This window comes from Pygocentrus nattereri, chromosome 6, assembly GCF_015220715.1.
Source record: "Pygocentrus nattereri isolate fPygNat1 chromosome 6, fPygNat1.pri, whole genome shotgun sequence".
Taxonomy (NCBI): domain Eukaryota; kingdom Metazoa; phylum Chordata; class Actinopteri; order Characiformes; family Serrasalmidae; genus Pygocentrus; species Pygocentrus nattereri.
Window position 1 is genome coordinate 43096093 of NC_051216.1, and position 144179 is coordinate 43240271.

A 144179-nucleotide genomic window follows, 5' to 3' on the forward strand; every position below is an offset into this window, starting at 1 on the left:
CCATATTTTACAGTGTACTTAAATCAACAGGACTGTCACAGAACAGAATCAACAGTTCCTTGTGCAGTAAAAGTAGGTATTTATAGAATGCTTAAAATCAGAATCGTGCACCAAAATGAACATGAATGATTAGAATAGTGAGAGTAACTTCAATGTAAAAAGTGGCTCATGAGGTCTATCTAAAAATACTTGAGGTAGCAAGTAAATTAACCCGTTTTATTCAACCTATATTAATACTTTGAATGAATTATTCTTTCAATGTAGTATTTTAGGTTGAATAAAACTGCTTGTTATCACATGAAGTAATTTTTTTTAGGTAGATCTGACTACTTTTTACACTGTTGGAGGGCTCTGCCTTATATAAACATCACAAACCTTTGGATCTGTTTGCTGCAATTAAGGTGTGTGTTTATATTGGACTTTACTGAAAAAGAGATCTCTGAGGCCCTGAAAGGAAAGATGAGTCTGAGTTTACACCCAAGTAGTTCTTAGTCAGTCCCTACATTGTGAAAAAGGCTATAAAAATAAATCAGGCCACCGGCAATCCAACCTGGCCAGATCACCCCACAAAATTCAACGGATTACAGATTTACAGGCAAATATTGACTCAATCCAGTGAGGTGTCTAAAAAAACATCACACAATTGCATTGTGTGTAATATTGTGTAACAAACTGGGTGACAGTCAAGGCGATTGGCACTGTGTATGTATGTTTATATAAAACATCAGGTAATTACTTGTTGAACAACTGATGATAACAGCTTGATAACAGACATTGTGGCAGCCAGTTTAACCTGAAACATTCCACCCCGGCACATTCCTGTTTGTCAAAACATCTGTGACGCGTTTTGATTCTCATTGACATTTAATTCTCATTGACAAAAAAAGGTCATGGAGGTGGAGATTTTTAAAACTTTTTTATTTTTTTTACATATATATTTTTTATGATATAAAAACTCCCAAATTAGCATTATTGATGTGCTACCAATCTCATGGAATAAGTGTTCTTTCAAACATTAAAGCACTTTTAGCCCCCAAAAGAACCTTTCTTTTTAAAGAACCATCCCCTAAAATGTTCTTAACCAGTAGTTTAGTTTTTCTGTAGCATCACTTCATAGAATGTTTTTTGGCACTTTTTGGTTGAGCATAATGACAATGTTTGACAAAAGAAAAAAAGATTAATAAAAAAAAAAAAACACACAGTGTGGTGGTGGCAGCATTGTGCATTAAGGCTGTGTTTCTGCCAGCTCATCACCGAAGCAAACTGTGTATTGTACTAGTCAGAACTTGAGACAATATGAGTCCATTTGTCAAAATAGAATGGGAAGTGCAGTAATTTGTCCACTGTACTGTGTTTGTGAAGAAATTGTTTCTTTGGTAGTGACTGGAACTGAAAGTGTCTCTAACGTCTGTATTAACATGCTTCGTGTTATTGTCTTTTGCATTCTGTGGCTCTTATCTAGTTTATGTCATGGTGGCACGCAAACCTTGGAATGCCACCCTTCAGTTGCCAGTTCTACCAGATGTACGTGAGTTCAGATGTAAGTTGAGGTTTACAAATGATTCTGCCGGGTTTTCGTCCACTTGTACTGCAGTTTTCAAGTTCTAACTCCAGAATGTTTGGACTGATTTAGAATGGGGTGCTTGTGTACAAGTTTTTGATCGGACATAAAATTTTCAGACAATTGTTCTTAAATGACTTTTTTTTCCCCCACATAGGAAAGTCTGTGCACTTATGTTAATACAAGTCCATTAGCAACATCCTATTAACTATGTGGGGAGGCTTAGCAACCAACTGGGAAACCATAGCAACCACCTAGCAACAACCTAGCAACTACCTGGGATACCATACCACACTTTTGCAACCAGTTTTAATACCATTCGGCAACACCCTAGCAACTGCTTAAGCTGTACAAAGTTTAGACACTATTCAGACATTTTTTTTGTTATGTAATCCACTTTTCAGTGCATATATCCACGTCAAATTTACACACCTAAGGCCAGAGCAAGTGCGGCCTGATGATGAGCCTCCACCAATGAAATTTAAGAGTTGTTTTAGAGTCCATTTTGGTCCTTAAAGGCGCCTGCCCTTCCGCCTTCTCAGACCTGCTCTCGAAAACGGTATTTTCCTGACTTCAAGTGTATAAAGACATCCGGCTTCTCATTGCACAATTTTGTGGTCAAATACTATTTTTATAGTAGCACAGACTTTATTCTGAAATAAACCAAGTAATGTGTAGCTTAAATCTACTGCTAATATTAACTATTATATAAAGAATTCCTGCAAAATGTGTCCTGAACTTTAAAGCAGTTACACAAGTTTAATGGGTTTGATTTTCTTTAAGGCGTGAATTCATTAGTAAACAAAAAATTAAAGGACAAAAATGTCTGTGGTTATGGAGGACGGGATTGTGGAGAACAGAGTTTGTAAAGAAACTTTTTTTATATTGAAGCTGAAACTTTTTTCTTGTGTCTGTTTCTGTATCAGGTCAGGAAGTGTAGCTGGTTTAGCAGCTTCAGCGGGTTTAGGCCAACGCAGTGCAGAACATTAAATGCTCTGGCACCCAGACTTCAGAATGCCACCCTCCAGTGGCCAAGTTGAACCAGCTGTGCGCTCAAATGTGACTTCAAACACAGGCTAGTTATGGCACTAATGTTTACTGTGTTTAAGGCTACATATTACTAAATCAAAACGGGTTACTCACACAAACTACTTTTAACATTGGGCTTTATGAATACTAAAGATATACACATCAGCTAACATGTATTTGGTCATTTTGAGCTTGTTTCCTAGAGAGCTGTATTAGGAGTAGACTAAACATACAGAGACGAATATAGACAAAACATAATTTTCAGTGGTTCATCGAGTTGGCATCACAAATTACTACACTTAAAGAAGAATTCAACCATCCATTTTCTAAGCCGCTTCTCCGTCAGGGTCGCGGGGGGTGCTGGAGCCTATCCCAGCAGTCTTCGGGCGGAAGGCAGGATACGCCCTGGACAGGTCGCCAGTCCATTGCAGGGCAGACAGACAGACACAGACAGTCACTCACACCAGGGGTAATTTAGCATGTCCAATTGGCCTGACTGCATGTCTTTGGACTGTGGGAGGAAACCGGAGAACCCGGAGGAAACCCACGCAGACACGGGGATAACATGCAAACTCCACACAGAGAGGACTCTGATCACCCGGTCGGGGAATCGAACCCAGGCCCTCCTCACTGTGAGGCGACCGCGCTACCCACTGCGCCACCGTGCCAATTTGTCAAAATGTCTGCATAATACACTTGCGATTCTGAGTGGTTTGATGTGAAGTATTTCATTATAGAGTAACGTGTCAACTCAGATTCCTTTACAATGGTGGTGATAGGAACCAGGGGTCATGATGTATCCAGTGCGAGTATAGACATTTTATTGACATTCCAAAATGAGATTAGAGTTTTATGTCAACATCTCATGACTCAATACTGTCATAAAACATATACCTGTCTTTCAGGGAGCTGTAAGAGGCAGTAAATACTGCAATCGTCTGGTTTCAAAACAAGTCATCACATTGTAAAACAATAATTTTCCAAACATAGTCTAAAGATCTAACTGACAGTTCTCCACAATCTGCTATGCTATGCACAAACCAAAGATTGTGTTTTTACTCCAGCAAGTACTTTGTAGCAAAGTTTACTAAATTGAGTGAGACTACTTTGAGTGGTCCTTTTCTAACTAAACACGTAACAGAATCTCAGTAACATCGATATATCAGTGATGTAGTAGCAGTAAACACATTGAGTGGATTATCAAGAGACTTTTAAAACACGGAGTACATACAAATATTAGTTTAAAATCTGTTGAATTTGGTTCTTTTTTGTTTTATTTGGTGTCCACGTTCATATCTGTAGTCACCTGACAGGTCACTGAACATGCAACAGGTTTAATACAGACCATCTCAACATCCTCAACAAGCTATTATAGACACGCTGACACTATTCTGTAACTGGAGCTAACTGGATTAGTTTTTGTTTAAAGTTGGAATTAGGATTAGGGCCAAGGTGAGGGTTAGGACTAGGTTTTGGTTAAGGTTGTAATTAGGATTAGGGCCAGGGTGAGGGTTAGGACTAGGTTTTGGTTAAGGTTGTAATTAGGATTAGGGCCAGGGTGAGGGTTAAAGTTAAGTTAGAGTCTGCTTAATGGAAGTAGCAAATAAAGTCAACTTTGTGTAACATGTCAATAATACATCTACTTAGTGTAAGTGATGTATCAACACTGCATCTTCAAGATATTTACCTCCTCATTTTTACTAATATTCTGTGACAAATGTATTAATCATCTACAAAAGACCACTCCAAAAGGTTAAATAAGTTCATTGTCATTATTTTGAACCTGTCATCCCTCCGACAAGTTCTCAAAGACATGGACCACATCTCCCAGACTCCTCTGGGAAATCACATGACTGAGATACTTACCTCAGCCCAGGAGTCCAGTTTGGACTCCATTGCCAAGAATGCTCCTGGGAATCATATGACTTCTGATTCGCTCTCGGACTCCTATCAGTGCTCACAGTCAGCCGAATTCTAATGTGTATCACCTGTGTGTGTAGACATATGACTCCTATAGTTTAGTGCAGGGGTGGCCAACCTTTCAGACACCAAGAGCCAGAAAAAATGCTCATTAATACTAGGAGCCACAGGCTATATTTACACAAACATTTATAGTTTTTAAACCCATTTTCCTACCTGTCAATGAGTTTAGTGGGACTTCTGGCATTCTTTGTTTTCCACAATCCATTTCGAATCTGGCTTGTATTCAGTTCTTTCACATGTGTTCAGTAAGAACAGAGCGATGCTTTGATGTCACATGTTTCAGGGCGGAAAATACTGATTCACAAATACAGGTTGAGCCGAACATTGACAGGAGCTTCAGTGCAGCTTGGTTTACATTGGGATACTTCTCCACAGGCACGATTTTCTTAAAAACTCCAGGGTTCCCTCACTCAGAACAGACCTGAGTCTGTCATCTTCAAAAAGTTCAATCATCTCCATTTGTGATGTAGTTTCATCTGTCAACAATGGGGGTTTCAAGCAGTCTGAATCAGCAGCAAAAGGGATAGCAAAGGATGTAATTTGTGGACTTTCCAGCTGTAGATCATGGAATCTGTCCTCAATGTTCTGCTGCAGACTTTCGAGAAGTGTTGCGTAGTGTGCAGTTCTCCCTTTAAGGACCTCAGCTGCTTGGGCACTTGCATTTGACACAGTCTTGTACGTCACAAGACTCACCCAGAGCAACACTATAATACTGGCATTTCTCAAGATCAGAGTATTACTGTCTCAGTTGCACTGTTAGTGTCTGATATTCTGTGTTCGACTGTTTGTCGGGACAACTGGAGCTCTGATAAAATCCGTTTCAAATGTTTGTTTTCTGGAGGTAAGACTGAAATGGCGTCACAGACAACCTTTCACAAATTCCCCCTCACTGTTTGGCTTTTTAGCACAAGCGATATTCCATGCCAGTTGATGGGATGCAAGCGTGACAATTTCTGACTGTTTTGTTAACTTCTGAAACCACTGAGTCCGTTTGTCTGACTGGCGTTTCAAAGTGTTCAGCTTGTGCTTGCGCAATTCGGTACCTTTGGGAAAGTCCTGGTCCACGTTGGCGTGCAGTGAGGTACAGTGGCACTGAAGATTGGAAGCTTTCAAATTGGATAACAACGTTTGGCATATCAAACAGAACGGCTTTCCACTCAATAAAAAAATACAAATCCTCCCACTCTGGTAAGAAGGTTCTGTGTTCATCTTCATATTTTCCTTTGGCTTTACATTTCCCCGACGCTGCCATGTTTCGGTGGTTGGATAGCTAGTACCCTGGTTCAGTGCGTGGTTCTGCTGCAACGTTCTCCTTGCAGGGGCAGGGGCAGGGGTGTAGCATCACAGTGGCAACAGATTTTTATATACATTTTTATATGCAGCTTGCGAGCTGCGGGTTGGCCACCCTTGATTTAGTGTATAAGCCCAGGCTTTATTTAAGTCTAAGTGTGAGGTATTGTTTCTCCGTAAACTACTTAGTGTTCTTTCCTGTTGTTTGTTTCCTCTTTTTTTGACCATTTGCTTTGTTTTCTGACACTGCCTCTTGCCTTATCCCTCTGTACCTTGCTGAACTGATTTGATTTGTGTTTTGACCACTTTTGTCTGCCTCTTCAACTCCATCTTTTGCCTTGCCCTTTTGTTTGTTTGCCTCGTGTTATGTTCACTATAACACTTCTGCCCTGGTTTCGTTTTTGCGCTGTGATTTTGGAAGTAAATCTGCTCTTGCTCTTTTTATCCGCGCACGTTTGGTTTCTGTTTATTTCATCCCAGCACCGCCATCTAATGGACCAACAGATCAAATTCACCATATTGTAAAATGACTATTACCAATAAGTAGATCAAAAAGCACCATATTTTGGTTTAAAGTCTTTCATAATGTAAAAAAAAAACTAAATAAAACAATGAAATATTTTAACGGCAGCAATTTAAAAATAGACAGCTGAGCTTCTCAGATCAGTTCAGGTTGATGTTTTGCACCCCGCCTGTTATTAAATGACCATAACCAATATTTTAATGTAACAGCCAAACTTACCAAATCAATTCATCCAGTTAGTAATTTGCACTTCATCCAACTGAAATTCCACACATTATAAAATAACTTTTACCAAAAAGTAGAACAACAAAGCAATAGATTTTCATTTAGTCTAGCAGATTCTGCACAACCCAAACATGGAGTCATTTTATTGTAATATTTCAAAGTAATTTGCCGCCAGTGTTACCAGTTCAATATGTTAGTAGCCCATCTTATTGATTCATGGGTCTAATTCAACACATTATAAAATGAACATTATCAATAAGATCAAAAACTAAATATTTTTTCATTTCTAAGTCTATTTTATGCACAAACCAAGGACGAAGTCATTTTAACTGCAGCACATTGCACCCAATCTAACTTACTGTCAACATTCTATAAAATGACCGTCATCAGTAATTAGATGGTAAACATTAAAATGGATGGAACTTATGGAAATAAGTATCCAAAAATTGGAATGTCAATATGATAAACCTGTCAGACATCAATCAAATACAGGGGCAGAGCTTATTTTCTGATTAAACTTCACAGACATGTAGCTTAAGATGGTCATAGGTGAGTGTATATATATATATATATATAAAACACTTTTTATTTTTAAGGCAGTGGAACCAGACATTTTTCCCAAGTCGTTTTGGGCCTTTTTGTCCATTCTTCATAAAATTCCCACACAATGTAATGGGCAACAGGCATTTTCAAATTATGTCAAAAAACGAAAAAAAAAACCCAACATAATTGGACATACAAGCTTTTTTCATCATTTTTTGAGGCCATGCTTGAATAATATACTTAATGCTATAATATATTGAACAGCTTCCAGTAACTGCAAGATGACATAGGATGAATAATGGAATGACGTTGCAATGAAATAACAACCCTTAAACTAAATTGATGGACATTTGTTCCATTTATATCACTGACATGTTGTATCAAGTAAAGGAACCTATAAGGCAGAGGCCAAGTTTAGAGTTCTAAATATCAGTTCTATGAAAGATTTTAATGCCATCATACTTATATGATAATAGCCATACATATTTTCTCATGTATCAATATATATCCTGTGCAAAAATCATGTATTTGAGTAGAAGTTGAAATGCCCATGAAAAAAAAAGTATTAGTAAGAAGCAATAAAGTAGTTTATAAAGTTAATTTGTCTATACATGCAATTGAGTACAAAAGTACTTCCTTTTAACTGTACTTAAGCATTCAAAGTAAATACACTGAATTTACAGTTATGTTATACTACTATAATTTCTATTTAAGAGACAAGTGTGGCGGAGATTATTGATGAAACTATACCTTTATACTGTAACTCAAATAGAAATGTATGGCATGTGATATATTTAGTGTTGTTACCTTGACCTCTGTCCTATACATTGCATTACTTAAGAATTATGCTTAAGTGTTCTTAAAGAAATACATGTTTATTACTTAATACTAAGGCTCCTTATGTAAATACAATGTCAATTATTTCATAAAACATCTTGCAGTCACTGCCATAATCTGTTCACAAATACTTAAGTACTGCTTTATAAAAACATCAAGATTTAAACAACATACATATAAATTTTGCCAGTAATTTCTTTATGAATAAAATGAAATGCATTGACATAAAGGTAGGTAAACAAAAACTAATGGGTCACTAAAATTTGTAACACCATCACCGAGCTCATAAGGCAAAGGCCTAGTTAAAAGCACTTAACATTAAAGTAAAAGAGTTTAAGTAATATTTCATTAAGGGTATTTCAACTTTTAAAGCAGGATTTTGGTTCAAATGTATGTATACTATTGATAGAAATGCAGAAAACTGATTATACAAAATATGTAAATATGAACAAAATGTGTAAAAATTGCCTAAATACAAGCTGGCCACTTTATCAGAAACCCCTCTCTTGTAGCTCCACCCTATTGGTGTACAGAGTTTTTAGCCATCCTCTAGATCTTCATGAATGGTCAGTTTGTGACCACAGAGCTACTCTTGGCTGGCCTCTCAACCTCCTACATAACATCTGGTCAGTTCAGAAACTGACTAATAATGAATGGTGTAGAGAATGGCAGAAAATGACGATGGAGAAAGGTGAGACAACGTTATCATAGCTAAACTCACTGATCTAATCAGCATAAGCCTTATAATGAGATCCATCTATCGTTAAGCGTGGTACAGATACTTGGGTGGTTCCTAACTCGCTGTGTTATGGGTTACAAGGATTTTTACGAAGACGAATCATTCTGCATCTCTCTCGTTGTGTGAAAACTTTTTCACGTAGTCATTAGCTGAGTACGCAGCCTGTGTGAAGGCCTCCAGCATCAGGCAGTTCAGCTTCTCGTTTATGTTGCTGCCAGAATGGTAGTTCATCACAGGGAAGATGCAGTTCACAGGGACTCCCAGTTTCATGCTGCACTGTTCCATCTGGAAACACAGTGGCATTACTTTATCAGATAAAATGTTTTTTTTATTTTTTTAATTTTTTTTTTTTTGGGGGGGGGGGGGGGTTTGGAATAGAAAAAAGGCATATCAGCACAAACTGGCAAAGTAACTCACTTTCTCCTTGATCTTCTTGCTTTTGTAAATCTTGGTCAAATCCTTCTCTGTCAGTGTGCACGCCTGGTCAACTTTTGTCATGAAAACCAGCTGAGGAATTCCTGCAGCCCAGATAGCAGAGATACATGGATATTCAACAGATTATGCACATGTGAAAAAAGAAATTTCATATTATTTTAATGCTTTTCAAGCAGAAGAGCTTTAGCAGAAGACACACCCCTACTTGCCGATTGTGGACTGAATGTTAGTGTGGCTTACTTACAGGACCACACTTACTTAGGGCTGCATTAGGGGACAATTATTGGTCAATAATCAGCAAAATTATGGGCCCTGTGAAGGTAATCTGTTGTGAGCTGCTGCTGAGGGGCCCTATGGGGTCAGAGAATGCCTGCTAATTATGATTATATAGACTGATTTGTGTGAAGTTTGTTTCCACAGCCTGTCTTGTCACGTGACTCCTTTTGGTAACATTTCATTCGAACCTCGATACACGACATTGTCATACATACCACTGACATAACCATGTTGTGGCAGATGTTATATGCTGTCATGAGTGTTCAGTAATAGAACCGTGTGACCGGGTCATGTTCCCATTATTGGTAATTGCCATGATAGATGTGATCGTGTTTGATATATATTGACATGACAAGTTTATGACATATCGGTGTATGTTTATTTATTTATTTATTAGAAAAGTTCCCTACTTTCTTCGCTTGCTGTACTTGCTGAATCAAGTGAAGAGTGAACCCACCTAATTTACTGGCTTCTGCTCTGATTTCCTTCATTTTCCAGATGACTTTCTTGTCCATTATAGCAACTTTGTCTGCTGCAATAACACTCACTAGGCAGTGAATCTTATCCTTCAGAGTGGGATCTCTGATGTAATATTGATTGTCTTCAGACATTTGAGCATTCTTGTTTGAACTAAACACGAGAGAAAAAAACAACGTAAGTTTATTCAGAAACAACATAACCAAATTAGGATTGATTGTGTGTGTGTGTGTGTGTGTGTGTGTGTGCATGCATATGTTGTTCTCACTTCATAGTTATCTGGTATGTGGCCCTTTAAGGCCTTGATGATGTCATCAGAGCGCACCCCTTTCAGTTGGTGTTCTTCCAGGCCCATCACATCATAGAAGGCAAACTTTTCGAAAGAGAATTTCTCATACTGGAAATGAATAATAATAATAATAGTAATAATTATAATAATAATTTAATAATGTGCTAATGCAAACGTAATGAGATTTCCTCACTGTCTGATTGCCAGTCTGTTTGATTATATTGAACTAACCAAAAAAGTCCCTTAAAAATCAACTCAGTCCATTGATTATACAACACCAAATCAAATCAAACTACAAACATATTTGAGTTTTAATCTGTCTGGTCATGCTGGTCAGCGCTTTCTGCAGTAATGGGGCATCACCACAGTACTTTCAAAAGTGGTGGGTCAAATGCCCGCTCGCCGTGGTTCCAGCAGCACTGGTCTCATGTTTAGGTACCTTCCTGTTTCACATCGAATTATAGTAAATTTAAGTTGCAGAAACGTTTTAACTTATAACAGTGTAAACGTTTAAATAAACGTTTAGAAGAGTAAGGTAATGTAGGCCAGGTGCAGGTAAAAGGAAATAGCTTTTAATGTGTTACTACCATATTAAGTAGATACAACCAGTTTCTTTAATCAAATGAATAAAAATTGGAGTACAAACTTTTGACCAATCACATATTTCACAAGTGTACTCACCTTTTTTGTGAAACTCGTGCCTGTTATATATCTGCATCTGCAGCAGCCAGACAGTTGATGAACTGATGTCCTTCAAAAATGGTTTTGATGGTGTTGATGGTGCTGGATTTCCCTGCTCCAGCTGGTCCATGCAGAAGGAATCGAAGCTCTCTGATTTTCTCATTATTAATTTTGAAGTTCTTTAGGGTTGTGATCATTGGCTGTGGTCTGGTAGGGGGGGGGGGGACAATAAACAATTAGTTCATAGAACCAGAGATGGGAACTAGTCATTAAGTTGCAAGTAAAAAGTGAGTCTCCAGTCTCAATATTCAAGTCTCAAGTTAATACAGGCAAGTCTCAAATCTTAAAACTAAGGTCTTAATCATCACCAAAGCTGGGTAGAATACTTGATGATGATGGAGGGGGACGGAGGACACTGTCCCAGTGGCATAGCTTCTGGGTATGGTTGCATATGTAGTAGACTTGAATGAATGAATGATTGAAATGAATATGATTTTCGTTGATTAGTGATTTAATGAATACTGCTGGCTTGCAGCTTGACTGAGCTTGTAAGCATTACAGCGTAGCATTACTTTACTACTCACAAAAAACAAACTTCTAGCTATCATCAGAGAGTCTGGTAGGCTTTATTTTTCAACATGAGAACAAGAACCTCCTACTTTGACAAGAAGGGCTGTTTTACTGACATGCAAACTGACCAGTCATAGACTGTTGTTGTTGTTTAGTCCACTGACTATACTCTCACTTTACTACTGGTGACTACTTGGCAATTAGCTTGTTGAATCAAATGTGAAAGGTGAATGATGTAGAAGTTCCTTTATTTGAGAAAGGGCTACTGACTCTGGCACTGCACCATGAAGGCAACTTTGGACCTTCTTTACGGCACAATAAGCTACCCACCCTTTCAAAGATCTCAAAAACAATCCAAACCAAATTCCACTGACAGCATTTGACACACTAAATTACAAAAGAAAGCAGTGAAGTCTGTTTGACCTGTATTAAATTGAAAATGGTACAAAATCATAATATTTTATCTGATTTTGATTTTTTTTTTTCACCTTTCCTTTTAACAATACTTGTTTTTTTATTTTTGTTTTCCAATGGAGTCCCGGCTGAGGGATCAAGTTAAGTTAAGTGATACTTTTTTAATCCCACAAATGGGGAAATTCTACCTCCGCTTTTAACCCATCCGTGAAGTGAAACACCACATACACACTAGTGAATAGACACACACTAGGGGGCAGTGAGCACACTTGCCCGGAGCGGTGGGCAGCCCTAACCATGGTGCCCGGGGAGCAGTTGGGGGTTAGGTGTCTTGCTCAAGGACACCTAAGTCATGGACTGTCGGCACTGGGGATCGAACCGGCAACCTTCCGGTTACAGGGCCAGTTCCCACAACTGCCCCCAAAACTCAAATACCTAAAATCTCTCCAATTTGCTGAGCAAAATTGGACACTTCACGATGGTCCTAGTGTTTTCATTTAAATACAGGCCAAAACAGATCCCTCCCCCCAAGTAATTAACTTTGGTAATAAATATTTGGCAGCAAAACATGATAGAAGTGTTGCTAAATTAACAAATTTAACAGTTGTACTAATACTGATCTAATAAATTCTGCAATGTGCATCACTTTCTGAAGCGGAACATTAATTATGGTTTTGTTTCCCAGTGCCAATGGTTAAAATTAAGGTAGCTTCATATCTACTAGTGTTAATGTATGCTACTATATCACTGCAACTAGCATGTTTACAGGGGTCACATGAACAGCATTTTACATCCATACCATAATTTAAAATATGTCTGTTACTGCAGTTCAAAATATATGCAACAGTTATATAATAGCAGTATACTGTCTTCACATGCATCATTGCTCACTAGCAGCTCAACACAGAGTCACCTGACAACAACTATTAAAAATATGTAAGCCCATCAAGCTTTTTGGCTTCAAGTGAAGTCCCATGATATGATGTTAAAGAATGTCTGTGGACTTACTTCCACTGGGCAGTCCTCCATTCATTGAGTTCTGCAGGAAAGGCAAAAGTTGTTGTAGGAGCAAATATATAAAATTGTATGGGATGTGTTTCTGTGGCTATATATAGAAATAATTCAAAATCTATTCAGAAAGGTTGGCAGGTACCTTCTGTATTATACCACTTCAATAACATTCAGTCAAAAAGCTTTCATGTTTATAAATAACAGGCATTGTTGAATAAATTTCATCATTCTTTCCTCAACTCAATTAATGGGCAACTTGTGCTAGACTGCCCTTCCTGCAGACAGTGAAGGACCCACATGATTGCATAGATACTTCTACCACATAAAAATGGCAAAAAAATTATGTTAAAAATGGAATAAATTGAGGTCTTCAGTCTACCAATATTAAAGCTGATGTTACACAATGGTGAACTGGTTTTTTTAGAACATGTGGCAGGCATCAAATTTGGAATGAGCCAAATTTGGTAAAACATAAAATATTGTGAGCAAGAATTTGTTGCTTGCTTTTTTTTTTTTTTGTCATTTCGCACTTTGTGTATTTGGAATTATACTAAAACCAATTTCAAACATATTTGGAGCTGGTTTTAGTATTTTATTTATATATATATATATATATATATATATATATATATATATATATGAGAGGTCAGGTCAGATACTGATGTTTTTGTGAGGTCAGACACTGATGTTGGACTAGAAGGCCTGGCTTACAGTCTCTGCTCTAATTCATCCCAAAGGTGCTCTATCAGGTTGAGGTCAGGACTCTGTGCAGGCCAATCAAGTTCTTCCTCACCAAACTTGCTCATTCATGTCTTTATGGACCTGCTTTGTGCACTGGTGCAGTCTCATGTATATATATGGAAGAGAAACACTGCCAACTGTGTTAACATCAGCTAAGAGACACGTTAACATTACTCTGCCCTGAAAAAATATAAACTGGGATTGAAATGTCATATTTGAATCTGTTCTCAGTAGAAGATGCGTTTATATTTCAAAATTTCACTTAGAAAATCAACAAAACGTGGTGATGGCAGCACAAATGAACATAAACTCAAGAAAGCATGACCCAAAAAAAGTCACAGTGTATGGTATGTAAACGCTTTTATATTTGGTCAAATTTGAGCATTTCTTTCCTTTTTCTTTTTTGTTTTATTTGTGTGAATGTGAAACTGAGCAGTCTGTTATAATAAGCCGTATGTAAGGGTGTGAATAAAGGCCATAGCCAGTGAAGTGAGGAATTCATACATACCAACAATGACCATAGCAGAGCATGAGGTGTCACCAGACAAATTAGTCAGCTGTAATGTATATTTCCCTTCATCTTCCTTGTTAACATTCATGATTTCCAAGATAAACTTTCTACCATTTTTTCTCTTTGTGTTTGCCATGCACAAGTTGTAAGCAATAGTCATTCTTCTGCCACTCTGCTTCAACTTCTCCTGTGTTCGCCTCACAGCAAAGAGTAACATTTTGTCCAAGTCTCACTTGTTGATCAGCCAGAACAGAGAGAAATGCTGTTGAAAAGAGGACAACATGATTAGAAAAAGATCTAACACACCCAGCAGGGAATGTTTATGAACTTGAGTGAAATCTCATTCTTAATCCATAGGGTTTAATATGATGTTGGTCCACCCTTTGCAGCTATAACAGCTTCAACACTTCTTGGAAAGTTTTCCACAAGGTTTAGGAGTGTGTTTATGGGAATTTTTGACCGCTGACCCCGCTCTGTTATTTAACGTGTTGTCATTCCCAATTGCTTCCACTTTGTTATAATCCCACTGACAGTTGACTGTGGAATATTTAGTAGTGAGGAAATTTCACAACTAGACTTGTTACACAGTTGGCGTCCGATCATGGTACCGCACTGGAATTGACTGAGCTCCTGAGAGCGACCCATTCTTTCACTAATGTCTGTAGAAGCAGTCTGCAGGCCTAGGGGCTTGGTTTTATACACCTCTGGCCATGGAAGTGACTGGAAGACCTGAATTCAATGATTTGGATGGGTGAGTAAATACTTTTGGAAATATAGTGTATTATACTACTGGAGTTTTTAAACACTGTGTCCACTCACTGTCCACTCTGTTATATATGACTACCTTGTTCATCCACCTTGCAGATGTAAAGTTAGAGAAACTAGCTCATCATACAGCCTTTCAGGACTACTAACATAAACCTCAGTAAACTTGCTTTTACTACTTTTGTCTGCTTTTGTGAATTTTCTTATCATTTCAGCTCAGTACGTGTTGTGATACATAAGGACTGATGTAATGGACTTCATAAATGTCTGTATAGGCTATATACAAATATATGTAAACTCACCAGGTTTTGATGAAAATGATCCCATGTTTGAATCTCTGGAAGACAAAATTTATTTATAAATTTATATTAAAATTTTTATAGGTTGTGTTTTTTGCCACACATTCTCTTTAAGTTCAATATGGAAATAATGATGTATGATTGAACTATGATGGCAATGTGGCCTGGCCCTGAAGCAGAAAGACAGCCTCAAATGCTTCCACCACTTTTAAAACTTTTAGTTTTGTTTTCTTTTAATCAAAGACAGGCTTTTTTTAACATGGCATTTCTAATTATAGGCAACAACACACTTGCCTATATGTACATCTGTATGAATGCAGACATTTTTCCCCACATTTACTTCTATCTTTAAGAACACAGTTGGCCATAATGACAATATTAGATTAAAATATAGTAAATAAATTTCATACGTGAAAATAGAAATACTGGATGAAAACAAAATGTAAAGTATGGTTGGTATGATTGTAGCCCGCCATGATTTTTATATTATACCAAACAGAACTTAAAGAGAATGTGAGGCCATTTGTCAAAATAACTGAACAGTGAATTAATTTAACAAAACAATGACACATTATAATGAAGGTTTATAGAATGTCCAAGTCAAATCTCAGATCTTAGTCCCATAGAAATGCTGTAGGGGAACTTTAAGCAAGATAGATAGGTAGATAGATAGATAGAACTTCATTGGTCCTGAAGGGAAATTGTGATGTTTCAGTAGCATGACATATAATTGCACATAAACATACATATTGCTGATGTCAGATCAAAACCTTGTATGTCCAAAATAGCAACTTTCCAGGAGAAGGAAAAACTTACTTTACTTTTAATGTAAATCAGTGGAACGAGACTTTTTTCCAAGTAATTTTGGGCCATTTCTGTTGGTCTATCCATCAAGAAATTTGGATAGAATGTAAAAGGCAAAAGGTATTTTTAAATGTTGTCAAAACCTGAAAATTGACAAAAATTGAGACACAGTTTTAACAGTTATGTGCAAAGTTTTGGGTGCCCGTCATCAAATGAAAGGTTCATTGATTTTGCGTCCTGTTCTGCACACTTAAATGCACAATTACTGTTTACTTGCTAAATTAAACTTAGAATTAAATAAAACATTAAAAACAAAAATGTTGCCTGTGTAAGTTATACTTTATGGTTTATTTTTTCCAGGATGTTAACCTAAGCAAATAAATAATAATTATGCCTTATAATTTGTAGACAAATGCCATATTGTCCCTTGCAGATAATGTGTTAACTTCTTTTCTGACTGCGCATGCAAGCAAGCCGTCAAACGTCATACAGTGCACGTGTGCATTTCTAATTTGTTGAATGTGACTGCAGAGCATAACTAGAGCAAAAAGAAATCGGATGATGCATTCAGAATTACACAAGAATGCATGGAACACGTCGTTTGGAAGCGTGGCAGGTTTAGCCTCCACTAACACAGGGCATGTGCAGGTATAGTCGTTCATATTTGAACACTTTTATTTTATGTTTTAGCAAATAAACAGGCACATTTATTTTTTTATGTTTTTAGCAAATAGACAGAAATTGTTCACCTAAATTTGCAGGGAAATGGCATGTTCATAAAGGATGTATTCATTTCTGACATGTAAGCAAGCCATCAATTGTCATAGATAAAACATTTGTATTCCTCTCTTTTTGTTGAATGAATGATTGTAAATAATAAGATGAAACAGAATAGAAAATAGAGGATAAATGCAAAATTAAACATTATGAGGTTTGGAAGCATGTCAGGTTTAGCCATGACAAACAGCACATGTGCTGATATAATAATTCACATCTGAACTCTTTAATTTTATGATCTCACACAGCAGGTTACAGCAGTGTTTTCTTACCTTTATAAGACGTGATGCTGAGGTCTGTGTCTTTCTCCTCATCTGTCTAAAGCCCTGTGTCTCCAATTCTTCCTGCCCATATATGTATGCTCATTTCTCTTTCACTTTAAACTCCATGAAGATAAAGGAGCAGAAGGGGACAGGGTGGGGTGCTTATATCAGTATATTTCAGACACAGTTTTCTTGATGGCTGAAACTGAAAGCATCTTGGAGGTCACAAACTTGCTTATATTTTTGATACTTTAGTGTTTACATATTTTCACACAATTAATGCAGACTTACTTTGAGCTTGGGATAACATACAGTGCCACTCAAGAGCCTGTCTCAGCCATCTCCCCTTCCCCGCTCTGCATCCTCTACTTAATGGTTTGCATCCTCCTGCTTGTGAATAAAAAATTTTGTTTTTTTGTACTTTTCCCTTGGGAGTGGTGTGTTGTATAATTCTTGCCCCTTATTTACTGGGGAGACCCCATCTGGCTTACTTCTCCCTCTCACCTGAGAGCACAGAGGATTATGTCAAACTAAAGGAAGAGTTTCTCACTCACATTGGCTTATTTGTCCCCCACATTTCCTGAAGGGAATCACAGTTGGGGCTACAACAGGCACTGAAACAACTAATGGCTCAGCTTCTTACTAAGAGATGGCTGCAATTCAGTCAACTCACTAAAGAGACAACAGTGGAGCATGTGGCTATGTATGGATTTTTGAGGACCCTATTTGTGAAGTTGAGGAAATCCGTAGGTTTCAAGAGTCCCAGGAACCAACATCAAGGATCTGCTGAAAGCCACTGACCCTGCTGAAGATCCAACTGGAAAGGAAACCTCACAGGATTTAAAAAGAGGGAGACCCTCTTTAGGAGGAAAGAGTCCTTATAAGGCCTTATAAGAGGCCATTAGGGGAAATGTAGAGGTCCATGACCACTGAACCAGCTGTTGCTTCAAAGACTTGGTTTGCCAGTTGTAATGAACATGACAACATCTCTATGAATGCTCCACTGAGGAAACTTGAGCTGAACGGCCAACTCACAGCTCGAGTAGGACCATAACCCTGGTTCATTTCTAATCATTTGTCCATCATTACCTTCCATACACTGGAACACTTTCATGGAGATCTGCACTATGCTCCTGCTGTCCTGGTGAGAATTGGAGATGAGAAGGGTGAGTGACTTATTGTTGGTATCATGCCTAACCTCCCAGTATCCCTTCTGAGTGGCAGAGATTTTTCAGGGTTAAGTCAAGGACACCAAAGCAGGAAGGAAGCTAAAACATGCTTGGAAAAACATGAGGCTGAGAATGTTACTGTGGCACCTTTGCCAAATGAGTATATTTTATTGCGGAAGGGCCTTCTGTATTAAATTGTCCCCAGAAGGAAGGAACTACTAGAATTACTGATGGATTAAAGCACTCCCTTTGTGTCTTGCCTAATGGCTAAGGCATGTAAATTTAAAATAAACAACTTTGTACTTCTGTTTATCACCCTGAAACAGATAGATTGGTAGAGAGGTACAACCAGTCTCTGAAAAATATAATGAGAGGCTCACTTCTTAGGATAGCTGGGACTGGGAGCTGTGTCTTCCCTATGAATTATTCCCTGTTCTGGAAACATGCCAGACATCCACAGGCTTTACCACGTTTGAGTTAATCTATGGCTGGCAGCCTACTGGCTTGCTAGATGTGGCCCATGAGGCCTGGGAAAGTCAACCTACCCCTTTCCACTCTGTGTTGTAGTATACACCCAGGAAATACAACCGATTCAAGGAGGCCCAGAGGACACAGCAGCCACACCCATCCATTGGAGATCTGCCCTGGAGATCTGCCCTGGAGATGGAGCTTTGATCCTGATCCATTAACCTTAAGTTCCTGGCTCAAAGGCAAGGCCCTTTCAGTGTTACAGATTTAGTAGACCCTCTTAATTACAAAATAAACTGACCTGGTAAACATAACAAGCAGCAGTTGTAAAATGTAAATGTTAAAAGAAATGAACTGTTATGTGCTCATCAGGTTTTTCAGACACTCCATGCTTAACTCAGAATTATAGAACCATCAGACAGTGCTTGTTCCAGCCCTATAGTGCTTGTCCCAAAGCCTGACTGAAGCTGGAGATTCTACAGTGACTTCCACTGGCTGACTGAGGCAGCTGCCTTTGACTCCACTAACCTGAATTCATTATCTTGTGGACTGTTTTGGCCAAATTTATCTCTACTCTTGATCTCAGCATGCCAGGGTACTTACAAGTGGCTCTTACTCTTGAGGCCAAGAAGCTTTGACTGTATGGTTTTGTCCCTGCAAGATGTGTGATGCTGTGTATTTCAGGTGAAGCCTCATGCAGCTTCCCTCCTTGGAAATGTCAAAGGTCTCTTTGAGTTAATTATATCAAAGCTACACCAGAGCAACCAGACACTCTCTAAGTTGTTGAAACTCTACAAAAACATATGGTTTAGTACCCGTGTTGTGGGTGGCAGCACCATGTCCAACAAGAAAGCAGTTCACAGGGTGGTCTCTAAACTCTTGCAACAATAGGTGGGTAAGTAGCTGTGTGGACTAACGCTCACTCATGTTTTTCAGATCAGTGTACCCTTAATGCACTCTGAAGCTTGAGAACCCAGACATTCTAGAACATATGATGAACTATCTATTTTGTCAAGAAGAATTTCAAAACATGTAATTCCACTGCACAAAGAAATTGATGCCTCAGGCCTTAATAACTGTAGACCCATCTCAAAATTGTCTTGCTTAGCCTTAGAATCCTTAGTCAATGACCAACTTCAGACATTGCTCCATAGAAATTCAGTCTTCTCAAATTAACAATCTGGTTTTAGAGAAAATCATAGGACAATCTTTTCAGTGCAATTGACAGAAAGACACATGGTGCAGTCTCTGACTATTCCTTGCTTTTAAACAGTCTATATTTTGATTTTGACCACAGAGCTACCAACTAGATATAGAATAGATAAAAATTGTCCAAATTTTTAGTTCTTCCTTATTTTTTCTTTTACATTTTTTATGTTATTTAGTGTGCAGCTCTTACAACATAATGTCTGCTTAATTAATCTATCAGAGCTGTGTATGTATACTTACTTCTTTCTATCTTGTTTTGAAGTTATTGCATGTCACATTTGGTAATAACATCAGTTCTTCAGAAAAATGTGGGAGACTGGACTGGAGTTATAGATACATGACTCATGGTTATTTATTTATTTTTACAAACACTATTATCAAGTAACAGATGAGGTAAATATTCTGAGATTACACCGAATCAGGCATGTCTTCAAATGTTGTTACTCTACTAGAGCTGGGCGATATGGCCTGAAAAAAAAATCTTCGATTTTTTCACAAAAAATCCGATTTTCGATTTTAATAGATTTTTTTCTCTTGCTAAAATCAAACTACAGATGACAAAGAATTGGGTCAAAACCAGTTTTATCTTTTTTGTGTTTTGACAGAAACAAGCCAAAAAACAAGCTTGTAGATGAGATGGCAGACCATCCCATTGTAAACAGTGATGGAACTTAGTGAACACTGTAAATGAACATACAGTAACTTTCTCCAACATAGCTTGGATTCAAAATTGCCCTGACATTTCACCTTCAAATTAAAATGCATCTTCAACCAAAATATATAAATAAATAATAATAAATAAAATGTCTTGATAAAACTGACAATTTTTTTTTTTTCAATTTGGCAATTTAATATGCCAGCTTGTTATTGCGTAAGCACCTTTCCCCCAATGGATTAGACAAAACTTGGTACCCTAAATATGTAAACAAATAATCATAAACTGTAGTGCATACACAACCTTCTGTTATTCATTGCTTTTTAAACATTTTTAGCCAGGAAGATGAGTCTGTCCACCACATCTGGCTTGAGGCTTGCCCGGTGGCATGTAACAATGCTACCCCCCACACTGAAAACCCTCTCTGAGGGGGCACTTGTAGCTTGGATTGAGAGGTATTTCTTTGCCAGATTTCCCAGCCTTGGGAAGTTTGGTTCATGGCGCTTCCACCACTCAAGTGGATCAGTATCAGGATCTACCTCTGGGGTCAAGAGGTAGGTGGCCAGCTCAGTCTCCAATTTCTCTACCTCTGTCTGATGTGGAGAGAGAACTGGTGCACTCTTCCTGAAAAAGGTCGCTAATGTCATTTTCTTCTTGGGTGGAGGCTGTGGTTCTCTTTGGCACCCCTGAGAAGATGGACCAGGCTGTTTTGATGCACACATGCCAACAGACACAAGCTCAGTAACCGCTCTTTTTTTGACATGATCAACCTTGCCTGGGTCAATGTAGCTTGTGCGGAACCTTGGGTCCATCAGTGAGGCCATGTCCAGCAGTTCATCCTGCCTAGGGTCACTGTATTTGTCAGCAAGATAACTCATTATCTTCCTTTTTATTGTTTTGGAGAGGTCGGTGTCTTCTTCTCCTGCTAGGAGCTAACTGGTTTTAAATAAATGGAGGATTGGTTTAACGTATGAAACGCTGACGTAATCCTCCCCAGAAAGAGCATCTGTAAAATTCTGGATGGCCCAACGGCTTTGTTTACAGACTCCAGCACGTCAAGATCTTGCCAGGTGGGCACAAGGTGCCGGGTTTTCTTGTCAGCACCCAGGACACGGACTATAGCCTTCTCCTGTGCAAGAAATCTCTCAATCATTTTTTGCCATGAGCCCCATCTGGTTGGGGCTCATGGGGTTGGTTGGGTTATTAGTTGATGAGCGGGAAGACCTAACTCAGCCTGTACTTCAGTCATCTCTTTTCTTTTTTTCCAGCTGTAAGAGAAGGCAGACACAGCTTTTTTGCAAATCCCAATGGCACGGTCAATTCGTGGGTCCTTCACACCATTCTCTGTAAAATAAAGAATACAAAAACTAAACATTTTGGAGAGTGTTTACAAACATGAAGACATGCTATTTCAGTATTTTACTAAAGCGCGAGCACACACACGCACACACATGGAAAAAATCTCAGGCATAGTGCCTGCTATCAGGCATTCTAAAAGTATTTAACATTTGTTTGTAGATAGCCACAACTTATTTGAAACATCAATTAGTGTGTGTACAGGGATTAAAGCAAGACATATTATTTAGGCATAAAATTATGTCTTGCTTTAAGCCCTATACACATGCATGCGCGCGCACACCTGTGCGTACACACACACACACACACACACACTATAGTCTACCATTGTGATTAATCATAATATATTTTTTGCAGTATGTATGTTGTGTATAAGCTACTGGACACCTTAATTTATTTCTCAATAAATAAAGTATCTATATACATATATTATAATCATGCATGTAGCCTACATTTTGTGTATATTTTACACATGATAAAATGAATCAATTATAATATGCATTAATTGAGCTGTTCAATTCATTTAATCACAATTCATTTAATCACTTATTTTTTGAATAATTTGAATGCTAGACCCTTACCTATAGCATTGTGCAGTCTGTGTCCAAAACACTGGAGACTTGGCCACTCGTTGTCTTTCAGCGCTTTGATCATATTGGTGGCGCTGTCCGTAGTCATACAGCTGAGTCGGTCTTCGGCTAGGTTCCAAGAGCTTAGAGTATCTTTTATTCCTTGGGCGATTACTTCGCCCTTGTGATCCTCGGGGAAGTACGCCGTTTGAAGGCAGACACTTCGTAGAGCCCAGGTGTGGTTAATAAAATGCACAGTTAAACTCATGTAGGGCTGCATTGTTTGGCTGGACCACAGGTCAGTAGTGGCAGCGTAATACGACACATCCTCCTCCAGCTCTCTAGTGATTCTTTGGCGTGTGCTGTTATACAGGTGTGGCAAGGCAACTTCAGAAAAATATTTACGGCTTGGTAGCGCATACTTCTGGTCTAAAACTTTCAACATGTTAATGAATCCTGACTTTTCCACAGTATATATGGGCACCATGTCTTTTGCAATAAACAGCGCTACAGCATCTGTGATTCCTTCCACCGTGCTCCATTCTTATCATATGTGTCAGGGACAGTCGCTTGCTTTACTTTGGATGGCGTGCTAGTGTTGCGGCTGCTTTCACTCCGCTGGGAGCAGCTCTTCTCCCACTCCGCTGCATGCCTCTGCTTAAGGTGTTGGAATAAATTTGTAGTGCTGCTTCCTTTGGAAACGACCGTTTTAAAACACACCTTACAGCGAGGACTTGTTTGGTCTGCGTCCGTTGGCGCAAAACCGAACCAATTCCAGACCACGGAGCTGGTTACTCCTTTCTTGGGCACAAGTTCTGTCTTTCCCCCAACAGCCGTCATGTTGTTTGTACAAGCGCGCGGGAGGAGGGGCTAAGGTGATTCTGAATTACGGGAGCCCAAAGGGTCAGTGGCGGAAATTAAATCTGAGAAAAATCGATTTTCATAAAAACACATCGTCCTTAACTGTAAATTCGAATTAATCGATAAAATCGATTTATCGCCCAGCTCTATACTCTACTATGAATCACTGGCAAAACGCTCAGAAATCAGTCTGAAACTCAAACTGTGCCAAATATATCATTTTATATACATACTTTAAATATGTTTAGCTTTATCTTTCTTTACTATTATTTTGACAATTATTTAGTTGTTATTGCTATAATTTAGTAGCGACAAGAAAATTAGCTTGTATAATATAATATTACAATGCTATTACCCACTTATTACATTTCAACATTTCAAATAAAGTGCTACCAATGAATCCATGCTTGAAAATTCAGTCCTGTGGCTACAAATATAAAAAAATAAATGAACAGAATTGAGCCAAGTACAGAGCCTGGTGGTACACCACAGTGAATAATTTGCTTATTCGAAATGTGCCTTTGTGCAGTTGTATAATGTGTTCCTAAAAGGTCTAAAATCAATTTAATCAATCAAATTTCAGTTTACTATGATTAGATATAAGCATGCAAGCTTAGCATAGAACCACCTATCAAGTGCATTATGCCTGTGAGGCACAGAGCTTAATAAGCACAGGCAAACAGTGGAGCTGTTTCCAAGCTCAAGACAAAAGAGAAACTGAAACTTCAGCTATGAAGAGATTACCTCTACCAAAACATTCTATTGGGGTGTAATCCTACTCCAGACAGTAATAGAATTTGGGATTCAATAACAGGGATTGTTAGTGCATATTTTGGTCACATCAAGGCAGATGTGGCATCTTCTTAAGAATGTACATTTGGCTCTGAGAGCTGAAAAACGCTGAAAAAAGTGTTTGAGGCCTGTTCCAAGGCTTTGTGTCTGCTGCTTTTGTTATAGGAAGTCTCAGCAACACACCTTTGAGATACTACCTCTAATTTTTGTCTGGCTTTGAGAGGTGGGGAACATTTCATACAATGGAATATGTAATCAGTAGTGCTTCCAATACACATATATTATTTTGTGTGATTCTTCCAGGACAGTATAATGTAACAATAATCTTGTATACTCTCAGAAGTCAGTCCAAGCTTGGAGAGTGTAAATTTTATATAAAGTTTATTTAGATTGAGATTTCCAATATTTTATTTCCCGCTGCTGGTGCTGTTAGAGCTGCATCTTCAGGGCTAAATTACTGTGAAGGCCTGGAGAGGGAGAGGCGAGATTGTCGAGTGCTACCATTGTAATTTGTTCCCTCACTGGTTGTAATGTGAAGTGCTAGAAACCTTCACTCTGTAACACTACACTACACTACAGCACAATAATGCTAATTTCTGCTAGTATTCTATTGGATATGCAGTGTTAAGTTAGTGTTAGGCTAACGGTGGTGTATGTTAGCAGTGGTTTACACTGACTTTCCCACATTGGGTAAAACACCAATGGCAGCACTAGTTTAAACTCTGACGTTTGAAGCCTGTAATGTGCTTTACTGTGTATGTTGTAGTGTTTCAGTAAATCCTTCAGGAACTTGAAGCCTCATTCTTAACACTGGAGAAGGCTTTAGTACAGTACGCTTCACTTCAATTAGAGCGGAAAAATACAACCTTACAAGCTCTTATAATTGGTTAAACACTTCTTATAATGCATGATGTTAACAATTCATAATGCATAATAAGCATGGTTATAATGTGTAATGCATTTTTATGAATGTTTGTTTATAGCCATGTTTATGATGCCTTATGCATGCATTATAACATGCTACAAATGTGTTTACTCATGCTTACAAAAGTGACATTCATAGAAAATGAATGCTTTTTGCCTTAATCAAATATTTTGCTGATTTCCATCATTCAATGAAGCTGAAACTACGTGTAGCACATCAGCTTAAATATTGTTCTGCATCTCTTCCTTATGAATGATTTCCATGCATTTTTCCAGCTGAACTAACTGACTGAAGAGTTTAGTAACAAAAACAGCTTTTTTTTGAAGGAAACATGGTTTTCAAGATACACGCATAAGCACTGAATAACATGTTTATAAATATAATACCTATTTATGAACATTTATGAACAGATTAAGATAGTGACATAACATGACATAAGAAGTAAATGATTTGACTTGATGTATTATTGACCTTAATAGAAAAGTAACAAATATTTCTGTCATTCCTACAACGATTAAAAAGCATCAGTTTTGTATATTTCTATTTGAGTTCAATTACAAAAGTACAATTAGTAACAATGAATAATAACAGACCCTAATAAACTGAACTTAACTAATATTTTGTTAAATCATTAAGAAATGGTACAATCTGAATTATCATTTTTAGTGAAATACAAATAGTCAGCAATTATTTTGAATGGTAGAAATAGTATAGGAATTATAATTGTTAATGATTTAGCCGTTTATACACGCATTTTAACTATAACATTAGAAATTTAAAATCAGAGCTCAACAAACAGCATCAGATGAAGCATTTATTTAGTCTTATAACAATAAAAACAATTATCACGAACATCCTGTTGTTAGGCATAAAAGTTCTCAATGGCAATTAAAAGTTTATTATATATTTCCTTAGATGGTAATAATTATTATTTCAGACTCTGTTATAAAGTGGTGATGTATAATGTATTTATAAAGATATTTTGCATTATTTGTAACTTTAAATATAATACATTTATGAAAGAGACTTCCATAGTGCTTTAGCTATTTTGTTCCATTTGTGTTCCATTTGTTGACGATTAACAAAATAGGGTTAGAATAGAACAAATGTTAATTACCTCAGTTCTGTCAATGCAAAGTCATTTACTTCATAAAATATCTCATACTGTCTTGAGCCTACTGGAATAAGTTTGCTCATGAATGTCCAAACACTGCTTTATAAAGTTATTCAGTACGGTTATTGCATGTGTTATGAAGTCCTTGCTATGAGCTGAGCTTCCCTTGCAGTCTTAGAGAAATCGCCACTGCTCCGTCCGTCGCTACTACGCGCCCTTGAATTATAACTTTTGAAACACGATTCTACAGATTCTCCGTCGCGCTGTCGGATCGGTAACATATACACTCGGGTTGTAACTTGAAGTTCACCTTCAAGTTGTGTCATGTTAGGTGCTTTGGGAGCTGTAGGAGCTTTCTGTGGGCATGGGGGGTTTCCACTTCCACCGCACTCCATATCATTACCAAGACAATGGGCGTTAATCGCTTCACAGCAGGGGAGTGGGCTACATGGTCGCTGGTTTCCCTTACGAAAATTTTCGTAGCTCGCGGAAGATTAGTGCTAAGAGTGCCCCCATAGGGTCAGTGAAGGATTGTTAGTGATGATTATATAGACTGTTATTTGTGTCAAATATGTTTCCACAGTCTGTTATCCTGTTTTAACTTTGGTAACATTTCATTTAAGCCCTGCTACACAACACTGACATACATATCATTGACATAAACATGTCATGACAGATGTTATATGCTGTCATGAATTGCCATGTCAGCTTTTATTCAGTAATATAACTATAATTTCCCCATTAGCAGTAATGGCCATGACAGATGTGGTTGCCTGACAGCAAACTAGAGCTGATTCAGCAAAAATTTACATGACATGACAAGATATGACATCAGCTATGACAATTTATGACCACACATGATTTAAGTCCATGTTTATGAAATGGTTATGTCAATGTTATGTAGCCGAATTCAAATGTGTCACCGCTACGCTTTGCATTTCTGATAAATTTGGCTGATACACTGAGAGTTTCATGCGTGGCAAATTATTATGTGATATTAAAATTGAAATACAGTAAAATAACATCAGTGCAACATTTGTAACTTTTTACATTACGACTTCGCAACAAAAGTCTCAGGGAACTACATTTTAGAAGATTTCAGAATGTAGTTGTTTTGTCAGTAGTGTGAAAATGTTGCAAATGTTCAATTTAATAGACGATTTCTTGTTCTTCTTGTTGAATCAAGTGACAGATATAAGAGTGAACTCACTTAGTTTACTGGCTTCTGCTCTGATGGTCTTCATTTTCTGGATGACTTTATCGTCCATTAGAGCAACTTTGCTGCAATAACACTCACTAGGCAGTGAATCTGATCATTCAGAGTGGGGTCACTGATGTAATATCTATTGTCTTCAGACATTGAGTATTCTTCCTTGAACTGAACAGAAGAGACATTTTTTTTATGGAAACATGAGAAATATAGGACTGTGTGTGTGTGTGTGTGTGTTTGTGTGTGTGAGACTTCATAGTTCAAACTCTTACTTCATAGTTGTCTAGTATGTGGCCCTTTAATGCCTTGAGATGTCATCAGAGTGCACCCCTTGTGATTGTCCTTCCTCAAAGCCCATCACATCATAGAAGGCAAAAGGTAAAGTTCCAACAGAGAACTTCTCGTACTAGAAATGCATAATAATAATAATAATAATAACAATAAACAAAGTATCAGAGAAACAGATGGACTACAGTCTGTAATTGAAGAACTACACAGTGCACCTATACATTAAGTGGAGCTGATAAAATGGAGAATCTAGATAAAAAGAAAGTGTATTTACTGAAGTGGCCAGTCAGTGTTTATGAATATAAAACCCAGTTGATCATTTACCGAAATGTTTCATGTTTTGGTACCTTTCAGTAAATTTAGCTAATGTTAAAGTTAATGTTATCCAGCTGAAAGCTTACACCTTCTAACAATGTACGACATAAATTTAGAAGAGTAAGATACTGTGGGCCCGGTGTGTGTACAAGTGCTGGAGCAGTTTAAAGAGGAGAGTTAACTGTAGGCTTCAGAAATTAGATTTAGATAAGGTTTTTAGATAAGGTCCAATTTCTTAAGTCAAATGTGTAACATTTGAATACATATCTTTGACCAAATGACATATTTCTTCACGTGTACTCACCTTAGTTGTAAAACTATTTCCACTGATGCCACTGTTTAAATCTGAAGAAGCCAGACAGTTGATGAACTGATGTCCTTCAAAAATGCTTTTGATTGTATTGATGATGCTTGACTTTCCTGCTCCAACTGGGCCATGCAAAAGGAAGCGAAGCTCTCTGACTTCCTCATTTCTAATTCGGAAGTCTTTTAGGGCTGTTATCATTGGATCCTGTCTAAGAGGCAAATTGAAAATGAACAATCAGTCTGAAGTACCAGAGATGGGAAAAATGGACTGGGTTGCAAATAACAAGTACGTTCTCAGTCCTGAACCACTACAGTCGTGCCTCAAATCCTAAGCGTAAAGCCCCATTTCAGCCAGACTGTGTTATTATAAGCAGAGCCGGACGTAATACTCTGGAAATGTAATGGTGGCTGAATACTTAATAAACTCTTCCACTGGCATTGTGTATAAGTAGGCAATGGATGAGCTTGCATATGTAGCACATCTGATTTTCATGGGCTGTTTGAAGAAATAATAAACACTGCTGACTTCTGGTTTTAGCCTGGTTTTATTGAGTGCTGTCTTAGGGGTCAAACGTCAAGCATCGTGCAATGCACAAGCATTAAACGTTTCACACTACTGCCAGTGTTAAACTGCCCCCATTGCAGCTTTAAAGCATGTTGCAGGCAGTAATTTCAGACTGAGTGTATGTTTATCAAAAAAAAATGTGATGTTATGACAAAACAGTATTATCTGTAACGGGGAGCGAGGAGGCAGACGCACGTGCGATAAGTGAGATTTATTAAGGGCAAATCCAGGGTCATAGTCTAAACGGTCCAGGTTCACATAGGCAACACGGATTGATCGGGGGACAGACATGATAAAGCAGAACAGTACAGACACCAATATACAAGCTACAGTGCAGATAACAAGAACAACCAACAGCACGATCAAACACATCAAACAAAGACCAGCAAAGACAAGGATAATAGGGGCAGGTGAAAACAATCAGGGGCGGAGTCAGCAAACAAGGGGGCTGAGCCAAAACAAATGCACATGGAAGATCGAAAACACAAAGCACATGGACAGGACTGGGAGGGGCCAATCGTGACATTATCCTTGTTTTGTAATAGACATGAAAATTTTATTATATGTCAGTTATAAGTACACCCCCCACCCACCCACACAGACAAAAAAAATTATATATAATGAGTTTAATTTATGAGTTTTGCTAATACTGGTTTTATAAATACTCACTGAATATTCCCGATGCCCCTTCCACTGATCTAAAACGTGCTTGTGGCCAGAGAAACAGAAGCTTAAAAATGTCCAAACCAGCATGCCATACTAATTATTGTTTTTATTTATTTCATTATTTTATTTGTCTAGTTCACTGTTTTTTTATCATGGCGTGATACGCAGGCCAAGCTGAGCTCCGTCATAGTCGGCTTGCGTTCAGTCATGCAGCTCTTGTTCCAGTTTACTGGGTAGAGTGGCTAAAGTTAGCTGCCCATGCTGTGCGTCTGATGCCGTTGCCTCTTCTGCCTTGATCGGGTGCCACTGCTCACCAGCCGGACCGGCTTGACCACCACTGGGCTTATTGCTTTACAACGCTGTGCAGTCCTCACCTTCAGATGCTGTTGCTACAGCATAATCATAAACTAATCAAATTAATCACTGCCCGCCTGTTTTTCCCATTTTGTACTATAATACTTTATACTAATAATGTTTGCTATTCGGTGTCGACCGTAGGAGGACGGGTTCCCCTTCTGAGTCTTGGTTCCTCTCAAGGTTTCTTCCTCTTCTTCCTCTTCCTCCTCTGTCGCCGCTCATGGGTGCTTGGACCCGGATTTTCTTTTCTTTTTCTTTTTCTTTTCTTTTGCTGGTGCTCCCCTCCTTCAGCCGGTGTGCACCTTCCTTTTCAACTCTTTTCCTCATTGCTCACTAGCAGCTCACCACAGTGTTTCATTTCTATATTGTGATTTTCTGCTTCTGACCGATTTCCTATATTATGACTTTACCCTTTTTTGCCTGACTTCTCTGGTCTGTGTTTATCTGGAGTTATCTTTGCGGCTTTGTACTTTATATGAAGTGTCTCTAATAACTGTGGAGTTACACATGAACAATATGTGCAAAAACAAAGGAATTACAAAGTAACGATGAGCAGGCTGCAAATGAATTGCCCTGTATGGGACTAATAAAGTACTCTGAACTGAACTACTAACAACTTAGTCAATATTACAGATGGATTAGTGTAGCATAGCCTACATTATTACATTTGTGTATCAACTTCTGTTTTGTCTCATATAATTACACAAGCATTTCATTTTGATACAATACAGATCAGAAATCTTTTCCAAAAGTAAAGAGAAGTGTTTTATGTAACATCACATTAATGTACATAACTGTGTAAACAAGGTAACCTAATCACATTGCATAATTAATGCCATTCTGTAATATTTCATAACTACACAGGAACTTTCCTGTACTGTACTGTAGTGTTAAAGTTACACTTTATAGTTATGTAGTTACTGTGTAATAATGCAGTGGTAATATAGACACTGCTTTGGGTTTAATTCAACACATTAAATTAATGTCATTAAAGTCACATGTTAAGGGACGTCTGCTGTTCTGTCACATTACAGACTGGTTTAAAGCTGAAACTGGTTACAGTGTCACAGCATTAGCAACATAAATGCTGGCTAAATGTTATTAAAGCTGGCAGATACAGTGTACATACTATTTTAATATAATTAATATCTTAATATAATTAAGATATTACAGACTGACCTTTACTACTGGAAAAGACTTCTGAAAACAAATGCTGTTCTAGTCTGACTACAAATGTAATTACATTTGTTATTACCCTTGTGTAATTACATGATAGAACAGGCTGCTACAACTGTTGATACACTTCAGTAATTACATGAGGCAAAACTGAAGTATATACACATGTAATTACAAAGGGTGTACTTCTGTAATCCATCTGTAACTTTGACTAAATCATTAGTAGTTACAGTGTTGTTGCCTATGTTATTCATGTGTATCTACACATTATTCGACACACTTAATATAAAGTGGGACCAAATATATTTATATTAATACATATTAGTACATACATCTTAATACATGTTCTAATAAGTGAAGCATTATTGGAACAAACATTTCTAAATGTCTGTATGGGCTTAAGTCAGTTGTCATGAAAGGTGTAGATAGGTGCCGTATAGCCTAATGAATGCTGTCCTCTTTGGATCATTTAAACTTACCAGGTTTTGTTGGAGATGATCTGAATCTCCATGTTTGAATCTCTAGAAGACAAAAATGTCATTTTTAATATATATTAAAGCCATAATTCCTCCCAGTGTGGCAAAAATATATAAGTTAAGATGGTGACTATAAACAAACTCAGGCTGATATTGAAAGAAAAAAAAAACCCACAAACACAATGCACTGCTGGTGATTGGGTATTGGAACACTAAAGTCTAGATAGGAAAGGAAATAATTCAACAGCTGTTGGACAACATGGCCTTGGAAACAGGAAGGAAGCAGAAGAACGAGTGGTCGCTTTTTGTGAGTCCGATTATTTTCATTACTAACACATTCTTCCAACAAACTAAATGGTACCTGTACACCCTTACATCGCCAGAAGGAGTCTACTGAAGCCAAATGGACTTGGCCAGGAGATGGAAGATCTCCATTTTCATTGCAATGAAACCGAGGAAAAGTATTTGACCCTCAGCCAATTTCGTCTTTGCTGAATTGTCATAATTGAATATTTCAGATCATCTGATTAGTTTTAATACAAGATAAAGACGACACAAGTAAACACAAAATGCAGTGTTTAAAAGATCATTCCATTTACTGAAGATAAATGCCTGCACAAAATGGGCCAAACCCAAAAAACACAAATTAGTTTGGTGGTGTTTTTCAACTGATTTAAGCCATCAGTGCTTTTTCTTTAAACTTCAACATTTAAAGAAATCAAATGCAGAAAAATCTTGTTTTACATTACTTTATCTATATTGTTTAAAACTCTGTTCTTAAGATCGTAAAAAAATCTTAATCATTTGCCATTTGGACTTGGCCTATTTTTTGCCCAGGAGTGTATATCACTCATGTGAAAAAGTAAGTGCCCCCACCCTTAAACCTAATAACTGGTTGTGCCATGTTTTGCCACTAACAAATATAATCAAACATCTGCCATAACTTTTATTGAGTCTTTTACATCGCTGTGGAGGAATTCTGGTGCGCTCTTCTTTGCAGAATTCTTTTAAATCAGCCTCAGGAGTTTGAAGCAAACGAGCCTTAACTTTCTTTCTTTTGAGCCATTCAGAGGTGGGCTTGCTTGCGTGCTGAAACTTTGTCACAAACTGATGGGCAAACATTCTCCTTCAGGATTTTCTGATAGAGAGTAGAACTCATGGTTCCATCCGTAGTGATAAGTCATCCGGGTCCTGCAGAAGCCAAGCAGCCCCTGACCATCACACTACCACCACCATGTTGTACTTTTGGAATGATGTGCGTATGATGGACCTTTTGCCTGATCCCCTTTCAGCTTGTCTGCCTTGTATTATGTTTGTTTTTCCATGCCTTCTGCCTGTTTTGGAGTTGACCTGTGCCTGCTTTTTGACAACATCTCGGTCACAATTTTACTACTAAAGCTTCTTGCTTCTTTTCTATCTAACTCATTCTGACTCACTGCAATGTGTACATTGTTCCATTGACTTACATTAGACGTAAAATAGTTTTTCACCTTCTCCTGTAAAGATACCTTTTTGGGGATGCAAGGTTTTCTTCCAACAACAGCGATATATAAATGTTTATGGAGATGGCAAAATCTTTATTTTGCCTGTGTGAAGGTTGAAACTGTGAATTCGTAACATGACAACATGTCAAACTGCCTAACCATTTGCCACTGAGCTTGTGGAATGGAATGATGAAGAATCACTTTTGGTCCCCTAAATATCCGTTCAGTTTTTCTTTAAAGAACCATCCATTAAAAGAAAGAAAGCAGAGTGGCCAAGTCAAACCTCAAATCCTGTAGAAATGCTGAGGACAGTTGAAGCAGTAGGCCCAGTAGTATGCAAATGTTTAGATGCCCCTGATCAAATTAGATCTTTACTACCTGAATTGAATATATTGGGAAAAAATAAAACAATACATGTGACCTAAAGTTGAGACACATCTTTATTTTATGTTTATTTTTCCCCAATATGTTAAATTCAGCAAACAAATGCAATTTATCCACTTGAATTTGCAGACAAATGTCATATTTAAACTGTATAGATAAAGTGGTAAACTGTGAAATAGCACATCCAAGCAAGCCATCAAACATCATACAGTGAGCATTTGTTGAAGGCAGAATAACAGAAAAAAATACAATCTGAGATTTTGAACATGTTACAGCAGCTTATCTCACCTTTCTCAGAAGTGATGCTGAGGTCTGTGGCTCCTTCTCTGTCTGATGCTCTGTGTTTGCAGCTCTTCTTTTATATGCTCAATTTACTTTCACTCTTGACTCCATTGGGATAATGAAGGGGAGGAGGGAAAGGGTAAGGTGTTTACAGGTTAATTTCTTATAAGGAGCTGATTTCTGGGAAATCGAAAAGGCCTACGTTAGGCCTATGTTTAATTTCTTTAGTTTTTGCCCAATTCATAAGTGCAACTTAAAATCTTAATTTGAGCAAATCAGTCTCACTATGTAAAAATGCATGGACATCATTCACTCTAAGAAAAATAAGTCAGCTCAATTTAAAATGCTACCATAATTAGTAAGTTAACCCAACTTGAGGACACTAGAGTTCATCCAATTTGCTCCTCTTGGGTATTCACTTATAGCTTTGCTGAGTGTTCTAACACACAGTTCTTACACAGTTTTAACAGCCTTTGTCTTTGGCTAGATGCATCTGTTAGTTTCGGTTTCCTTACTCCTCTCTTACTAGACTCCTTTATCCCAGGGGTTTCTTGTTTGTTCTCTGTGTATTTATACCCACTGTACTTGATGTGCTGCTTGCTTGCCGTTGTTTGTTGTTGTACTGTGTTTTCAGATTTCCTGTTTTGCAAATTTATTTGTATTCATGATTAGTTATATTTGTTCTTTGTTTTGTAGTCCTAGGAGTTTCTTTGGCTATTTTCTGGCTTTCTCTTTTGTTTCTGTTTTTTCATCACTGTTTGCATCATGGACACCAATAAAGCCCCCAGCTCACACTTGCATACTGCCTCCTCATCCCCTTCATCTCCCAACATGTTTTATTTTAATCATAAACTCTAAAATCTTTAAAAATGATTAACTATAAAGTTTTTCCTATGTAGTTCAATATGAATTCAAACTTTCTTGTACTGTGTATTCACACCATTCTTGTAGTATTTTATTATGTCTGTATCTTGAGCGACTCCAAGTTGAGTTGGGAGCTGCAACATGCAACTTTAGTGCAATTTGAATCTGAGTCACTTACTTGTGTCCCAATCTGTGCACTATTCCTATGAATTATTTTGTCCAGCTTCTTATATAAGACCAGCTTGAGCTCCAACCCACCTGTTTTGGTTAATTTTCCATACTTATGCCTCTCTTGCTGGTTTTACATGGTGAAATTTATATACAACTTTAGTTGCATGAAACTTATATGACACAAAATTGCACTTGAGTTGCATAGTGCAAAGCATCAACATTTGCAAGGCTTTTCACAATGTATTGCAGGTGATTTTGAGTTTTTTAATTGCTCCCTGTAGCTGTCAAGTTGCACAGAAATGGTATACGCGGCAACTTATAACATGCAACTTGTTGCATGAAAGTTTTACAGTGTAAATCCAGCCTAAACTTTACTCTAATGCCATATCCTAAACTATTTTCCAGCCTCTCTTGATAACATAATAGTTAACCGGCTGGTTTTGTTACTGTCCCTTTAAAGCTGGTATATGTTGAAATGACCTCTGTTCTGATTGGCCGTCTGTGTCAGATCCTCTGTGATGTGAACACCAAGGAACTTGAAGCTGCAGACCCTCTCTACAGTGATTCATTTTGATGGTGATGGGGGTGTGCACTTTCTCTTGCTTCCTGAAGTCCACTACGACCTCCTTCGTCTTGTCGACATCAAGTGGCTGTTCTCTTGGCATGAATGTGTTAGAAAGTTGACCTCGTCTCTGTAGGCCTCCTCATTGTCATTGGAGATCAGGCCCACAATCGTGGTGTCATCTGTAAATTTGATGATGACATTGCAGTGTCTGGCTGAGCAGTCATGGGTGTACAAAGAATACAAGAGAGGGCTGAACACGCAGCTCTGAGGAGCTCTTAGTGTTAAATAGAACCTGTCTGGCAATGTGAAGCAGGCCAGGAGGTCCCCGAAAGCAGCACATGATGCCACATTCTGAAGAAATTCAAATCTAGATGTGAAACAAACTCACCAAAGTCTACCTGTCTGGAAAGGGCTATAAAACTGCTAAGGCTCTGGGACTTCAGTGAACCACAGTGAGAGCAATTATCCATGAATGGAGAAAACTTGAAAGAGTGGAGAACCTTCCTAGCAGTGGCCAGCCTACCCACATCAACAATGTATCCAAGAGGTCACAAAAATCTTTAGTCCCGTTAGAATGCATTTTTCACCAGAGCTGGGTAGAATACTTACACCTTGTTTTACTGCTGTAGCATCTAGGTATACAATGGATGCTTGCATACATTGTGCAACTGGATATGATTTTCTTCAGTTGTTTGGTGATGTAATAAATATTGCTTACCAGAAACTTAGTTTGCTAACATTTAGAAAGACTTTACTGCAGCCTAGTCTCACAAGCCAGAGTTCTGGCTAAAGTGTTGTGTCTTAACATGATACAGAACCACTTACTTTGACAAGGGGCCATTTCACTGATATGCAAATGTATCAGTTATGGACTGTTGTTTCTGTGCAACGTGTATGAATGTCGAAAAAGTGCTACAACAAAAAACAGGCCCAAAACAAAGAGTATGTTCTTTGCTGTCAGCTGTGCTAGATGACATTTAAGGAAATCAGAATTTACAGGCAAAAGTTTTTTCACTGATACTTTTAAAGCTGTAGTTTAAGTATTATTTTTTAAAGGTTTCGCATATAACACAAGTCCAAAAAAGTTGGAACAGTGTCTGAAACGCTATGCAGTGATTAGTAAATTCTGTTTGACTGGAATTAAATTCAAAACACAAAATTTAACTTATGATCTTTTTTTTTTCAAATTTGATGCCTGCAACATATTCCCAAATACTTGGGATGATAGCATGTTCACTTCTGTATTGATCCATTTTTCCTTCTAACTGCACTTAATAATCTTTTGGGGACTGAAGACACTAAATGGTCCAGATTTGAATGTGTAATTTTTGTCTTTGTTCTGTTGTCTTCTTCTCAAGTCTTCAGCTGCACATCGTTCATCCATTTTTGTTGTATGCTGCACACGTTTTTAGTGGAAGACAGTCCGAACTGCAGGAAGGCCAGTGTAGCACCTGCACTGTCTGATTATGCAGCCATATTGTTGTAATGTGCAGAACGTGGCTCAATACCTATTGGAATATGTAAGGGGGAGCGAGGAGGCAGACGCACACGCTGAGATAAGCGAAATTTATTACGGGCAAATCCAGGGTCGTGGTCATAACAGTCCAGGGTCAAAGAGTCGACACGTACAGATTTAGGGTTTGACATACCAAAAGATCAGAACCAACACAAACAAAGACCAGGTACACAGATACAAGGATACAAAGACTGACAAATGCAAGGGGCAAACACAGGGTTTAAATACATGGAACAATGAGGGACAGGTGAAAACAATCAGGGGCGGAGTTACACAACCAAAACAAGAACACATGGGAGGGGCCAACCGTGACAGAATAAGCATGGATGTCCCTGAAAAAGACGATGTATAGAAGGCAGCATATGTTGCTCCCTCACAATTAGTTTTACAGAGAATCAGTTGTGGTTTTTGATCTTTTCCTGTTTGCACAGATTTCTCTAGACTCTTTGAATCTTCTGATGTTATCTTGCATACAGGGTGAAATACCTAACATATTTGCAATCATTTGCTGAGAAACATTGTTTGTAAATTGATTTTCACTCTTGCCTTTTGGACCCAGTGATGAGCCTCAACTCATCCTTGCTCATAACGGTCTCGACCTTCCCTGGATGCTGCTTTAACACCCAAGCATGTTTGCATCACTTGTTTGAGATGTTCAAAAATCATCTCACGGATGTGCAATGTATTGAAGGCATCAATTTTTATACTTTGTAGCGTGGAATAGTTTGGATTTACTGATCAAAGTGGATCTATAAATCTCTGCTTTCTGTTTTTACTTGCATGTCACATGCATTCCCTACTTTTTTGGAATTGGGTTTGTATAATGGTACATTTTTTGTTCAGAATTTTAGATTGCTGAATTTTTAAAAGTTTGTCATCTGCACATGTGGTTGGATGCATAAGAGTAATGCTCAGAGTGGATGCCACTCTCGGTTCACAGCCTAAAAAGTGGCTAGAGTGGCTACACATAACATCATTCCTGTGCCAGATGCACTTTCATGAAAGCAGCAACATTGGCATTCTGCTCCTTAACCAAAGCAAGAACTCGCCTCCCTTTTTCCCCTTATGCTCATTGCTCACTTGCAGCTCAACATAGCCACAACACAAAGAGAACCAACAGTGTCCTAATTAAACTGATAATGTACATAAATTCTGTGAACCGGGGCCTTCTCAGGGCAGCTGAATGTCGACCATCACATGATTATTATTCTTTCTTGTTGTTTGTTTTTTTGCTTTTTAAAGTGAAGTGTGAATAGCAAGTTATGGAAAAGAGCACTGTGTCAACTCTTATTACCTGTGCCGGCCAAGCATGTTACTAATGCGAAGTTTAGATCACATTATCTGATGTCAAAAGAATGATTGGGGACTTGCTTCCATGGGACCTTCCTCCATTTATTGAGTTCTGCAATAAATGCATCAATTTTTGTAGGAATAAGTATTATTATTATTATTATTATATATTATATAGTAAATGCTGTGTACCTCCAGAAGAACAGTTGATTAAATAGCATTTGATTTTACAGGCAATATTCTGGGATGTGTTTCTATGGCTACATTTGGAAATATTTCAAAATCTTATTATAATATTTAAAAATGTCAGTCTTGAATTTACGCAGGTAGCTTTTGTGCTTATGCCAAAAGTGGAATAATATTGTCCTCAACACCTTCAAAACAGCTGTGATCAAATTTATCTGCATAAATAGAGAAACTCATGAAAGTAAAACCCGCAGAAGTTGGGGCACATCCCAGTGCGTGGTATATAAAATCTTTTATGAATGTGAAATTTGAGCAGTCTGCTACAGTAAGTAGTCTTTTAGGGTGTGAATAAAGCTCTTAGTCACTCAAGTTAAAAAGTCATGCATACCAACAATGGCCATGGCAGAGCATGAGGCCAGACTCGTTCCTCAGGTTTAATGTGTATTTTCCTTCATCTTCCTTTGCAGCGTTCCTGATTGTCAAGCTAAACATTGTACCACTTTGTCTTTTTGTGTGCTTGACCGCCACACATTCCAAGCTGCGTCCATTCTTCTCCCACTTTGCTGTTACTACTTCTGTACCTCACAGCGAAGAGTGACATCTTGTCCAGCTTTCATTTGTTTATCAGTTGAACCAGAGATGAATTCTGTTGGAAACAGGAGAATAGAATAGAATAGAATAGAATAGAATAGAATAGAATAGAATAGAATAGAATAGAATAGAATAGAATTCAACTTTGTCATTGCGTATGTCGCAGGTACAAGGTACAGGACAAGATGATTAGGAAAAGATCCAACATGTAATTTTCATCTACATGTGTCTTTATTCAGTGTATCTGAAAGTAAAGTGGGAAACGTCCATGTATATATAAAAAATGTAAACTATATATAAAATATATAAAAAAAAAATATAGTGATGGTTCTTGGAATAAATATCTTTATAAATGTCTATATAATTTTAAGCTTTCATGAAAGCTCTTGTTACTAATCCCTGTATTTGACGCAATTACTGGATTGGAACGTTTAAACTAACTAAGTTTTGTTGGAGTTGATCCCATGTTTGAAATTCTGAAAGAAATAATTTTTATTTGTTTATTATATTACACAGTTTTAACCATAAAACTGGAGTCCTAAATGCTGGAGTCAATGCATAACTGCTAATTCACCCTTGACTCTGAGGATTGGCACACAGACTGCAGGTGACCATAGCAACACAGACAACAGTACCATTGAGAGGTACATTAGGAAACCAAAAAGTTGTTTTGCTATAACATCACTTCAGAGAGTGCTTTTTGGCACTTTTTTTTTTATTTTAGAACATGATTCTCCACAATGACAGACGATATTATAGACAAACCAAAAACATAACAAATAAAACATGTTTATATATTAGTCTATGTTTCTGTCAGCTTGTCATTGTAGCCAAACATGACTTCTACATTGTACCAGACAGAACTTAAAGAGAATATGAGTTGGTTTGCCAAAATATGTGAACAGTCTAGTTAAGTTCTTTCTAGTACAGTAAAGAATTCATGACTGGCTACAATGGCAAGCTGACAGTAACACAAAGCAAATTCACGACAGACATTAAAGAAGAATGGCCAGTCAAAGCACTGATCATATAGAAACTTGTGGAAATGCTATAGAAGGAACGTGAAGCAGGATTTATGGCTGAATGCAAAAGTTTGGGCACCCCTGGTCAAATCCTCTTTTGTTGATTTTTGTTAACGTATCCTGCTATGCACATTTTATTAAAGCAGATGCAGTTATTGTTTACTTGCTGAATTTAACTTATTGAGTAAAACACAATGTAGTATGTGCAAAAGTAATGGCACATTAAGCTTTGTTTTTTTTTTTTTATATGTTACATTTAGCAAATGAATAGAAATAGAATATATATTGAATATAAAATATATATCTATATTTATAGAATATAAAAAATAGCTTATTTCCTGACTGTACATGCAAGCAAGTGATCAGACGTCATAGCGTGAATGTTTGCATTTCTTACTTTTTGTTGAAAACATGATTATAATCACTTGTAGGTAGTTTGACCAGAGGAGGATGGGTCCCCCCTGGTGAGCCTGGTTCCTCCCAAGGTTTCTTCCTCAGTTCTGAGGGAGTTTTTCCTTGCCACTGTTGCCCCTGGCTTGCCCACTGGGGGGTTTCTGTATATTATTACAGTCCTGTTGAAACTTTTTCTTTTCTGAAATTCTGTAAAGCTGCTTTGTGACAACATCTGTTGTAAAAAGCGCTATACAAATAAATTTGATTTGATTTGATTTGATTGCACAAAATGACTAGACAAAAATGTTTCAAATTTATGAAGAATTACATGAAACTACATTATAAGGTAGCCATGACTAACATTTGAACTCCTTCCCTGTCTGATGCTCTTTTCTATATATGCTGCTCATTTCACTTTCAAGTCTCTGAGGATGAAGGAGGTGCTTATGGGAACAGGTTGCTTATTACAGCCCAATCCTTTTTCACCCCTTGCCCCTAACACTTAGCCCTACCCCTCCGTTTTGCGCATTCACGTTTAGGAGTAGGGTTTTCCCGATTGTTGTTGAGATGGAGGGGTAGGGTGAGGTTTTGTGGCTACGTGGCCCTTTAAACAGAGATTTTTCAGAGGCACTACAAATGGAGTGTTGAAAATTCCCAGAATGCCCTCTGAATCATCAGCAAGATGGCTGCACAAGTGACCAAAGAGACACATAAATGTGAGTATTTCTCTGTTACAAAGCCGCTGTGTTGTAAATGGGTTTGTAATAGGTTCCATTGTAATAGTGTTTTATGGTCATTTCCTTCATAACACGCATAAAATGTCCGCTGATGTCTCGGTCGCTACCTGGTGAAATTTCCCGTTCCACCTTAAATGGCACAGCAGTTACGTTCTGGTACCTGAGGTTGCCTCACCATTTAAGGTGGAACAGGAAATCATGAAGGTAAGTTCAACTTCATATCACCAAATAATCCTTGATGGATGATAATAAATAATTGCCCCCCTCTTTGAAGGGACATGATGCCCTAAATGTATTTAAGCAGTGAGGAGCTGAACTTTCCCTTCCTCTGATGTCACTGTAGACGAGCAGCGCTAGTAGCTGTTAATGAAGTGGTGTAATTTTTGTTTATTCGGTGACTCGTTTAATTGATTGATGCATAAAACTGAAGTTGTGAATGAATTGGAGCACCCAGGCTTTCCAGTCTCCTTCAGATAAACGGCAAACGTCAGTGTGATATACCATTATTGCTATAGTCTGGAGACAAAGCAGGAAAACACACCCCAATTATTTTTCCAGGCTATTTTAAAAATGATTCACCTGTCCTGTCATGTGACACACAAGTGAGATCACCACAGCTGGAGGCGGCATATTGGAAATGTCCGGAAAACCTCGTCTCGTCTGTTTACGTGAAAGTCGCTGAAGACAACTGATGACGTGTCCGGTTCTTGAAGGGTTGTCCCATTTCATAGGGGGAAGATTTCAACCACTACCCCTTATAACTCAGTTTCAAGGGGGAGGGGTAGAAATAAGAAATGGGATTGGGCCTTAATCTAGTAAAGCACCAATTTCTGAGAAATTGAAACGGGAAGCATCTTTGACTTGTTTCATCCTTTTTATGCTTTGTTGCACGCAACTTTTATTGTATTGCTTTGTGTAACGAGTGAGTTGTGCGGAAATTTTGGAGCAGGCCGAACTTTGGACCTTGGGTGTAACCCGGTGAGAATCATAAACATGTTTTATTGTTATAATAATGTTTATTTATTTTTAAAAATCAGGCACAAAGATTTAGAAGAAACTAGTTCATATGTTTCCAGTTCATGAAAACAGCAATTAAACATATTCATTCACTTAATAGATTTTTGCAGAAAAAAGAAAAACACATCATATCCTTTTAAATCTGACTTTTTCATTTGTAACTGACTCACTTATAAACAAAAATATGGCGGTTGTCTAAAATTGCATGCCTTAGTTAAAATAATGCATGCTTTTGATCAAGGCTATTAACAATGGACAGTAAGAATAGAAGTAAACCTTTTTAAAGACTTCCTATACACAAGCTGGCCACTTTATCCGAAACACCTCCCTTTTAGCTCCACCTTGCCTGTGTACAGTTAGACAAGCTTTTCTGAGGAAGAATCATTCCACATGTTTCTTTTTGTCTGAAAGATTTTTCACGTAGTCATTAGCTGAGTACACAGCCTGTCTGAAGGCCTCCAGCATCAGGCAGTTCAGCTTCTCGTTCTTCTCTGTCTCCTCATGATAGTTCTTCAGAGGGAAGATGCAGTTCATAGGGACTCCCAGTCTTACACTGCACTCTTGCATCTGGAAAAAAACAGAGTGGCATTACTTAATCAGATAAAACATTCCATGGAAGTCCATTTTTTCTAGCACAACATTACTATAAACTAAGAATAACTCACTTTCTCCTTGATCTTCTTGCTTTTGTAGATTTTGGTCAAATCAGTCTGTGTCATCTTGCACACCTGGTCCACTCTTGTCAGGAAAACCAGCTGAGGGATTCCTGCAGCCCAGAGAGCAGAGATATGTAATATGCCCCTACTAGCCTGACTGTGGGCAGTGTTGGCTTGGGCAAACACACACACACACATCTAATACTGGCCTTGCATAGGCCATGCTGTGTCTGACCCACACCACTATTACAGATTGAGATCCACTGAGCCAGTAGTGGCAAGCTTTCAAAGACCCCATAGGAGTCCACTTAGGACATTAGTAGTAGCCCACAATTGATTACCTGCCCAGGACCAATGAGATGTTGTCCACTTTTGACCAATACTTAGCCCCTCAATATTGGCCCTGTGCAGGTAGCTTGAACTATGTTGGGCTCCTATCTGGTCTGTGAAAGCTTGATTGCCAGACAAAGTACACAGAAAGACTTTAATAAGTAAAAATGGTTTTGAGTGGTTCACTTTTGTAGGATAAAGATTGGCATTTGTGTCAAGTGAGTTACAATATCCTGTATTTTCACGCCTTTGCTTTGGTAACACTTCTCTTTAGTCCAGCTGAATATTGGCATAAATATGTCATGGCAGATGTCATCTGCTGTCACAAGATATGATACATTTTGTTAAATTGTTTGTTAAATTTTTGTTTTGTGCGGATTTAGCAAAAACGAGCATGCGACATAAGCATAATGACATCTGTTAGGAAAGTTTATGAAAGCATGTGACATTCTCCCAGACATGTTTATGTAATGTTTGCGTCAATGTTATGTAGCGAATTTAAGTTGTGTTAAAATGACTTTTTATATTATGTTATAAATTGATCAATTTGGCTGATATACTGACAGCTTCATGTGTCACAAAATGATTAATGTTTCATTAGTAACATCTCTGACACAATCATTCGACATTATTTGTGACTTTAAAACTAAAGTGTCAGGGAACTATATTTCAGATTTTAGTAATTTGATCCGTGGTGTGAAAACGTTACTGATTTTCAGTATAATAGACTACATTTTCCATTTAAATTACATATCAACATTCATACCTCATCTTACTTGTTGAATCAAATGACAGATATATACAGTAAGAGTGAACTCACCTAATTTACTGGCTTCTGCTCTGATGGTCTTAATTTTTTGGATGACATCATTATCCATAAAGGTAATTTTGTCTGCAGCGATAACACTCACTAGGCAGTGAATCTTATCATTCAGAGTGGGATCACTGATGTAATATCTATTGTCTTCAGACATCGGTTGTTCAGGTTTGAACTGAACGTGGAAGGAAAAAACAAGTTTTTACTGAAAGAACACAACCAATATAGGATTGATTAATTTTGTATGTGTGTGTGTGTGGTTCTCACTTCATAGTCATTTGGTATGTGGCCCTTTAAAGCATTGATGATGTCATCAGAGTGCACTCCTTTTAGTAGTTTGAATTCTTCTGTTCCCTGTCCTGCGTTTTTTACCTGGTCATTTTCCAGACCCATCACATCATATAAGGCGAATGGTCTTGATTCCACAGGGAACTTCTGGTACTGTAAATGCAGAAGAAGAAGAAAAGGAAGACTATTTTATCTTTTAAAAATTGCTCCCTTCTTCAACAATTGATGTACAGAATACCTAAAACTCTGCCCATCATTTGTGTTATATCTGCTAGAAGGCCCAAACTGGAAACAAAAGGCACACAGTGCTTGGACCCCAAAGATTGCCACATGCAGTATAATTTGTAGATGGTTGCTTAGCTTTCATAGCAGTTACAGTCCACAGAAAAATGAATGTTTTCAATATTTATTTCAGACAAGAAGTGGAATCTGCCTGTTCTGGATGTAATTATTTACAGATACAAATTTTTTGCACCCATCCATTTAAAGCTATTTGGAAAAGACATCATATACTCTGTCCAGCCACTCTATTAAGGACATCTGCTTGTTTCTACACTATTTGTCCATTTTATCAGCTCCACCATGTAGGTGCACTTAGCAGTTCTATACTTACAGACTGTAGTCCATCTGTTTCTCCGCATACTTTGTTAGCCCCCTTTTGCCCTGTTTTTCAGTGGGCAAGACCCACATGGCACCACCGCAGGGCAGGTAATATTTGGGTGGTGGATTATTCTCACAATACAGTCACTTTGACATGGTAACAATATGTTAATGTGTTGCGCTGGTATAAATGGATCAGACACAGCAGTCCTCTTAGGATCCTGACCACTGAAGAACAGGGTAAAAGGGGGCTAACAAAGTATGCAGAGAAACAGATGGACTACAGTCTGTAGTTTTAGAACTACAGATATTTCTGCCATATTAAGTAGGTATGACCAATGTCCTAAGTCAGATTAGTAAAATTTTGAATTTTTGACCAAATCCTTTTTTCAGCACTGGACTCACCTTAGTTGTAAAACTCGTGCTCCCTAATTCTGAAGCAACCAGACAGTTGATGGACTGATATCCTTGAAAAATGGTTTTGATGGTGTTGATGATGCTGGATTTTCCTGCTCCAACTGGTCCATTCAGAAGGAAGCGAAGCTCTTTGACTTCGCTATTACTGACTTTGAAGGTCTTTAGGGTTTCTAACATTGGATCTGGTCTGTGGGGGGGGGGGGTGAAACTGAATCAGTGCATAGTAACAGATATGGGAACAATTTATTGGGTTACATGTAGCAAGTGAGTCCCCAGTCTTGATCTTGAAGTCCCAAGTCAATACAGGAAACCCTCAAATCCTAAACTTAGTGTTAATCAAGTCAAAACTGAGTCAGAATTCACATACTTTCCATATTTTTTTTTACATTGATTTTGTATAATTTAAAATTATTCATTCAGAATTTTAGATTGCTGAACTACTCTTAATACCTTACTTTATGTGCATGTATGGTTGGATTCATAAGTGTAATGTTCAGCGTGAATGAAGGAGTAACAACACACTTAATAACTGTACCTTGTCAGTGTAACTTGTTGGTATTTCTGAACAAGGAATTGGATATTCATTAAAAAAATAGCACTTAAATTAATAACACTTATATTAACATTTCATAATTAACCACAATATTAATTATCATTCTAAAGCCCATCTTTCATGTTTCATGACTGATGCCTTTACAACTGTAAGAAGTTACTTCTATCACTTGTATATTGATTATGCGTTTTGAGTTTGTTTTTTTGTTTGTTTGTTTATTGAGTTACTTTATTTGGCTACTTTGCCATTTTTTATTATAGCACTTAGGGTGGCACACAGGATAAGTTGAGCTCAGTCATATTTGATGAATTTGGTCATGCAGCTGTTTGTCCAGGGTCTAAAAAGTGGCTAGAATGGGTGAAGGTAACATCACCCCACTGTCAGACACATATGCATAAAAGTTGCAGTAGCACTGTTGTTTCCTTCCTTCAGCACTGCCAGAACTAATCACATTGCTCTCTAGCAGCTCAACACAGTCACAACATTTCACACACAGACAACCAACAAAGTCCTAGTCCATCTGATAACAAGGAAACAAAATATGTAAACTTGTGTCTTTTTAGTTGACCATCATATGATTATTATAATTCTCTCTTGTTGTGTTTTTTTTTTTTTTTTTTTTTTTTTAAGTGAAGTGAATGTGAACTGCAAGTTATTGAAACTACCACTGTGTCAACTCATTGCCTGTGCTGGCTTCAACATATTACTCTAGCTTATCTTTGTTCACATGATCTGATGATAAAAAATGACTGTGGACTTACTTCCATTGGACAGTCCTCCATTCATTGAGTTCTGGAAGAAATGTAGGAACAAGTATTATTATTATTATTATTATTATTATTATTATTATTATTATTATGTTACTATATGTCATATAGTAAATGCTGTGTACCTCAAGAAGTACATTTGTTTAAACAGCATTTGATTTTACAGGAATGCTTGGGATGTGTCTCTATGGCTACAAATGGCAATATTTCAAAATCATTTGAGAAACATCTTGAATTTTACATTGGATTTAGGCAGGTAGCTTCTGTGCTCATGCCAAACATTGAATAATAAAATCAAATTCATCTTATGACTCACTGAAATTAACCAGCTCTATGTTGCCAAGAATTGCCAATAAAATGTAAAGGCAACCACAATAGCAATGGCCTAGCATCACATTAGGAACCACCTGGGATTTTATCAACAGCTTTGTCAAGCTAAGTCAAAGTTCATTCACAAACTTCTTATTATTATATTTTATGGATTACTGTTCAATTTTCTCCCCCAGTTAATCAATTATTAATTCAGCCTACTAACCAGGTCTCTTCCTATGCTGCAATGCTGACAACCACATTACCATCACACTGAATGATGGCCATGCTTCCCATCCAGAGAGAGCGAGACCAACGGGAAAACGATGGATAATGGACAATGAACTAAACTGCTTCATAGCAACATGACAAAAATGAGCAAATAAAATATCTTTCTATTGGGTCAAATTTGAGCAATTGTTTTGCTTCCTGTGACTTTCTACTGTGAAAATGAAATTTGAGGAGTCTGTTACAGTAAGTAGTCTGTTAGAGAGTGACTTAAAGGCAGAATTCATACATACCCACAATGACCATGGCAGAGCATGAGGCACTACCAGACCTATTGCTCAGGTTTATTGTGTAGTTCCCTTCATCTTCCTTTGTGGTGTCCTTGATTGTCAAGCTAAACGTTTTACCAATTTGTCTTTTTATGTGCTTGTCCATCACACATTCCAAGCTCCGTCCATTCTTCTCCCACTTCACTGTTACGTCTCCTGTGCTTGCCTCACAGGAAAGAGTGCCGTCTTGTCCTTCTTTCACTTGTTTATCGGCAAAAACAGAGACAATATCTGTTGGATATTAGAGTATTAGGTTAGATTACCATTCAACAGAGAATTTTCATCTACTACACATGTAATTACTCTGTGTATCTAAAGTTGCTTTTGGAAACTAAAAAAACCATATATACACACACACACACACACACACACACACATGCGCACACACAGACACACAGTAATGTTTAAAAGTTTTAGGCATCTAAACAAATTTCCCTCAGCAGTGAGTTTATCACAGTATACATTAGAATAAAGTCGTATTCATAATTCAAATAAACAGAAAAACAATAAAAAGTAACAAGAATTTCTTGGGTCCATTTTTTTCCTTGACACCTTCACAGCCGCTGCAGAGACTCCTTAATATCATCAATTACATCATGAGCACAATTTACTGAAGCACTGATTGGTCAAACCAGGAGCTGCTTTTTAACTATATATATATATATATATATATATATATATATATATATATATATATATATATAATCATTAATTAATATTCCATACATTTAGTTTGTTCAAATATTAACACTTTTCTCAGCAAATAAACACAAACTACACAAATAAGTAGATTTTGAAAATGTGTCTTGGGTGCCTAAGACTTTTGCACAATACTGTATATATGTAAATTCCCTGTATATCTGGTTCTGAACCATCATGTATGATATCCATGAACATCAGTCATAATCAGTGAACCAGGAAGGATTCGTCATAAGACCAAACACAAAATGTCCTTCTACTTCTTCTTCTTCTTCTTTCGGCTGCTCCCTATTGATCAAAAATAAAAATGCCCAGAAAATATGGACACTGTTCTGTAATTGTACTGCTCACATTTTTCCAATTTTTTCCCATGCAGTGCACTTATATATACTTAGTTACACAACCAAAAAGAGCAGTCTGAATTAAACAGCACTGTAAAGGCAAAACGAAACAGTTGTTGTAAAAAGCCTTTATAAATGTCTATGTGGATATCCTGCTCAACTGGGTCAAGGTCAAAGTTAAAAAGACCTTTAGACTAAAACCTTTTTGCTTTGAGTGACCCTATTTTATCTGGTTATTTCAAAAAAATAAATGATCAAACATTCCATTTTGCCACTATTTGATTTATTTGCAGATAATGTGTTTCGGTATGACAATCCCTTTGATTTTCAGACATGTGGGGAACATTTACTTTAAAGATATGGGATCTAATATTGCCATGAGGGACAGAGTGACTACAACAAAGCTACACCTATGGCCTAAAACACTTTGTAAAAAGGTTGGACAGCAATAGAATATTTTGTTTTTAGAAAAGTTTGTGTTGAGTTAAATCTGGTAACACTTTCTATGAATGTGAATAAACACATTCATAACATAAAGCATTCATAAGGCATCATGAACACAGCTATAAATATTTATAAAAATGCATGGCATGTTATAGCCATGCTCATTATGCATTATGAATTGCACCAGCACCAAACAAGTTGCCCAGCCCATTAACCATAAATTAACTAATTCAGTAAGCTTATATCATTTGTCATGAAACCTGCATAAAAATATAGGTGTTTTCCATTCATAAAGTCAATTTCCTTGTCACTTTACCTCAGCAAGTGTAATAAGTGTTGCTTCTTGGAATAATCATATTTATTCTATATAGTCTATATAAACTGGATGACTTCAAATATCTTGGGTCAACCATCCAGAGCAATGGACAGAGTAGAAAAGAGGTGAAGAAGAGGGTGCAGGCAGGATGGAGTGGGTGGAGACGGGTGTCAGGGCTGATGTGTGATAGAAGGATAGCAGCAAGAGTGAAAGGGAAGGTTTACAAGACAGTAGTGCGTCCTGCTATGATGTCTGGTTTGGAGACTGTGGCTCTGTCTAAAAGACAGGAGGCTGAGCTGGAGGTGGCGGAGATGAAAATGCTGAGATTTTCGTTGGGAGTGACAAGGATGGACAAGATTAGAAATGAGCAGATCAGAGGGACGGTGAAGGTGGAGCAGTTTGGAGATAAAGCCAGAGAGGCCAGGTTGAGATGGTTTGGACATGTGTTGAGGAGGAATAGTGGATATATTGGGCAAAGAATGTTGGAGATGGAGCTGCCGGGTAGAAGGAGAAGAGGTAGACCTCAGAGAAGGTTTATGGATGTAGTGAAGGTGGACATGGAGATGGTTGGTGTAAAAGTAGAGGAGGCAGTGGATAGGGCAAGATGGAGGCAGATGATCCACTGTGGCGACCCCTAAAGGGAGCAGCCGAAAGAAGAAGAAGAAGAAGAAGAAGATTCTATATAGTCTATATAGGCTCAAGTCCGTTGTCATGAATGGTGTATGTAGGTATTGTGTAACCTTATGAATAATGTACTGCTTGGATTGGAACATTTAAACTCACCAGGTTTTGATGGTGGTGGAGTTGATGGACGTGGTGGAGATGATGAACATGATGCAGAACTTGATGATGATCCCCCCATGTTTGAATTTCTATAAGATAAAAATAACAGTGTCATTATTTATATATTAAATTTATAACTCTTCCCAGTGTTGCATAAATACCCAGGAGAGAAAGATGCTGACAGAAAAGAAAAAGAAATCAGACTGTTGTCTTCAGACACTCATTGAAACAACATGTTCAGAGTGCACTTCATAATTTGATTGATGGATTTATACTTGTATAAACACAATAAGTATAAAAATCAGGTGATTTATTATAATTTTATGTTAGGTGTACCATAGACTTGATAACAGATGGAATGGCAGCAAGTTTAACCTGAAATATTTCAGGAGTTTTCCCCTCTGTCAAGACATTTTGATGGGCTTGTAATTCCCATTGTAATTTTACACCAAAATACAAAAGTAGTCGGGGGGGGTGGCTTAAAAACAATATATAATTGAAATTGATATTTTTTGACATGACAAACAAATAAAAAACAAATTAATATGTGAATTTGCCAGCAGTTTCATGTTCATATTGGACTGATACCATACAAGAACTACTGTTGGCCCCCTAAAGAACCTGTCAAATGAGTTTTTCCTTAAAAAACCATCCACAGAAACATTCTTTAGGAAAACAAAAGTGGTTCTGCTACAGCATCACGCCAGAGACTGCAAGAACATGGTAGGCCACAATGACAGACAATGTCAGACAAAAAAAAAAAAAAACATACTTTGGCAAAAAAAAAAAAGCATAAAATGTAAAGCATGGTGGTGGTAGCATTACGCCTCCAGTCTGTTTCTATCAACAAACACGAATTCTACATTGTAGCAGACAGAACTTCATTTCAGAGTTAATTTGTCAAAATATCTAAACTGTGTCCTTAAGTTGTTTCTGGTACAGTGTAGAATTCATGGTTTGCTGCGGTGGCAAGCTGACAAAAACACAAATCTAATCCATGAGTCAGAGCACTGATCTTAAGTTGACATATCCTGCTTTGCACATTTTGATGCACAGTTGTTTACTTGCTGAATTTAACATACTAAGAAACATAAAACTTTGTTATGTCCTGTACAAGTTATAGCACATTTTATATATTATGTTTAATTTTTTTCCAATATGTTAGACTCAGCAAATAAATAGATATTGTGTGCTTGAATCTGCAGGAAAATGTCATTCATATGTTTTAAGGGATATTTTTACTGCCTGTATGTGCAAATAAGATATCATACAGTGAACATTTGCATTTCTTACTTTTTTGTTTAATACATGACTGTAAAGAATAGACAAAAAAAAATAATGTGAAATAATAATTAATACAAAATTACACAAAACTACATTATAAGTATGCATGAAGTGTGTCAAGTTTAGCCATGACTAACATAGTACATGTGCTGCTACAGTTATTCCCATCTGAACTCTTTTTGAAGTCTTAAGAACTCCCTGCTTTCAAATGTAGCTTAACTTACCTTTGTAAGAAGTGATGCTGAGGTCTGTGTCTCTTTCTACTTCTCTGCCTGATGCTCTGTGTCTGCAGCTCTTCTTGTCTATATATATATACACACTCATTTCAATTTCACTTTCAACCCTGTCATTAGAGTGTCGGGGAAGGTAGGGGATTTCTGAGAAACCAAAACTAAAAGCATCTTTGAGGTGACTGGTCAGCAAATCATCCTTTCTTATGCTTTTTATTTTACGGATTTGATTTATTTTCACACAATTATTAGAGACTTACACCAAACGTAAGATGTGTAACTTAAAATTATGAGGTAAACATTGAGGTAAACAAATACTCAAAACCTTCACTTTTATACAGTGTTAAAAAGTAAGCAGCTGAAGCTCTGAAGTTACTTATTACACAGCTTTTCTTGAGTTTACTCAACTTGAGGATGCGAGTTCATCTTAGTTGAGTCTAAATTTCTCTTCATTTTTTTAGCTCTGCATCTTAGTGGGGTAAATAATATATAAGTAGTAAATTTTGCATTTGAACAGGCTGAGAGATTTAGGGGAGTATTTTTGAAAAATATTTGGGTGGCTGTCTCAATGTGTTTGTGTAACGGGGAGCGAGGAGGTGGAGTCACAAAACAAGGGGCCGGACTAGAAAACCAAAACAAAGAAAACACGTGGACTAGACCAAAACAAAACACAAACACATGGACAGGACCGGGAGGGGCCAATCGTGACTGTTACCTGTTATCGTGACAAGACCACTCCAGGAACAGACGAGGGAAATGAAGGAACAGACAAAACGGGACACAGAAGGAACAGGAGGCCCACAGGGAGCAGCAGACACAGGAGGCCCACGGGGAGCAGACACAGGAAAGGGCAGGACGGGCGGGAACAAAGGAACTGCAATGTCCACGCAGGTAGGCGAGCCCGCAATGACGTCCACGGGGACAGGCGAGCACACAACGACGTCCACGGGGGCAGGCGAGCCCACAATGATGTCCACGGGGGCAGGCGAGCCCACAACAACGTCCATGGGAGCAGGCAAGCCCGCAACAAGGTCCACGGGAGCAGGCGAGCCCGCAACGAGGTCCACGGGAGCAGGCGAGCCCGCAACGAGGTCCACCGCAATGACGTCCATGGGGGCAGGCGAGCCCGCAATGACGTCCACGGGGGCAGGCGAGCCCGCAACAAGGTCCACAGGGGCAGGCAAGCCCGCAACGACGTCCACAGGGGCAGGCGAGCCCACAACAACGTCCACGGGGGCAGGCGAGCCCACAATGACGTCCACAGGGGCAGGTGGCGGGTGCGGAGGCGCGGCAACAGGCAGCGAGGCGCGAGAGTGCCGCGAGGTGTGGCCACAGGATCAGGCTTGCTTCAGGGTGCGGCCACGGAATCAGGAACTCGGGCTGGGGATAGCTGCTGCAACCTGGAGGAACACACAGAAACGGGACCCTCTCGGCCGTTCCAAAGATTCACTCAAGCTATGGGCAGCTCGCAGTGGCGCTTGAGAATGAGCCGAGTACAACAGTACAGGTTATCTGTATGCTCCATCCGTCTAACCATGTCTTTTGCTGCAGGTCGCTCCTCCCTGCAGCGGCGCTCAAGACAGCCCAAGTTTTGTCCCAACGGAACGGCCACATGCCAGTGTGTCATGTACTCGCTGCATCCATTGGTGGCTGGTCTTTCTGTAACGGTGAATGAGGAGGTGGAGTCACAAAACAAGGGGCCAGACGTGGACTAGACCAAAACAAAACATGAACACGTGGACAGGACCGGGAGGGGCCAATCTTTCTCTCTCTTCTCCCTCTCAGCTCTTTTCAAAAGCATTCATGCTGCCAGCCAGATCAGCATCAGCTGGCTCTCATGAAGAGCAGCGTGAGCACCGGAGCTGAGAGGGAACAAGAGCTTGCTGCTCCGCCTCCTCGTCACCGCCCCGAGCTGGCAGCTTGGCCGTCTGGGTTGAACGTGAGGTGTAGTGAATCAGCCTTGCTACATAACAGGGGGTGAGGCCTAAGCGTCCTCGTCCTCCTCCTCCTGCTGTCACTCTCGTGACTCCGTCCGGGGAGCTCGGGCTTTGCGCTCTGCCCCTTCACACTCGTGGCTCTACATATATATATGAAAGTAAATGTCCCTGTTGCTGTGTGGATGTGTGTGTGTGTGTGTGTGTATATATATATATATATATATATATATATATATATATATATATATATATATATATATATATTATTGGACAGGAACTTGTATTGTGTAGGAGGACCCCCTCTAGCCCAGCAAAGTGCAGCTACTTGATGTGGCATCAATTCCACAAGTGGAGGGAAGACGTCTGGAGGGATGTTGATGATGCCATCTGGATAGCCACCCAATAGCTCCATGGTATTTGTAAGTGCAGGATCTCTGGTGTTAATGCACCTCTCCACCACATCCCATAAAACCTCTATTGGGCTCATGTTGGGTGAACAAACAGGATACACCATTCATCAGAACTCTGCAGAATGCTTATCAAATCAGTTCTAGACTCAAACTTCAAAGGTGCTTTTAGTTTCAGTTTCTCAGAAATTGGTGCTTTAAAAGATGAACCATTATAAGCACCAGTCCCCCCCCACCCCCCCCCAACAGTCTCCTGACAGAGTTGACAGTGAAAGTGAAATGAGTGTGTATATACATAGACAAGAAGAGCTGCAGACACTGAGCATCAGACAGAGAAGGAGAAAGAGACACAGACCTCAGCATCACTTCTTGCAAAGGTAAGTTATGCTACATTTGAAAGCAGGGAGTTCTTAAGACTTCAAAAAGAGTTCAGATGTGCTTTATTATCACAGCACATGTATTGTGATAGTCATGGCTAAACTTGACACACAAAATTCATAATGTATAACTACTTATTCTTTGCAATCATGAATTCTACAAAAATTACAAAATGCAAATGTTCACTGATATATTCTCTAAAATTTATAGATGGCATTTTTTTTAGCAAATTCAAGGACATAATTTCTAATTATTGGCTGAGTTTATCATATAGGAAATAAAAAACATAAGTAACATAAGTAAATGTAAAAAATGGTCATTTTGATGAATAAACTCATGTTCTGTCTATTACAATGCAGGGCTGGAGGTTAGGGAACTAGCCCTGTGACCGGAAGGTTGCCGGTTCGGTCCCTACACCGACAGTCCATGAGGTGTCCTTGAGCAAGACACCTAACCCCCAATTGCTCCCCGGGCACCGTGGATAGGGCTGCCCACCGCTCCGGGCAAGTGTGCTCACTGCCCCGTAGTGTATGTGTTCACTAGTGTGTATGTGGTGTTTCACTTCAGGGATGGGTTAAATGCGGAGGTGGAATTTCCCCATTTGTGGGATTAAAAAACCTTTCAGTGGATAGTTAATTAAAAATAAATCTCATTTGAAAGGTTCTGTAGGGGGCCAACTTTGCTTCGTGTATGATATTGCTCCAAACAACATGAAACTGGTGGCAAATGGACAAGCTAATTTGTTTTCATATATTGTTTCTTATATATTGTTTATACCCCCACCTAAAAAAATGTATATTTATAAACCCATCCCATTGATGTTTTGATAGAGGGGAATGTGAGGGGAAAACATCTGAAATATTTCATGCCATGTGTTATCAAGTTTACCTTCTAACAAATGTTGAACACTAAATTACCTGACTTTTTGTGATCCTTTGATCTAAAATAACATGATTAAAAAAAGAGTGAGCGGTATGACCAGTTGCAAAGCAGTACAGATGCTGTCAGCAACAGACAAAAAACAAGAACTAACTAAATATTGTCAACTAAAACTTTGCTGGGTAAAAATTTCAATTCTCTCTTCATGAATTTATATAACATAGATGAACAAAAGCAAAATTCTCAGGCAAATATAAGTCCATCAACAATGTAATTAAGTGCACCCCACCTCTGAACATGCCATTGTAATAAGTGTGTAAATTCAAGACCTTCAACCCTGATTCCATTAACATTTCTGTCTTCTGCATTTTATGACCTGGGTATTTGTGTAATACTAGGAAGAGATGTACATTCAATATATAAATAACAACACTGTTATTTTTGTCTTTCAGGAATTTAAACATGGGATCAAGTCAAACAAAACCTGGTAAGTTTAAATGTTCTAATTCAAACAGGACAGCATTCATAAGGTTACACAACACCTACATACACTTTTAATGACAACAGACTTAAGCCTATGTAGGAATTTATGAAGACCTTTTTTTTCAAGAAGCTTAACTTATCACACTGGCTGAGGTAAAATGATAAATAAATTGTCAAGAGCAGTCTTTATGACCACTGATGCTTGTTGGAATAAGCCTTTATAAATGTCTTTCTAGGTTTCATGAAAAAAAAGATATAAGCCGAAATGTGCAGTTTTACTGAATTAGTTCAATGTGTGGTCGCACAGTAAAATCTATGTAAAAACAATGTTCTGTAACATTTTCTATAAATTTCTATGATGACCCTAAAAACACAGTTATAACACATTATGGATCTTTCATAAGGCATCATAAATATGGTTATACATATTTATAAGAATGCATTGCATTCTATAACCATGCTTATTATGGCTTTCACATTGTTAACACATTATAAGTAGTGTTCATAACACATTATTACAGCTTGTACAAGTTGTATTTGTCAGCTCCAAGTGTGGCATACTGTATTGAAGTTTCCTCCAGTGTTAAGAGTGAGGCTTCAAATTGAAGTATGTACTGAAGGATTTACTGAAACACATCAACAAACAAAAAACAGCACATTGTAATCTTTACATGTCAGAGTTTAAACTAGTGTTGCCATCAGGACTATTTTAGCTGCTCGAAATTCATGCAGTCGTGGGCTGGAGGTTGGGGAGCAAGGCCTGTGACTAGAAGGTCCCTGGTTCAATCCCCTGAGACAGTTGTGGGACAAATGTGGGACAAATACTTCTTGATGTGTATTTTGTTAGTTTCCCAATGCAATTTCAGATACACCGAAACATTTCAGATACAGTGAATTCTGACATATGTCGACAAAATCTCCCTGTTGGATGAGAATCTTTTCCTAATACTCTCATCCTCCTGTTTCCAACAGAATTTGTCTCATATTTGGTTGATCAAAATGTGGCGGCAGGACAAGACGTTACTCTTCGCTGTGAGGCAAACACAGGAGAAGTAACAGCAAAATGGGAGAAGAACGGACGCAGCTTGGAATCCATGGGGAGCAAGTACACAACAAGACAATGTGGTGCAACGTTTACCTTGATAATCAGGAACATCACAAAGCAAGATGAAGGGAAATACACAATAAGTCTGTGGAATGAGGCTGGTAGTGCCTCCTGCTCTGCCATGGTCACTGTTGGTATGTATGAATTCTGCACTTGAGTAGCTAAGGCCTTTATTCACACCCTTACAGACTACTCACTGTAACAGACTTGTATTATATATTCACCGTAAAATGAAACAATTGCTCAAATTTAACCACAAAGATTTTCATTTGCACATTATTGTGTTTCTCTTCAGACATGCGCTTCATGCTAGCATCTGCGCAAGGCCACCTTATGCGTCCCTACTTGTGAGATTCCACTCTCCAAGGACACGTCACTGTGTACTGACCCATGGAGTTTGGCAGATGGTTCATGTCACTTGTTGTAAAACATTCCCTTCTCTTGTGGTTTTATTCATTTTGTCATCAATGATTACTTTCATTAAATAAATATTGATATTAAACAATCTGAAGTTGTGTAAATCCTACATTGTACAGAGCTGGGAGAAATAAAAAAACAAAATATGTGTAACTTTTTGGAAGCACAACTGATTGCATATTCTTTTGTATGGAATTTTCTCCACTTCTTAAAACCAGGCACAAAGTAGTGTTAATATCACAAGGGTTTGAACTACTTTTATTCAACTTAAAAAACTACATTGATTGAAAGAATTGTTCATTCAAAGTATTAATTTAGGTTGAAAAAAACTAGTTAATTTACTTCTTACCACATTAAGTATTTTTTTTAGGTAGATCTGACCATCCAGTTGTTTCATTGTGCTCTGCCTCATAGGTGCATTTGAAAGGGGGTCCTGTGTTCAGTTTTCATGCTTAGATACAGTCTTAGCACACAGAATGATAATTTTATATGACACATAATACAACCACACAAAGGCACAATGTGAATTAGCATGGTATTTGCTGTGGTGTACCGCAAGACTCTGTACTTGGTTCACTTTTAATTAAGATGCATGCAGTCAATTTCTACTGTCATTGACAATAGAGAAAATATGACTCTCCAACCTAAAATAAGCAGGATCTTTTTCAGTAATGAAGAGCAGCACATATGATACTAGAAGTTGAATTCAGCTTAATTTTGCAGAAATTTGAAGCTGTCAATAAACAACATAGTACCTAAAATGAGCAATAAATGAGCAATACAAACCAGTTCCCCCAACTTGCTGTCCAAAGCTGAGCTCTAAGGTAAAAAGTTTGTGATGTCCCTGTTGCTGTGTGGATGTTTGTGTGTGCGTGTGTGTGTGTGTGTGTGTGTGTGTGTGTGTGTCTGTGTCTGTGTCTGTGTGTGTGTGGACTGGTGCTTATAATAACATCTTGTAAAGCACCAATTTCTGAGAAACTGAAGCTAAAATTACCTTTGAAGTTTGAGTCTAGAATTGATTTGATGAGCATTCTGCAGTGTTTGTTGTTTGTTCCTACCTTTTTTTTTTCCCCTTCCTTGAAGGGCTTCAACCAATGCTGCTTGCGCGCCCCATTGGTGCAGCGGTAACGTCACGGACCGCCGATCCAAACAGCAGCGGTTCAAACCCGGCTCGGGGTTTTCCTGATTTTTACTGTGTTAGGCACACGTTCCTTTGTCTCTGTATATCTCCTTTCTGTTTCTGTTCTGCACTTGGGTCCACCCTCCCTGCTGTCCCGTAACACTTTCTATCGCACAAGCCAGCCCTTTATTTTCTCCTTTTTATGACATTAATGAGGTTCAAATCTCCCATGAGGGAGATGATCTGTTGCACCACTTGGGAACCTCTGAGGTTGTTCACATTTTGTGTCCATTAATATTCAATACACCGTCAACCCCTGGTCAAATGATATTTTGTTGATTTTATTAATGAAAATACATTAAGACAGTAAACACACTTAAATATGCCATTTTCTGGTTTTAGTGCACAATTTCTATTAATTTGCAGAGTGTCTTTGTCTACGTACATCTATTAGGGTTTGGTTTCCTTGCTCCTCTCTCGCCCCGCCCTTTTGCCCCAGGGGTTTGTTTTTTGTTCTCCATGTATTTATAGATGAACTGTATTGCAAATTTATTCATAGTGTTTTGTACTTTGTTAGTTATATTTGTTCTTTGTTTTGTAGATCTAGTAATCTATTGGTTATTTGCTAGTTTTACTTCTGTTCTGTTTCTGTTTTTCATTGCCATTTGCATCATGGGTACACAAAGCCCCCAGCACACAGCTCCTCATAACCTTCATCTCCCAACATGTTACTGTCATCTAAATTCAATTAGAAGTAGTGGTTGTTTGAGTTTGCTAAGCTAGGTTCAGCATGAGGCTTTTTTTATTGTGATCCTATGCTCCCAATGCTAAGGGCAGTATGGCAGGAGGGCAGGAGGGCAGGATGACTCGAAACAAAGGAAATTTATCGTAAGAGTGTGGGGAAATGATGGTTTTCAAAAGGCTTGATAAACTAATATGTAATAGGAACCAAAAGGTGATTCAGGGACATATAAAAAAGGGCGGGGTGAAGGGCTTACCCCAAAATGGGATATAAAGAAGGACGCTTTGTGATCTTTGCATATGGTTGACCGGGAACGATCTTGCCACCTGAAGCTTAGTAAATGAAGAGAGGGCCTTTTCCTTCCTTCAAAAAAGAACTCATTTGATGTTTGTTTTTTCTTTTACCTTTTGGAGAATGCTTTATAATTTTATGACCTTTTTTGCATAAGAGCAGAATAAATTTAGAACCAAAACATTACTTGGAATAATTAGTAATATAACACATGTCCGGACTTGGGGTGAAGGCTAAATCGCTCTTAGTCCTGACACAGGTTGAATAGAAATTATTACCACATTACTAGATGCATGAAAGTTTCACCTTTACCCTTGCAGCTTACAACTGACGATGGATATCTGATACTCGACAATGGGCGGCTCATATGTGCTATATAATGAATGACAATTGATGACTGATACTCGATCCCCAGGGCCGACAGTCCATGACTGAGGTGTCCTTGAGCAAGACACCTAACTCTCCAACTGCTCCCCGGGCGCTGTGGATAGGGCTGCCCACTGCTCCAGGCAAGTGTGCTCACTGACCCCTTTTGTTTGCTCACTAGTGTGTATGTGCTGATTCACTTCACGGATGGGTTAAATGCGGAGGTGAAATTTCCCTGTTTGTGGGATTGAAAAAAAAAGTGTCACTTAATCTCTTAATCTTAATACTTTATTGATACCCAAAGGAAATTTAGCAAATACCTGACAACTGATGACTGATACCTGGCAGATGACATCTGATACCAGAAAAGTGATACCTGATAACTGACAATTGATACTGGACCACTGATTCCTTACAACTGATACATGACAAGTGATGACTGTTGATTGACACCTCATATCTCCTAAGTGATGGCTGATAGCTGACAATTGAGGACTGACACCTGGCAGCTGATAACTAGGCGGCAAAACCTGAAAGTGTTTTATAAAATTGGAGTACTTGAGGGAGACAGCATGACTCAGTTCAGTTTGAAGCATGATTCCTTTTATTCTGATATAAGATGGCTTGGTAGAGCCTTAAAGACTTCCTAAAGAAGTGAATGACTACCCATGACGATTACAGTGAGCAGCCTGTTAATGTTTAAATAAAGTCCTATAGTCACAGAGGTGCACAACTCTTAGTTACAAACGAGGACCATAGCAGAGTATGAGGTACTGCCAGAGACATTCCTCAGGTGTACTGTGTATCTCCCTTCATCCGCTTGTTGAACATTCTTGATTGTCCAGGTAAATGGTGTACCACTTTGTCTTACCAAGTGTTTCCCCTCCACACATTTCAAGCTGCATCCGTTCTTCTCCCACATTGCTGTTACATCCCCTGTGTTCACCTCATAGTGAAGAGTAACATCCTGTCCAGTTTTCACTTGTTCATCAGCCATAAGAGTGAAATTCTGTTCAAAACAGGAGGATGAAATTATTAGGAAAAATATTCTAATATAACAGGGAATGTTTTTCATTTGAGCAGTTTGAGAGATTTCTTAGCCCTCCGGACCCAGAGTCCTCAATTTGGCAAAATGCTAGGTCACTTCTAGGCTTCATAACCTTCAAATGTGATCCACATATGAGGACATTCAGCAGACCTGCCCCTAACCAGCAAGCAAGACTCATTGAGCTGTCACGGTTACATTTACAGCATGAAAGTAAATGTCCCTGTTGCTGTGTGGATGTGTGTGTGTGTGTGTATATATATATATATATATATATATATATATATATATATATATATATTATTGGACAGGAACTTGTATTGTGTAGGAGGACCCCCTCTAGCCCAGCAAAGTGCAGCTACTTGACGTGGCATCAATTCCACAAGTGGAGGGAAGACGTCTGGAGGGATGTTGATGTTGATGATGCCATCTGGATAGCCACCCAATAGCTCCATGGTATTTGTAAGTGCAGGATCTCTGGTGTTAATGCACCTCTCCACCACATCCCATAAAACCTCTATCGGGCTCATGTCGGGTGAACAAACAGGATACACCATTCATCAGAACTCTGCAGAATGCTTATCAAATCAGTTCTAGACTCAAACTTTTAGTTTCAGTTTCTCAGAAATTGGTGCTTTAAAAGATGAACCATTATAAGCACCAGTACCCCCCCCTCCTGACAGAGTTGACAGTGAAAGTGAAATGAGTGTGTATATATATAGACAAGAAGAGCTGCAGACACGGAGCATCAGACAGAGAAGGAGAAAGAGACACAGACCTCAGCATCACTTCTTACAAAGGTAAGTTATGCTACATTTGAAAGCAGGGAGTTCTTAAGACGCCCTGCGATGGACTGGCGACCTGTCCAGGGTGTATCCTGCCTTCCGCCCGAAGACTGCTGGGATAGGCTCCAGCATCCCCCCGCGACCCTGACGGAGAAGCGGCTTAGAAAATGGATGGATGGATGGATGGAGTTCTTAAGACTTCAAAAAGAGTTCAGATGTGCTTTATTATCACAGCACATGTATTGTGATAGTCATGGCTAAACTTGACACACAACCTTCATAATGTATAACTGCTTATTCTTTGCAATCATGAATTCTACAAAAATTACAAAATGCAAATGTTCACTGATATATTCTCTAAAATTTAGAAATGGCTTTTTTTTTCCAAGAACATATTATATTATATATATATATATATATATATATATATATATATATATATATATATATATATATATATATATATATATATATATATATAATATAATATATTAACATATTATAACATATATATATATATTCAAGCAAATTCAAGAACATAATTTCTATTTATTGGCTGAGTTTATCATATAGGAAATAAAAAACATAAGTAACATAAGTAAATGTAAAAAATGGTCATTTTGATGAATAAACTCATGTTCTGTCTAGCCCTGTGACCGGAAGGTTGCCGGTTCGGTCCCCAGCACCGACAGTCCATGAGGTGTCCTTGAGCAAGACACCTAACCCCCAATTGCTCCCCGGGCACCGTGGATAGGGCTGCCCACCGCTCCGGGCAAGTGTGCTCACTGCCCCGTAGTGTATGTGTTCACTAGTGTGTATGTGGTGTTTCACTTCAGGGATGGGTTAAATGCGGAGGTGGAATTTCCCCATTTGTGGGATTAAAAAACCTTTCAGTGGATAGTTAATTAAAAAAAAATCTCATTTGAAAGGTTCTGTAGGGGGCCAACTTTGCTTCGTGTATGATATTGCTCCAAACAACATGAAACTGGTGGCAAATGGACAAGCTAATTTGTTTTCATATATTGTTTCTTATATATTGTTTATACCCCCACCTAAAAAAATGTATATTTATAAACCCATCCCATTGATGTTTTGATAGAGGGGAATGTGAGGGGAAAACATCTGAAATATTTCATGCCATGTGTTATCAAGTTTACCTTCTAACAAATGTTGAACACTAAATTACCTGACTTTTTGTGATCCTTTGATCTAAAATAACATGATTAAAAAAAGAGTGAGCGGTATGACCAGTTGCAAAGCAGTACAGATGCTGTCAGCAACAGACAAAAAACAAGAACTAACTAAATATTGTCAACTAAAACTTTGCTGGGTAAAAATTTCAATTCTCTCTTCATGAATTTATATAACATAGATGAACAAAAGCAAAATTCTCAGGCAAATATAAGTCCATCAACAATGTAATTAAGTGCACCCCACCTCTGAACATGCCATTGTAATAAGTGTGTAAATTCAAGACCTTCAACCCTGATTCCATTAACATTTCTGTCTTCTGCATTTTATGACCTGGGTATTTGTGTAATACTAGGAAGAGATGTACATTCAATATATAAATAACAACACTGTTATTTTTGTCTTTCAGGAATTTAAACATGGGATCAAGTCAAACAAAACCTGGTAAGTTTAAATGTTCTAATTCAAACAGGACAGCATTCATAAGGTTACACAACACCTACATACACTTTTAATGACAACAGACTTAAGCCTATGTAGGAATTTATAAAGACCTTTTTTTTCAAGAAGCTTAACTTATCACACTGGCTGAGGTAAAATGATAAATAAATTGTCAAGAGCAGTCTTTATGACCACTGATGCTTGTTGGAATAAGCCTTTATAAATGTCTTTCTAGGTTTCATGAAAAAAAAGATATAAGCCGAAATGTGCAGTTTTACTGAATTAGTTCAATGTGTGGTCGCACAGTAAAATCTATGTAAAAACAATGTTCTGTAACATTTTCTATAAATTTCTATGATGACCCTAAAAACACAGTTATAACACATTATGGATCTTTCATAAGGCATCATAAATATGGTTATACATATTTATAAGAATGCATTGCATTCTATAACCATGCTTATTATGGCTTTCACATTGTTAACACATTATAAGTAGTGTTCATAACACATTATTACAGCTTGTACAAGTTGTATTTGTCAGCTCCAAGTGTGGCATACTGTATTGAAGTTTCCTCCAGTGTTAAGAGTGAGGCTTCAAATTGAAGTATGTACTGAAGGATTTACTGAAACACATCAACAAACAAAAAACAGCACATTGTAATCTTTACATGTCAGAGTTTAAACTAGTGTTGCCATCAGGACTATTTTAGCTGCTCGAAATTCATGCAGTCGTGGGCTGGAGGTTAGGGAGCAAGGCCTGTGACTAGAAGGTCCCTGGTTCAATCCCCTGAGACAGTTGTGGGACAAATGTGGGACAAATACTTCTTGATGTGTATTTTGTTAGTTTCCCAATGCAATTTCAGATACACCGAAACATTTCAGATACAGTGAATTCTGACATATGTCGACAAAATCTCCCTGTTGGATGAGAATCTTTTCCTAATACTCTCATCCTCCTGTTTCCAACAGAATTTGTCTCATATTTGGTTGATCAAAATGTGGCGGCAGGACAAGACGTTACTCTTCGCTGTGAGGCAAACACAGGAGAAGTAACAGCAAAATGGGAGAAGAACGGACGCAGCTTGGAATCCATGGGGAGCAAGTACACAACAAGACAATGTGGTGCAACGTTTACCTTGATAATCAGGAACACCACAAAGCAAGATGAAGGGAAATACACAATAAGTCTGTGGAATGAGGCTGGTAGTGCCTCCTGCTCTGCCATGGTCACTGTTGGTATGTATGAATTCTGCACTTGAGTAGCTAAGGCCTTTATTCACACCCTTACAGACTACTCACTGTAACAGACTTGTATTATATATTCACCATAAAATGAAACAATTGCTCAAATTTAACCACAAAGATTTTCATTTGCACATTATTGTGTTTCTCTTCAGACATGCGCTTCATGCTAGCATCTGCGCAAGGCCACCTTATGCGTCCCTACTTGTGAGATTCCACTCTCCAAGGACACGTCACTGTGTACTGACCCATGGAGTTTGGCAGATGGTTCATGTCACTTGTTGTAAAACATTCCCTTCTCTTGTGGTTTTATTCATTTTGTCATCAATGATTACTTTCATTAAATAAATATTGATATTAAACAATCTGAAGTTGTGTAAATCCTACATTGTACAGAGCTGGGAGAAATAAAAAAACAAAATATGTGTAACTTTTTGGAAGCACAACTGATTGCATATTCTTTTGTATGGAATTTTCTCCACTTCTTAAAACCAGGCACAAAGTAGTGTTAATATCACAAGGGTTTGAACTACTTTTATTCAACTTAAAAAACTACATTGATTGAAAGAATTGTTCATTCAAAGTATTAATTTAGGTTGAAAAAAACTAGTTAATTTACTTCTTACCACATTAAGTATTTTTTTTAGGTAGATCTGACCATCCAGTTGTTTCATTGTGCTCTGCCTCATAGGTGCATTTGAAAGGGGGTCCTGTGTTCAGTTTTCATGCTTAGATACAGTCTTAGCACACAGAATGATAATTTTATATGACACATAATACAACCACACAAAGGCACAATGTGAATTAGCATGGTATTTGCTGTGGTGTACCGCAAGACTCTGTACTTGGTTCACTTTTAATTAAGATGCATGCAGTCAATTTCTACTGTCATTGACAATAGAGAAAATATGACTCTCCAACCTAAAATAAGCAGGATCTTTTTCAGTAATGAAGAGCAGCACATATGATACTAGAAGTTGAATTCAGCTTAATTTTGCAGAAATTTGAAGCTGTCAATAAACAACATAGTACCTAAAATGAGCAATAAATGAGCAATACAAACCAGTTCCCCCAACTTGCTGTCCAAAGCTGAGCTCTAAGGTAAAAAGTTTGTGATGTCCCTGTTGCTGTGTGGATGTTTGTGTGTGCGTGTGTGTGTGTGTATGTGTGTGTGTGTGTGTGTCTGTGTCTGTGTCTGTGTGTGTGTGGACTGGTGCTTATAATAACATCTTGTAAAGCACCAATTTCTGAGAAACTGAAGCTAAAATTACCTTTGAAGTTTGAGTCTAGAATTGATTTGATGAGCATTCTGCAGTGTTTGTTGTTTGTTCCTACCTTTTTTTTTTCCCCTTCCTTGAAGGGCTTCAACCAATGCTGCTTGCGCGCCCCATTGGTGCAGCGGTAACGTCACGGACCGCCGATCCAAACAGCAGCGGTTCAAACCCGGCTCGGGGTTTTCCTGATTTTTACTGTGTTAGGCACACGTTCCTTTGTCTCTGTATATCTCCTTTCTGTTTCTGTTCTGCACTTGGGTCCACCCTCCCTGCTGTCCCGTAACACTTTCTATCGCACAAGCCAGCCCTTTATTTTCTCCTTTTTATGACATTAATGAGGTTCAAATCTCCCATGAGGGAGATGATCTGTTGCACCACTTGGGAACCTCTGAGGTTGTTCACATTTTGTGTCCATTAATATTCAATACACCGTCAACCCCTGGTCAAATGATATTTTGTTGATTTTATTAATGAAAATACATTAAGACAGTAAACACACTTAAATATGCCATTTTCTGGTTTTAGTGCACAATTTCTATTAATTTGCAGAGTGTCTTTGTCTACGTACATCTATTAGGGTTTGGTTTCCTTGCTCCTCTCTCGCCCCGCCCTTTTGCCCCAGGGGTTTGTTTTTTGTTCTCCATGTATTTATAGATGAACTGTGTTGCAAATTTATTCATAGTGTTTTGTACTTTGTTAGTTATATTTGTTCTTTGTTTTGTAGATCTAGTAATCTATTGGTTATTTGCTAGTTTTACTTCTGTTCTGTTTCTGTTTTTCATTGCCATTTGCATCATGGGTACACAAAGCCCCCAGCACACAGCTCCTCATAACCTTCATCTCCCAACATGTTACTGTCATCTAAATTCAATTAGAAGTAGTGGTTGTTTGAGTTTGCTAAGCTAGGTTCAGCATGAGGCTTTTTTTATTGTGATCCTATGCTCCCAATGCTAAGGGCAGTATGGCAGGAGGGCAGGAGGGCAGGATGACTCGAAACAAAGGAAATTTATCGTAAGAGTGTGGGGAAATGATGGTTTTCAAAAGGCTTGATAAACTAATATGTAATAGGAACCAAAAGGTGATTCAGGGACATATAAAAAAGGGCGGGGTGAAGGGCTTACCCCAAAATGGGATATAAAGAAGGACGCTTTGTGATCTTTGCATATGGTTGACCGGGAACGATCTTGCCACCTGAAGCTTAGTAAATGAAGAGAGGGCCTTTTCCTTCCTTCAAAAAAGAACTCATTTGATGTTTGTTTTTTCTTTTACCTTTTGGAGAATGCTTTATAATTTTATGACCTTTTTTGCATAAGAGCAGAATAAATTTAGAACCAAAACATTACTTGGAATAATTAGTAATATAACACATGTCCGGACTTGGGGTGAAGGCTAAATCGCTCTTAGTCCTGACACAGGTTGAATAGAAATTATTACCACATTACTAGATGCATGAAAGTTTCACCTTTACCCTTGCAGCTTACAACTGACGATGGATATCTGATACTCGACAATGGGCGGCTCATATGTGCTATATAATGAATGACAATTGATGACTGATACTCGATCCCCAGGGCCGACAGTCCATGACTGAGGTGTCCTTGAGCAAGACACCTAACTCTCCAACTGCTCCCCGGGCGCTGTGGATAGGGCTGCCCACTGCTCCAGGCAAGTGTGCTCACTGACCCCTTTTGTTTGCTCACTAGTGTGTATGTGCTGATTCACTTCACGGATGGGTTAAATGCGGAGGTGAAATTTCCCTGTTTGTGGGATTGAAAAAAAAAGTGTCACTTAATCTCTTAATCTTAATACTTTATTGATACCCAAAGGAAATTTAGCAAATACCTGACAACTGATGACTGATACCTGGCAGATGACATCTGATACCAGAAAAGTGATACCTGATAACTGACAATTGATACTGGACCACTGATTCCTTACAACTGATACATGACAAGTGATGACTGTTGATTGACACCTCATATCTCCTAAGTGATGGCTGATAGCTGACAATTGAGGACTGACACCTGGCAGCTGATAACTAGGCGGCAAAACCTGAAAGTGTTTTATAAAATTGGAGTACTTGAGGGAGACAGCATGACTCAGTTCAGTTTGAAGCATGATTCCTTTTATTCTGATATAAGATGGCTTGGTAGAGCCTTAAAGACTTCCTAAAGAAGTGAATGACTACCCATGACGATTACAGTGAGCAGCCTGTTAATGTTTAAATAAAGTCCTATAGTCACAGAGGTGCACAACTCTTAGTTACAAACGAGGACCATAGCAGAGTATGAGGTACTGCCAGAGACATTCCTCAGGTGTACTGTGTATCTCCCTTCATCCGCTTGTTGAACATTCTTGATTGTCCAGGTAAATGGTGTACCACTTTGTCTTACCAAGTGTTTCCCCTCCACACATTTCAAGCTGCATCCGTTCTTCTCCCACATTGCTGTTACATCCCCTGTGTTCACCTCATAGTGAAGAGTAACATCCTGTCCAGTTTTCACTTGTTCATCAGCCATAAGAGTGAAATTCTGTTCAAAACAGGAGGATGAAATTATTAGGAAAAATATTCTAATATAACAGGGAATGTTTTTCATTTGAGCAGTTTGAGAGATTTCTTAGCCCTCCGGACCCAGAGTCCTCAATTTGGCAAAATGCTAGGTCACTTCTAGGCTTCATAACCTTCAAATGTGATCCACATATGAGGACATTCAGCAGACCTGCCCCTAACCAGCAAGCAAGACTCATTGAGCTGTCACGGTTACATTTACAGCATGAAAGTAAATGTCCCTGTTGCTGTGTGGATGTGTGTGTGTGTGTGTATATATATATATATATATATATATATATATATATATATATATATATATTATTGGACAGGAACTTGTATTGTGTAGGAGGACCCCCTCTAGCCCAGCAAAGTGCAGCTACTTGACGTGGCATCAATTCCACAAGTGGAGGGAAGACGTCTGGAGGGATGTTGATGTTGATGATGCCATCTGGATAGCCACCCAATAGCTCCATGGTATTTGTAAGTGCAGGATCTCTGGTGTTAATGCACCTCTCCACCACATCCCATAAAACCTCTATCGGGCTCATGTCGGGTGAACAAACAGGATACACCATTCATCAGAACTCTGCAGAATGCTTATCAAATCAGTTCTAGACTCAAACTTTTAGTTTCAGTTTCTCAGAAATTGGTGCTTTAAAAGATGAACCATTATAAGCACCAGTACCCCCCCCTCCTGACAGAGTTGACAGTGAAAGTGAAATGAGTGTGTATATATATAGACAAGAAGAGCTGCAGACACGGAGCATCAGACAGAGAAGGAGAAAGAGACACAGACCTCAGCATCACTTCTTACAAAGGTAAGTTATGCTACATTTGAAAGCAGGGAGTTCTTAAGACGCCCTGCGATGGACTGGCGACCTGTCCAGGGTGTATCCTGCCTTCCGCCCGAAGACTGCTGGGATAGGCTCCAGCATCCCCCCGCGACCCTGACGGAGAAGCGGCTTAGAAAATGGATGGATGGATGGATGGAGTTCTTAAGACTTCAAAAAGAGTTCAGATGTGCTTTATTATCACAGCACATGTATTGTGATAGTCATGGCTAAACTTGACACACAACCTTCATAATGTATAACTGCTTATTCTTTGCAATCATGAATTCTACAAAAATTACAAAATGCAAATGTTCACTGATATATTCTCTAAAATTTAGAAATGGCTTTTTTTTTCCAAGAACATATTATATTATATATATATATATATATATATATATATATATATATATATATATATATATATATATATATATATAATATATTAACATATTATAACATATATATATATTCAAGCAAATTCAAGAACATAATTTCTATTTATTGGCTGAGTTTATCATATAGGAAATAAAAAACATAAGTAACATAAGTAAATGTAAAAAATGGTCATTTTGATGAATAAACTCATGTTCTGTCTAGCCCTGTGACCGGAAGGTTGCCGGTTCGGTCCCTACACCGACAGTCCATGAGGTGTCCTTGAGCAAGACACCTAACCCCCAATTGCTCCCCGGGCACCGTGGATAGGGCTGCCCACCGCTCCGGGCAAGTGTGCTCACTGCCCCGTAGTGTATGTGTTCACTAGTGTGTATGTGGTGTTTCACTTCAGGGATGGGTTAAATGCGGAGGTGGAATTTCCCCATTTGTGGGATTAAAAAACCTTTCAGTGGATAGTTAATTAAAAAAAAATCTCATTTGAAAGGTTCTGTAGGGGGCCAACTTTGCTTCGTGTATGATATTGCTCCAAACAACATGAAACTGGTGGCAAATGGACAAGCTAATTTGTTTTCATATATTGTTTCTTATATATTGTTTATACCCCCACCTAAAAAAATGTATATTTATAAACCCATCCCATTGATGTTTTGATAGAGGGGAATGTGAGGGGAAAACATCTGAAATATTTCATGCCATGTGTTATCAAGTTTACCTTCTAACAAATGTTGAACACTAAATTACCTGACTTTTTGTGATCCTTTGATCTAAAATAACATGATTAAAAAAAGAGTGAGCGGTATGACCAGTTGCAAAGCAGTACAGATGCTGTCAGCAACAGACAAAAAACAAGAACTAACTAAATATTGTCAACTAAAACTTTGCTGGGTAAAAATTTCAATTCTCTCTTCATGAATTTATATAACATAGATGAACAAAAGCAAAATTCTCAGGCAAATATAAGTCCATCAACAATGTAATTAAGTGCACCCCACCTCTGAACATGCCATTGTAATAAGTGTGTAAATTCAAGACCTTCAACCCTGATTCCATTAACATTTCTGTCTTCTGCATTTTATGACCTGGGTATTTGTGTAATACTAGGAAGAGATGTACATTCAATATATAAATAACAACACTGTTATTTTTGTCTTTCAGGAATTTAAACATGGGATCAAGTCAAACAAAACCTGGTAAGTTTAAATGTTCTAATTCAAACAGGACAGCATTCATAAGGTTACACAACACCTACATACACTTTTAATGACAACAGACTTAAGCCTATGTAGGAATTTATAAAGACCTTTTTTTTCAAGAAGCTTAACTTATCACACTGGCTGAGGTAAAATGATAAATAAATTGTCAAGAGCAGTCTTTATGACCACTGATGCTTGTTGGAATAAGCCTTTATAAATGTCTTTCTAGGTTTCATGAAAAAAAAGATATAAGCCGAAATGTGCAGTTTTACTGAATTAGTTCAATGTGTGGTCGCACAGTAAAATCTATGTAAAAACAATGTTCTGTAACATTTTCTATAAATTTCTATGATGACCCTAAAAACACAGTTATAACACATTATGGATCTTTCATAAGGCATCATAAATATGGTTATACATATTTATAAGAATGCATTGCATTCTATAACCATGCTTATTATGGCTTTCACATTGTTAACACATTATAAGTAGTGTTCATAACACATTATTACAGCTTGTACAAGTTGTATTTGTCAGCTCCAAGTGTGGCATACTGTATTGAAGTTTCCTCCAGTGTTAAGAGTGAGGCTTCAAATTGAAGTATGTACTGAAGGATTTACTGAAACACATCAACAAACAAAAAACAGCACATTGTAATCTTTACATGTCAGAGTTTAAACTAGTGTTGCCATCAGGACTATTTTAGCTGCTCGAAATTCATGCAGTCGTGGGCTGGAGGTTAGGGAGCAAGGCCTGTGACTAGAAGGTCCCTGGTTCAATCCCCTGAGACAGTTGTGGGACAAATGTGGGACAAATACTTCTTGATGTGTATTTTGTTAGTTTCCCAATGCAATTTCAGATACACCGAAACATTTCAGATACAGTGAATTCTGACATATGTCGACAAAATCTCCCTGTTGGATGAGAATCTTTTCCTAATACTCTCATCCTCCTGTTTCCAACAGAATTTGTCTCATATTTGGTTGATCAAAATGTGGCGGCAGGACAAGACGTTACTCTTCGCTGTGAGGCAAACACAGGAGAAGTAACAGCAAAATGGGAGAAGAACGGACGCAGCTTGGAATCCATGGGGAGCAAGTACACAACAAGACAATGTGGTGCAACGTTTACCTTGATAATCAGGAACACCACAAAGCAAGATGAAGGGAAATACACAATAAGTCTGTGGAATGAGGCTGGTAGTGCCTCCTGCTCTGCCATGGTCACTGTTGGTATGTATGAATTCTGCACTTGAGTAGCTAAGGCCTTTATTCACACCCTTACAGACTACTCACTGTAACAGACTTGTATTATATATTCACCATAAAATGAAACAATTGCTCAAATTTAACCACAAAGATTTTCATTTGCACATTATTGTGTTTCTCTTCAGACATGCGCTTCATGCTAGCATCTGCGCAAGGCCACCTTATGCGTCCCTACTTGTGAGATTCCACTCTCCAAGGACACGTCACTGTGTACTGACCCATGGAGTTTGGCAGATGGTTCATGTCACTTGTTGTAAAACATTCCCTTCTCTTGTGGTTTTATTCATTTTGTCATCAATGATTACTTTCATTAAATAAATATTGATATTAAACAATCTGAAGTTGTGTAAATCCTACATTGTACAGAGCTGGGAGAAATAAAAAAACAAAATATGTGTAACTTTTTGGAAGCACAACTGATTGCATATTCTTTTGTATGGAATTTTCTCCACTTCTTAAAACCAGGCACAAAGTAGTGTTAATATCACAAGGGTTTGAACTACTTTTATTCAACTTAAAAAACTACATTGATTGAAAGAATTGTTCATTCAAAGTATTAATTTAGGTTGAAAAAAACTAGTTAATTTACTTCTTACCACATTAAGTATTTTTTTTAGGTAGATCTGACCATCCAGTTGTTTCATTGTGCTCTGCCTCATAGGTGCATTTGAAAGGGGGTCCTGTGTTCAGTTTTCATGCTTAGATACAGTCTTAGCACACAGAATGATAATTTTATATGACACATAATACAACCACACAAAGGCACAATGTGAATTAGCATGGTATTTGCTGTGGTGTACCGCAAGACTCTGTACTTGGTTCACTTTTAATTAAGATGCATGCAGTCAATTTCTACTGTCATTGACAATAGAGAAAATATGACTCTCCAACCTAAAATAAGCAGGATCTTTTTCAGTAATGAAGAGCAGCACATATGATACTAGAAGTTGAATTCAGCTTAATTTTGCAGAAATTTGAAGCTGTCAATAAACAACATAGTACCTAAAATGAGCAATAAATGAGCAATACAAACCAGTTCCCCCAACTTGCTGTCCAAAGCTGAGCTCTAAGGTAAAAAGTTTGTGATGTCCCTGTTGCTGTGTGGATGTTTGTGTGTGCGTGTGCGTGTGTGTGTGTGTGTCTGTGTCTGTGTCTGTGTGTGTGTGGACTGGTGCTTATAATAACATCTTGTAAAGCACCAATTTCTGAGAAACTGAAGCTAAAAGTACCTTTGAAGTTTGAGTCTAGAATTGATTTGATGAGCATTCTGCAGTGTTTGTTGTTTGTTCGTACCTTTTTTTTTTTCCCCTTCCTTGAAGGGCTTCAACCAATGCTGCTTGCGCGCCCCATTGGTACAGCGGTAACGTCACGGACCGCCGATCCGAACAGCAGCGGTTCAAACCCGGCGCGGGGGTTACCCCGATTTTTACTGTGTTAGGCACACGTTCCTTTGTCTCTGTATATCTCCTTTCTGTTTCTGTTCTGCACTTGGGTCCACCCTCCCTGCTGTCCCGTAACACTTTCTATCGCACAAGCCAGCCCTTTATTTTCTCCTTTTTATGACATTAATGAGGTTCAAATCTCCCATGAGGGAGATGATCTGTTGCACCACTTGGGAACCTCTGAGATTGTTCACATTTTGTGTCCATTAATATTCAATACACCGTCAACCCCTGGTCAAATGATATTTTGTTGATTTTATTAATGAAAATACATTAAGACAGTAAACACACTTAAATATGCCATTTTCTGGTTTTACTGCACAATTTCTATTAATTTGCAGAGTGTCTTTGGCTACGTACATCTGTTAGGTTTGGTTTCCTTGCTCCTCTCTCGCCCCGCCCTTTTGCCCCAGGGGTTTGTTTTTTGTTCTCCATGTATTTATAGATGAACTGTGTTGCAAATTTATTCATAGTGTTTTGTACTTTGTTAGTTATATTTGTTCTTTGTTTTGTAGATCTAGTAATCTATTGGTTATTTGCTAGTTTTACTTCTGTTCTGTTTCTGTTTTTCATTGCCATTTGCATCATGGGTACACAAAGCCCCCAGCACACAGCTCCTCATAACCTTCATCTCCCAACATGTTACTGTCATCTAAATTCAATTAGAAGTAGGGGTTGTTTGAGTTTGCTAAGCAAGGTTCAGCATGAGGCTTTTTTTATTGTGATCCCATGCTCCCAATGCTAAGGGCAGGAGGGCAGGAGGGCAGGAGGGCAGGATGACTCGAAACAAAGGAAATTTATCGTAAGAGTGTGGGGAAATTCAAAAGTTTTCAAAAAGGCTTCATAAACTAATATGTAATAGGAACCAAAAGGTGATTCAGGGACATATAAAAAAGGGCGGGGTGAAGGGCTTACCCCAAAATGGGATATAAAGAAGGACGCTTTGTGATCTTTGCATATGGTTGACCGGGAACTATCTTGCCACCTGAAGCTTAGTAAATGAAGAGAGGGCCTTTTCCTTCCTTCAAAAAAGAACTCATTTGATGTTTGTTTTTTCTTTTACCTTTTGGAGAATGCTTTATAATTTTATGACCTTTTTTTGCATAAGAGCAGAATAAATTTAGAACCAAAACTTTACTTGGAATAATTAGTAATATAACACATGTCCGGACTTGGGGTGAAGGCTGAATCGCTCTTAGTCCTGACACAGGTTGAATAGAAGTTATTACCACATTACTAGATGCATGAAAGTTTCACCTTTACCCTTGCAGCTTACAACTGACGATGGATATCTGATACTCGACAATGGGCGGCTCATATGTGCTATATAATGAATGACAATTGATGACTGATACTCGATCCCCGGGGCCGACAGTCCATGACTGAGGTGTCCTTGAGCAAGACACGTAACTCTCCAACTGCTCCCCGGGCGCTGTGGATAGGGCTGCCCACTGCTCCAGGCAAGTTTGCTCACTGACCCCTTTTGTTTGCTCACTAGTGTGAGAAAATTGCTGAATGCAGAATTACATAAAACTATTATGAAGTGTGGCAGGTTTAGCCATGGCTAACACGGCACATTTACCATTATAGTAATTCACATCTGAACCCTTTAATCTTAAGAACTCTAATAAAAGGTTACAGAAGCTCTTACTTCTGCAGGAAATGATGCTGAGTTCTGCATCTCTTCCTCTTTCTGTCTGAGGCTCTGTGTCTGCAGTTCTTCCTCTGCATATATACAGGCTCATTTCACTTTCACTTTCGACTCAGTGAAGATACCCAAGGGGAGGGGGTGCAGGGTGGGCTCCTCATGACATCATTGGATGTCTGTTCTAGTTCTGCATCAGTCAGATAAAAAAAATGAAGAAATTTCATTTTCTACTCAGTTTCTCGAGAAGCGGATTCTTTCCACTCACCTTAGACATTTTCTTTTCTTCTGTCTCAAAGTTTGAGACAAAACAAAGTGTCCAGTGATGAGATTATTTCCCACTAAATTGTTTCAAAAAGGTGTAATTCTACTCCAGTCCAGGAAACGCAATAACATAAAATGTAAGTGCATCTTCTGGTCTTGTCAAGGCTGATTTTGTATCTTTTCATGCGTGGACGTTTGGCTCCAAGAGCTACAATTGTCATTCTGTTGATACATTCATTATGATATATCTTAGTGTTTAAGGCATGTACTTAAGGTATTGCACAACTTCAGATTTATTAAAGTTGACATTTATTTGCTGAAAGTTATCATTGGTGACAAAATGAATAACACCACAAGAGAAGGGAACGTTTTGCAACAATCCAAATGCCTGGTTTTAAGACGTGGAGAAAATTCCAACAATGGAATATGTGCTTCCAAAACTTACACACATTTGTGAATTTATTCTCCCAGGTGTGTACAATGTAGGGTTTACACAACTTCAGATTTTTTAAAGTTGACATTGATACAAAGAAAGTTATCATTGACAATCAATAAAACCACAAGAGAAGGGAATGTTTTGCAACAAGCAGCTTAAAAATCCAGCTTTTATAATCCATGATGACGACACACTCCACAGGTCATGTGGAGTGGAGCTTATCCCCTTCTAAAGGATTGCATTGCTAGCTTTCAGTGAAGCTGAGACACAGACCTCAGAACCTGTACCCCACATAAGGACACCTGAGGCAGGCTAGCCTGTGGTCGAGGTCCAGAGAGCCAAAGAAATTTAGAGCGCCATAACCAGGCGGAAAAAAAGTAATCAACTTCAAACTTTACAGGATTCTGGTGCATTTTGCCCTCTTTCCAATAATGACATCCATGAGATCCACTGTCAATGGGCATAGAAATGGTAGAACAAAGCCAAACTTGACAGGTCAGTTGTGCATGCAATGCCCTTTCCATCAGCTGTTTTCAGTCATTTTGTAGTGGACATTGTAGTTTTGATTTGGCTCAAAACATTTTTTTTTTTTTTTTTTTTTTTTTTTTTTTAAGTGATCTGAACTCGATAAAATAGTGGTGCTTTGAGTGCTTTGAGAAGTGCTGGGTCAAATGTCAGCTCATCCCTGATGTTCTGGCCACTGCAGTGTCAGGGCCAGACAAGCAATACTCTTTTCTCCACTGGTGGACACAGAGGAGGTCAAGAGTTTCTGCTTCCCACACGAATAAACACATCTCCAAGCTCTGCAGATACTGGACACGAGATGTAGAAGAGAAACCTCATTTTCTAAGTACTTTGTTCTTATTTACTGACTTAGTTATACAAATACAGTCCTGCACTGCTTTTGTAGCTAATCACAAGGCCCATGTTTGGAATCCTTATTCTGCTATTGATTGTCTTTTGAGTTCACTGTAGATTGTAGAATGTTAATTTACGAGCAACATTACTTAAAGAACGTGTTTAAAAACAGAATTTCATGTTTAGTGTTTTCATCTTCAAGATTGTATTCAGCAGCCAGGTCCAGTTCAGTGTATATACAGCACTGTGTGAAAGTTTTAGGCATTTAAGCAAATGTTTAAACAGTTGACCTCAGCAGTGAGTTTATCACAACATACATTAAAATAAAGTCATATTCATAATTCAAATAAACAAAAACAAACAGTAACAAGAATTTCTTGGGTCCATATTTTTCCTGGACACCTTCTCAGCCGCCACAGAGACTCGTTAATATCATCAATTACATCATGAGCTCAATTTACTGAGCACTGATTGGTCAAACCAGGAGCTGCTTTATAACTACATGTAATACTGGGCTTCCTCGGGGAGAGGCTTGGTAAACAAACACACCATCCAGAAAATCACTAATTAAAATTTTTATATATATATAAAAAAAATTTAATCAATATTCTATCATTTGTTTATTCAGATATTAACATATCCTGTACAGCACATAGTTAGAATGTGCTGTATATGGTTCTATATAGAACCTTTTAGAAAATGGTACTATATAGCACCAAAAGGGTTCTGTTATTGCAATGATATCACGCTTGTAACAATACACAAACCTTTTTTTTCTTTTATAGAACCATCTACAGCCTTGCAATCATGCACATGGTTCTTTGAGTGTTCCTGGTTCTATTTAGAACCATTTTTTCACTTAACTTTTCACTTAAAGATGTCTCTTCAAGGGTTCCTTAGTTAAGAAAATGGTTCTATATAAAACCATGAAAACTCAAACCCTTTGCACGATTAAAAGGTTCTTTGCATCATGAAAGTGTTCTTCCGATGGATGGAGAATGCGCTGTAGATGGTTCTATTTCTAGCCTTTTTGAAAGGGTTCTATATAGCATCAAAAAGGTGTTCTGCTATGGTGACAATATCAAGTATGGAACAATAGAAGAACCCTATACATCAGTCTTTTTAGAACCATTTTCTTTACTACACTGAAAAAGATAGTTCTTAAAGGGTTAGTTAGTGAAGAAAATGGTTCTATGAAGATCCCTAAACACTGAAAGAACCCTTTGCATGCTTAAAGGGTTCTTTACATCATAAGTTTTTTTTTTTCAGATGGATGGAGAATGTGCTGTAGATGGTTCTATATAGAACCTTATTGAAAAAGATTCTATGTAGAACCAAAAGGGTTTTTTCTATTGTCACAAGCATGACATCTTAACAACAGAAGAACCCTTGGGTGCTATACAGAACCTTTTCAAAAGATTCTATATAGAACAATATTCTCCATCAATCTGAAGAGCCCTTTATTCATGCAAATGGTTCTTTGAGCGTTTATGGTTCTATATCAAACCATTTTTTACTGCTTTTTAAAGTAGATGGTTCCTCAGAGGTTCTTTTGTAAAGAAATTGGTTCTATGAAGAACCCTGAACAACCAAAGACTCCTCTGTATGGTTAAAGGGATCTTCAGATTGATGGAGAATGTGCTGTATGTGAGAATGTGATGGTTCCATATAGAACCTACTTGAAAAAGATTTCATAAAGCACCAATGGTTTCAAGAAGAACCCTTTTGGGTGCCATGAAGAACATTATTAAAAAGTTCTATGTAGAACCATATACAGTGCATTCTCCATTAATCTGAAGAGCCCCTTAGTCGTGCAAATGGCTCTGAGTGTATATGGTTCTATACAGAACCGTGTTTTTTTTTTTTTTTTTTTAACTACATTCTTAAAAGGGTTCTTGGCATCATGAAAAGGTTCTTCAGATTGATGGAGAATGTGCTGCAGATGGGCTTATTTAGAACCTTCTTGAAAACGATTCAATGTAGCACCAATGGCTTCTTCTATTATTACAAGCACAATAATTTAACAATAGTAGAACCCTTTTGGGTGCTATACAGAACCATTTCAAAAAGGTTCTATATAGAACCATCTACAGCACCTTATTAAGAATCCTTTCATGATGCAATGAGCCCTTTCATCATGCAAAGGGTTCTTTGAGCTTTCATTGTTCCTTTTATAGAACATTTTTTGTTTAAGGGTTCTTTAGTAAAGAACCATCTTTTTTTAAGTGTGTATGATGTGAGACCTTTTAAAGCTCCTCATCAGCCCAATGTGACGACCTCAGTATGAATATTACTCGTATTAAGAGTGGCTGCTCCACACTGCCTGCATAGGTGCCATAGTCACATAAATGATATTAATGATTAGCGAGCTAATCCAGAGCTCATTAGACCCCAAATCTACTGAGACCACAGAGAGCATTATCATTAAAGGAGGAACAAGTCTTTCTCATATCTTAGAGAGAGCGTGCCATCTTCTTCATGCCTAATTGGCTCTGTGCTAGTTGTGTGAGGGGAGAGTAGAAAGACGGATGCTTAATGATTTTAAAACCAGGCAGATTAAGTTTGAGGAAAAGTCTCTGAGGGTCTGTGATCTCCGCAGCCTGGCCTGGGGTTGTAGACGGAGTCCTTTCAGATGTTTGCGTTGATGGTCCTTCAACTTCTCTCTCTCTCTCTCACACGCTCTCATATCTTGCTTCATCTAAGGTTGCAGGGCAGGAAGTGACCTTGTCAACAACACCAGACCCTCTCAGACAGATGGATGAAGTGAGGTCACTCCAGACTAATCTTTGTGTGTGTGTGTGTGTGTGTGTGTGTGTGTGTGTGTGTGTGTGTGTGTGTGTGTGTGTGTGTGTGTGTGTGTGTGCCCATGAAGAGTGAGGCAGAGAAATATTATTTCTGTGATCTGTACCACCACAGTGTCTCTGTGAAGCTTTGACTGGGTCAGTTTATATTGAGGCCTTTCTTCAGACTGTCCACTGCAATGTGTTTCGCTCGATCTTTGGCCTCGACTTCAAATCGTTGAAAGAGAATGAGAAATGCTAAAGGGGATTTTCAGACATTCTACACAAGTCATTTAGTGAGAAATGAGCAAAGTTGAGTGGACAGTGAGTGGACACGGTGTTTAAAAACTCCAGGAGCACCTGATCCACTCGTACCTCTTTGAGGGTCCGTGGGGGTCCTGACCACTGAAGAACAGGGCAACAGGAGGCTAACAAAGTATGCAGAGAAACAGATGCACAGTAAATGGAGCTGATAAAATGGACAATAAGAGTAGAAATGAGGAGGTGGTCATAATGTTATGCCTGATCTGTGTGTGTGTGTGTGTGTGTGTGTGTGTGTGTGTGTGTGTGTGTGTGTGTGTGTGTGTGTTTTCTAAGCTGCTTCTCCCTCAGGGTCCCAGGGGGTGCTGGAGTCTATCCCAGCAGTCATCGGGCAGAAGGCAGGATACACCCTGGACAGGTCGCCAGTCCATCGCAGGGAGCATATATATATATATATATATATATATATATATATATATATATATTGCTATTGTGCTATTTCACAGTATTGCACAGGTATTTCAGTATTTTCATGGTTTCATTTGCATATTGTAACATACATTCTACTCTTTTTTTCATTCATCACAACTACAAATGTGCCCAGATTGCATAGTATTTATTATATATGTATATTTTCTTAACTTATGCATGTTCTCTATTTTTTTATGTTTTGACGCGAGTTCTTTTACTTAGAACTTAGTTTTTATAGTGTTCACATTGGAACTTGGTCTGAGAGTAAAAGGTTCAGAGTAAAAATATTTCATTGTATAATGCAACTGTTTCTCAGTGCATATGAAAAGAATCTGGAGCTTTAAAGTGCGTATTTATATAATCTAATATGAAACGTCACTGAAATGTAACTGGTAGTCTTTAAATTGTATAAAATGAAACATGTGTTGTATCTTTTGGCTGTCTTTTACAAACATCATGCAAGCACAAAAAAGACCACCGAGACCATCTCTAAACTAGAGTGGAAATGTTCAGTCCCATTATTAATGCATTAACGAGAGCAGCTACAGCTTCAAAGCAAGCCTCAGCGAGGGCCAGTCTCACACACCACCTCACCACAGAGCGCAGGGTGAATGCCCGGCCTTTGACGAAAGCGAGCATAAAAATCAAAAATAGGATCATAAGATTGGCCGTGAGTGGGCATCCAGCTTACAGCACGAAACATTTAAAACACTATACATAACTATATATGTAAGCATTCTTAAGACGACATTGTACTGATATCAGGTGAAATATGCCTGGAAACCACCCCCTCTTCCCTCCATGGCATGGATAAGATGATTGATGTAATTATGTATAGGGTTTAAATATGTTTAGTGCTGTAAATATGTTCAACGTTTATTCTTATTATGTCAGTACAATGTCATTTATTTCATAAAACATCTTATGTCAGGTTGCGAGAACCGACATAAGCACTTAATAAATGTTCAAGTAGTGCTTCATAAACACATTATTCAGTGCTTATGAATGCGTCATAAAGCCCTTATGTAGGTAGCCTTCAAATAAAGTGTTACCGCTTAGTTTTTAGCTTGAAATGCTGCACTACCAATCTGAGCTAAGCAAAACGAAGCAGGTTGGAAACAACCGCAGATTCACCCCCCAAAACAATAACTGCCATAGTTCTATTATGACTTTTTTTATCTTTCATATACAAAATAAACACGTTGTAATTTTTAGCGGACCCTGAATGAAACATTGTCAAAAGCTGAGGTGTGCTACAGCTTCTTACTAGGCTGAATGGGGAAAAGTAAAGTTTGTCCAGCCATGAAAAGTGTTATGTGGGCAGAGCATAGATTTGTCTGCTAATGGAAGACTTGCTTTTTTAAAGAAGTTAGTTTTGCAGCTTTACACCGAAACTGAGCAGCAAGAAGCCTGACTGGAATTGGATGTGATCGTGATGTGGAAATGCCTGTTGGGCCATCTTTTTGATGTGAATCTTTTGATGCAGATGCAAGATATTTTGCTGAATATTTTCTCAGCATCGCATATCCAAGATGCCAAGTTTGGTGATGTAGTGCAGAAATTTCCATATAAAAGAAATCAGTTCAAATCAGACATCTCTGATTTCAGAAGGTATGCACATACTAGGGACGGGCAAAGCAGCCAAATTTAACATTTAAATATGATGTTCAGCACCTCATGTAGCTTTATAAACAATGACCGACAATCATGTTTCACGTTGTATACTCTTAAAAAATGGTTCTTCAGTGGTTCTGTAGCAAAAGGAATGATTCTAAATAGAACCGTGAACACTTAAAGAACCATTTGCATGACGAAATGGTTCTTCATATTAATGCAGAATGTGTTTAGAAACTTTTTGGTTCTACTATTGTTATGACATGAAGCTTGAAACAATAGAACTCTTTTTGGTGCTTTATAGAACCATATAGAACACATTGTCCATCAATCTGAAGATTGATTTCACCGTGAAAAGTGTCCTTTTAAGCTTGCAAATGGTTCTTCATGGATCTATATAATAGCCACACAGTGTGTTTACTAAAGAACACTTGAAGAACCGCCTTTTTTATAAGTGTTACATTTAGCTTGAAAACATCAGTAAATGATGTCATACCATTAAAAATATACACAGAGTGTAAAATGAGCTTGAGCTTGATATTTATCTGTGATTTATCTTCAAGGTGTTCTAAGGGCTATAGCTGTGCTTTGTATCGTGCACAGCTTAGGCGCCTGCAGTAGTCTTTCAATGTTTCATTCAAGTTCAGACATTTTATGGGTCTGTAATACGTGAACCTATCACATTCAAAAGAGACTAATATTAAAAACGCCAGTTTACTGTTGAATTTTCTAGACTTTCATGATGTTTTAAAAACCTGACTCATAACTAGCTCATATATCTTGTAGTATTTACATCTCAGTGGACTCCAGCATTTGTAACTTCCAGCAACAAGTTTGAAAATGACATGAAAGCACACAAAACAGCCATTGCCCTCTACAAACCTTTCCGTTTCCTGGCTTTGCTGCTCTCCAGAAAGCTTTAACATTTTAATTACAAAGCAGTTAACCAGCAGCCCATCTGCACGGTAGGAAGTGCAACTGAAGCACGCCTGCAATGGAGCCTCCATTAATAGAGGCTTTCTGACCAGCAGTATTCATCCTCAGCCTCTCGGCCACTGCTACCACCGACGTGCCAGTGGCCGGTGACAATTTTGTGATTTAGCTTTTTTTTGTGTAGCCACATTGCTAATGCTATTTCTAGTCCATTATCAAGCACTCAGGGCAGCTCTCCACCTGTGCCTGGCATTGAGGGCCATTACGAGCGGTCTGAAAGGCAGGCTGGAGCTCAAACAGGCGGCCTTATTATACGTGACCAGCTGCAGATGGAGAGAGTGGCACTTCACCCCACCATTCATGGAGACCAGCTCGCCGTAATGTGTGCTGTGCCCTCTGTTGCTTGCTTGCTTTCACTTGAGCTCTCTCTCTCTCTCTCTCTCTCTCTCTCTCTCTCTCTCTCTCTCTCTCTCGTGTTGCCTCTTATTCATACCATCTGCTCCTAATTGTGCTGATTTGTATTTCTCTTATAAGGGTCTAAACTGTTTTTAATTCACACACAATCTCTTGCCATTTATTCTATGTGTATTACTGCCATGTGCACCTACAAGCTTGTGTGCATCTCAAAACACATTTGCTATTATGTTATGCGCTCATGCAAACTTAATCTGGAAATATGCTGTACTGTGTAAGTCAGAGACTTCCCTTCATTCATTTCCAGTTAAAATAGACCATAAAATACTAGTTCATTTTTCAGTAGATATTGCTGTGGTCACATATGGGACAAAAACGAGAAACATTTGTGAGCAAACATTAAGTAGGCTTGACAAAGCCACTGCTGTGGAATCCCATGTGATTTCCAGAGTAGGGCTTGGCCCTTGCTATGGTATCCCAGGCGACTGCTAAGATATTGCTAGAATTTTGCCTTCGTATCTCAGGTGGTTGATTTGGGATTACTAGTCCATTACAATGCTATCCCGGGTGGTTGCTAATATATATGTATATAGGTGTGCTAGTATGTATGCGAGTTTGTTTGTAGCGTCTATAAGGGTCAGTGTGAGAATGCCTTCAGGACATCATTTGCATCAGTTGGAACGGAGCTTTTTCAACATTTTACCATTCACTTCCTATTGGAATAAAATCAGAGAAGTGTCCCGTAAGCATAAGCGTTATATTCCCAAGTAGGCTCTATGATCTTACAAAGTTTTGTGGTTCTAGCTTGAAAACGGTAACCTTTCAAAATAAGTAGAAGAAAGAGAGGATGAAAAAGAACATAAGCTTGACAAACTTGTAGTAGCAGATTTGTTTAAAAATATAATAATTAAAGCAACTAAAGTCTCAAGTCATTGCAGTGCGAGTATGAGTTGAGTCTGGATTCACTGGGGTACAAATCTGAGTACAGTCTCAAGTCACTTTGGCGTGAGTCCAGTTTCTAGTTGAGTCTCATGTCGTAGGAATGGAAGTCTGAGTCGAGTCTCATTTCACTTAGCTGTGAGTCCGAGCTCAGTTTTGAGTCATTGTGGTGCAAGTCTTAGTCAAATCTAGTGCAAGTTGAGTCCTAAGTCCCTACCTTGCAAACCTGAGTCACACTCAGCGTGAGTTGGGTCTCGAGTCTCTGGCTTTCTAATCATATCTAGTGCAAGGCGAGTCTTTAGCAGAGAATAATATATAAAAAAAAAAAAAAGAATGGAAGCTGTAGGAAAGATAAAGAGTGGACCCTCTAATAGTGAAATATATGTTTAGTTGTTGAGGCTTCTGTGTAATTTCTGTTAACTATATGTTTTCCTGATGCAGAAAAACGAATGACTTGTACTTATTTACTTATGGAAAGGGTGGTCTCTGCCTTTTGCACAGTATCGTACAACCCGGTCACTTTCTCTTGAGAAAAATATCAGCTTAACCAGGTAATAAAATGAAGACTTCTACAAACACCACAGTGAAATGTGCAGTGTGTGCATGTTCAACATTATATAGCAAAAAATTCAAACGTCTATTGACTAAGTGCAAAATCCCCTGCTTCATTTCATATCAGCACAGCTGTTTTAGTGCTTTAGTTTGTGTGTCTTTGTGTGTCCATGTTTATTTGTACCCATGTAAAAGTATTTTCTTGTTGGGATATTTTAAATATCCAAATGGCAGGAATAATAATACAATGTTTTTCTTGTTGTGCACCAATTTGCTAGACTGAACAGCCAATCGGACAAAGATTAGCCATAGACGTTCCACAAGATTCATTTTCTAAACTAGAATAAATACATCAAGAGGAACATTCTGTTCCCCCTGTGAATCCTCCTCTAAAAGGCAGCTCACATGAGTATACAGTACATATGAGTCTTAATGAGTCTACAACAAGACACAGGTGCAGGAGATGATTAGACTGGCTCTGGGATAGAAGAGGCCCAATCATTGGGCCACTGGAAGTTGTTTCCCCAGAGGTAAACTGGCATTTTCTATGCAATATAAACCACATATTTCTGTCACAAACACATGCTTTTATAGTCACCACCTAAACATTTTTCAAACTGTAATTTTTAAAAGGAATTTAATTTGTGTACGTATGTTAACTTGCCGTGACCAATAGCCACAATCACTTGCAGCCTGATGACTTGAGCACCTCGAGAGAAAGGAGTGTTGGCCAGGCAGAATGGAAAGATAACAACTGACCTAATGTCATGCCATAAAACCTGTAAATGAATTCTCAAGACTTCCTGAGAAATGCAACTCGCTAGACTAAGTGCCTAATGATAATACTGCCACTGTGCACTCCAGGACAAGCTCAGATTGACCTCATGCAGAAAAGGGCTCTGACCCACCAAGCTGACAGTCTCAAAGCTGTAACTGCTAACAGTGGCTTTGAAACCAGCTGTGGAAATGGGCATGCACCAGAACCCCATTCTGGGAGCAAAAGTCAAGATGGAACAGCTTGTTAGGAACTGTCACTGGGGCAGGGCAGTACCCCTCTTGTCGATGGGGTGATGCCAGTGCCTTATGTCAGGGAACATAACTGTACCATAATCCACTGAAATGATACTTTCTTTCAAGTTGTATTGACTCCACACACCCCGCCTCATCTCCAGGCTTTTATTTTATTGTTCTGTTTTAAACATTCGGTTATGAAAAGGTACAAATCCAAACTTTTCACCTGGAAAAACCTATTTAAGGGTCTCAATCGGCCCTTAAAACCACTGCAGTAACTTTGAGGGCACATTGACAGTGTTTGTCCCTTGATGAATGAAAAATACCTGCACAGAGCCTTTATTTCTAACTGTGTAGGTAACAATTTTATAGAGAAACTGTAAATAGTTGTTTTTATCTGTTCTAAAATGTGTGATTGTACCAAATTTAGCCAATGGGGAGTCACACTGGGTCTGCAAACCCAGTCTGCACTGTAATGACTGTCAGTACGCTGTGTTTGGGATGTGAATTCAGCCAAGAAACTCTACAATCGATAATAAGTGGCAATCCGCGTTCTAATTTTCCGCAAACCTTTCTGGCATTCATTTGGCCATTTAGACTTCTCAGTGTAATTAGTATTACTGAGGACTTCGGTTATTATTGCTGGATATTTCAGTTAGTGAGCTCAGTTTATAGTGTCCACTATAATTAACATGCTGGTTGAAATATGTTATTATTTCTAATGGAGGAAATGTGTCGCAATCAAAGATGTACCAGTTCATTATAAAAATTCATGAATGGAAATTTTAATGGTGTCGTTCAGCTCTAGAAACATGCGTAGAAGTGTTTTTACAAAAAAAAAGTTTAAAACCAGCAAAACCTGTTCTTTTTCACCCATGTTCCCAATATGTCATCTCTGAATACATTCTTTCCCTATCAATGTGGTTCTTTAGACATATTTTTGTTCATGAATATGGACAAAATTGTTCATGTTCAAAAGAGCAAAGTCAAACCTTAAACAACAAAAAACAGATGTATCTGAAAATGTTTCCTCATTATTGTGTATTTAACTAGAACTTTTAGAACCTTTAACTGTACAATTCTAAATGTTCACTTATCGGATTACACTTACTGTCAGGTTTTTATTCAGACCTGTCTTTCTGCCCTGAAAACACACCTTTTTGTGAAATGGCTCAGTGAATCGTAGCTGCACCCATCAGGCAAAAACAAAGAAGTACACACACATCCACAAACTCATTCACGTCAATTGCTTCCACTGCTCATTTTAGAAACTGAGCTGTAATTGAGTTTGCATGTTAACGGCAGAGGAACTGGGGAATGCTCATTAAAATGCTGTAGTCTTATGAATAAATAACCGTGTAACAAGTGAGAACATTAGGAGCGTAATGATGAAGAAGGAATCAAAAGCATTAGCGTTGTGCTGCAGCTTGCTTTCATTTGCTTTCACAGAATTACACACCTGCATGCTGGAATCGAGGGCTCCCCAGCAAGAAAGGTACTTTCCCAGCTTCGGGGCCATCATAAGCTTCACAATAGCACGTTATATGCAGTATTACTTTAAATCGTTTCTCCAGCAGACGGGAGGTGCAGTAAATAGTTGGTAAGACTTTACTTGATACCTGCTATACAGTGACTGAGTAAATGTAATTTGTTACTGTACTTAAGTAGTTTTTTCCATTTTTGGTGTCTTTTTTCCTTTCACTCCACTACATTTCAGAGTCTAATATCTGACTTTTTTCTGAATTTCTACAAACACCATTTCATTTTATAGTAAATGAGTTTGGGCTGGTTTATGTTTATGAACAGAGGCCTACAGATCAACATAGTAAAGGAGCTCATCTGTGATCCTGAGTTTAAAGCCAGTTTTTATTCAACTTAAACTTGGAACTAAGTTGTAAATAAATCTGAAACTGAAACTTTGCTTGTGTGTAAAAAGTGATTTCAGAGCCACTCGGTTCTCCCTGATGGAAACTGTTTACCTTCAGTGTTTTGTGCTTATGATCATTTTAATAGACGTCAGCGTCGCTAATTAATGACGTTCTATTAAAAGACTGGTGTTGCAAGAGTGACGCTGGAGAATTTTCACCTAAAATTAGTTGATAAAGCAAAAGTCTTGTCACAAAAATTATAACAGGACATCAGAGCCATAATTAAGTACGTTTGAAGACAAATACTTAAGTACTTTCGCTCAAGTGGAGGTCTAAAAGGAGGAACTTCTACTTTTACTGGAGTAATATTTTACCTTGCGTAGCTCACCTTTTTGTCACCCTTCTGTACTTGTAATGATAACATGACACTTATATTACTGAACAAAATCTGTCATGACAACACCTGACCTTAATACAGTAAATGAATAAAACCTTCCTTTTACAACCTTAGTTGACTTTGCTTGTCAGTTGTGCTATAATCATGCCCAGTCATTACAGCGATGTTGTTCTAATGTACCTTGCACCCTAGCTATTATTATTGACAGCTAATCCAGCAAAAGTTTTGGTAAGTTACAGATCACAGTCTTTTTAAACTTACTGAAGTTTCGTCTGGATTTGACATTGTGCAAATAAGTTAACTTACATGCTATAGAAACTAACTGGCCCTTTCAAATTTTGCTACTTTCCTTTAATCACTGCATTTGCTGCATCGTGCATTAGTTCTGTCCGTCAAACTGTAATGAAAGTCTTGTTATTTGAAGCCATGTTGAACCTGACAATGCAATGTCTGTAGGTAATAATAGGACTTAACTAAAATTCTCTGCTAAAGACTCGCCTTGCACTAGATATGACTAGAAAGCCAGCGACTCGAGACCCAACTCACACTGAGTGTGACTTAGATTTGCAAGGTAGGGACTTAGGACACAACTTGCACTAGATTTGACTAAGACTTGCACCACAATGACTCAAAACTGAGCTCGGACTCACAGCTAAGTGAAATGAGACTCGACTCAGACTTCCATTCCTACGACGTGAGACTCAACTCGAAACTGGACTCAGCCCAAAGTGACTTGAGACCGTACTCGGATTTGTACCCCAATGAATCCAGACTCAACTCATACTCGCACTGCAATGACTTGAGACTTGACTCAGACCCCCACCCCAGAAACCTGAGACTCAATTCAAACTCACACCCAGAAACTTGAGACTCAGGACACCAATGACTCAAGACTTGACTCAGATTCACATCCAATAGTCTTAAGACTGAACTCACCCCAGTAATGTGGTTTGGTACTCTACTCAGACTTACATCCCAATGACTCTCAGCATAGATTTGCGTCCAGTGACTCAAAACTCGATGCAGACTTGCACCCCAGTGATTCGAGACTTGACTCAGACTCACACGCCAGTGATGAAAGACCTGACTCAGACTTGCACCCCAGTGACCTGAGACTCGACTCAGGCATGCATCCTCGTGGCTCACGACTAAAGACTTGAGAGTCGACTCAGACTCCCGAAACTTGAGACTCGACTCAAACGTGCATGAATAGTTTTGTGAACATCCCTGGCACGTTTTTAAAGATGTTAAAAAAGTGCTCTTTGGCGTGATGTCACAGAAGAACCATTTAGAATCTAGCTGCCATTGGCTGGGTTTGCACTGCACCCCCTACTGGCCAGAGCTGAAAGTGCTTTATCCTGTCAAAATTAACACATTCAAAAATAATTAAATGGAAAAATAATCAAATACTAAAGTGTATGTGTGCACTCTAAAAATGAAGGTTTTTTGCAGTGATGCTTCGCAAGAACCACTTCTGGTTCCCTAAAGGCCCTTTTAATGGATGGTTGAACCCATTCAGCTGAAAGGAAAGCTCAAAAGAACTCTTTAAGGTACCTTTGGTACTTCTTTTTACGTTATTATTTTCAAAGGTTTTATGACGAATTAATTTCCAGCTCTTGTCAATAGATGCGGTGTGAGATCCACCAATGATGAACCTAATAATGACACACCATCGTCGTGATCATTATGATCACAGCGACGATATTGTTGTGAACTTCCACAGCCACAAATGTAATCACTTGTTAAAAGTCTGATGATATCAGTGGAAGAAGCCCTCTGGAAACCCATCAGTATTCTGGTGCTCACCCCACAGCATCTGTCCAAACCTCCTGCCTCTCCTGCTCATTTACTTTCATGAAACAGAGAATCGGTGAGGGGAAAAAAGAGAGGGAATACGAGAGTGCTGAAACAACAGATAGTCATTCTGACAAGCTGGCCCAATCCTCAGAGGCTGTAAAATTAATTAGCGCGTTCTTGTATCCGTTAGTTACGATTCGGTGGCCATGATTCCGGCTTTGTCTCCGAGGCCGAGAGCAGCTGTGTACAGAAGAACAGTCCTTTTGCCAGAATCTTTAAGATACTGTAGCAAAGCGAGCCGGGTTAAGAATAAGCCAAACCAGTCTGAGTTATCTCCAGGCCTGTCTCCAAGTGATGTCATTAGCATGCAGGTGTAGAAGAGAAGAGGCCTTGATTTGTTCTAGGTATGAAAGCATGTGTCTGGGACAGACTTATGATGTGCAGGCCCTGCAAGTGATACACCAAGCAAGATGACATTACTGCTCAGGGTTTTAGCAGCACTTGGCTTTGAAGAATAAGATGCAGAGGGTCTGTAAAGGCCACCACACACTGGCTATCGTGTAGCAAAGATACAGTACGAAGCGCTGTACTGCTAAAAGGTTCATTTTTAAAATAAGTTTTATGAAATCAAACTTTATTTAAGTAATTTTTTAGGCTTGGCATCCTATCTCTTCACACACTCACTGAAAGCTGAAAGATATGAGGTTAACAAATGACTAGGCTGTTAGTGTTCGCCGAACTTTAGTCTGTTTATCTACAAGACTGACCATCTTTCTCAGCTCAAAATTCAGCTTATCCTCCGGGTAAAAGTTGGCATAGCATGCTAATTGTCAGGCACTTAGTTCTTCAGTGACTGTTTTTACTCTGGTTCCTGAAGAGTAAGAGAAAAAAAAAAACACAGCACCCCCTGCTGGTCAAAGCTGGTTTAACTTGCTACCTGTCGGCTTAATTTTTTTCCTAAAGCGGTGTAAATAAACAATTGTGGGGGAATTGTGAAAGTTTTTAAAGGCTGGAATTGTAAAAGTGATGCTGGAAGTGTAGGTTTTTGTCTGTTATTCAGGGAAAAGAATTAAATAATGGGCAAAGACTCGAAAACACAATGTTTTTTTCATGCTACTCTTCAGGGCTTCTGTAATCATCTGTAGCAAATGTTTTAGCCAGTAAGCCGGTTCATCTTTTTCATCTTACTCTTCAGGGCTTCTGTAATATTTCATAGTGAATGTTTTAGCCAGTTAGTTATTTTTTTAACTGGTTCACAAAGGGCTGGGGAGGGGATACAGCCACACCCTGGTGGTAGAAGTTGGAATAAGCATGGCAATTATCAGGCACTTTGCTCCCCAGTCACTTTTTCAATTGTTCTCTCAAGGGTAAGAGAAGTAAAAAAACAGATACCCCCTGCTGGTCAAAGCTGGTGTAACATGGTCAGTGTTGGCTAGTATATATATATATGCTGCACAAGTGATGCTAGACAAATATTTTTGGCTGTTTTTGGTATGATACACGGGGACAAAATGAAATAAAGTAGAGCTTTCATTTTACCCTTCAGGACTTGTGATCCCTTCCACAGCAAAGGTTTAAGCCAGGTAGCTCCCCAGAAATTATTCTTTTTTTTTACCTGGTCCAGAAAGGTTTGGGGTGGGCATTCAGCTGTACGCTGGTGGTATAAGTTGGAATAGCATGCTATTTGTCGGGCACTTGGCTCCCAATAATTTTTTTCACCTGTTCCCTGAAGGGTAAGAGTGAAAAAAGCCACCTCATGCTGGGGAAAGCTGCTGTAGCATGCTGTGTTGTGGAAATAAAGGTTTTGAGAGCTGGAAAATGTATAAGTGATGCTAGAAATATATTTTTGTCTGTTTTTGGTGTATTATTCCAGAAAAAAAGTGGAACGTTGACTCGACCACACTTTTTTTTCCTTTTATTTCATCTTGCTCTTTAGGGTTTCTTTAATATTCCATAGCAAAGGTTTTAGCCAGTTAACTCTCCAGAAAGCTTGTTTTTTTCCCACCTGGTTCACAAAGAGTTGGGGGGATTCAGTTAGACGTAGAAGTTGGTGTAGCATGTCATGCTAATTGTGAGGCACTTTGCTCCCCAATCATTTTTTTCACCTGTTCCTTGAAGGGTAAGAGAAAAAAAACAGCCACCCCTGCTGGTCAAAGCTGGTGGAACATGCTATTTGTTTCCATACAGTGGAGGAAATACATTGAGAGAGAAATAAAGGTTTTGAAGGCTGCAATTGTACAAGGGAGATACTATAATTCAAGCTAATGACAGGCTTGTGGCTGCATAGTTATGACAAATGTAGTATCGCCCCCTGCTTTGAGCTCCACATTACTGAAGTGTTGTGCAGTATCCTACAGTATGTTCAGTAAAGTTAATGCAGATTTGTTTTTAAGATCAAATATTACACAAACAGAAGCAGTTATTCAGAAATAGAAACAGTGAAGGTTAATATCACTGTTACGACCCATCTAGGGCAGGCCAGTGTCTCCCCCAACTTCCCATTACCAACCCACCAGACCAATCACACTCAAACATGTATTACTAGACTCATGAGTTTTATTATGGATTGTGGAAGCTTAAGCTCAGGAGTGGAAAATTATACCTCCCTAAATCAACTAACTTACCTGTACAAAACAAAAGAAACAAAAATACAAAAAACATAACCCAACTCCCTCAACAAAAACAAAGACAAACCCCAAAGAAAACAAGACGACACCCCCTACATCTTCCGATCTAGAAGTCTGAGTCTTTTAATGGAAAGGCATTAAACACCACCACAGTGGACAGACATAGTGGACATAGAGCAGGCCCAACTACTCCGTTTTGGAACTTCTTGGTCTGGCTGGTCTGGTGACAACTTCAAGGGAAGGAGGAGGAGTCTCGAGGAAGCTGGTCACCAGGCTTATAAGCTCTTGCCCCGATCTCAGCACAGCCAATCAGCACATGCCATTACACCTCCATCAGCAGCAACATCTGACGGCTTTGAAAGACAGGAGAGCAAGAAGCTGAAGAGAGTGGAAGAGAGAAGAAAAGACATGTAAACAATACATCGTTGGACGTAACAGTCACATAATAATGAGAAACGGAAAACGGGGATGTCTTAATTATTTCATTGATTTAGTCGTTTGTACATATTCAAAGGCCATTTTTTCATCTTATTTTTAAGTCTGCAGTGAACTGTCCCAAGGATTTGAGCCACTGTGAGCCTTACAGCCTGAGGTTCAAAGAACATAATTGTACCAGAATCTATTGCAATTATATTCTATTCATTTTATATTATATAAGTTGTATTGGCTTTTTATTTTACTGTTCTGTTTTAGAACATTAGGTTATGAAAAGGTACAAATACGTACTTTTTACCCAGGAAAAACATATTTAAGGCACACAGCTGGACCTTAAAATGACTTTTCTACCTTTTGAGGATACTTTTACATTGTTTGTACCCTCATGAATGAAAACTGAACCTGCACAGACCCTTTATTTCTAAAAGTGATGTTTGGTCCTTATTCAGAATAACTACATTAAGGAATGTGCCACTGTTTTTAAAAGAGATTATCAGCGTTTCATTGGTGGCAGTTCAAGCAATGCAGTCATGAGCGACAGGTCGGGGTTACTAAGGCAAACCACAGGTGGTACTCCACCAGAAGGGGTGCCCAAGAATGATAAATCTTATGGAACCCAAGCCACTCTCCAAGCTCCATTCCCAGGACCGGCCTCATCTTGGTGGAACAGGTCTTGAAGAACAATGTAGGCAAAATTATTATGCACACCAACAAAAAGTTTGTCTGATGGCAAAGAGGCAGGAACTCAAGCCACCACCCCAAACCCCCCACCCTCTGAGATTTATCTGTGTACAAGAAGGCCATCAAGCTGAAACTACTCAAATACTCTACTACAGAATGTGTTTCAGGATAAATTTGTCACAGAATTGGATCATATGAATTGTTTTTCCCTCCGATATGCCCTCCATCGTTTTCTGCTTTTGGCCCCATTCTGTTTACCTGGTATCCGATCTGTTCCACGTCTACTTGTGCCCGTTATAAAAGCATCATGTGTGCTGGTAGTTATTTCTGAGCATTGTACTCAGCAGCAAACACTCCCAGTTTTTCTGAGGAAAAGAGAACATGGCCCGCTCAGCCTCCCCAACAGCTGTTTTGCCTACGCTTGACCATTGACCCTAGCAAATCGCTTTTCTGCCATGTCCTGTGGCTCGCAGGCAGCCAAGCGTGGAGAAGACACATGTCTGGGCAAAATGGCTGCCATCAAAATGGCTGATGCTGAGCATCTGGTTGTCGTTGCTGTGTCCATGGAAACAGTCTCTCTCTGCATGGTTCATGCGCTCGGCAGCTGCCGACGCCTCCTTCAATTTAAGTTTGAAGATTTCTATCTTTTAATCATTACAGCTTGGGACTTTGTGCATAGTCTTGCGTTGCCTGCACTGGGGGTTCTCAGGCTCAGTGTTGAGCTCCTCAACTTGATAGTTTAGAGTGGTGTTTCACAGTCCTGGTCTGGGAGAACCCCCTATACGGAACATTTTCCAGTTCCTCTTGATCCCAACACACCAACTGCAACTAATAGACTAATTAACAAGCCTATTTAAGGTGAACCTGGATGTGCTGGAGCAGGGAAAACAATAGCAGAGCAGCAGTACTCCAGGAATAAGATCTAGCAAACCTGATTCAGCTCTGGAAAAGCTTGGATAAGGTGTGGACTGTACTACATGGTGCAGTGTAGATGTTTCTAAGACTGGATTTGAGGACTACTGGATTGTCTTCTGTAGATGGGAATCATTTGCCTACAAATTGTTCATTTGAAGCATTCGTTTGAACATTTTACTGAAGTACAGCATCCGCAAGGCTACACAATGCCTACATAAGCCTTTGACAACTGACCTAAACCTATGTAGACATTTATAAATGCGTATTCAGCTGTCATGAGGCTTGATAAAGCGGGGATTACATCAAAATTCACAAAAGCAGCTTTTATAATGGCATCTGATTCTTATGTAGACATAAGCACTGAATAACCTATTTTAAAGGAAATAAAGCATTCATCTGAGGGTAAGTTGTTGACGTGCACTATATGGCCCCCACATCATATATGTCTAGTTTTGGCATCTTAATACTGTTCTTCTACCTGATACCTACCATACCAAATACCTGTGTATTTTTTCTACCAAAAGTGGAGCTTCACTGTCTCCTCAAAGATGAAAGATTTAAGTACTGTTTTTCTGATGGGGACAGCTGTCCTGGTCTTCCTCAGGGGTGGTCAACTCTGGGCCACTGTCCAGCACAGTTTCGTAATTTACCTGCTCCAACACACCTGATTACACTTATCTATTAACTGGTTGAGTGGGTGCATTTGACTAAGGAGTCCTGCAAATTCTGCTGGACACAGGCCCTCCAGGACCAGAGTTCTGCATCCCTGGTCTACCAGGTGTTCCAGATGGTTGTTAGGAGTTCCACTTTCTTTGTATGTTTTAATCATTTTGGAAAGAGTCATGTTGACATTACTGATGTATTGTCACTGTGGACAAAATCTGTCAGCATCTGACACCTACTATGTAGCAGGGTTGAAGTTGAAAAAGCAACACTGTTTCACGCTCTACTTGATAGGGTGAGGAGCTCGGTCAACCAGGAGGAGCTCGGAGTAGAGCCATTACTCCACATTGAGAGGAGCCAGTTGAGGTGGTTCAGGCATCTGATCAGGATGCCTCCCGGTGGGGGTGTACCAGGCACGGCTTACTGGGACAAGACCCCGAAGTTGTCCTAGGACCCGCTGGCGGGATTATATCTCCAAGTTGGCCTGGGCGCAGTTTGGGGTCCCCAGGAATGAGCTGGAGGAAGGACAGGGGACAGGGTCGTCTGGCATTCTCTGCTCTCCCAACTGCTACTGCGACCCTATCTGGACTAAGTGGTTAATGATGATATATGATGATGGTGATGGTGTTGATGTGTCACGCTTCCCTGATGCTCCTTGTAAACTAATGAAAATAATTTCCTGCTATTTCATTTGATTCCAGTGCAGTTTTGGTGCTTCACAACTTCTCCCGATGAATCAGAAGCACGTTCTGATTAGCAATTCACGTCTCACCTGTCTTAATTATGACACCGAAAAGGCGACATCAATCTCCAGCATTCGGAACATCTGCTAAGCGCATGATGCTCATTTCCCCAATGGGGGGGGGCTTATTCCAGTCCCACTGGGGGTCATGCTGATACAGTTAGCATTCAAAACACATGCTTGTTAATTACTGATATTCAGGTACAGCATTCAGTAAACAGACACTGACGGAGGGAATTAAAGAAGAGGCGCTTTTCTTTCTCCAAACTTGTCTGGCAGTCGATCTTTTTTGCCATTGATAGAGATAGGCAGGCAGGCTGATGAGGAAATTGTTACTGATTGCAGTCTGTATTTTTCTGCCATTTTCCCAGCGTTGTTTTCATACCAATGTTTCAGCCGTGTTTTTGCATCAATCAGGACCTGACTTGATTTGGGGACTTGTTAAGTTGTAACCTGCAGTCACCCTTCCTATGTGAGGGATCCTCGCACTGTTGCGATGTCTCATGTAGTCGAATGCTGAAACATTTCAAATGGCTAATTCCTATTGCGATAGTTGCTGTGGCAACCAGTTTGCAGCAAAAAAGGGAGGTCATTGACCTCTCAAATGTATGCAGTTAATTTACAGGCTGAGAGGGAAAATAATTTCACTGGGCACAAACAAACTAGCCTTTACGTGTTCAATCACTCACAATGACATCGAAAAATGACACCAGGCCCTTGGAAGCTGGCAATCAGTATATACTGCAGAGAATATATCCTTTCTCTTTCTTTATTTCTTTCTCCCTCAGGTGTACATTTCCTCATAGTTTCCTCTCCAGGGGCTATAGTTGTGGATTATTGGGTCTTGCGGTGGAATTAGAGTTAAAATTGCTTTCCGCTTCTATTTCTATTTCAATCATATGCAGCGAGGTACTATACTGGCGTTGGAAAGCTGGAGGTGTTTGGATTTTAGAGGGAAGAGTTGTTTGTCTTTCTTTTTCTTCCTTCGCTTTGTTTTGTTTTTTTTTCTTATTCGGGTTATGGGAAATAGCACCTCCCAGACTGCGACAGAGTTTGAGTGGGAGTCAGAAGTTGAGGGAGATGGGAGCAAAGTCTGTTTAAATAATGAAAACTCCAGCACTTGAGAATGTCTCCAATTAGTTCGTGAAGTAAACCTGTGTATGTGTGTTTGTTTAACTCTGTGGTCCTATCTCACAAAGCAGGCTCAGTTTAGACATGGTTCCCGGCTGAGATTCACCCTCACAAAACCAAATGAATGTTATCAAAGTGAACATGTTTCAATAACACTTTACTGAAGGAAAGCATCTGCAAGACCACACAATGCCTACATACGCCTTTGTCAGCTCACCTAAACCTATATAGACATTTATAAATGCTTATTTGGCTGTCATTAGACTTACATCAAAATACACAAAAGCAGCCTTTATAATGGCATTTGATGTTCATGTGCACATAAGCTTATAGGCTTATGTCACACATAAGCACTGAATAACTTATTTTAAGGGAAATGCTTGAATATTTATTAAAATCTTATGTCGGGGGCGGCACGGTGGCGTGGTGGGTAGCGCTGTCGCCTCACAACGAGGAGGGCCTGGATTCGATTCCCCTGCCAGGTGACCGGGGTCCTCTCTGTGTGGAGTTTGTAGGTTCTCCCTGTGTCTATGTGGGTTTCCTCCGGGTTCTCCGTTTTCCTCCCACAGTCCAAAGACATGCAGTCAGGCCAATTGGACATGCTAAATTGCCCCTAGGTGTGAGTGACTGTCTGTGTCTGTCTGCCCTGCGATGGACTGGCGACCTGTCCAGGGTGTATCCTGCCTTCCGCCCGAAGACTGCTGGGATAGCCTCCAGCATCCCCCCGCGACCCTGACAGAGAAGCGGCTTGGATGGATGGATGGATCTTTTGTTGGTCTTTACAGAGCTGTGCTGACATAAGAGACAAACAAATATTTCAATTATTTAAGGAATTTTGAATAACAGAAACACATTAAGACATTTTTTTACCCACTATTGCACGAATTATTATGTAGAGTGGGAATAGCAGGCAGTAACTCTAACCGTACTGTGTTTTATACAGTAGTATAAGAGTATAGTTATGAATTAACAATTGTGGGTGAACCATGTTCCAAGATTTTGTGAAATGTTCAGTGTATTCACGATAGCACGACTTCATTCTGTAGTAATGTGCCAAATTATTTGAAACAACACACATTATGCAGTTCATGAAATGTGCCAGTTAATTTGCTTGGCAAACATAGACTACTGGTCATGTATTACTTTGCTTGGCTGAATAATTGTATGATTAAAAAAACACTACAATAACTGTTATTTTGCAGTAATAATGCCACACATTTGAACTCCCGTGGTAAAACATGGCCTCATCGCTTTTCAAATTGCTTAATTAAGCTACAGATTTACCAGCCAGTGTCTCAACAGCTGCACAGGTTTGCAGGGCCTCATTCTTTGCCTACACTAAAAGTAAAGCCATAGAAAAAGCTCCTCTAGAAAACCGTTTTTCCAATCAAATCTGCCACATCTGGGGTGTGTTTCCTTGTTACTGGCAATAATTTGAACGCTTTCACATAGGAAATGTACAGAAAACCTATACTGAGGCAACTGTGGTTGGTTAGTGTAGTGGGTAACACCTCTGCCTTCTACACTGTAGACTGGGGTTCAATCCCCGACCAGGGCAAATACCCTATACTATACCAATAAGAGTCCTTGGGCAAGACTCCCAACACCACCTTGGCCTACCTGTGTAAAATGATCAAATTGTAAGTCGCTCTGGATAAGAGCGTCAGCCAAATGCCATAAATGTAAATGTAACTGCCCATGGGTAGTAAGTAAAACTCCATCTAAAGCCTACCTACATAGAGATGTAATAACACGTACTAGAACTGAATAGCCTTCATAAAGCAATGCCTGAGTATTTATGAACAGCTCATGCCAGTAATCACAAGATGTTTATGAAGTAATTGGCATTGTATTGACGTAACTAAAATGAAAGGCATTTGTAATGCTGTTATTAAGCATTATTACCAAGTAATTACAAAGAGGCCGATTAAGAATGCTGGACATATTTAATAAGTTTATGTACCAAATTGCCATTCATATTAAAACCTGTATGGCTGTCAAAATGGCAAAATATTTGATAAAACTAAGAAATATGAATGGAATTTAAAAAGTCAAAGCTTAAGTGGAGCAATGATTACAATGTTTGTAAATGGATCAAATGTCTATTATTTTAAGGGCCCTTATGTCAACTCACTCTCAATTATAAAACATAAAACCCATCTGAAGGTCATCTTGCTAGTTTTCAGTTGGTTGCTCCGAAGACTTGACCTTCTGCAGTATCTTGAAGAAAGATACCCTTGGTTTAGTGTTTGTTGTATTAAACAAGGATTAAGTATTAGAGAGGAAACAAGCCAAATGACAGAGTGGTCTCCATGCGTCGTGCTGCAGCAGAGGCATGATTATGATGATGATTATAATGATGATTTTGTGGAGGTGTAGGCGTCTTCCTAACTCCAACTGGACTTGATTCTGACCTTCTGAAGGGAAAGCTCCCAGCAGCAGCATCTGTTCGCCATACTGCCTCCAATCACACACCAACCCCTCCAGACCCAAATAATACTCCTAATTGTTATGATTTACCCGTTGCCATGGCACCACGTCTCCGAGACTAGCGGCCAAAGGCTTCATCCGGTGATGACTGAGTCACTTAAGGGCATGTGAAACATGCGCATACTGAAAGGTGCCTTGAAATGAAATGTACCTTAACGTCTTCATCGTCTACTGTGGCTTCTGAATGTTTAACTTGTTGACGGTGTCAGATATTCCATAAAACATTGCCCCATACTCCTTTTCATATGCACTGTTGGTGCAGCTGAGACAGGCAGTTAATTTTCCCACTTGCTTAGTTATGATATATTCAGCAACACTACTTTATTCTGTCTGGTGACGATTAGACTGGAAGAGCTCAGGATATATGCCGTGATGCATAATGAATGGCCTTCAGGTACATCTCAGATAAGCAGGACCTTGGAATCTAAAATGCTTAAAAATGTACCTACATTTTTCAGCTGGTTTAGTTATGCATTATATAATGTTGTAGAATTGTAAACCGTAGTCAATATTTCAGTGTTTTTCTTTCGTCAAGAATCCCACAAGGATGAGAATTCATTAATCATGTGTACCACTGACTCAAACCTGACCGTCTGCTGTGGTTTGAGAATTAGAGTGCAAAAGAATGCAGTTCACACCGCGTGTTCTGCAGCTGCTACTTCAGCCTACAGTATAGCACAGCAGTAACTACATGCATAACTACGTAATTACATGTAATTAGTTAAATGTTGTTTATAAGGAACACAAATTGGGGACAAATTGTTTGTTCAGTCAAACCAAATACACTTTTAAATGACTTATTCTTTCTGCATTAAACTTTGATCATTATCGCCTGTATTGGTACATAATTGGAGGCAGTAAAAAACATTTATAACTGTATTAATATGTGCTATAACACCCAATATGAACTTGTCATGCAAATGAGTGAACATCTCAAATCCCATCTTAACGGTGTCTTATTGGGTCTTTATAAGACATTTGCTGTGAATTCCTACAACTAATATTAATAGTGATGATCACATAACAGGCTTTAAATTATTTATTTTTAGTATTTATTATTTAAATCATTTTTCAAGTATTTATTATTCAAATGGCACAAAACGAAATGAAATCATGTACTAATACAAATCATAACGTATAACACATAATAGTGAATCATTTCGAAGTGTGTAATTTGGGATTTAGTAAACAAAATGAGGCCATAATAAATGCCCAAAATATGTTTATTCACTATGTGTGATGCTGCCATAAATAACAGTCCATTTGCGTTCTATATTAGCGAGTTCAAGCCTGCACTCTTGACCGCACTAGAACTTTCTATTTATATTTAGTTTTTACTTCCAACACATTCCGAGCGTATTATACTATTTCCTTATCTACTCACTAATATGACTGTGGTCTGGATTGAAAGCTTAGAATCTGCACTTTTGTTTCAGAAACTTATGGTCACATTCTTTTGAAACCTCTATAGAATTAATCCAACAAGCAGCCAGTTTTATGCAAATGACAAAACTTGAAGTTCTGGCAGGGCTAGGGAACCATATACGAGAAGAACAACAGTAGAAGCTGGTTTATAAGGCAGGATTAGCAGACAAAGAGAAATAATCGTCAAACTGTTGAACTATCCCTTTAAATCAAGACTTTGCAGTAAAGTGACTAATGATATATATTTCGGCTTATGACACTCAATACCCCCGCCTCGTTCCCTCTCTGTCCGGCCCCCTGTGATTTTAACTGTCAGACACCAAATACCATTCCTCACAGAGCGCTCGCATTTATTTGGATGTGGCTTTCAGGGTAAATATGGGTAAGTGTGGGGGAAAGCGTCGTAGCCTTGCTGACAGAGGAAATTAAATCACTGGCTTGCAATGCGATCCTCTGCGTACTTTGGCTGAACAGCTGTGCATTTATCATCAGCGCTAATAGCGAGACACATAGCTTAACTCTTCAATGCCGGGGCCGAAAAGCAGCTATTGCTGCCTTTTAATCTACGTTTTTCCTCTATTAATGTGATCCATCAACACTGTTGTTACGTTTTCATGCATCAGTAACAGTCAAGCAAATGCCGAGGAAGATGCTCTGCCCTTTTTAGTTTGTCACTGAGGAAACAAATCAATAAATGTGATTTGCACTCTGAATTGAGGCACATCTTGTTCGGACACTACCACAGTGCATCCAACAATAAAGGCAACATGGAGCTTCCAGCTCACAGAAAGCTCAACTGTCACACATGGGTCCATTTTACTGACCAATTTGAACATATAAAAGCAGCAACTAAGCTGGGGGCGGATTGTAGCCTCTTTCTGCACTGCAAAAAAACGATATCTTGGCAAGTGAAATGATCTTCAATCTATTCGAAATAAGATTCAAAATAAGATTTGCTATTTTGTAGGCATTTTACTGGCTTAATAATTTAGCTTAAAGTAGTTTTATAAGTGAATTATTTCACTATGGCAGACAAATTTGGTGGTTTTTTAAAACAAGCACAATTATATGACAGTGACATAATCTGAATGAATAATATTTATAAAAGAGTTAAACAACCACATAAAAAGCTTACCACAGTTTCAAAATGAGAAATATTAGACATATTAACTAGATTTAAGATCATTTTATCATTTTTATTTCATGGCAAGTTGTGATTTTTTTTGCAGTGTAGTTGTCCCCTAGTGGCCATTCCATAAGTAGAATGGAACATGTTTTGAATATTTTTTATTAATATCATCCAATGAATTACCTTGTCTTGAATCAATAAATCTAGCACAACTGCCCCAATATTAATATTAAAACAACAAGAAAAGCACTTTGTTGATGTGTTTGTTCACCAAATGAAAATTAAGCTCACTTTGAGTTTGTAAATCCTACACATATACATCAAATTCCCTAAAGTGTTCACTCACCCCTCCAAAGTATTGAATTCAGGTGTTCCAGTCACTTCCATGGCCACAGGTGTATAAAACCAAGCCTGCAGACTGCTTCTACAGACATTAGTGAAAGAATGGGTCGCTCTCAGGAGTTCAGTGAATTCCAGTGTGGTACCGTGATTGGACGCCAACTGTGTAAGTCCAGTCGTGAAATTTCCTCACTACTAAATATTCCACAGTCAACTGTCAGTGGGATTATAACAAAGTGGAAGCGATTGGGAACTACAGCTACTCAGACCTCCAAATTTCATGTGGCCTTCAGATTAGCTCAAGAACAGGGTGGAGAGCTTCATGGAATGGGTTTCCATGGCTGAGCAGCTGCATCCAAGCCTTACATCACCAAGTGCAATGCAAAGCATCTAATTCAGTGGTGTAAATTGCCGCCACTGGACTCTAGAGCAGTGTAGACGTGTTCTGTGGAGTGACCACTCACGCTTCTCCTTCTGGAAATCCGATGGACGAGTCTGGGTTTGGTGGTTGCCAGGAGACGGTACTTGTCTGACTGAATTGTGCCAAGTGTAAAGTTTGGTGGAGGGGGGATTATAGTGTGCGTTTGTTTTTCAGGAGCTGGGCTCGGCCCCTTAGTTCCAGTGAAAAGAACTCTTAATACTTCAGCACCAAGTGATTTTGGACAATTTCATGCTCCCAACTTTGTGGGAACAGTTTGGGGCCTGCACAGAGTTCTGACCTCAACTTGATAGAACACCTTTGGGATGAATTGGAGCGGAGACTGCGAGCCAGGCCTTCTCGTCCAACATCAGTGTCTGACCTCACAAATGCGCTTCTGGAAGAACGGTCAAAAATTCCCATAAACACAGAAGAGTTGAAGCTGTTATAGCTGCAAAGTGTGGGCCAACATCATAGTAAACCCTATGGATTAAGAATGGAACGTGACTCAATTTCACATGTGTGTGAAGGCAGACAAGCCTTTTTCGGTCAGATCACACTCGGCATTGGTTCGATTAGCCTTAGTGATCTAATTAGCTATGCAAAAACTATAACTGTTCTTTGAGAAGTCTAAACATAGCATTTCTGAATAATTGCTGTAAGATTTGGTGCACTCCTTATATTCAGTGCTAGCTGTGTAGACTTTAACTTACATAGCAAACTAGCAGATTAAAAGTTGTGTTTAACCCTCTGGGGTCTGATCTTTGCATATGTTCTTAAATGCACCTTTAAAGGCGCCTACATAAAACATTATACCCACATTTTATGAATCTAAACACGGAGAACAATCCCAGCTCTCTCTATAATGAGGCCCTGTTTATTTGGAGTTCTAGGTAAAGAAATAATTCGGACCTAAATCTAAAAAATGCTGAGTGGCAAAAATGCCTAACATCTCTTGCGACAACATAGCTTTCCTCATATAGCTGAATTAATTTGGTGCTTGAAATGGGTTTACCAAAGTCATGGGTTCACAAAAGTAGTGGAATGTATGAATAGAACACTGCGCATTCGTGTCCGAAGCAACTGATTGAAAAATGTCCAACATTATGGGTGAGTCCTCAATGAGTGTCCACTGGTCAGTTTCACACAAAATATAGATGGACAGACAAATCCACCAATTTACATACAGTGAGAGGCAGATGATGATGATGATGATGATGATAGTGATGATAATAATAATAATTTAAATTTATATAGCACCTTTCACAAACCCAAAGATGCCTTACATAGGTGTAACATCCGTTCACTCTTTGTCCCGGTCTTTTTCTTGGTTTCCTAGTGCTGTATGGTTTTTGTTTATCTGCCATGTGCTTTTGTTTTCTTTTGACATGTGCTTTTGTTGTCTTGTTGACTCCTCCTCTGTCCTGCCCTGTCTTCACCTGCTCTTTGTCTCCCAGACCTGCCCTCTCATCTGTTAGTATTTATACCCCTATGTTTTCTCAGTCCCTTCGTCTAGCATTGTGTGTCTTTATATCCTGTTGTGTGGTGCCCCTTGCAGTTGGTATTGTCTCCTTGTTTAGTTCTCCTTTGCTTTGTTTTGCCTTGTTCTGGGATTATTTGTCCCACTCTCCTATGCCCTGGTGTTTGTGAACTCTGCATTGTGTGTAAATAAAAGCAACTCACACTTGTATCCTGCCTCAATGCCTCGTACGTTACAGCAGAGATCTGAAAGAAAGAGCAATTGCGAAAAGTGGAAGGTAGAGAATTCCAGAGTCTGGGAGCAGCAGCACTGAAAGATCTGCCATCCATAGTAGAAAGTCTAGTTGAGGGAACTGTAAGGAGCCCAGAATTAGAAGATCGGAGAGCACGAGAGGGACAACATAATGAAATGAGAACAGAAAGGAATGAAGGTAAGATGAAGATTTTGAACTTAATCCTAGAACGAATAGGAAGCCAGTGCAACTGTAGAAGAACAGGAGTTATATGAGCTGTGGGCTTGGTGGAGCCAAGAACCCTGGCTGCGGAGATATGAATGTACCGAAGATGATTGATCAGTTTAACTGGAAGGCCATAGAAAAGTGAATTACAGTAATGGCATGTGTCTCAACTCGTCTTCATTGGCTCATAACTCTGGATTGTCATTGTTATGGCTTACAAACATCTTTGTCCACCGTATTGTGGGTGGATTGAAGATGGAACTACATCTGATTGCAATGATTTCTGGTCAAGTTCTGCTGCCGAAGTCGATACTCATGTTCACTCAATCTCTCGCCCATCTGAGGGCTCATCCAATAAACTTCACTCAGGCTAATAAAGTTGGCATTTTACAGTAGCCATAAAATGTCAGTTCTGCTTATTTTAGAGGTTCCTCTGTTGCGCTGTTCATTTTTTTTTCCTTTAATAAAATTGACATATAGTGTATATGTTTATGGAAATGTATGTAATTTACACAACAAAATGGAAAGCTAACCAGATTTTTTGATTTCATAGGTGAGTAAGCAAGTTTATGAAAGTGATTTATTACGCTCAATGCTGTTTCTGTACTGAGGCTGTTGTACTGGATTGAAGAAAGCTGCAGTCGTGCTATCTGCTATAGTCCTACAACAGGGAAATTCACAATTTTATGCTATATAGCCAAAAGTATGTGGACACCTGCACTAATTATTGAGTTTGGGTGTTTCAGGTGTAACAGGTGAATAAAATTAAGCACATAGCCCTGCAATCTCAACAGACAAACACTGGGATGTACTGAAGAGCTGAGTGACTTTAAACACATTCGAGGTCAGATAAGAAGGGGACCAGATTAAAGTTGTTGCTGAACCATCATAGCACTGTGCCTTTAAGAGCCTTCCTGGAAATGCAAGGGGCCGAGCTTATGGGAAGGAACCACAGGAGGAGCATATCCTGGTTGAAGGGAGTGAGGAGGAAGGAAAGATGAAGGTTTAGTGTGTTTTGTGAGAACTTCAGGGATTAACAAACAAAAGCCACCAGCTTTTCCTCATGAGACCAGATCAAGCATGTTCCAAAAAGGATCTAAAAGACTCTCAGGGATCTCGAAGAAGCTTGGGGATAGGCCTGTGATTGCCAGTGAGATCCAGCTGTTTTTTTTTTTTTCTCCTTTTGGTTTGTTTGTTTTTTGTAATGCCTTGCTAAGGACTCAAATTTTTTTGATTTAGTCTCATTTTATTTCTTGTATTTTGGACTTTCTGGTCTTTGGAGAAATGGGGATGGGACAAGGAATATTGTTGAATTTTGATGGTGTTATGGTTGGTTTGCTCATTATAAATTGTGGGTGTTTGTCCGATACATTTAAATATATAAGGCATTTTGAGTGTCAGGTTTAACAGGGTCTGTTTTGGGTTTTGTGTGTGCATGGGTTTTTGTGTTTTTACTACATTAGCTCTTAAATGTAAGCAGTGTATCCTCGGACTATAAATGATAATATAAATCAAGGTGATTGTTACAATATTACTGTAATAGACTGTCACCTCTGCCACAAGATCCTGCTAGATCTGCCCCTGTCAACTGTAAGTGATTATTATCGTGCAATTGAAGCATCTAGGAGCAACAACAGCTCAGCCACTTTGTGGTAGAATACCCAAACTCACAGAGCGGGCCACTGAGTGCTGAAGTGCACTGAGCAGATCCTCTGTTAAATCACTCACTAAAGAGTTCCAGATTGTCTCTGGAAGCAACATCAGCAAAAGAACTGTGCATCAGGAGCTTCACACAAGCCTAAGATCAAAATGCACAATGTCATGCACTAGCTGGAGTGGTGTAAATCACACGGACACTGGACTCTGGAGCAGTGAAAAGATATTCTGTGGAGTGATGAATTATGCTTCTCCATCTAGCTGCCTGGTGGATGCATCTAGACTCAGCGGATGCCAGGAGAACATAGACACATAGGGCTAACAGTTTGGTGGAGGAGGGATAATGGGCTGGGGCTGTTTTTCAGAATTTGGGCCCCTTAGTTCCAGTGAGGAGTGATGTTAATGCTACAGCACACAAAAACATTTTTAAAAATTAACTTAAACTTTATGCTAACAGTCTGATGAAGACCTGTTCTTGCTCCAGCATGACTGAGCCTCTGTGCACACTGGCGCTCCTCCACACCATACTTGTCAAACAGCTCCAGCGGCCTGACCTCAGTCCTCACCCCACCTTTGGGATAAATTGGAATGTCTTTGCGAGCCAGGCCTTCCCAACCAACATCAATCTGACCTCACAAATGCTCTTTTAACTGAATGGGCACAGATTCCGGTGGATCACATTCCCAGAAAAGTTGAGACTTTTATAGCCAAATATATGCCCAATGGCTGGGCCAACTCCCTTTTAGTCCCCATGGTTTTGGAAATGGATGTCCAACCAATATGTGTGGGATGTGTAGGTGTCCACATACTTTTGGCCATGACGTGTATCTCAGCATCTCATCGTTGTGAAGAGTTGTGAGTTGTTTTCACAGCGGGGGTTCTCATTGGCCCCTCATTGCTTGCTAGCCGTCCCAGTTAATTACATAAGAGGTCGAGTTGATTTGATTTTCTTTCTATTGGGAAGGGGGCCTCCAGGAGGGTCTGCTCTCAGTAAAAGGTTTGGTAAGATACTGGCACAGTTTGGGCTGGGGTGTCCTAATTGCTTAAAGCGACGCTGGTACTTTCATAATATTATGCTGATTAAAATTCCTTCAGTCCAGCTCACATGCACTGACTCTATCACTCGCTCACATCTAAAATCACTCTAGTACAATCCCTGTTTGGCTTTCCACGTCTTTCCACTCTACCTTTTAACTGTATTTAGAGAGCACTCCCTCTCCTTGGCTTCATACTGGGGTCATATCAAATTCTTGTAATCCACACAAGCCTCGCTTTCTACTCTTTTCATTCATATATCTCTCTGTGTCTCTCTCCCTCCCTCTCGAACCCCCCCTTCAGCTTCACTCTCACCTCCAGATGGAGGGATGTGTGCATGAGGGGGATTTATGCTTGGCTTGCGGTCACACACTCTTTCTCCGGCCCTTGTACGAACGAGCCAGTTAGAGCGGTCAGGTGGCACAACTCAAACGCCAGCAAATAAAAATCCCTGACATGAATGCAAATGTATATTTCGGAGTCGCATTCTAATGAGCAATCAAAGCGCAGTATTTACAGGACATGCAGAAAATAGGATTACGAGAGTCATATAAATCTACTGCAAAGCAAGTTCCATTTGGGACGGTAAAAACGGGCAAAATTACACGCCGTCCAGATTTCTTTTCTCTTTTGCTTTGCTGGTTCTTTTACTTCTTTATTTATTTACAAAAGTTCTCGTAAACAGATTCAGCGAGCAGTGTAAGTATGCACTCCATCTTCCTAAGTGTTTGCCATCCATCATTCCAAGATGCTTTCCTGCGCTCCAATGACGATCTGCGGAGCACTGTCCTCCATTCCCGTTTCTCCATTTTCTCCACTGTAACGAGGACAAGCGCCTCTCGTTTCCATTCATTTGGGGCCAAATTGTTCGTGTTCTACTCCCACCACATCAACCCTTAGAAGGAAAATGGATGCAGTTCGGCTGTTCTGCTAACCAAGCTCTTTCTCAGAGCACCAGAACAACTTTGTCATGAGGTGGCAAAATAATTAAATGTATATATCGCTGTGGTCGGAAGAAAACCTAGTATCTTCAAAGTTATGACTTTACAGGAGAAGGAAAAAATAAGTAAGTCAATGGGACCAGATTTTTTTCCCCCCAAGTCTTTTTTGGACATTTCTTTTAGTCAGTTTAGCCATTTAGGGCAGTCGTGGGCTGGAGGTTAGGGATCTGGCCCTGTGTCCGGAAGGTCGCCGGTTCAATCCCCAGGGCCGACAGTCCATGACTGAGGTGTCCTTGAGCAAGACACCTAACCCCCAACCAACCCCCCCGGGCGCCGTGGATAGGGCTGCCCACCGCTCCGGGCAAGTGTGCTCACTGCCCCCTAGTGTGTCTGCTCACTGGTGTGTATGTGGTGTTTCACTTCACGGATGGGTTAAATGCGGAGGTGGAATTTCCCCGGTTGTGGGATCAAAAAAGTATCACTTACTTACTTGTTCATCATGAAACTTGCACACGATGTAAAAGGCAACTGACAAAAACTGAAAAGAGGCCATCATTTTTCGCTGTCAGGGAAAAAAGCAAAGAAATATTTCACAGAAAATGACCAAATAATTGCCTTAACAATTAAACTATCAGTTTTTGAGCATTCATTACGTGCATGCTTGACTTTAGTTTACAGCTTCCATTTTTCCAGTTTTTCCACATATTTTCCAAAGTTCAAGTTCACAGTTGGTTTCTTCTTCTTGCTATCCAAGTAAACACTTTCAGTGATGTTGAGGTCTGGACTCTGGGGTGGTCAGTCTATTGTTCTGAGAATACCAGCAGCTTCTTTGTGTGAAATGTCCGTCTCCTTTTCTCAGTAAGAGCTTCTTGAACAGCTACACATCCTTTCAGACCCCCAGCGCTGGGTTGTCTTCTCACAGTGGAAGGATGGCTGTGGGTTTTTTTTTTCAGAATTGAAGGAGGAGTGGAGTGTGGTTTTCTCTTTTATCCCAAAGATGAAAACCTACCCTGTAATCCTACATTTGCGGACTGTAGTAGACCTGTCTCTATGCACAATTTTAGTTCATCAGTGGTCAGGACCCCCACAGCAAGTGTTTTCAGGGTGGTGGAGTATTCTCAGCACTGTCATAACACTGGCATTGTAGTAGGACATTGAGATCTCACTTGCATGTCCTCCAGGTATGTCTACTCATATCTAGAGTTTCAAATTCAGAATACAATCATGGGAACTGCTGGTGAACTTAAGAGCTTGGTTAAGTAATGGTTGCTAATCAGTAATTGGAGGGCTAACAAAATGAGATGGACCCTGGTTTGGACAATTTAGGAACAATACCCTGATTATTATACAAGAACAAGAAATCAAAAAACAAATTAAATGTCTACATCTTTAAAAAAAATCCAGCTGCACAGAAGTACAGTGAGTAGCACTATTGCCTTAGAGCAAATAGAGCCTGGGTTCAGTTCCCCGGCTGGGCAACCACAGTCCTTTCTTTACGCGTTTCCTCTGGCTACTCCGGGTTCTTCCAAAGGCTAATTGGATGTGTTACATTGCCCCTAGGTGTAAGTGTATCCTACTTTCTTCCCAATGACCGCTGCGATAGGATCCGGCTCCCCCCATGATCCAGAAGGATAAGCGGCTTAGAAACATAATATCAAACCGAAAAGATCTGTCTCTATTGCCTGCAATTGATTGTCTTCTTAGACACTCTCCATCAGAACTGGGTGTGTGTAGGGGGTCTTGGGGTCGTGGGTTCTTCTCAGGGTGGGGCAAGAAAAACAGGGGGGTAGGGTGTGTACCAGACTATTCCTAGTGGCCAAACTGTATGAATCCTGTCTTTTTAATTGATGAAAAGTATTTAAAAATATATTTTTCTGATGATTGTATATTTTTGGAGTACATAATCCTCTGGAGTCTAAGAGATTTTTCTTGATTTTTGCATCTGTCGTGCCTCCAGGTTCTTCTCCCTTGCCTAACATGCTCCAGGACTCCATTTCCCAGAATTCCTATCATCGTGACGTCATCCCTTCCACCAATCACAGCCCTTTGCCCCATTTATAGTCACCCAATTACTAATGCATCACACCTGTGTTCATTGGCTTCCGACTTTAAAAGGATCCTGGTTTGTTCTCCTCATTGCAAGGTACTGTCACTCTACTGGTTTACTGAGCGGTTCTCTTCTGATTTCAGGACTAGTGTACTGAACACTGCCTGTTTTTTTGATTATTACTCTTTTGGATGTGCCCTTTTTGCTCGGGTTACTTGGTCTTTGGATTCTGATTTTGGATTTGCTTTGACTCCTTTCTCCTAAGTGTTCTCTCATTACACCAACTGTCATTTTCAAGATCCGTGAGCGTCTGTGCTTGTTCAGCATTACAATATCCTTAAATTCCCCTTTAAAGACACATAACATTATACTCATGTTATATATATAAAGAAAGGTTTAGAACTTCTATAAAGGTTCAGCTGTCTATAATGAGAAAACCCTTAAGCTGAAAAGTTGAAGTCTGGTTTTATATATTCTTAATATCTCTTGTAAAAACACAGCTTTACTCATGTGGATGAATTCTTTTGGTGCTTGAAATGGATTCACGAAGACCTTAGGTTCACAAACGTTGTGGTACATGTGAATAAAATAGTAGATAGATGTCGGCCTCTTGCAACTTTCCAAAATTGACTTCAGCAGCTGCAAACCTTTTACACACCATTTCACGTCTGCATCCAAGGCAACTGAATGAAACATGAAAGGTGTCTACTGTGATGGGTCAATCCTTAGTGGTTTTCTGAACATCCATAGGTCAGTTTCACATGAAATATAGTATATGGATGTGAATGACATACAATATTGTGGTAAGATGGAATTGGAGCTGCTGACTCAACAGATTCAGGGAATGTAGAAAAGCAGAGAAGCATCTAATTTGACGTGCCGGCGTGTTCCAGCGTTAAAAGGCAGTCAGTGTGTCCTTGTGTCTTGATTTTTACATCACTGTTCATGCACAAGGCATTGGGGCTTGGCTCTTGTCAAGACCACCATGTTAAAGATTAGCCCTCAGCCAATCAGTGCTGCGAACACATCAACTGTTTGCAGTTCTGTCCTGGTCAGTCACATGAAATATACAGCTCATTAATGGCTAAAGTTTTGTCTGAGTTTAGCAGAGATACTGCTAACACCCCTGATGTTAAAATGTGCCATAGGTTATTTTAACTTTTATATGTAAAATAAGTTAAATTCATCCGTAATTTTGCATTCAAATGAGGAGAAGGGTGTTCTCTGTAGACATAAACATATTTGACCAGGGGTGCCCAAACGTTTGCGCATGATTATAACTATGTCCTATTAAAGTGGACAGGTGATAATGCTAATGACTCTCTCCAGATCCTGCAAAAGAGCTCGAGTGCTAGAGCTCCCTGCCTATGTCATTTGGAAAAAAAAATTAAAACATAGCAAACAATGAATTAAACTGACCGAGGAGCTGGATAGATTTGTGCAAATAGGGTCATGCTGGCTGGCCTCGAGTAGCTTTCATTCATTCAGCTATATCAGTCTCTGTGATGACCCCAGCTGGCCCATTAAGACTGCTGAAATAATAGCGCAACAAAAGTTCTGCAAAGACATGGAACGGAATGCTAAACTTGGGTTCATCCAGTGTCCAAGTTCCTCTCGAATCGCTCTCAGTTTAAAGGTCCCGCAAGCAGTGTGCCTTCTTAACCCATCTCCAATGATGCACCTGGGTGTCCCTGGATGAAAGTGGCGAGTTGTTGGTCGGCGGTGCATCAGAGTTTCGTCGCGGCTATTTCCAGAAGCCTTTCGATTACTTCATTTGTCGTTCCCGGCCAGCCTTTCAGAGTCACTTTTTCAGACACTTCCCTTACCTCTCTCGTTCCCTCTCACTCTCTCTCTCATATCCGCATTCGCTCAGCACTCAGAGAAATATGAATTTTTGATGGGGTGCATTTGGAGCAATGCGAGCAGGAGAGCCTTGCCTTCTGTACTTGTGTGATGAGGTTGTCTCCTGTGCTCTGATCAGCGAGGGCTGTGTTGAATGCTCTCTCTCTCTCTCTCTCTCTCTCTCTCTCTCTCTCTCTCTCTCTCTCTCTCTCTCTCTCTCTCTCTCTCTCTCTCTCTCTCTCTCTCTCTCTCTCTCTCTCTCTCTCTCTCTTTCTTTCTCTGATCAAGTCCATGCTTCAGTCTGAAGCATTAGGAGATGACTGCTTCACCCACTCAACTCGCTCTCCAGCTCCACATCTTTCAAAGAGGCATATTTTGTGAACTCTTGAGCGTAAATGCATGCAAACAGGCCGAGGAATGTGGAGCATTCATTTCCATGCTTTTGATTGGGCTCTGTTGGAGAAGCAAAGCTTCAGGCCAGAGTTTTACATGAGAATGTGACACATGATTCCAGCTGTGACGCTGTAATCACAGTTTCCGTGCTGTTAATGTATTCCTGAGGGACAGGTTTGGTCGAATTTTGCTCGGAACTGAAAAACGAACCAGGTTTAAGACATTAAAAGCAGCTCTATCATGGGAAAAAACAAACCTCCATTGATATGGTTTGATATGTAAATATTGTTTACGTTTTTTAAAATTAAAGTCACTGAATTCTGGAGAACTATAATTTTTCCCAATGTTTTAAATTCAGAAAATACATAGAAACTGTGAACTATAATTTGTAGAAAAGTGCTATGTTTGACCATGTTCTCTGTAGAGGATGTGTTAACTTCACTCTTTAAAAAGATGGTTCTTTAGAAAAGACAATGGTTCTATATTGCACCATGAAAACTCAAACATTTGCTTGCTTAAATGGTTCTTTCCATGATGATCTGGATCTTCAGATTGATGGAAAATGTGTTGTATATGGGCCTACATAGCCTGAAACTGTTTTGAAGGTGGTTCTATATAGCACCAGAAAGGGTTCTACACTCTTAAAAACCTTATTAAAGGGTTCTATAATAAAGGGGATGTTTCTGTTTAGAACCATTTCATGATAAAGTGTTCTTTAGTAAAATGGTTCTTCGGATGAACAGTGTGTGGTATTTTTGAAACTTGGCTTTTTCAAAAAGGTTCTACATACAGCCGTATACAACACATTCTCCATCAATCTGAAGAAGCATTTCACCAAGTAAAGAACCATTTAGGCATGCAAATGGTTCTATGTAGAACTCATGGTTCTACATAGAACCATTCCCTTTACTAAAGAACCCTTGATCATTGACCCATTTGTTAAGAGTGTATGATGTCAGTCTTATATAGAGTAGAATAACCCTTATTGGTGCAAGATAAAGCCGTTTTGGGTAACATTTTCTATGAATGTCACGTTTGTAAGCATCTATAAGCACATTCATAATATGCTACAATGCATTCATAAGCTCCCAAGAGGTGCAATCGTCTAAGCGTTGGCCGTATCATCAGGAGATCACGAGTTCAACCCCTGGTGATGCTACAGCCGTCCATAGCCGGGAGTCAGAGAGACCACAACTGACCTCGCTCTCTCTGGGTGGGCAGAATGGCCCCCCTTCTCCGCCCATCACATCAACAGAGCAGGCGTCTGTTAGTTGACGTAACAGAGCTGGCGGTTGGCATTTTCCTCCGAGCGCGTTCGGCTGTCCCGTGACGTTGCGTGAGTGGCAGTTCGGAAGCCTGTGTTGACCTTCACCCTCCTAACGTTGGTAGCATCGTATAATTGGGGGAGTCCTAACTAGTGGGTGGAATTGGAAACAACTAAATTGGGGAGAAATTCGGGTAAAAATAATAATAAAAAAAAAAATAAAAGAACAATAAACATGGCTATAAATATTTTAAAAAATGCATTTTGTTATAGCCATGCTTATTATCCATTATCTTCTTCTTCTTTTGGCTGCTCCCTTTAGGGGTCGCCACAGCGGAACATCTGCCTCCATCTTGGTTGACCCAAGATATTTGAAGTCATCCACCTTTACAACCTCTACTCCTTGCATCTTCACCTTTCCACCTGCCTCCCTCTCATTCACACACATGTATTCCGTCTTATCTCTTCTGACCTTCATTCCTCTCCTCTCCAGTGCAAACCTCCACCTCTCCAGATTCTCTTCCACCTGCTCTCTACTCTCACCACAGATTACAATGTCATCTGCAAACATCATGGTCCATGGAGCCTCCTGCCTGACCTCATCTGTTAACCTGTCCATCACCATTGCAAACAAGAAGGAGCTCAAAGCTGATCCCTGATGTAACCCCACCTTCACCTTGAAACCATTTATCACTCCAACTGCACACCTCACCACTGTCTCACTATCCTCATACATGTCCTGCACCACCCTAACATACTTTTCAGCTACACCTGACTTCCTCATACAGTACCACAGTTCCTCTCTTGGCACCCTATCATATGCCTTCTCTAGATCCACAAAGACACAATGTAGCTCCTTCTGACCTTCTCTGTACTTCTCTACCAACACTCTCAACGCAAAAATTGCATCTGTGGTGCTCTTTCTGGGCATGAAACCAAACTGCTGCTCACTGATCTGAACCTCTCGCCTTGGCCTTGCTTCAACAACTCTTTCCCACACCTTCATGGTGTGGCTCATCAACTTTATACCTCTGTAGTTACTGCAGCTCTGCACATCACCCTTGTTCTTAAAAATGGGGACCAGTACACTGCTTCTCATCAGGCATCCTCTCACTCTCCAGGATTTTGTTAAACAACCTGGTTAAAAAGTCCACTGCCTTCACATCTTTTAGCCTAACCTGCTGTACATCCTTTCCAGCTCTATCTCTCTGTTTAGCCAAACGATTCAAGTCCTTTACTCCTTCTTTACTGTCCAGCCTTTCATACAGCTCATCATAGGCCTGAGCCTTTGCCTTTGCCACCATTCTTTTCGCTATGCGACTAGCCTCACCGTACTCCTGCCTACTTCCTTCATCTCTCTGGTTATCCCACTTTTTCTTAGCTGCCTTCTTCTTCTGAATACTCTCCTGGACTTCCTCATTCCACCACCAACTTTCCTTGTATTCTTTCCTCTGACCAGACGAAACACCCAACACATTCTTGCCAGTTTCTCTCACCACTTTAGCTGTAGTTTCCCAGTCCTCAGGTAGCTCCTCACTGCCCCCAAGGGCCTGTTGCAATTTTTCCCTGAACTGCCTGCAACCATCCTCCTCCTTCAGCTTCCACCATCTAATCTTTCTTCACTCTCTTCCTCTTCTTTGTTTCTAATCTCATTCTACAGACAACCACCCTGTGCTGCCTTGCTACACTTTCCCCTGGTACCACTTTACAATCTCCAATCTCCTTTAGGTGGCATCTCCTGCTAAGGATATAATCCACCTGTGCACCTCCCTCCACTCTTGTATGTCACCCTGTGTTCTTCCCTCTTCTGAAAATATGTGTTCACCACAGACATTTCCATTCTCTTTGCAAAATCTACAACCATCTGACCTTCCGCATTTCTGTCTTTCACACCATACATACCCAGCACCTCTTCATCCCCTCTGTTCCCCTCACTAACATGTCCATTGAAGTCTGCTTATTATGCATTATGAATTGTTAAAATAATGCATTATAAGCACTGTTCATAACAAATTATAAGAGCTGTATTTTCCCACTCTAAGTAAAGTGAAGCGTACTGTACTAAAGCCTCCTCCAGTGTTATGAATGAGGCTTCAAGTTGAAGTATTTACTGATTAATTTACTGAAACACTAAAATATACAAAATAAAGTTCATTACAGGCTTCAAATGTCAGAGTATAAACTAGTGCTGCCATTGATGTTTTACCCAATGTGGGAAAGTCAATGTACACCACTGTTAATGTGTACCACCGTTAGCCTGGCACTCACTTAACACTGCATATCCAATAGAACGCTAGCAGAAATTGGCATTACTGTACTGTAGTGTAGTGTAGTGTTAATGAATGAAGGGTTCTAGTGCTTGGCGATAGAACCAGTAAGTGAACCAATTGCAGTGACAGCACTTGACTATCTGGCTAAAAATACTGGAAACCTCAGGGCTTACATAAACTTTGTATTTGTATTCATGCTCTCCAAGCTGGAACTGATTTCTTTGCTTTCTTTGATTTTGCTGACAGTAACATGTTATTACCACTGCTTATAATGCTTTATATTAACAATTCATAATGTATAATAAAGCTGGCTATAGTGTAATTCAGTGTAATTGATGTTTATAAATATTTAAAACCATGTTTATAATGCCTTATGAATACATTATACAACTAGTTATACGTGTGTTTATAGATGCCTACAAACATGACATTCATGGAAAGCGTTGCCCCAATTTCAAACCATTTCACCATGCAAACAACCATTTAAGCAAATTGCCTATTGAGTGTTTATGGTTCTATGTAGAAGCATTGTCTTCACTATAGAGAACCCTTGAAGAAGCATTTTTTCTATTGCTATTTTAACCTAGAGTTCATACTTCAAACTTTTGCATGCGAATGCATCTCTGTCTGAAGTTGTTCCTGCTAAAGTATTGTTTATTTCTAATAAATAAGTAGAGGTTGGAAAGTGGGTTTTGTTTCACAAGTGGACTTAATAAAACATGAAAATGTTGCAAGTTATCGATCAATCAAGTCGATCTTTCCATGCGATCTAGATAGGAGAACATCAGTATTCTGTAATGGCTACTACAAAGGCGTTATTGAAGCATCTCGCCAAGCTTTTGTTTCAAGGGTCTTGTCTTTGGGGCCTTCAGATCGCTTCACAGGTCCGTAAACTTCGCTCATTTATTTGCTTTCCAATTCTTTCTTTTCCAGCCTGGGGCCCGCAGTTCCACAGGGCCCTGCAAGCAGTCAGAACAGGAAACGGTACAGTTCTTACAATGGATACTGTCTGTGGCGATCACCGACGAACGCCCTCACACCAAGACACACATATATACGCATGGACGCGTACCTTGCCTGCCCTAAGGCCGCAATCCATATTGATATGATCATGCAGTCCACTGGCTGCGAGGGCAGAGGTTGAGAGATTATGGAAATGTGTTATACGAGGAGAACGGTGCATGACTGAGTGTGTTAAAACCCTGTACGTGCGAGACGCAAGGTTAACAGAGTCTATTAGCGTGTTGTTATGCATTATCAAAAGATTAAGTCAATACGGAGCAGAGGTTGAGGTATTAAAAAGTGTGGCCTGTGAGACTTTTGGCTCGAGCCTCTTCAGCATGTAACGAATAATTCCTTTCAGAATGCAGCTCAGATAAAAAAAAAAACTACTCTTTTTGTTATTATTAAATATTATTAAGCCTTATTAAGCTAGTACCTGCTAAATAATAGGCTACTTATTACCACACTATTACTATCAGTAGCTAGGGGTGAATTAAGCATTGCCAGAGCTCATTTATTTGTGTATAACAAATATCTTGCACAACATTTTGCTGTCCATTATTATGCACTTTTTAAGACTTATGAGCAAACTCACCAATGTAATAACTGTTAATAACCTGGTTAATCATTACTACTTTATTAAGCAGTAGCTACAGTGAATTGGGCATTTTATAGTGTGCATTCATTTGTCATTATATTACATTACATAGTATTTAGCACAGCACCGTTGTGTCCACTGTTATGCCTTTTCTCAGGCCTCGTTTTGTCAACAGCTGGTAATTAATCAAGCTAATAACTGCTTTATTAACTGGCTGTTCATTGCTACACTATTGATCTGTAACTAGCAGTGAATTAAGCATGTTTATTTGTGTATTACATATCATGATATTTTGCACGACATTGTGGTGCATGTTATTATGCTCTTATTCAGCCTTATCAGAAACACATCAAGCCAACAACTGCTTATAACCTGTTCATTACTACTTTATTAAGCAGTAACTAGTGAATTAAGCACTTTATAGAGCTAAATTATGTGTCTAACATCATAATCTACTGCACAATGTGCCCATTATGCCTTGATTAAGCCTCATATGCCCAACAGCTGGTACCATTTCAACAAGTACCTGCTAATTAACTGGTTGTTCGTTACTACATTATTAATCAGTAGGCTAATCAAGGGATTAAGTAAGCATTTCCTGAGCTCATTTATGTGTCTATTTTACATCACAATCTTTTGCGATTTTTTTTTTTTGTGTCCATTATTATGCCCTTGTTAAACTTCCTCAGGCCAATTATTGGGTATTTATTAAGCTAATAACTGTATTGATAAATAAGCGGCTTCTACACTATTAATCAATAACTAACAGTGAATTGAACTGCTTTACGAAGCACTCATATTTGTGTGCTATACATTGAAATCTTTTGCACAACAATTTAGAGAGCATTATTTTGTTCTTATTAGACCCTACAAGGCCAATAGCCAGAGACTAATTCATCAAGTTTATAACTGGGTGCTTATTCCTACTTTATTAAGCGGTAACTACAGTGAATAAGCCACTTTCCAGACCACTTTAATTTGGGTATTACACATTCTGTTCTTTCTAGTGTTTAAATGTCCATCATTATGGCCTTATTAAGCCATACGAGGCTAGCAAATGGAAGTTAAATGCTTATTACTAATTTATTAATGCTTATTACTACTTTATTAAGCAGTAACTAGAGTGAAATTTTATTTGAGCATCATTATCAAGTTTTGCACATTGTTTATTGATATGAAGGTATCCAACTAGTGCTAAGTCACAGCTTGCTAAGCACATTTTATGCAGACTGCATGTCCAAATAAGTTGTATACATCAGACAAACACGTTCTTAGTGTGTTAACTAGAAGTTAACCTGAGCTAAATGTTAGTTTATTATTAAGGTATTAAGCAAATAAAAATAGTATAAGTAGCATAGTGCTTAGATACGTGTTTTGCACAAGATTATAATGTGTAGTATCCGACGCTGCTCTGAAAAGTGCTTCATTTAATGTAGTTACTGCTTTATAAAGCAGTCAGTTTGACCCACTTTTTCAATGGTGATTGATTTAGAGAATTCAATGATGGAATAAATGGAACATCAGCTGTGAGAAATCATATTGTTTTACATTATCTATGTTATCGAATTCATATCCGTGTGTCATTGTGTGTTGTCAGGGTTTTCTCACTACAATACCCAGCATGCACCACACAACTACATTAAACAACTATTGGAAAGGCCAGAAGGCATATTTACAAGAGGTTAATGATATGGGAGACCTAAACATCTACATAATACAGCCACAATCGCTCTCAGATATGTGAGCTCATCTTCCATTAGTAGATTATAATGTAACACCCAGGGCTAAGCTGGCTGCACATGACATGGTATGCACTCTGGTAACAAGGCACCACCAGCACAAAATAATGAAGAAACATTCACCATTTCCACTGCACACGCTAATACATACACACTTAAAACTGCACCTATTGTTTGTGAGAGTCCACAAGGGCTTTCCAAATTCATTAGCTTGCAATACAGACCCCACACATGCTCAAACGCGCCCACCCACCATGCTGCAATCAGGCCTTATGCTGGGCTGCTAATAGAAGTGTTTGCATATAAAACCTGAGGACGTTTGGTGAAAGGGTCACACTAATGAAGTCTGATCCCATTAAAAGACAGGGAATGTGTGTGTGTGTGTGTGTGTGTGTGTGTGTGTGTGTGTGTGTGTGGACAGCAAACATGATATTACCATTTCTGCCAGAATGAAAGCACATTCAATGTCAAACGTAACACGTGTGTGTGTGTGTGTATGTGTGTGTGTGGATACCTGACTACCACAGCTACATGAGCTTGTTGGACATCCCATTCCAAAATTCCAAAGCCATAGACTTTAACATGGAATTCACCGTTTTGCAGCTATAATAACCTCCTCCCTTCTAGGAAGGCTTTCCGCAAGATTTTGGAGAGTGTCTGGGGGAATTTGCACCCATTCAGTCCAAATAACATTTGGAGGTCACGCAGTGATGTTGAACCAGTAGGGCCTAGCTTTGACACTTTTTGACACATATCAGAACTGTGCATTCTGGTAGGCAGTGCTCTCCTGGAATCCACCCAACCCAGATTCATCCACCAAACTGCCAGATCCAGATCAGTGAACCGTAATTCCACTGCTCCAGAGTGCGATGGCAGCATACCTTGCAACACTTGATATTAAACATAGTGATCCTAGACTTTCTGCAGCTGCTCGGCCATGGAAACCCATTTCGGGAAGCTCCTGGTGCACTTCTTGTGCTGATGTTGGTTCCAAAGTTAATTTTTACATGCTGCATGTTTCATTTTGCATGGTCTACCACCTAGCACTTACAGTTGACTGGGGCAGATCTAGCTGTAAGGGTCTAGCCTGCTCCGCCTGCTGCCAGCAGAGGGTGATGGCAGCAAGGGGCCATAACATCAGGGAACTCCAATTCCCAGATGCCCTCAGGCTGATTGGGCACAACCTGGCACACCTGCGAACTCCTCTACTTAAGGCTGTGGCAAACGGCAGCTCTTTGTCACAACTTTGTGACAACATAAAATCTACCTTCCCTTCATACTTACAGGGGAAGTGAATTTTGTTTTCTTATTCTTTTATTTCATCTTTCTAGTTCAGCCTTTGTTTGAGCTTGCTGCTTTCTGCGTTTCTTTTGTTTGCCTGGCTCTGGGTCACCTCAAGTGCAATGTCCCAAACTCACATTCCGTTACCCCATTGAATTTATTTAACACTCTTTCTCACTGGTTTTCATTTCAGCACTTGGGTCCGCCTCCCCACCATCCCGTAATACTAGCAGGCCAGATATGTTACAACCTGACTTGTGGTAAAAGTGGCATCCAATGACAGCCGCATGTTTAGTCACGAAGCTCTTAGGTACGACCCATTCCACTGCTAGTTTTTTGTCTACAGAGACTCCTGAACTTTATGAATAAGAGGGATGTCCACATAATGACCCTGTCCTATTTCTATTTTTACCCCTACTGCTTGTTTTCAGGTGTCTCCCTGCCCTGTGGAACTGAATAACAAGGGGTAGTGGTTGAAATCTTCCCCTATGAAATGGGCCTCAAATAAAAAGAGCATCACTTCATTAACAGCTACTAGCGCTGCTCTATAGGCGACCCTGCCCTTCTCCAGTGACCGCAGGGGAGGGTAAAGTTCAGTGACTTTGCTGCTGGTCTTTAGGGCATGATATGTCTTCAAAGGGGGAGAGGTGCTACTATTTTTATTACTATTATTATCGCCCACCCCTAAATCATCAGTGAGATGAAGCTGAAGTCAGATATTGACCAGCTTCTTGATTGAATCTTTCCGTTCCTCCTTAAGTGGAGCAGCATTTCTGATCCCCGAGGTTCCAGAATGTAACTGCTGCACCATTTAAGGAAATGTAGCTAGCTAACTACCAAGTATACTACTAGTGATCTTCAATGCTTGCCATAATACATTGAAATGACAAAGATAATACAATGGTTTTCATATTTTATATATTTTTAATGGAGAAAATCGTTACATTTGTGGCTTTCTTTGGCCGTTTTAGACATTTTTTTCACATAACGCTCCGTTTGGAGTGCAACCACGTAGCCCTGTCCCTCCACCTCAACAAAACCCCTAGGTGTCAACCCGGAAAATGGAGTGGTAAGGCTACATAAGTGGTGTGAGCAAGGAGTGAAATGGGATTGGGCCTTACTGTTTATTTAATGCCTGTATGTTTTGAACTGTACTTTCAAAACAGTTTAAGGCACCACATCAATACCACCAATATTGTTGGGTTACTCCAATATCAGCATACCAGGATAGACAATATATCACCCAGGAAAATGTTAGTATATGCTGCACTATTTAAATGGAACCAGGATGTCTAGTTCATTGTGAATGCTGTAAGAAATCAAACCCAGTGAAAAAAATTCACACTTTGAACTCATTTTCAGTTTCCTTCTCTCACCTGGAGTTCAAACGAAGTTCCGGCAGGTACCTGAATCTCTTTAATGTGAGGAAAGGGAGAGAGTATTGCAGTAGTTGAAAGTTTGGCTTTTCAATTTCTGATCTGGCTTTGGAAGGTCACCTTGCTATGGCTGGAATTCTGAACATTGCAGTTGCTAGAGGGATCTTGTTTTTGGAGAGAGAGAAAGACAATGACAATGAAAGCTGAAGGCAAAAAAAGACTTTTAACATGAAGATTTGTCATTGTGCTCCTTACCCACCATGTTCTCATATCTAGCCTCCTTTACATGTCTAACACAATCAGTCCACCAGCAGATTTTTCTGGCAACTTTTGCTTTTTCTCTCCGATCTTTTCTCTGTAAAATCCTACTGCCTCTGTCATGTTCCTTGTAAACTTGTCCTACTTGTATCCTCCCTGCAGAGTTTCTCTGTCTTAATCTTGGTTTCTCTCAGGTGGATGTTCCTTATACTCTTAGGGATTTTCTCATTTTGAGCCCGGGTTCCTATCAGTGGTCCTTCCTCATCGTCTCAGAGCATCTGTTTTTGAGTCTTAGCTCCTCTGTTTCTTCCTCATATTCTTATGAAGTTTTATCAGTTTGTGTGTTGGTTCTTCTCAGTGGTCCTCCACTGGATTTCTTTCTTCCTTGGATTCCTTTCTGTGCTTCTTTCTCATGCTTTTAAGGAGTTTTACTTCTTTGAGTCTTGGTTCCTCTCAGTGATTTATTTCTCATGTTCTCAGGGAGTTGGTGGGGTGGGTTCTCAGTTGTTCTCCACTTTTGTATTTAGAGAGTTTTCTTTTTGAGTCTTGATTCCCATCAAAAGTTCTTCCTCATTCTCTTACAGACTTTTAAGTCTTGGTTCCTAGTTCTTATCCAAGGTTCCTCATGTTCTCATCGGATCAATGTTGCTCTGGGATTGTCTACTCTGAAAAGCAAATTACCTGATACTGAATAAAACAATTCTGATTAAATGAAAAATTACATATAGGAATAAACATCAACATATGACAATTGTATTGCTGTATATTGTAGACAACAACAATATATGACAAGTTAAATATATTCTTGAGAAAGAATATTGTGTGCTTTATATAATAATATAATTATTGTCCTATTAAAGTACACTTATAATGAAGAACTTCAAAAGTTTCAACAAGTGATCTATGTAAAATATCAGCTTTTCTCAATTAAATATCTGTTAGTCTTAGCTGTTGAAGGCTCTCAAGCATCTGTGGACACGTGTACTCTATATTCAGGCATGCAGCATTTGACTTTTGACCTCTGAAAAGTGAGGCCCATAAAGATCATCTGTGCTGCCCCATGTGTTGTAGATCTTTCCGGCCAGCCTGTGAGAAGACCTGTCACCGCCTAGGACCCCTGTTCATCTTTCATCTTTCTCACACTCTCACAATGCCACACTTCCTCCTCTGTCCTTCGCTTGTCAACACCACGACACCAGATCCTAATTGGGTTCTGAACCACTGCGTCCACTTGTGCTTGCTATGAAACTTGATAGAGTTAGCAGTCGAGTTAGCTGCCAGGTGTGAGGTCCTATTTTATGCTGACCAAGGATCAGCTTTGGTCACCTCAGATCAGCAAGAGCTTTAATTATTTTAATTTAAAATAATTTTAACCTGAATACAGCCTGGGAATTTTCTCCACTGATTTAACCTGAACCACAGGACCAAGCTTTGTATCCAAATCTGACAGTTAAGTGTCAAAGTTCTGTCTGAGAAAATCATGTTGAGCCCAGTTCTGTCCCAGAAATTTTTTTTTCTGAACTCAAAAAATTCTGTCCCAACCCGACTGCAGCCTAACAAGATCTGTTTGAGTCTGAGGATAGTTAATAAAATTCTGTCCCAAACCAACATTAACCCCAAAAAGAAACTTCCTGAACCTGACTGTAGCCCAACAAAATTCTGTTTGAATCTGAGTGTAACTTAATAAAGTTCTGTCTTGACCCAAGCGTAGCCCCCTAAAAATCTTCCTGAACCTGACTGTAGCCCAACAAAATTCTGTTTGAATCTGAGTGTAACTTAATAAAGTTCTGTCTTGACCCAAGCGTAGCCCCCTAAAAATCTTCCTGAACCTGACTGTAGCCCAACAAAATTCTATTTGAATCCAACTATAACCCAACAAAATTCCGTCTGAACCCAAAAACATCCATTCCAACCTAAAGGCAGCTCAATAAAATTGTGTGAATCTGAATAGAACTTGATAAAATTCTGTCCCAACCCAACAGTAGCCCCAAAACTCTTCCTGAACCTGACTGTAGCCCAACAAAATTCTATTTGAATCCAACTATAACCCAACAAAATTCCGTCTGAACCCAAAAACATCCATTCCAACCTAAAGGCAGCTCAATAAAATTGTGTGAATCTGTATAGAACTTGATAAAATTCTGTCCCAACCCAACAGTAGCCCCAAAACTCTTCCTGAACCTGACTGTAGCCCAACAAAATTCTATTTGAATCCAACTATAACCCAACAAAATTCCGTCTGAACCCAAAAACATCCATTCCAACCTAAAGGCAGCTCAATAAAATTGTGTGAATCTGTATAGAACTTGATAAAATTCTGTCCCAACCCAACAGTAGCCCCAAAACTCTTCCTGAACCTGACTGTAGCCCAACAAAATTCTATTTGAATCTAGCTGCAGCTCAACAAAATGTTGCCCAAATAAAACTGCAGCCCAACAATTTGTTTAGATTTAAGTTTAAATTTTACTCTATCCCAAAAAAAATTCATCTGAACCATAAAATTGCTGCCCCAACCCAACTACAGCCCAAAAAATTTCTGCTTGAATCTGAATATAACCTAATAAAATTCCATACCAACTAGACAATGACCAAAAACAAACCCTTTCTGAACCTGACTGTAGCTCAACAAATGTGTACCTGAACCCAACTGTAGCAGATTGTAGGCTGACAAAATTCTATACAAACTAGACTGTAGCTCACAAAAATTCTGTCTGAACCCAAGTGCAGCCCATCATATTTTCGTTCCAAACTGACTGTGCAAAAAATTCAGCCTGAAATTGGCCACTACCAATCAACCTCAATTTAACTGACAACGATTACAATCATAAATAACCAAAATTAACAGCCTAGCCAATTTAACAGCTATCCAAGAGCTGGATTAAGGAAGTTTTAAGGAAAAACTAAAGCAGAAGTAAATGCAGGCCAACATCCAAGATGGGCTGTGAGAAACCTGAAGGCCGACAAACCTTGAAACTTTAAACCTTTGACAAATAAGATCTAAACCCAACTGATCTCAGAACAACCAGGTCTCTTCAGGTTCTCGCAAATATTTTAAGCACTAGTGCATGCAGATCTTGGGTCAGAATAATATGGAGAACTTGTACAAGGCTGCTGCAAAGCAACCCTAGCACAAAGAACTTGTCCAGTAGAATTTTGTAGCTCAGGCGGACTTATGTAAGGAGACTGCAGCCCAGTTCTTCAGGGTGCCACTTCAAAGGGAAAGCTCCATTTTGTTCCATCAAAGCAGAGATTCCATTTGGATCATCAAAAGGGAGCTCCCATTCTTGCCGCTCAACGGGCTTCTACTCGACAGACCCAGGAGTGAGTCCATAAATCCCCATGCACACACGCTGATACACTCACTGCCTCGCCGCAAAATTCCAGATATCGATCTCTCTCTGCATTAGAGTGCTGGTATGAGTGGACTCCATGCTGACAGCTCTTATTAGTGGCCTAACAACTGTTTGATTTTATATTTATATACATAGTTTTTTCTCCTCGTCACTATCTGTCTCTCTCTGTGTGGGACGGATGGACGACAGCCATGGTCAGAGGCAGCTGAAAGCATGAAAATGTGTGTGATGAATTAGCCTTTAAAAGCTGGCAGCTAAGTGCAATATAATTTATTTTGAATGAGCTCTTTAAAAGAACGACTTTAAATAAAACAGTTTGTCCTTCATTCAAGACTATCTTTATAGGAGCACTCGCCCCAAAATCCATAATTTCATGAAAGATTTCTTGCCATTTAGGTAGTTTTATAGAAATTTAGCCTAATTTCCTTCACACTCTGTAGCAGAACAAAATGCGATGAAGCAGTGGTGAACCACGACAATGCGAGCTTTGAGTGCTGAATATGCCATTCATGTGAAATGTGTACAAGACCAAGACCAAAAAAGTTGGGACAGTAGGTAAAATGCAAATAAAAACATAAAGCAGTGGTTTTTAAATCCACTTCAACCTGTATTTAATAGGAAAAACCTTATTAATGTCATTGTTTTTTTAATATAGAATCTTTCTGAAATTGATGCTTGCAACACATTCAAAAACAGTTGGGACAGGAGCAATTCAAGACAAGTAATGATGTGAAATGTTCAGAGAATATTTCAAAAGAGGTTATGCAATCATGCTTGGGTATTAAAGGAGAATCCAGGATAGTCCTAGTCCTTGCATCGTCCATCGTCCAGATGCATCAAGGCTCACCATCATACACAAGATTGCATCAGTAAATGGTCCAGCTGTATAAGAACAATGTCTCTAAATGAGCATTTGTAAGGATTACAGGTATTTTACCCTCTAGAGTGCATATTATTATCAAAAGATTAAGGGAATTTGGAAAAAAATCAAGGCCAAAAACCACAACTAAATGTCTGTGGCTTTCGATCTCTCAGACAGCACTGCATTAGAAATCAGCATGTTTCTGTAATGAATATCACTGCTTTGACTAACCATTGTCTACGCACTGTCACTGTATCCACAAGTGCAACACCGTACTGTGCACAGTGGAAGCCTTATGACAATAACGTCCAGAAACACTGCCAACTTCTCTGGGCTCAAGCTCACCTGAATGCACAGCGTAAATGTGAATTGTGGTCTGAAGAATCAACCTATTAGATTGCGTATGGAAATTATAGATACAGTGTTTTCTGAGCCAAAGAAGTCAATGACCACCCAACGTCAGGGTTGGTGATGGCGTGGAGGTGTAGTAATAGTTAACTTGACTTGTATATTTGTTATGCACCATTATTACTGAAATATACACATTTTGGAGCAACATGCGTTGCCTTTTAGATGGTGTCTTTTTTGGGGGTGTTATTATATGTTTATTATTACTACAGTAGTGCGTCCTGCTATGATGTATGGTTTGGAGAATGTGGCTCTGTCTAAAAGACAGGAGGCTGAGCTGGAGGTGGCGGAGATGAAAATGCTGAGATTTTCGCTGGGAGTGACAAGGCTGGACAAGATTAGAAATGAGCAGATCAGAGGGACGGTGAAGGTGGAGCAGTTTGGAGATAAAGCCAGAGAGGCCAGGTTGAGATGGTTTGGACATGTGTTGAGGAGGAATAGTGGATATATTGGGCAAAGAATGTTGGAGATGGAGCTGCCGGGTAGAAGGAGAAGAGGTAGACCTCAGAGAAGGTTTATGGATGTAGTGAAGGTGGACATGGAGATGGTTGGTGTGAAAGTAGAGGAGGCAGTGGATAGGGCAAGATGGAGGCAGATGATCCGCTGTGGCGACCCCTAAAGGGAGCAGCCGAAAGAAGAAGAAAAAGAAGAAGATGAAGAAGAAGATTATATGTTTATTATTCTAAAAGAAATAATGTTCATAAAATGACCACAATAACAATGAAGGGCGACTGAACGTTCCTCCACTTTAGCAGTCTGTAGTTGCTTGTCAACAATAATACACTCCGAACAAACTACATTTTTGCTAGAAATTTTATTATGATTAATAAAAACAAACAACAACTTTCATTTGTTTTAATAACATATTTTATATTGTCTGATATTTTGTAAAAGCAACACACCATTCACGGCCATGCGCTACAGTGACTTTTCCATTTGTATGCCTAATCACACCCCTTACCCATTAAATCACTGTAATGCACACCTTGGCTAATTGCTTTTACATCTAATCATTAATCTGTCCCTGAATCCAATTTGTAAAATTACCCTCCCAACCCTGTGGATTTTTCTTGGAATTCTCCTCACAAAAATCCAGTAAGGTTTTCTTCCAATTCTTTATCTGCCACCTGCAGAACTCTTAACTGCCTCATTCATTATACTGGATATTGTGTACGTGTAGTGGGGAGGGGGCTTGTATCACACCAGAGGCCAGGCCCTTGTATCTCTGCTTTTCTTTCATGTGTTTATCCTCTAACTAATTACTATCAAAGGGGAGGTTTTCAGACCACAGCGAAGTCAATTATGGTGCACTGCTAAAGACAGTGGAACGCTCTGTAGTAGGTATGTGCACATGTGGGTGGATGAGGTGGAGCCAGGAAGCTATGTCGACCTTGCCGCTCTCTCCGTCATAAATTTCAGGCGTCCACTCTTTCGTTTACCACTCAGGCAAAAAAGGCTGCAGTGTGCAGAGAATCGAACCCCAGAGTCAGGCCCATCAGGGAAACCGTTACAGCCCATTTAGCCAATAAGAAGGATTTAAAGAGAGCCTGACAGAAGGAGAAGAAGAAGAGATAAATACAAAACGCACCACAGAAAAAGCCACAGCATCATCCCTACTTGTGTATTTCTCTCCCAGAGGCTATAGGGTGAATTACTTTGCATTATTGGTGGTTGTAGGTGTTTGAAGTCATGTGAATTATTTCTGACTTGTGCAGAAACCAGAAATAAATGCTGGCATTCATGAAAGTGCAGGTGCTAAATGTTTAATCTATACCACATTTATGTATGTAGGTAGAAGAAAAGACATTTTCTCGTGATTTAAATCTGATGAAAAGTTACAGTTTTGTGTACAGTCTCATTTTGTCATCTTTTCACAAAAAATGCAGACATCTAATAGTATTGGCAGATGTAATTTTACATTCATATTGTAGGTTTAAACCCAACTTGTAGGTTTAAACTTGCAAATGCTGTATTATTATTATTATTATTATTATTATTATTATTATTATTATTATTATTAGTTATATTTCAGTATAACTGACATCATTGTTTTAGGCAGATACAATCGTCAGTTGTTGTCAATGGTTATCAACAAACACTTGCAAAGATACTAAGCACAGTGGAAGCCTTATGACCATAATGTCCAGAAACACCGCCACCTTCTTTGGGCTCGGGCTAATTTGAAATGGTCTGATGCACAGTGTACATGTGAATTGTTGTCTGAAGAGTCAACGTTTCAGATTGTTTATGGAAATGATAGATTCCAATAAAGGAAAGGATCATCCAAAGCCAGGGTTTGTCATTGTGAGGGGGTGCACTAGTAGGTAACTTGCAGGTTTGTTAAAGCACCATTAACACTGAAATATGTATACAAGTTTTGAAGTGACATTCATTGCCTTTTAAATGTTTTTTAGGGATGTTGTAACATGTTTATTTTTATGTCACAAAAAGAAAAAGTTCATGAAATCTACACATTTTACAATAATGGGCGACAGAACTTAATTTTACATGTATATTTTAGATTTTAATTATATGCAATTCTTGTATTATTATTATTTTAGTATAACTGACATTATTTTAGGCAGATATGATAGTCAGTTTTCTGTTTTTTTTCCCCCCAAAAGAAGCTTATAATCCTACAAAACATTAATATGGTAGTACTGGTGGCAGGGCTGCCCACTGTTCTCGATATTATTTGCTTCTTACTTTTTTGATCTTTTTCATCAGTTTCTTTCATTGAAAATGTGTTTTTATGTCATTAAAATATAAATACTGGCAGTGCCACAAGCAAAAACGTCACAAATTATTGGTGGGCTGTAGACAATATTTTGTCTGATGCCAATAAGAATGCTGGTTGCAGCAATATTACTGGCTGATATATCAGTCAGGCTCTAACATGTTGATATAGAATGTACATTTAAAAATACATATATTATCTAATAATATCTTATTAGATATGCAATTACACAATTACATTTGACATGCAACAAGGTTGACATCTTCATGTTACAAGTGGTTTACTCAGTACTAACTGTTTAACATTTGATGTCAGAGGTCTGAATATTTAAAAAATTACCAAGCTCAGTGTTGCTTTTGATTTGATGACCAATCAAAACACTTAGCCAGCTTACTTGTTGCCAGGAAATATAGGAAGCAATTGACTTCTTACTCACGGAACTGACTTTCATTCATCGTTAGCCACAGCAGCATGCCTGGTTAAGCTGTTCTTTATTAGCTCACTACCATCACTTCACTATCATTCAGCTTATTTTTCTCTTTCTCCTTTTCTTCCTCTCGTTCTCCATTAGCCTTTTTCCCCTGTCGTTCTTTATGACTCACCCTTCCATCTCCTTCACCCCTCGTTCATCACTCGCTCAGATCCAAAGTGACAAGGTCAAATTAAGTATGCGAGCTAATGGAGGAAGAGCGAGGCTCGTATCAGCTGCCCAGGTTCACCCTCCTGCTAGCATTTCACACACACTCCCAGCACCTGAGAGACCCTCTCCTTGATGTAACATCTCCATTTGTTTTGATCTTCTCACTTTCACGCCTGTCAATCCGTCTTGGGAGGTTAGCGGTGTGCTAGTTCATTTCGCTGTCCTTTAAGTCCTGATTGTGGGTGGATTCCATGCTGTTCCACTGAGTAAATATTAGGCCTTAAGGCATAATTATAACTTTAACTTCTGCATTATTGCCTGTTTTTTCCTCACCGCACTGCTTCCAGTAACCACCCTCACAACCTGAGGTGCACGTAATGGATCTTGATTAAAGACTTTAGAGGCAAATTGCTTTCATCTTTCAGCGACGCTGAGTGTATGATTACTCCGCTTCAAACAATTTGCCAGTTTTCCAAACTATTCGCTGCACATTCTCGCTAAAATACTTGCGGACGTCTATCATGTGTTCCTAACCGGCTCGACCATAATGGCCTCTTTTGGAGTTTACAGAGGAGGCCTACTACTTAACTTACGACATTTTATGCCTCTCAAGTTACTGAAATTCTAGGGTTGGAGCAAAAAGCGTCCTAGCATGAGTCCTGCTTGGCCGAAGCAATGCATTCAGTTTAACAGCTGTACAATATGTCCTGCAGTTCCATTTATCTGAGGCCTCTTTGGAGACAGAACTGACAGGAGAAAAAGAGGGCAGGCAGTTCCTGTGTAGCATGTCTTTACTTTCTTTCCATTTCTATTTGGCAATTGCTGGTTACACTCATAAATAGAATGACGTTGCAGTATAAAGCATGAACAGCAGGATTTACAGTAATACGCTATTTAATGTGACTTAATTATATGCTATTTCATGGGCACCCAAAACAGATGTTCAGTAAAGAAAATAGTTCTATATAGAACCACAAAAACTCAGAAATATTTGCATAATTCACATGTTCTTTGCATCATGAAAGAGTTCAGATTGATGGAGAATGTGCTATGTATGGTTCTATGCAGGACCTTTTTGAAGTGGTTCTATTTATGGTGCTATTGGAACTGTTTCATGCTATTTATTTATTTATTATTGGGGGTTTTTTCACATGGGGAAATGTTTCTTATTTGGACACCGACAAAGTTATTGTTTAAAATTAAAACCATTTTTATACACAGCCTCCACATTTTTCTGAGATTAACAGTAATCGGGCAATTTTGTTTTTCCCTCATTATTTCACATACATTGATTTTATTGATTTCAATCAGGGCATTTCCGCTTGAAATCTATTGATCTTACCTCTCATTATAAAGTCCAAAGAGGCATAGAAGCAAGCCATCGTTAGGCTGAAAAATCAAAACAAACCCATCAAAAAGAGCAAAAATATGAGGTGTGGCCAAATCTACCAAAATATTTCGTACTCAACTCTTTGGTATCTGGCCAGCTTAGACACACCAAAAGGCCCAGAAGGCCACAGAAAACAACTGAGATGGATGACCGAACAATTAGGGCTGGTTGGTTAGTGTAGTGGGTAACATCTCTGCCTTCTATGCCATAGACTGGGGTTCAATCCCCACCTTGGCAAACACCCTACACTATACCAATAATGGTCCTTGGGCAAGACTCCTAACACCGCTTTCCCCTACCTGTGTAAAAATAATCAAATTGTAAGTCGCTCTGGATAAGAGCATCTGCCAAATGCCATAAATGTAAATGTAAATGATCTCCCTGGTGAAGAACAACTCCTGCACAACAGTTGGCCAGATTGAAGAGTTTAGCGTATCTGTATCAAAGTCAACAATCAAAACAAGACATCACCAGATGGCTTAACACAAGATGTAAACCTCTGGTAAGCCTGAAAAACAGGAAAACCAGATTAGAAGATCTAAAAAGCCTGTACAGTGCTGGAACAACATCATATGGATAGATGAGACAAAGATTAAGTTCTCCCTGAGTGATGGGAAGAGAAAAGTGTGGAGACAAGAAGGATCCAAAGCTCACCACTTGCATGTATGACTGTCACTGGAACTTCCCTTGTATTTATTGATGACATGACAGCTGACCAAAGCAGCAGGATGTAATGTACAACATGTGAGCTTCATACATACTGGACAAATATATAATGATAAAATATCTCAATATCTCATAATGACAGAACTCACGTCTGAAGCTGAACCCCCTTCAAAATATTTATATTTAGTTGTAGACCTTTGGCAGTGGCTAAAGTGGAAACTCTAAATAAAATAGTTATTAAAAATCTTAAAATCTCAGGCTTATTACGTACTAAGGCTTATTATTCTGTAACTACAGGGTTTTCAGTGGAAACTGGTTGAGCTATTCTTAGGTTTAAGAAGAGTGTGATTAAACTTTGGGCCTGCTGGTGGCCCCTGGCAATTTAAGGGGTTTAACAGTTTCCTGTGTTGTGTAGTGCTGGTCCAGACTGCCCATTTCACATGGAGGGGTTTAAACCATGCCTGTTTCCCGATTCACACCGTCATGCAAAAATGCACCTGTTTTGTGTGAAATAGAGCAGCGTGCTGTTGTAATTTCTGCACTCGTATGGCAGAGACTCTCCACCTGCCTTCCCGCTTCAGAGGACCAATTTTTCTTTATTATCGGTATAATGAACTTCTTTTAGTATATGCTGTCATGGTGTAGAGGGAGGACAACAAACTGCAAACATACAAGCAAATGAAAATTACAAGGAGGAATGAAAAACAGGAGAAAAAAATGACAGAAATTGGGAGAAAAAAAGAAACATATACATCATGTAAACATAAAAAAGAAAATGGAAATGATCATTTTTGTACCTTCAGAGAATGAATTGAGCTATAGCTATTTATAATACTTGCCATATAGCACTGTCTTCCACTGCTGTCGTCACACACACACACACACACACACACACACAAATAAATATATCGCTGGTGTCTCCAAAATTGTAACTTTACAGGAGAAGGAAAAAAAGAAAATACTTTACTTTCAATAGAAGTCAATGGAACCAGACGTTTTTCCAAGTAATTTTGGGCCATTACTTTTGATCCAATCTTCATGAAATTTACAAACAATATAAAACGCAACAGGCATTTTAACATTAGGTCAAAAACTGAAAAACAACAAAAATGGAAGTGCGGGTTTTTTTTTCTTCCGACATGACTTTTATTTTAGAAACATGAATGAATTTTGAACAGTTTCTAATTTAGCTACTGCAAAAATGCAGTTTAAGTAAAATGGAGGTTTTTATGTTTATCCTGAACTCAAATTGGTGGGGTGTCACCCCAGTACTTTAAAAAGTGGTGGGACAAATGTTTGCTCGCTCACCACCCTGGTTCCAGCAGCCCTGTTCTTTTTTACTGATAGTTTTGAACTGGTCAGAATCCAGATTCAAACCCTATAGAGACTTTTTGGTCTCATATTAAACACTAACTAGCTTGGCAATGTTTTTCAACTGTTGGAAGCCATCAGTGCTGAGTGGAACAATACAATCTCCTTTCTGAGAAAGACTGTCTGCAATTTTACACACAAAACTTTAACATTTAAAGAAATCAAAGTGGAAAATATTCCATACCAAGTTGCTTTACCTATAAGTTTAATGATTAGTTGTTAAGACCATTAGAAGCTGAACATTTAACAGTTTGGGCTTGGCCTATTTTTTTCGCCCAGGAGTGTATCTTCTATGATAATGAACATTACAAATACAGAGGCTGCAGATAAAAACATCTGGAGTATTCCTTTAAACCAGGAAAAAGACACACCAGGTGCTACAGAGACAAAGAAAGAGCGAATCGAGCTTGGTCTGCGGATGTTTATTCTGTATAATATAGCTGGTCATAAAAGTGCAGTGTAACCTGTTTAAATCACACTGCACTTTAACTGTATATGAGTAATTGCAGGGAGATATGTATTGAAGATATATTTACACGTTCAGTGTTTTTATTGTGGTCATATCGTAAATAAAGGAAAAAGAAATAAGATTTTGCCGCTGTGTCTTAAATAAGATGCTTCGGCGTTCCCATTTGCACATGTATTCACAGTGTGAGAGCAATTTCTCTCAGTTCTGAATCACTGTAGAGAAAAAAAAAACATATCCTCATGTTTCATTTTGCGACTTAATACATTCCACGAGGTTGCTGATGTTCTTAGCAGGGACTGAGGCATTTGGAAGGGGGGGTGGGGTGGAAGGGGGGCCTCGCTTCAATATAAATACCTATTTGCGAATCCACCCGCTTGTAAATTATTCAGTGGCAGAGTGGATAAATTATTGAATAATGTGTCCTGCTTTGAGCCTTTGAAAATCTGGGCTTATGCTAGGGGAAAGGCTGCACTGTGCCTTGAGTAACTTTCTGGTGTGAATGGGGGCTCAGATATTCCCCACTCTGACTTGGTTTGGGCTCACTTTGCAGGACTAATGCCAGTGTCACTTGCCAGAGACATCCACAATGGGTCGAGTATATTCCGTGCTGTGATGTGCAACATACAGTATAACAGCAAACTCAGCATGAAGTTTCTTTATTATGATGCATCTACTTTCAGTGCTTTTACAAGCCTTGTTTGTTGAAATTAAAGCCCCAGGGAACCTAAATCTGTTCTGTTTTTATATAGGTTAGTCTTGCTCTTGTGAGTGTATAACACACTCGGACAAAGCTTGCCTTGTAAATAACGTTCCATTGCTCGAGTTTTCCAACATTCTCGTCCGTCTCTGTAAGCTGAGTGGTCCTAATTTTTGGTAGGGCATAGGTAAGCAGTATCCTCACTAATCACAAGGCTGACCCATGCAGCTTAAACATCCCCCACCCCCTCCAAAGGGTCTCCTTCTTTCTATTAAAAGTCAGAGAGACCTACTGGGAGAAAGCTAGCCACCAAGCGAAAGCTAAACTAACTGATATACTACTGTCCGTTCATTCATTTGTTCATTCAACCAGCCAGGGCAGCATACTTTACACAGTAAAGTGAATGGGAACCTTACCTTCTTTAAGTGGTCACCGTGAAAATGTTGTTATACTGTGCTCTAAACCACATCAACAGGTCTGGGTGACCTGAACTCCTTACACAGCCAGGACCTACCAGTGGGCCCAAAGTTTTAGTACACTCTTCTATAACCTCAGGAAAGCTCCAGTAGTTTGCATTGAAGTCCCTGTAGTTACTGAATAATTAGCGTTATTATGTCCTAAGCCTGGAATGGTAAAGGATGAACTTTTTCCACTGGTGGGGCCAAAGTTTTATTACATACTGCTATAACCTATGAATAGCTTAACTAATTTACATTGAGCACGGTGGCATGGTGGGTAGCGCTGTCGCCTCACAGCAAGGGCGGCCTGGGTTTGATTCCCCGGCCGGGCGGTCCTCTCTGTGTGGAGTTTGCATGTTCTCCCCGTGTCTGCATGGGTTTCCTCCGGGTTCTCCGGTTTCCTCCCACAGTCCAAAGACATGCAGTCAGGCCAAGTGGACATGCTAAACTGCCCCTAGGTGTGAGTGTGTGAGTGACTGTCTGTGTCTGTCTGTCTGCCCTGCGACGGAACTGGCGACCTGTCCAGGGTGTATCCTGCCTTCCGCCCGAAGACTGGTGGGATAGGCTCCAGCATCCCCCCGCGACCCTGACGGAGAAGCGGCTTAGATAATGGATGGATGGATGGATGGATGGATGGATGGATGGATGGATGGATGGATGGATGGATGGATGGATGGATGGATGGATAATTTACATTGAAGTCCCTCTAGTTTCTGAATAATAAGCCTGAGTTAATAAAGAGCTCCAGCTGGCTGACAGACATTTTGGGGAATTTACAGAAAGAATTTGGGTGACTATTGACTTCTAGTGTTTATTAGGAGGTCTACAGAGTCATTTTTGTTAATGAGATGTGCAAGCAACCAATTGCAGGTATTTCTCAGGCATCCAAGCCAAGCACAAATTAGGGGCATTGATTTATAAGAGTGTAATTAACCTTGTTCAGTGGACAGTAATTGGAACATAAGGTCCAGACGGTGTATACATAAATGTTTATTTCACTCAAATGATGTGGAAAATAGCATGTAATACCAGCTGATTTTGAGATTTATGGCCATTTCTCAAGGTTTTTAGAGAAAGATCCGTTCATCAGCTCAACCATGGCAATTTGGCCGATTTTCTTATATCAACAAACTTGAAGTACAGCAAAAAACTCACAATTTGCTTTGCCTTTCTAGAGGAATTCAGTGCACTTGAATTGCTTTCCACAAATGAATATGTGCATGTGTCATTTCAAGCTAGCAACGCAATACTCACCATGTCATACAGCAGAGCTAATGTGAAATGCTATCGAAGCTGCTCCCGCCCGCATGATCAGCACCTTCATCTATATTTAATGTCGGTGACATTCAGGAGGTATTTCCCTTGGTGCACTCTATGGGTCATTTCAATAACTTCACTAAATGGCATTAAAAAAGGACACATATTTTCTCTCTTTCTCTCACTTTCTCCAGTAGTCTCATCACCTCTCTCCTCCTGTTTTTCCTTTTCTTTCTCTACTCCAGCAAGACCTGCGATTCAGCAGAGTGGAGGTTGGAAGTGGAGCAGTGAAGTGGGTCAGTTTTTTTTTTTCCCTCTGCACTCCAGCACATGAGCTGTTCAGATATAGCCTAGCCTTTAGCATGCCCAAAGCATCAACTACACTTTGTTAGCTTTTCTAAAGTCACTGAAGGCTTCTGTGTGGGTTTAGTTGATGTCCAGCAGACCGAGAACTTGGCTTTCAGACCCTTCTTGGGAAGTCTTGGGTTGGGCCTAGTTGATGACTACTGCCTGACTGCCCTTGAGCAGAGTACCAAAGCAGCTACCTGGAGACTGGTCAGTGGAAGCTAGCTCTGGCCAAAGCCTCAGCAGCAAAACTCAACATGAATAACTAAAACCGCCCAGGCCAATGAAAAAAAAAAAATGGTTGCACCATCTCAAATATGTGAAGTCGTGTTTTTCCACAATTACAAGAGCAACAACAATGCACACAAATGGATTATTAATTTTGCTGTTATTTAGTAATTGATTGCGTCTACTGATTATTGATTACACTTTCCCTACATCATGCAGCCTTGTATGGAACACAGGCTTCACCTCCGTAGATTCAGCTGCCTCGCTACACTAAGAGCTGTCAAAGGCTGCACAACAGATAATGATCAGTAGATTTATTTACAGATAACACCTAAATAATAGTTAGGTCTCATGGTTGATATGTATAATTTAACAAAGTTTGAATGTTTTTATTTCATTTATAATTTCAATTTTAATTTTGTTTGACCTTAACTACTATTTTGGAAAGGCAAACTGGGTGATTGGCCCCCTAAAACAAAAGAGGGGGGCAACTCCCATCCAATCCTAACTGACCTGAAAACAGCTACTATAGTGAAACTACATGTAATAGCTGGAACAGATGGATTTTCAAGCATGTATGGCAGCCAGAACAACTGTAAAAAAAAGCAGCCTAAAAAAGGTTTTGTATTTTGATTGCAGACAGAAAACGCAAACAAATCATCTTATGAATGCATATTGATCCTAGTGCTCAATAGCTGGCAACGTAATGAGTCATAGGTATGTATAGAGAGAGAGAGAGAGTACAGTACATTCTGAACTTGAAGGAGGGCACACGTGTATAATATCACAGAAAGAGACTGCTGCAGGTCAACACTGCTGAAGGTCAACACTGGCAACTATTAAATAACCTCTTTAACAGCCAGGGCCCACCGGCAGGCCCAAGTTTTTACCTCATACGCCCATAACCTAAGCATAACTCAGCTGGGTTGCATTGTAGTTACTGAATAATGTAGTTACTGCCTTGGTATGTCATACATCTGGGATATTAAGGCGTTTTTACATTTCTAAAGGTATTCAGAAGTATTAAGGGATGATAAAAGATATGTTAAAAAAAGGCAAGTTTTGGACCTACTGGGTTTAACCAAATTTTGGGCTCTCTGTTTGGCTTTAGTCTCATCTGTTTTATGAGGAAAGGACTTAATTTAGTGCTTTAGGTATGTATTAAACTTTTTATTTTCACTTAAAAGCAAAATTTCATTTAAATTAACGATCACATCCAGATTTTCCTACTTTACGCTCACAAATCTCCTCCCACCCAACTACTAAACCAAGTGGGTTAATAATACCAACAGCTTTGGGGCCAGATTTGAGTCAAAATGGACAAAGAGTGGTGTGCAGAAGATACATTAGCTAAGAATTTATCTCATTTTAGGAGATCATTTCTGAAGCCAAGTTCTTACATTTTTGAGGCATCTGTGTTCACACTGTAGGGCTTGCAAGCTTTTTCTGCAACTTCTTGCAGCTTCCAAACATCGTTATGTCTAAAACAGCTGCTATCAGCCAGGCAGTGACAACAGAACTGCTTGGTCATGGCCCATTAAGGCCTGGTTTCTCAACCCCTGCAGTATGAACTCTCATGATCTGGCGTTAGTCCCCCATTCCGCCCCGGCTGTCGTCGTCCTCTCCTCGTTGTGTCAGGAACACCTCATGTTTTGACCGTCCTGTCAGCGCCATGGTGACGGGTGATCAGCAACAACCTCTACCGCACACATGAGTGTCAGCAACGTCGTTAAAATTCCGCCAAACGTTTCAAGTTTTGACGTGGTACATGGGGGCTTGGGAAATGCGAGCCTGCTACAGTCAATTGACACAGACTGTGACAGCAAAACTGTTTTTGTGTTGGTGATGGACACTGTTTGCCAGTGGTCAGAAATAGACTGAAACATGTCTGGCATTGCTGGCCACAAAAGGTGATGCAACAGCAACTGAGTATCTCAGAAACTGGTATATTTGACAAAATATCCAAAACATAAGGAAAAGGAATTCTTGCAAAACACAGCGAAACAGTAAGTGGGCCTTACTGCTTAAAGTTGTGTGGTCAAATCTTTGGCATATGGAAATGTCAATGTCATATTCGTCTTTGACGTTTCTGCACATTACCATTCAAAATGTTTGAATATTTTCAGCAATAATAACTTAATAATGATAATAGGAAGGTCAGTAATGTCAGTGTTGTTGCATTTTTAGACTGATTCTTACATGATTCAGCCCAATTCCATAGCTAATTTGTTGAAACCTGTAAATAAAAATGTCCAAATGAACCTTTTTTTTCAGAATAACTGAGAAAACTGTAGAAAATTGAGAATAAATTTATAGTAAAATCAAAATACAGAATTCTTTGTATTTGAAAAGTGGTGAGCACATCTCCTGGAAGACAACTTACAATGCACAACCATTAATCAACTTCTAAACATCAAAATATAGAATAAAACATCTTAAAATACATGTTGGACTTTTATTATGCTTTGTATATTATTACTGAATAAAATAACAGTACAGTCAAATTTGTATATGCTTGGAATCTATACAGGATTTTGCTATTAAAATGTCAAAATTATTAGCAATATAATTAATAAAATAAGCCCACAGACACCAGGTAGACAAAAAAAATCTGTTTTTCTCACTCCCTGTTTCTGGCAGCAGTATGTTAAAATTTTGACTTAGTATCTTTAAAAAATGATTTATTTTCTTACAATTTTGACTTATTATGTCAAAATAATAATTATCTTCTTGATTTTTACTGGTATCGTCTTTCTATTACTTGCTATTTCTTGAAGTTCTTGGAGAATTTTAAATGTAGTTATTACAATAGAATTCAGACATACTACATTAGTATGCAAAAGTAAATAAATCAGTAAAATAATAATAATAATAATTATAATAATACATACAATTTAAAACATGTCTTAGCTTTTGCACAGGCTACATTGTCCACAATATGTTAAATTCAGCAAATAAACAAAAATTGTGCAATAATAAGTGCAGAAATGTGTTTTCTGTAGAGCATGTGTTCACATGTTTACACTTAGAAAATCAACAAAACATTCGACCAGGGGTCCCCAAACTTTTGCATACAACTGTGTTTTGAAATAATGAGATTTTCAAGAAAGTAATTGTAACTTTAGTTCAACATAGTAAGTCATTCTTTTTGACTGACAAGTCATTATTTCTACTTATTTTGATATAATATGTAATATGTTATTATTTTGATATAATATGTAATTATTTAAACCCAGTTAGTACTAAGTCTGAGACCGTAAGTCATAACTTCAATGTAGTAAGTCATGATTTTGGGATAAATCATTATTTCAACCTAATAAGTAATTTTTTGGATATGTCATTATTTCTGCAAAGTAAGCAATGATTTTGATATAAAAACTAATTATTTCATCATTAGTACTGAGTCTGGGATTATAAGCCACTTGCACAACATAATAAGTCATGCTTTTGAGATAAATCATTACCTTCACATACAAAATCATTATTTAGTGATAACAAGTCATTCTTTCGACATACTAAATAATTAATTTAATATAACAAATAATTGTTTAAACACAGTAAGTGCTAAGTTTAAGAAGTTTAAGTGAGTTATTACTGTAACATAACAAGTCATTATTTTGAGATGTCACTAAGTAATTATTTTTGGGATGATAAGTTATTATTTCAATCTAGAAAGTTATTATTTTGAGATAATAACTCGTTATTTAAACAATTATTTTGCGATAAGTCATTATTTCAACATAAGTCATTTGTTTGGGTTAACAAGTCACTAACTCAACATCACTGGTAAAAATTTTGACATAAGTTGTTACTTCAATATGGTAAGTAGCACATATTAAATAAAAAGATATTATTTAGACATAATGTTTCCGAGAGAAGTCGTTATTTATATGCATTGAGTAATTATTTTGGGATGTCATCGTTTCCACACAGTAATAGATTTGAGATAGTTAGTCATTATTTCAACATAGTAAGTAATTACTTTTGGAGATTCCATGATGACATCAATAATAACAATAAAAACAGAAAATATGAATAATATAAAGAATCCTTCTGATCAAACTGAGGGTAATTCAGTTTGAATCAGTTACTGTCAACATGTAATTTATTACTGTGGATCGGAACATCGAAAGTTGGGTCGTCATTAGTGTGCTAGTCCTTTAGCTGAGTAGTAAGACTATAAATACACACATTTGAGAATCAATCACAGGGTCATTGCAGCTGTAGAACTCCTCGAAGACATCAGTGCTGCATGGCTACATAGCTCTATATAGAATATCACACGTTCAACGTTTTTCAGCGTCTTCCATCTCCAACCATCAATAACCACGTATGTAAACACCTCCATAAACTTCATTAAAAACAGTGATGTGAAATGCAACACTATGGCACATCTAAAAGGAATTACTCAAAGGGCAGTCTTTTGAAGTGGGTTTTATGTACTAAATGACATCCATTTTATCTTTATGGTGGATGGTGCGCTAATGTCAGGAGTGCGTTTGAGCTAATGGCCACGATTAGGACATGAAGGCATTTAGACTCAAATGAGGTGGAAACTATTAAAACCCTAAAAGACAAAGCGCTGCAGAGGACGACGGAGTCTTTAGCGCAATGACGGCTGAGCTGTCTGTCTGGAATGAACTAGAGGGTTCATCAAATAATGTCTGACCTCAAAGGGTCACATAGTCACGCGCACACACACTCCTCCTGAGGGGCACATGAGACCATCACTTACTGCTTCAGCATGTGCTCAGTGTATAAGGTTATAGGTTTTAAGACGATGATGCTGAAATTTGCACATTTGTGGCTTTCAAAGTGACCTACAGTACTAGACCAAACCATTTTTGGCCATAAGATTGAACTGTTTATAGCAAGAAAAGTGATTTGAGGACTTTGTGATTAGCACATAGGTAGTTATAATTCATAAATATGTGAAGGTAACTTGAAAAAAATGAGGTTCCCACATTGTTGCAAAGAAAATGAGACTTTTCAAGGGTCAATTCATTTCAATTCACGTTTAAACGGCTCTTTGCATGGTGACCTAGCTCTTCAGATTGATGGTGAATGTGTTGTGTATGGTTCTACATAAAACATATTTTTGAAAATGGTACTAAATGGCACCTAAAATGAGTTCTGCTGTTGTTCTGATTTCAAGCTTGCAACAGTAGAAGAACCTTTTTTGGTGCTATATAGAACCACATAAAACACATTCTCCATCAATCTGAAGAGTGCCAGAGTGCCATGTAAGCACGAAATAAACCCCTGGGGTTTATGTAGAGCTTCTGGTGTAATAGACCAATTCCCTTTACTGAAGAACCTTTGAAGAACCATCTTTTTTATGAATATAACAACCACCTGCGAGACCAGGAAGGCCACCAACACTGTCCTCATCAGGTAAACGACAAAAAGTTTTCTTTGAGGGAGAAAATTAAGCTCCACTCTTGTTTCAGATCAGAAAAAAATCCACAGGCTTTTCCTGTCCATCCTTTCACTGTGTGAAGACAACCGAAAAGAACAGATGAAAAAGAACAACATTGGCAATCCGAACAAAGAAGCTGCTGGTGTTCTCCGCACAATGGACTGACCAGTCCAGTCCTCAACATCAGTGAATGTGTTTGGGATTATTTGGACCTTGAGAAGCAAAAAACGGAACCAACTTCTGAGACTGGACTTTGGAAATGTGGAAAATATCACTGCAGATTTCTTTAAAAACTGAAAGCAAACCTTCTGAAAAGAATTGAAATTTGTAATAACTTGCATAGCGCCTGGTTTTTGTATGGTAATGTGTCAGTGGGACTGAATCTGACTAAAAGAGACACATTTGAAGTGTAAATACATTCAATTTAAATTAAAAAGTGCTTAAAATCTCAATGTTGCAATCAAGATGCAAGTCCCATTAAACAATCTGGTGTAAAGCATTACTTTTGGTGTATGGATATCAGCCATGGTGTTGCATCAGATCAAAATGACAATAAGTGGTGTCCATCTCTACAGACCAGCTGCTTGATGTTAAATGGGTGAACTTCAAGTCAAACTTTCCCAGTTTGCTCTATAATAGCAAGCACATCTCTTTCATCTCAGAAGACAGCTTTTCCTGAGTGTTAATCCAAGCAGTCTGTCTACATTCTCAACCCAGATCCTCTTCTAAGCTGAATTCCAAACTTTTAAACTCAACACCTGCGGCTACCGAGGTGTCAAACGTGTTCTTTGGTGACCAGTGGCTGGCTTGGCCTCTGTCTGATCTCAGCTCGGTGTAAAAATACGGTTTGCGTCTTTAGCCATGACGGGTGCAATAAAACACAGAGGCGTGATCATATATTCATCTGGTCGCCCCGTAACTCGATCGCCTGGCCACAGCCTCCTGACTCCAGTTAGGGGATACAGGGGTTCTGAAATATAAGCAATGTTTGGGGGAATAAGAGGAAGAAAGAGGAGGAGAGGAAATGTGTTAAAAATAGGCCTCAAAGGTGCAAGAAGTTGGATTGATATAAGGCCTGCAAACAGAGGGAATGGCCCAAAGAACTATGGATATTTATGGACAGGAGGTGGTTACATTATTTTTGGTGTTGCTTAAGATTTATTGGCCATGCCATGTCCTAAACCATTGTAAACTAATCTTCATGCACACATATAATCACACACATGAATTGGATTTTATATTAATGCTCCAAGTTACTTTTCATTGTGCTGCTCATGGAATAATCTTTGACTTGTGTTGCTTGGAAACCATAGCCCACTGGTAATGCTGGTATCGGGTTTTGGGCTAATACCATGCTCATGCACCAATACCCACATCTGATACCACCTGATACCATGTGACATAAGCCATGTGTACACTGCCACGCTCATGAACAACAGGCTCAAGCTGGCAGACAAGGTCTGCTCAAACAGAGACAGAGGAAAATGAGGATCAAAACTATGAAACATTTTTGTTTCATACAGCAATGCTTTTCTGACTTGGTGCAAAACCCAATCTGGATGCAACACCACTCAATTCAAGTAATGTAGCATAGCTAGCTAACGCATGTTGGTTAAATTAACTAGATTTTAATGTTGTGCTCGTTTATATTAATAACTGTTCAATTCGAAGTAGGTTACTCAGTATGGTCCTGGACTGCATTGGTGAGTATTAAAAGCAGGTACTCGTACTTTGTATTGAAAAATGGTATCAATGCATCCCTATTAGCAACAACCTAGACATGTACTGTGATCATTTTATCGTCCAT

The 144179-nt window shown here is 39.0% G+C and overlaps 4 protein-coding genes and 2 pseudogenes across 4 annotated transcripts; 3 read left to right on the forward strand and 3 right to left on the reverse strand.

Annotated features, from left to right (window-relative positions):
• Positions 1-7295: 7295 nt before the first annotated feature.
• On the reverse strand, positions 7296-17168 carry LOC108430486 (annotated as a pseudogene).
• A 10174-nt stretch (positions 17169-27342) lies between these two features.
• Positions 27343-40248, reverse strand: LOC108430466 (annotated as a pseudogene).
• A 1776-nt stretch (positions 40249-42024) lies between these two features.
• LOC108430483 lies at positions 42025-52525 on the reverse strand. The gene is made up of 10 exons (XM_017702990.2): positions 52230-52525; positions 51408-51485; positions 49900-49988; positions 47281-47547; positions 46445-46475; positions 45119-45317; positions 44093-44266; positions 43829-44000; positions 42688-42788; positions 42025-42589 (listed from the first exon to the last, which is right to left on the reverse strand). The coding sequence occupies exons 1-10, from the start codon at positions 52523-52525 to the stop codon at positions 42404-42406; spliced, it is 1593 nt and encodes a 530-aa protein (XP_017558479.2). The 3' UTR covers positions 42025-42403.
• A 1575-nt stretch (positions 52526-54100) lies between these two features.
• LOC108430485 (myosin light chain kinase, smooth muscle-like) lies at positions 54101-57042 on the forward strand. The gene is made up of 4 exons (XM_017702992.2): positions 54101-54134; positions 55467-55501; positions 56470-56736; positions 56898-57042. Exons 2-4 carry the CDS (start codon positions 55477-55479, stop codon positions 56951-56953), a joined length of 348 nt encoding a protein of 115 aa, XP_017558481.1. The 5' UTR covers positions 54101-54134; positions 55467-55476; the 3' UTR covers positions 56954-57042.
• A 4301-nt stretch (positions 57043-61343) lies between these two features.
• LOC119263570 (myosin light chain kinase, smooth muscle-like) lies at positions 61344-64544 on the forward strand. The gene is made up of 4 exons (XM_037539031.1): positions 61344-61383; positions 62969-63003; positions 63972-64238; positions 64400-64544. Exons 2-4 carry the CDS (start codon positions 62979-62981, stop codon positions 64453-64455), a joined length of 348 nt encoding a protein of 115 aa, XP_037394928.1. The 5' UTR covers positions 61344-61383; positions 62969-62978; the 3' UTR covers positions 64456-64544.
• Positions 64545-68847: 4303 nt separating this feature from the next.
• On the forward strand, positions 68848-72026 carry LOC119263569 (myosin light chain kinase, smooth muscle-like). Its single transcript, XM_037539030.1, has 4 exons — positions 68848-68887; positions 70451-70485; positions 71454-71720; positions 71882-72026. Exons 2-4 carry the CDS (start codon positions 70461-70463, stop codon positions 71935-71937), a joined length of 348 nt encoding a protein of 115 aa, XP_037394927.1. The 5' UTR covers positions 68848-68887; positions 70451-70460; the 3' UTR covers positions 71938-72026.
• Positions 72027-144179: the final 72153 nt, after the last annotated feature.

Coding starts and splice junctions, on each gene's coding strand:
- LOC108430483 (XM_017702990.2), bottom strand. CDS start 52,525: ATGGACGTCATTGCGGTGGACCTCGTTGCGGGCTCGCCTGCTCCCGTG. Junction 45,318..46,444: donor TGGAGGACTGTCCAATGGAA/GTAAGTCCACAG, acceptor CCCCCCCCACAG/ACCAGATCCAATGTTAGAAA. Junction 44,267..45,118: donor GCACGAGTTTTACAACTAAG/GTGAGTCCAGTG, acceptor CTGCATTTACAG/TACCAGAAGTTCCCTGTGGA.
- LOC108430485 (XM_017702992.2), top strand. CDS start 55,477: ATGGGATCAAGTCAAACAAAACCTG. Junction 55,502..56,469: donor ATCAAGTCAAACAAAACCTG/GTAAGTTTAAAT, acceptor TGTTTCCAACAG/AATTTGTCTCATATTTGGTT. Junction 56,737..56,897: donor CTCTGCCATGGTCACTGTTG/GTATGTATGAAT, acceptor GTTTCTCTTCAG/ACATGCGCTTCATGCTAGCA.
- LOC119263570 (XM_037539031.1), top strand. CDS start 62,979: ATGGGATCAAGTCAAACAAAACCTG. Junction 63,004..63,971: donor ATCAAGTCAAACAAAACCTG/GTAAGTTTAAAT, acceptor TGTTTCCAACAG/AATTTGTCTCATATTTGGTT. Junction 64,239..64,399: donor CTCTGCCATGGTCACTGTTG/GTATGTATGAAT, acceptor GTTTCTCTTCAG/ACATGCGCTTCATGCTAGCA.
- LOC119263569 (XM_037539030.1), top strand. CDS start 70,461: ATGGGATCAAGTCAAACAAAACCTG. Junction 70,486..71,453: donor ATCAAGTCAAACAAAACCTG/GTAAGTTTAAAT, acceptor TGTTTCCAACAG/AATTTGTCTCATATTTGGTT. Junction 71,721..71,881: donor CTCTGCCATGGTCACTGTTG/GTATGTATGAAT, acceptor GTTTCTCTTCAG/ACATGCGCTTCATGCTAGCA.